The sequence below is a fragment of the Artibeus jamaicensis genome, unplaced genomic scaffold, assembly GCF_021234435.1.
Source record: "Artibeus jamaicensis isolate MK-2021 breed Jamaican fruit bat unplaced genomic scaffold, CSHL_Jam_final contig_851, whole genome shotgun sequence".
Lineage (NCBI taxonomy): Eukaryota > Metazoa > Chordata > Mammalia > Chiroptera > Phyllostomidae > Artibeus > Artibeus jamaicensis.
In genome coordinates, this window is record NW_026521986.1 from 6,487,933 (window position 1) to 6,601,636 (window position 113,704).

The following is a 113,704-nucleotide window of genomic DNA, read 5'->3' on the forward strand; positions in this document are numbered from 1 at the left end:
TCTCAAGGTTCTGGGTCATATCTAACTGGCCCAGTGCCCACACTGATAGTGACTTCTTCCTAACTGGACTCCTCAAATCTCTTAGTACTCAAGAACAAAGGTCTTTTTCCCTTCTTCACTCCTCATTATCACCTCCTTCCCACAGTTCTGGAGAAGAGCCAGAGAGTAACAACACAACTTACTTCCCGGCAACTCCACCTGCCTCCGCAGACCTCGACCAGGGCCTGCTTCCCAAATAGTAATTAAGGTGTCCCCTTGATCAGAGCCTTCCTCTCCCCTGCCTTTGGGTGCCGGCCTGCAGATACTACCATCCCGCTACCCCGTCAAGGAAGAAGACACGGAGAACCTGGCCATTTCCACACCCGCCCTTTATTGGACTCAGCTAGGAGGCTGGCTGGGGGCCTTCACGAGTCTCAGACACCACCCACACAGGTTTAGGAAGGTGCCATCATTCTGTGAAGGTCCAGAGCCCACCCAGGTCTTGGAGGCCCATGTTGGTGTTGAAATCACCAACCGGAAGGCTGGGAGAGAAAAGGGAGACAGACAGACAGGAAAGGCGAGGCCTTTCGGTGAAGGAGACGCCCTCAAGGGAAAGCTTAGGGCCAGCAGTGTCTCCTGAGGACGCACTGGGTCCTAAGGAAAGACACACAGGGGCTGGATGGAGTAGGAGACCTGTGTGCCGAGCGGCTGGTGTCTATATGGCAACTTTGAGGAGGCGCTTGATGTCGGGCTCAATGTTGATGGTGTGGAAGGTGCGGCTGTAGCGGCGGAAGGGCTCCCCCTCCGGCCCGATGAGGAACTTCTCGAAGTTCCAGGCCACATCGGAGCGGCGCACTGGGCTCCAAATGATGAACTTGGGATCGGTCATGAGAGAAAATGGGTCATCATAAGGGTAGGGGAGCTTGTCCTTCAGGTAGGCGAAGACAGGATGCTCATTCTGACCATTCACCTCACACTTCTGGGCAAGGGTAAAGGTGGGCTGGAATCCACCCCCAGGGCGGACGTACTTGAGACTGTTCAGGATCTCCTCATTCTGACAGTTCTCCTGGGGGAGGAAAAAGACAGAGAGATGGAAAAGGGGGGAGAGAAACGTGGGTCCACGACATGCAAATCTTTCAGCTTCTACGTTCCCTTCCCAGGGTCATTCTTTTCTAGGTACCTTTCCCCCTTCTGTTCCTTTTCTTTCCTTCCTTATTTGCTTTGCCCTACTCTTAAGATTTTCCCCTCTCACAGCTATTGATGTTTTTTGCTGGGCCATTTCTGAAACTTTGTGCAGTTCCTAACTTGGTTGTTATACTGACAGATGCAGCATTTTTGATCTGTCGCTTCTCTCTCCAGTCCACCCTGAGCAGTTCTTAGAGGATCTGTCTGAAGCTTCAAGAACCTTAAGTTCAGGGCCCTAGAAAGATGAAAGGAGGCTCAGGTCATACCGCTAGAACCCTCTTTCAACTTACCTGCCCACACACCTACACACGCAATCCCTCTGCCACCTTGCCTTTCTCTGTGTCCTGGTTTTGTTTTTGTTGCTTCAGTTTACATGTGAGTGGGGAGGCCTTCGCCTCTGCCCTACTCAGCCCCTCACACTGGGTGAAGTCGAGGCCCAGGGGAATGGGATGTACAGCTCCTTGCTGTCACCTTGCCTTGTCCTGCATCTTGTCCTGTACACTTTACCTGTATCTGCAGGTAGGGGGAAGCTTTGACGAGGGCAGTCTAGTTTTCAGGTGCCATGAAGGCAAAGTAAGTTAGAGACATCAACGGATGTATTCTAAATGTAATTTCTCAGTGCCCAGCAGGGATGAATTAAATAGGATAGAGGTATAGGATTCTGGCATCAGACAGGGAAAGGGGGAATTAAGGAAATTAAGTGCTTGAGGGCTAAAGGTTGTGAATGTGTAATTATCATTCCTTTCACTGCTACCCCAAGACTCCTGCCCCTCACGCTCACTCTGGTCAGCTGTGAGTGCTTTAGCCCGAACCCCTTACCTCTCTTTCCTGGTTACCGGTGTCCCCCCTCCCAACCGTCACCGCTGATCTGTCCCCGTCAGCATTCCCCACCCATGACGTCCCCCAAAGGCCCACAGAAACCCTCATTTTCCACCCCCCTCCAAGTCTAAGAGTCAGATATCTCCCTCTGGGAGAAAGTTCCTGCTTCTGACCTACTGGGACCAATTAGTACAGTCAGTTCTAGGCCATCATGACATCTCGAGCCCAGAGTTGATCTCTATTAGGCTTCTTATCTCTAGTGCAAATGGCTCTCTGGCTCCTGGTGGGTTATGGACTCCCTCCAGCAACTAGCTAGCCTGAAGTGATGTGAGGCTGCAGGCGTGTCTAGGGCCAGACGGACACTGCTGAAGGGGCTTTGCCCTTTCCCGCTCTCCTGCTCCGGCCAAGCCTAGAAACGGCCTGAGGCCGGGAAGGAACAGTCAGAGCAGGAAGGGTTGGGCTCAGGTGTGTCACAGCTGGGACCCCTCAGCCTTCCCATGTGCACCTCTGCTACTCTCCTTGTCTTCATGCCACTATGAATTGAACTCAGGGGACTGTTATTAGAGGGTTCAGTCGAGGACATCCTGCCTGCTTGTGCCGTTCAACTAACACATGAAAATAGAAGAATCCCTATAACTTGACGTGTGTGGACTGAAGGTCTATAACACCTTACCCGGTGATCAGAGACAGAGGGGTGCAGCTGGTGCCCAGCGGGCACAGAGGGCACACTGCACATCCTTAGCTCTCCCCCGAACTCGCTCTCCGCTTGGCTGATTTCAAACAAACAAAACTCTTCCATCCAAACAATAAAGTTGCTTGTATTTGCATAACTTTATACCTTTTAAGTTACTTTTGTTTATCGTATCCTCAAAGCCTCACAATAACCCTAGGAGATGATAAATGGTATTACCCCTAATTTACAGATGAGGAAACTAAAGCAGAAACATTGAGTGACTCTTCCTGCGCACAGAGCCATTCAATAACAGGGCCCCTACTGGCTGGAACTAAGGTCTCCCGAATCAGTTTGATCCTCGTCTGATTCTTGATCTTCTATTTCTTCCATTCATTTATTCAGCAAATACCTAATGAGAGTCTTCTGTACCCTCGGCACTGATGACAAGGGAGAGAAAAACAGACCTGGTACAAGCCCTCATGGAATACAGTGGGAGAACAATAAACAATAAAAAATCCACACCCTCAGTCTTTAGTCACAGACAGTTAGAATTCATGCATACTTCCCCTTGGTAGGCACAAATACTAAAGACCTAGATTAGCAAAACACACCCCATGACTTCAGACACTCGGCATGCATAGTCTTGCTTCCTCCCCTTAGCCTACAGACCACCCAGCTCCTTGAATGCAATACAAGGGACCCCTCACCTGATGTCCAAATTGGTTGCAGGGAAAGCCAAGAACCACCAGGCGCCTGGGATAGCGGCATTGCAGCTCGTTGAGCTGGTTGAAGTCCCGAGTGGTTGTGCCTCAGAGCGATGCTACGTTTTCAATCAGCACCGCCCTGCCTCGGAAGGTATTGAAATCTACTTTCTCCCCATCCAAGCTGACAGCAGTAAGGTCGTAGAACGACTTGGCAATGAAAGCCATGGTGAAAGTGCAGGGTGAGCCTGGCAGAGTGGCGTGAGCCCACTTAAGGATCTATTAAAAGGGTGGGGAGGGAGGAGGAGCCTGGAAGGACAGGAAGAATCTCACTCACAATGGGGCTTTGAGCATCCCCAGAATGACTTAGCAAAAACAGTCACCCACCTGCAAGGGCTGTTTGAACAAGGCTGCTCCTATTTACAGACAGAACAAAGCCACCTCCCTGCCCCACCCTGCTGGCAACCTGGGAAGGGCCAATTTGATATCTATGGGCAGACATGAATAATTCACTACTCACAGGAAACCAGAGCCCCAAAGGTCGCCAGGGAGGAAAAAAAGGGAGGGAGGGACGCAGGATTGACTCCTACTTGCCCCAGCAAGTTGTCTTCCCTGGGTGCAGATGTTTATTGAGTGCCTGCTGAGTACCAGGCTCTGAATTGTGCAGTGGAGAGGTCAGAGTCTGCCGAGATCTGAAAGAGTAGGAAGAGAATTGGGGCACATGCCCCCGTGACTCAGACTACAGTGGAAATATACATGTTACTCTTCACGGTTTTCTCTCTGGCTGTTGCTTTCCACAAAATCAAAGGGACCCCCTAGGGTAATAGTGTGTGATTTTATAAAATAATGGCTTTCAGGCCTCAGCTTGCACCAGGCTGAAGAAATGAAGTGTGTTTGTCTTGCCAAGTCCTTTGCTGAGTGATGTTACTTGTGCTGAGGAGCACATGCACCCCTGCCCCTGCCCCTGCACTGTGCTGTCTCCTCATCTACAGCCATATCAAGTGAACTCAAAAGGAGTCTGGAGGCCTTGCTGGAAATATATAATAGAGATTTATTCAAGACTCTTGGAGTTCGCAAACAGGGAACACAGCTAGGCAAAAACCAGACATGTTCCAAAGAAGAAAGAATAGTTAAAAATTTTTATAGTGAAAAGTACACTCTTGAGAATTATCAGCCCTGCATTCTGAGCCCCTAGGATTGGTCCAGAACAGGTATCGTCAGGGGTCAGGCAGTGAGGATGGTAGATGCCAGGTTGTCTGGAGGACGGGGACCAGGAGGTCAGGTCCGGTCCTGGTGGTCTGAATAATGGAAGCCAGGTGGATGTATGTGTGGGTCTTTGAGGGTGACCTGGAGGTTCAGATGTACATACAAGACTGGAGGTTCACAGAAGTTTAAGTTCCCAGGCTAGTTAGAATAAGAATGGAGTCTTCCCTCCTGCCTCAACTTCCATAACATTAATAATTTTGGCAGTTGGTTAAAAAGGACTTGATTTTATATATTCCCTATCACTGCTCTCTCTTCACCCCATACCCGCCCCCCCACAGGGTCATGAGGATGCAGTCCGTTGTGGGCAGGGCAAGGGTGACAGGAATCACACAGCAGGTGGGGAACTCGGAGGGGATGAGCCACACCTACCTCTTCTCAGACAAAGGCCCAGTCCCAAAGGTGATTCCCCGACAGAAGGAAGTACGCAGGGAGTCAAACTGCTGTGCTTCTAGACCCAGCCAGGCCACCCACGGTGTTTTCAACTGCAGCCATGCAGAGCGCTGCAGGCCAGCTGGGGACCTGCTAAGGATTATATGGTGTGAGCACACCCTGGAAGCCCACAGAAACTAGAAAGACCTAATGCTTCACTTCATCTCTCCAAGCACCTGCCAACTCAACAAATCCCTTTTTAAAGATGCCTGGATTTCTCTGCCAGTGACACTGGCAATTAGGCTTTACCTGGCTTTGGGATTTTAGAGTGAAATTTCAACAACAGTGCAAATGTTTACGAGAGATTGTTTTCACAGGTACATGCCCATGGGGAACTGTCTCCTTGAACAAAGACTAAGCAATGCTGGCAGCAGCTGGGCTTGAGAATCTGTTCTATTTAGAAGATAGAGACTTACTTGCCAGGAAATGCCCTACTTTTCTCTTTTGCAGCCTGGCCCATGGCTGCTTATAGCACGTGGGAACCCACATGTCTCAGCTGGAAGCTCCCTAAAATCAAGCCTCTATTACCTACGTGGGAATGGAACCTTTGGCCAGTTAGAGAGGTAGCAGGAAATGCAGCATGAAGTGTGTCCCTTGTTCAGGCTGAGTGGAGTTCCCAGAAGTAGCCCATAAATGTCCCTATGAAGCCACTGAGTCAGAAGGACTTGGCCTTGACAGTGGGCTAAACTTTAACATGAACGTTCCAGACTTACGTGCATGCCTAGCATTTTCCCGGTACTCTCTGGACGTCCAGACACCGCGAATTGGCTGCCCTTCTACGACCCCTCCAGGAAGGCCATGGAAGTTCCCTCTCCCTTAGGTACATGCCATTCACTTTCTCGCGGAACACCACGAAGCCCTTTGAGTCACCAGATTATCACCCTTCACGACTGAATAAAATTGATGAGTCTTTCCTAAAGTTCCTTTCTCCAACCTTACTTCAGAATAGCCCACTTTCCAGAAGCTGGTAACCCTGTGACGTGCACTAAGTGCTTGATTCCCACGGCTTCGCACAAGGACAGCAGTTATTCTGGAAACTGCAGGGGCGTAGCAGGCAGACAGCTTACAGCAGTGGTTTGCAACTCTGGTGGCAAATGAGAATTGCTTATAGAGACTTTCCTGCACAGAGGTGGCAGAGCTTTCCCGCCCAGAGATTTCGGTTCCGTCGTCTCTAGTCAGGACTCTGCCACAGTTCCCTGGGGCCCTGCCGCACCTGTTTCCTCTTCTGTTGAACCAGGACAATCGCCCTCCTTATCTCACACAGGGTAATTGGCGGGATGGAGGAAATAAAGCATTGCAAGTACTCTGTAAGCTGGAAGGTTCAGGTTAAGATCTCAGACTGCCCTGCCTTGTTTTACTCCTTCCTTCTTCAACCGATCCTTACTCTCAAACATTCTCTGCCTCTCCCATCAACTCTGTATCCCAAGGTATAGCATTCAATAGCTACCACTGCCCCCCACCGCACCCTCAACACACACGCACCTCCGAGACTCCAGTCTGCCTTGCTCCCCGAGAACACTCAATCACAGGGCTGGAGTGAACTTCTAAAAGATGACCGAATCCCCCCTCATGCCTTCAGGAAGGCCTGTTCCTGCCCCATCTGACAGGTGAGAACCTTCTTAGCTTTAGAGACTCCCTGAGACACAGACACTCGTCATCTCCATGATTTTGCTCAGTCTCATTTTCGCAGTGTAGGCCCATCATGGAGCGATGGAGGCTCTGCCTGGGGCTTCCCCGCAGATGGCATTAGGAAAGGTACAACATGGCAGGTGTCTGCCACTCCCACTGTCATTCTACTGCCATTGTTTCCCCTTAATGGCCAGGGTCTGAGCCAGACCCACTCCCAGGGACACATACAGGCACCCGTACCTGCAGTTTGAAATGTTCTTTATTTTGTAAACATCTGTGTTTAAAATAATGAACCCTGCTCACAATTCATATACTGGACCCGAGACACAGGACACAAAGTTCACCCGTCACAAGGAGATGGTGGGGGCTCAGGAGCAGGCGGAGGGCCTGGGGCTGGGCTGAGTCTCAGGGCAGCAGGTGCAGAGGTGGCGAGGCGTAAACAGGCAGGAGCACCTGCTCGACAGTGCGGCCTGGTGCCAGACCCCGGGCCACCTCCTGGACGGCAGCAGTTAGGGGCGAGGGGCTGACTCCGGTACCTGTTGAGAGGAACTGCACCCTAACACCCCAACTCTTCCCACCCCCATACCTTCCTCGGCTGTGGTCCTGGAACGGGGCCACTCAGGCCACAGACTCTCAACCCCTTGGTTTCCCTTCCAGAACCCCTAGTACACAGTTAAAATAGAGTTCCTCTGTCCCGAGGGGGTCAGGAGAAAGGCAGTACCGCTCTGCCTGATCTTCAGGGAGAGCTGCAATACGACACACAAGTGGAAGCCAAAGCAAGTATGACTTCCCCCTTCTGAAGTCTGGGTTGAGGGCTGGCCTTACTGACCCCCCGACCCCCAGGGCCATGCTGATTCTGTCCCGACACCCGAGGAGTCCTCAGGGAAGCATCCCTAGCCGCACTCATGACTTCATCCTAGAGTCAGCTCTCTACCTTCCTCATCAGACTTACACCTGTTCCTGCCTCCTTTTCCTTCACTGTGCAACCCATCCCCATTCCCACGGCCTCGGCCACCACCTCCTGGTTTGATAAGAGGCTGGAGGAAAGGTTTGATGATTTTATCCCCCCACTGTTTTGGAGTAAGGAAGTGGGGCTCTTAATCCTTCACATGGGTGTGCCCTGAAGTTTGGTCTGTAGTTGGTGAATGCTTGATGCCCAGTGATTTTTTGGCTCCAGCCCCAGCCATGCAACACAGCTAGTGTGAAGCTTGAGAGTGATCCTCCTGAGGAAGGTAAGGAGGAGCCCTGCGAGAGCTGGTAACTCACTTGTTTCTTCCCTGGGCTCTACGGGGGTAAAACACCTCTTCCCGAGCAAAGAGCTCTGGAGGAGTCCTGTTCCCTCCACCTGCAGCCACAGTGCCCACGGGGCAGTTGGCAACCCCTCCAGGCCCCCCCTCAGGAACTAGAGGGGCAAGGTGAGCACTCTGTCTAGAGGCTGAAGAGAACAGCACTGAGCAAGGCCTGCCTCCTTTTCTCCCACGAAGTCCCTGCTCTTCTGCCACAAACTTGGGGTCTCAGGAGAGCCTTGGGCTGAAGGCTGGGTTCTGTGAAGCCCCACCTCTCACCTGCCAGGGACTTGTGGGGAAATGCTCTTCTTCCACAAGAACTGGAAGGTGGGGCGCAGGGAGCCCCTGTTTCCTTTGGTTTGCAAACTACTGTCCCTGGCCTGCTCTCCCTTGCTATTAACTTGATTTATAGTAACTATTCCTCCATTTACAAATGCTCCTCTTTCTGAGTTGGCTTGTCAGCCACTCCCTCGGGGCTCTCCTTGCCCCGGCGGTGCCCTCAGGCTTTGGTTCACGTCTTTAAATTCAAGAGCCCAGGTGGGAGAAGCTGTGTACACACCGCGTGGGAGGTAGAGAATGGAGGTGATTTTTGCCCCTGCCGCCCCTCATCATTTTTGTCTTCTCTGAAGCACCTGCCTCCAAGCTCATTTCCCTGAGAGGCAGGTGGGCAGGGGGGCGAGCAAGGCTGAAGCTGGAGTGGAAGGTGGGCGGCAGGGAGAGGTAGCACAGCCCCAGGCGAAGGACTGCGTTTGGTGTTTCCTTCCTACCTCGATGGTCCACTTTCCCAGGTCACAGGGGAGGCAGGCCCATGGCACAGAACGGGCGGTGGGGAGCAGAGGACGGGAAGAGGCACCCCATCACCTTTGGCCCACTCACAAAGCAGGGCGAAGGTTCTCCCAGGAGCAGAGACGGAACATCCCCATAAGCCTGAGTCCTTTCCCTCGGACGGGGTTAGGAGGAAAGGAAAGAACGATGCTGCATCAGCAGCCACAAAGCAGGCCACACAGGGAAAGAGCTTGAGGGGACAAAGAGAACAGGGAAGAAGAGAAAAAAGCAGACAGGAGACAAGATGCACTGAGAGGAGCCTTAAAGTGGCCTTGGCTCCGGACAGGCCGTTGCCTGGGGAGCTGGGCGTTGAGGGCGCTCAGGCGCACTGGGGCTCAGAGCAGGCCTGCAGCTAGGGATTGGGACTGGAGATGCCACTCCGGGGGCGGGGCTGGGGCGGGGCTGGGGCTGCTCAGAGACGATAGCGAGGGCCAGGTCGCTCCGGAGTCGCTCTCAGGGCCAGGCAGGGGGAGCAGCAGCTACTGATATTCCACAGGGTCACCCAAATGAGAGGAGAAGCGGGGCAAAGCCCAGACTCCCTGTCTGCCCGCGGGCCTCCTGAGGGGAGGGGGGACTTGTGGGCGCTCCACGTAGGACCCTCAGCACCAGCAGGTTTTGGAAGAGTTCACTGGGCCCTCAGGTTTGCTCTCATCCTCCTCAAGCTCTGCCAGTGCCAACTCGTTGCTGGCACGTGTCCGGAGACCATCTAGCTCCTTCCTATGGGCCTGCAGCACCAGCTCCGTCAGACGTGTGAAAGACTAGGGAGAAACCAGGGGGCACAGGTTAGTCCGTCCTTCCTCCTTTCCCTCGTGCAACCCTGTAATGCCCAAGGGGCAAGGTCTCCTCTTATGTTGGCTCCCAGCCGCCACCTCTCCCTCTGGCTTCCCCACTCCAGCTTTCCCCAGAGACAGAGGGCAGCGGGGCTTCAGAGTCTCACCTCTTTAATGTTGAGGTTGGTGCAGGCACTTGTTTCATAGAAGTCCATGCCGTACTCCTTAGCCAGCTGCAAGAGAAGCACATTCCTGAAAGGGAGGCAGTGAGGGAGGGGAGGTGCCCGTAGCACCTGGCCATACTTCTGCCATTGCCCTCACAGCTCGGGCTGTGTTGTGACAATTTCTCAGAGCAGGTAACTGTTTGGCTGAGGCTAAGAGCTCCTTCTAAGACATAAGCTAGTGTGCACGCACGCGTGCGTGTGCACACACACACACACACACCCCAGAGTCAGAGATACCAGAATGTTGTGGCAATATGGCATATTAAGAAAAACCTAGGCTTGGGAGTCAAAGGGGCCCGACTTGAATATCAGTCCCGCCACTTAATGGCTGTATGACCTTGGACAAGATATTTATCCTCTCTAAGCCCCAGCTTTGTCATCTGTTAAGGGGGATGACAGTGTCTATTAACCAAGGCTATGAGACGATTAAATGGGGCCACCCATCTCCGACCACTTGCTTAGCACATAGAGTGCTCAACAAATACTATTAATGCAGTAGAGTCAGCTTCTACTTTCAAGACCTTCAATGACTAGGTAGTATTTTTTAATACTAAAAAAACCCCACATCAACTTTATCTTCAGTGTTAGAGGAATGCTATTGACTGAAGAGGTAGAAAAAAATCTCTTGAAGCCCTTGGAGTAGATGGATGACTCTTATCCCGATGGTACCCACCTCCCTTTCTGTTCTCTGGGAGGAAGGTCTCCCTGTACGCTTGACGACCCATCGGCACCCTCCTCTTACCCTCTCTGCCCCCAAGGCATCTGAGTCTGGGCCCTGTATTCCCTCATTTACCTTCCTTCCTCTTGCAAGTGTAAGGAGGAGAGGGGGTGGGTGTGGAGGGGGTGGATGACTGTAAGGTGGCAGCTACACCTGGACACTGCCAGAGAGTCAGCAACTGGAAGCCTTTCCTCACCACTAATACTGGATAAGCTTGTAAGCAGAGGTAATTTTGCCCTGGGGGACTTAGAACTGGGAGAGTTGCTTCCCAAGAGGTCTTTGTATCAGGATGGACCCCAAATCACTGTCCTGAAGGACAAAAAGCCACCTGTCAAGGATGCAACTCACCCAGTGCCTTAGGCCACGATAGAGGTGTAAGGGAGCCTGATGGTGGAGCGAGAATCCTGGGTCCCAAGTCTCAGGACTGGGAGGTAGCACAAATCCCCAGAGATGGATCATCCAGCTCACTCCCACTTACCTGCTGCCCTTGCTCTCTTCCCACCTGCCGTTTCTGCTCTTCATCGGCCTTATTCCCTATAAGGATCTTCTGGACACCTTCTGGTGCATACTAGGGACAAAGGACAGGCAGAACCACCAGTGAGTGCTGCCTTTCCCTCCCGTATTCCCACCACCCCACCTACACTGGCCTCCTCAATAGCACCAACTCTAAGAGCCCTAGGGACAGAGCGGTGTCATGGGGGCAGCTTAGGGAAGGAAACACTCTGGCTAAGTCCAGTGCTTCCTTGGACTGGACGACTGGTATCCGAGCTGGAAAGGACATTGAGTCCAATCCCTCGTTCTACAGATAAGGAACCGCGGACGTAAGAGTTCAGATGGCTTGCCCAAGGCTCCACAGCTATCATGGCAGAGTCCCGAGATTTCAGGAAAGAATCTGTTCACAGGGCAGGCTCTGAACTAACTCACTTCTGGGAAGAATCAAGTCTGGCAGCGGCAGCGCACAGAGTGTGCAGGGCTTGGCAGCTCGGCTTCCTCCCCATGTCATACTCGCCCAGAGGTGAACTTCCCCTGGGCTGTGGAAGTGAGGTTGCCTGGTAGCTGTCGGCTCCCCCACCCGGAGCTTCGGCCTTTCCCGTCTGGCCCTCCCTCTGCCTTCCCCTCTGAGGGGCCTCCCCGACCGTGACAGGGAGACAGCATCTCTTACCTCGTCCACATCACTGACCCACTTCATGATGTGCTGGTAAGAGCGCTCGCTGCTAATGTCGTAGACTAAAAATATTCCCTGAGAGAGAGAGAGAGAGAGAGAGCAGCAGAGAGTGGTGGGGGAGGTAGGCACACAAAGGGAGAGTGCAGTCAAGGGGCCAGGAGCGGGTGTGGTGCCTTAAATGCTGCATCCCACTCTCCGAGCTCTCTGCTTAGCGTAATGAGGACCCCTCAGCACCCAGAAATATCTTGTTCTGTCTCAGACCCCCAAAGCTATTGCTTCCTAGGCCCTTCACAGAACTTTCCACCAAATACTTTGGCCTGGGTCTTTAGCCCAGGGTGGGGGGTGAGGGTAGGGGACCCGGTAGACTGAATGCTCAGGCAACAACTGATGAATGAATGGTTGACAAACAACTGAAAGACTCCCCTGAGGCTCCCCGCCTAGGGCCCTGTCTTGGGGGTGAGTGCACACATCTCTCAAACACCAGAGCTAGGAATGTGGGTGGGAGCACCCCACCTCTAAACCCTGAAAATGGTGGCTCACCTGGGCTCGTCGATAGTACTGCTTGGTGATGGTCTGATATCTCTCCTGCCCCGCTGTGTCCCTGCAGTGGAAAGCCAGTCAGTCCCTCAGAAGGGCAGGGACCACAGAGGCAGGTGAGGGGGAGGAACAGGAGCTGGGAGACCCTGTGCACATGCAGTTAAACTGGGGAGCCGTAGGGTGAAAAATCGGTGGAGCTTTGGTCTCTAAGGGGATCTGGACATACTTGATTCTGCAGGGGAGACGCCTGGACTCCCGGTGCTGCAGGGCTGGCGGTGCCTCGTCAAATACATCTGCACCAGAAGCCACAGCCATAACTGGGCCTTGACAACTCTCTAGAATTTGGCCCGTGTGACCAGACTGGTTGGACAGCTACACTTCCAGACCCTAGGGGGCCTCTGAAGGCAATGCCCATACCAGTCTGAGACTGGGAGACAGCTCCCCTGGTTGGCAAAGGCAGTGAGTGCCTCCAGGAGCGCAGGCCAGAGGGCCACAGCAGCCCCTTGTGGATCCTTGCGGGAACTGCACCATACTGCCCTGACCACTCTCCCCAGGCTTCCAGCGAAAATGGAACGAGGGGTGCACAGCCCTTCCTCCTTCCAATCCTAAGGCGGCACAGCCCAAGGACCAAGCCTTCTTCTAAGACAAACCCATAGTGTTTAGTCTGCCAGTTGTTCTAATTCCTGCCTTTGGGTGACTGTGGTCAATCCTGCGAAGTTTCTCAAGAATGAGATCAGAGATTAAGGCTCGTGGGCACAAGAGATGGGCGCTGAGACTTCTGTTTCTCTCCACCGATCAGGTAGCCAGTTGTCCCAGGTGAAGCCCCAGGATTTGACTCATGGCAGTGACAGTTAGGGAGCAGCCCGGGGCCCTCCCCTCCCACCAACTCACCAAATCTGTATCCGCACTTTGATGCCATCTACCTCTATGGTCTTCATCTTAAAGTCAACACCTGGGGAAAGGAAGAGAGCAAGGAAGTTAGGGACTGAGAACCCCTGAGAACTGGCCGAGACGGCCCAGGGCACTCACACTTGAAGGGCTCTCCTCTGGTGTAAACAGGCAGAAAGATGGCATGAGGCAAGGGCCTTCTCGAACCAGAAACTGACCCAAAGAATTGTCTGGGGCTTTGATGGGGCTTCCCTTCCCCTTTGAGGAAGTTGCCAGCAGTAAAGGGCTTGGAGGCCCAGGAAGTGAATGTCAGTGAATGTGAGGGAATCCACTCCACCGCTGCCTCCCTTACCCAAGCATGTCTCACTCTGTTCACGTGTGATGTCTTCTTAGTTATCCTTCCGGAAGGAACCACTGCGTTTTCCCCTCCTGGGCCTGGGTTTTTCTCTCCCTGCCTTGTTACTAACCAGGAGGGGTGACAGCATTGTCACAGGGGCATGTGGGGAAGGCACATGGACCCTGGAAAGAGGAGGGCTGTTTCCACTCCACAGGGTGTATGAAGCCCCTGGCACCCAGCAAAGGGGCAGCAGGGAGAAGGCTGGTGGATCTGCAGTTGACTGACTGGTTTACTGGGGGAGGCACTGCTGTTTGCCAGGAGCCTGGGCTTTGAACAATCAGGCCTGAGCTTGAATTCTGACTCTAGCCACTTAACTCATAGCTAAGACTTTGGGAACTTTGCTTCTTTGAGCCTGCATTTCCTCGTCAGCAGAATGGGGACATTACCAATCGTTTCAGATGGCTGCTGAGAAGACCACGTGGCGTACGGTGCCTGGCACCCAGCGGCTATTCAATTGACTGCAGTGCTCATTACGCTCCAGCATGGTCTCAGTGACAGTGCGAGCTCACGAGGGACCACCAGGGACCAGGTGAAGAGGCAGCGGCCCAGCACGTCGTTGGGGGAGGGAGAGGAAGGCAAATGGGGTTCTCGGGCTTGAGGAGCTAAGCTGCCACAACGCACAGGACTCATAAGGGATTTGGCAAACCAGCCAAGGACAGGACACGTATTTGAGGAAAATCCGCAGCGAGGCAAGTCAGCACCCCCAGCAGCACACGCGCTGGAATCCGGGTGATGCCAAGAGTTTTTATCACTGCACCTCTCCTCGGCGCTGACGGTGCCCCGGCACCATGCCCAGTGACTCGGGAGCTGTCTCCAGTAGGTTAATTAAGCTTAAGTCTCCGTGTATTCCCCAGAGACAAGCCAGGAATGGGCCTCGTTAACCAGTTTTTAGGGGGAGAACCTGGGAAGGCCCTAGTCCTGGACTGCAGTCACCAGGCTGCACAGCGCAGCCCTGAAGACCCCAGAGGTGCTGGAATCCCCCCATAGCAGCCATTCCACCCGGGCATTGGTCCTTTAATAACAATAACGCTTCTCCCCTTATCCATTCTATCCCTAGCTGTCCACAGATTCAGACGGATTAAGGTTAGGCTCTTCCTCCCACCACTGAGACCAATCATCATTTAATTAGAAGGGGAAAAAGGTTCGGAATGGACAACCTGAACTAAATTGAATTGGTCAGACGTGAATCATTCTCGCTGCCCACGCTGATTCGTATCCATGGAGCTGTACTTTTCCAAGCGGACAGTGCCTGGCAGCCACTCTTCCAAGTGCGCTGAGAGGTGAAGGAGGAGGGTGAAACAAGGAGGGGCACCCGGCCCGGGTGGGGGCAGCAGCATGCTCACGCCCCCCACCCAGGCAAACTGTCGTCAAGAATCTGCCTCTCCCCAACACCTGGCATCAAAGAGAATGCAAGAAGTTCTTGCGTCTCCCATGGAACAGTGCCTTCCACCCAGAAGGACCGGCAGTGTGGTTCATTTTGGAATGGACCTAGCTCACCCTCACACTAGCCCAGCAAGCCCTGTCAAAGACGGCGCCTTGTTTGTGCAAAGCGGCCACAAAGGGGCTCCGGTGGAGACAGAAGGTTCTACTTCCATTATTTCACAAACTTCTGTGGGGACTTGCTTTGTACCCTGCACAGCGCTAGCTGCAGAGAGTGGCAAAATGACATGTGGTCCTTTTGGGAGCTGAGTGGGAAAGAGACAAAGGCCCAGGGAATGGCATCACCACCCTGAGGCATGGGCCCAGCAGAGGCCTGTTTGAGGCCACGGCCCGTGCCACCCCTCCTGCTGTTTCCTGAAGGAACACGGCGAGTTGTATGTTAACTAGGCACAGAGGCCTCAGCTGCACTTGGTCTGCCTTGTCTCTGCAGGCCCGCGCGAAGGGCTGAGCTGGGGGAGGAGAGCCCAACCCCAGGGGAACCTGCCGAAGAGTGAACGCGGCTGTTACAAGGGGCAGGGCAGACAGAGAAACGCAAGGACCCTGGCAGCGCGAGCTGGGCTTGGATTCCTTCTCCCCTCCTCCTTCCCTCTTAGCTGTGTGGCCGGGGATCGAAGCTGAAGAACTCTGAGGGCTCATAGTACCCCCACCATCTTATAACCTAGGCCCTCCTGACCAGCCAATAAAATTTGTTTTAACATCTCTGAGAAGTCAGACCCTCCAACTTTGTCTCTTTATAGGCACTAAGGAAGAAGCAGAGAAAGTCTGTGCCTTATGACAGATCGTCCTCTTCCACCCGCTCCCCATCTTTTTTTTAACATTTGAAGATTAATGGCCCAAGGATCTTCTAGTGGAATCTATTCCTGCTACTCTACTCCTGCATACTTTGTGCCTTCCGCTGGGTCCACCCTGCCAGTCAAGCCCCGGCCCGCTGTGACCTGTGCCCACTGGGGGCCCCTTCTGTACCCCGCGTGGCTGTCAGTCTCTTCCACTGCCGAGCACTGCAGGATGAAGTCACAACGCTGGCCTTGTTTAGTCGCCTGCAGACGCGTGCTTTGTCACCTCGGCTGGGCCTCACAGCTGCTCAGCAACCCGTTCATTCGATGTGCGTTCACCCCTTGCATCCCTCACAGCCACTGTCCTCCCTGCCGAAGGCTTCAGTCCCTGTGCGCCCCTCCCCACAGCTGGAGACACTCAAGGGAATACTGTGCCCCTGTCCGATGGGCCAAATGAAGGCTGCCTGTTGGAGCCTTTTCTCTGAGGCGCACCTCATTTCCTCGGAATTTTCTGGTGTTTCCCACCTTCTCTGGGGCAGGAAGAGTCCTCTCCTCTTCCCAAGTCTCCCCCTCAGCTGTCCTCATCAGCCCCCTCGGCGCTCATCCTAACAGTTCCACCCCTGGCTGTTGCATCTTCAGAGCCCAGGAAGGAGAGAGATTCCTCATCCACCTGCACCCGCAGCGTGCTCTCATCCCGGCTCCTCCCAGGGAGCACGTCTCAAACTTGAAGGTGCAAGCAGATACGTGGGGATTAGGTCAAGATGCGGATTCTGATCCAGCAGGTGGTAGATGAGGCCTGAGATGCTGCGTTAAGCCTCCATCCAGATGATGCTGATGCCTCCGGTCCACCGAGCACGCTTCTGACAGCAGCTTCTAGGACTGTGCTTCTCGGAGTGTGGGCCCAGGACCTGCAGCCTCAGCATCAGCTGGGACTTGTTAGACATGCAAATTCTCTGGGCCCACCCAGCCCTACTAAATCTCAGACACGCACAATTTGAGAACCGCTGTCTGGCCCATCTTTAGGCAGAACCACACCCAAGGCTCCCGACTGTGCTCCTAATGACAGCACATCCCTGGCCAGGGAACCCAGAGCCCTCAGTTCTTAGGCCAGGCCCCTGAAGCAGCGGGGAGTGGGGACTATCACTGGGAGACACAGAGAGGCCAAGAATCCACTTATGTTCCCACTCATCTTATGGCTGAGCCAGAACTGGACACCAGTCTCTTTAAAACCTACCCAGCGTACTCCTCACTTGACCAGTGGCTGAGGCTGTGGGGACTTCTCTATCACGCCCCAGCGTAGCCCACACCTGTGCTGGTATTATGAGGCGTCTAGAAGTGAGCAGTAGGCACATGTGGGGCAAGCCCACTGTGCCCTATTTTCAGGGAGCCCCTTGCTCCTTGAGCATCCACTAAGCCCAGAAGCAACACCCTGGACAGTGCCACCTCCATGTTCCTGCAAGAGGGGCTGCTTCTTTTCCCTGACAGAGAGGAGACGCAGGTGTGAAGAAGCAAGCAAACCACCTCCACGCAGCTCCAGCAGAGGTTCCCAGAGACCGTGGAGCCTGGCAGGAGAAAGTCAAGAAGATGGGGCCCCTCCCCACCACATGTTGAAAGCATGGTGAGTGGTTCCTCAGACATGTCCGTCATGGTGGCCCCCACACCCAGTGTCCTTTTCTGGCTGGGACTCCCCAGCCCAAAGCATCTGTTCTCTGCAGAAAAGCAATCCTGACTAGACCAGGGGTGGATATCTGACCAAAAGGAGGCCCACCACTGGGTTTGCTGGTGATTCACAAGGTGACCTGGCCAAAAGGGACCATGGGAATTAGCTAAGCCAATCAAACCAGCCCCCTCCAGAAGGTGCAGAGGGGACTGGCCAGTTGGTAACGAGAGAAACATGAGGCAGATAGGCGAGCAGAGAAGCAGGGAATGCCCAAGACACCATGTGACGGCGGGGGTGAGGCTCAGGGCGCTGCGTCCCAGCACAGCCGCCGTCCACACCAGACCCCACTGTCCAGCCTCACTGCACCCTGTTTTCTTAGCGCCTCAGGAGGCCTGAAGAGTCACAGCCTGTGACTGTCAACGGCTGCCTGACGGCTGCCCACCGCCCTCACCCAGTTGGCAGGCAAGATGCTTCAAGGCTGGGGCTGGGAGGGACACCTCCAAGTGGTGTGCCCTGCTCCTTACTACCTCCTGTTTTTCTGTCCTCCAGCCCCAACTAGTATGTAAGGGGCAGATAATGTACTTTGTATTGGACAAGTTTGTTGCTTGTTGGTTTTTAAAATCCTGCCTCCATACAGTGCCAGGCAGTTCCGTTAGCGGTGTACCCCGGCCTGAGAGCGAGAGTAAGGTACAGAGGGATGGGTGCCTGCGGATCAAGAGCAGGGACAGGTGTCCGGCCTTCTGAATGCTTCACAGACACCAGCAAGAAAAACTCCTCAGTTAAGTGACAATGCCAGGTCCTGATCTACCAGTGGCCTCTGGCTCTTCCTGCTGTGTCCCTGGCAGTGTGGCCACTGCTCCTCCAGCAACCGCCAGGCCACACCCAGAGCACTGGAGCACGGTGGCAGCTGCTGTCAGAGAACTGGGAGGACAGGCGAGGCCATTCTCTGAGCCCAGGGGGCTGTGTCCGGTCAGAGGGACAGGCCAGGGGAGCAGCCACCGCACACCCTTGGCTCCTGAGATTGGAGCCTTGGGCACTAATGCAGGGCCGAGCTCACCACCAAGGTCCAGCAGTGGAGGACTGTGGAAAGAAGGGAACAGGCACATTCAGGGGAAAGAGCACTCCTTACCATGGCTGCCTGCCTCCAAAGAAAGCCCTGGAAAGCAGGGAGGAAGTGCAGCTCAGAAAACAGGGTGGCGTGGGCATTCAGAACATAGCTGGAGGTCAGAGTTTGGCTCCAACCCTGCCTCTACCACGAATCACCTGTGTGGTCTTGGGAACGCTGTGCAGCCTTTCTTTGATTCTGTTTCCTTGCCTCTCAAATGGGGGTGACAGTCCCTACATCAGGGAGTTTTTGTGAGGACTGCGCATTGCACAGGGCCTGGCACATAGAGCTTTGTTAAACGTCAGCTGCCTCAGGGAAGACGAGACAAGGGGGCCCAGGGACCCAGCTTGAGGAACGAGAGCTCTGGGAGGTAGGCGGGCTCGTGGTGGGGAGGGGAGGCGGAGAGCTAGCACTAGGCTGGAGCGTTTTAACAAAAAGAGGAAATGCCACCCACCGGGGAGCCCGGATGGCCCCCCAGAGTCCGACTACACCCTAAATTCCGGAAAAGCCAGGCTGTGCCTGTTGGTGCGCCAGCACCTCATGGGTTAATGTCAGGTGTCAACCTGCCTATCTGCCAAGTGCCACATGCTTCAAGTGGAAACAGGGCTCTTCTGGGTGCCAAATTATCGCCATGATCAACCACAGCCTGAAGGACCAGCAGCGTGACCTGAGCCTTTTCAGGAGCAATGAGATGCCACGACAGGAACAACCTAATACACCCGAAACCCAAGGCAGACACCCAATCCCTGGAGCCATGCGGGCTCCGGTTACCAGGCCCGGAAGGCCTGGGGCTTCTCCCCCACAAGAAACCGGCATGTGCTGGACATGCGGGATGCACGTGGGCTGTGGCAGGAAGTCACCTCCAAAGAGGTCACCCTGAGTAAACCCCAAGACAAGTTTGGGGATAGGCGGGCCCTGTGGGGAGGCAGCTGCCTAACTTTGCCACCCAGACCAGGCATCAGAGTGACCCACATTCAAAGCCACCTCCTCTCAGCCAGAGACCGACAGCACTAGGAGACCCATAACGCCGTTTCCCCGAACTGAGGGACAAGGAGGGTAAGAACACCGAGGGGAGCGCGGGAGGGAGAGCTGAGAGACACAGCTCAAGGGAAGACTCAAGACAAGGGCTCCTGGCACACAAATGCCCCTCGTACCAGTTAGATGAGCGTCAGGGGAGAGCGTCTCTGCCCTGGACCTGCCACCCGCTGTACCCTCTTCCTCCCTTCGGCCCGGGGACTTTCAGCCTTGCTGTCGGTGGGACTATACGCCCACTGACTTCTTCCTCTTGCCCAGTTGCAGACTGACTGCCCCTCACGCCGGCTCCACCCAGGCCCTCTGCGCACAGGCTTCGTGGCTTCGCACCACCTTGCGCTGGCAGTGATGGGAAGCAGAAATGAAGAGAAGACCCTGGTCTTTGGCAGGCAGAATCCTGACCTTCCACCAGCAAGACCAAGTTTAACCTCCAGGGCACTGGGGCCAAAGGTCTGATTAGGACGCCCATCCACAAGGAAGACTGGAGATTTCAGAATATACCCTGTCCCTCTTCTTTTTTTCAAGACGCACATACACGACCTCAACACGGAAGGACAGTGGTGATATGGGGACCAGGACAACTCCAGAGGCCTTCCCATAAAATCTCCAAGGGTCGGTCTTAAAAAACCCAGGAATCCAGGGGCTTTTATCATGCAGGAGGGCTTCCCAGTCAAGCCTGGACTCCCTCGAGGCTGGAGGGAGTGCATATCCCCAGTCCCTGAGCCCTAGGAGCTCCCCACTCCAGAGCCCCCAGCCGTGAGGTGGTCCTAGATTGCTCCCGCAGCCTGGCCGGGCTGATGGCCATCATCTGACACCAGCAGCGACCCCACGCAACCGGCAAGACTGACCTTAGCCTAAGATAACCAACCCCTCGTCTCTTCATACAGCGAAGAGGACCCACTCACACAGGGATTGCAGGAGCACGTTCTTGCTCCCTCCTACAGCTGAGCTTCTCCTGCGACGTACATCTGAGCAGAAGAGCTGCAAGCTGCTGCAAACGGTCCCCTTTACAGGACTCTCCCTCTTTCCTCCAAGTCCCAAACACATGTAGCGCAGTGAGTCTCTCATTATCCGAAGACACCCCAGAAACCAATACTGTTTGTGATTTCCCTCAGGGAAGAGCAAAAGTCTTCTAGGAAAATGCACCCATCCACTCATTCCATTTATTCTTTATTCATTCATTCACTCAAACTGCTATCGAGTGCCTACTGTGTGACTGTGTGTCTGGAACTAAGCTTAGCAGACACAGCAGTGACTGGCACAGGAAGGTCCTTGTCTTCAGAGAGCTTCTCTTCGAGTGGGGAAGTAGATCACACATGACCAATAAGTAATTTCAGAGAGTGCTGTGTTAAGAGGCAAAAGCAGGATGATGGGGAAGACGGTGGAGAGATGCACGCAAGCGGCTTCAGATCAGCTGGTCAAAGAAGACCTTTTAAAGCAGGTGGCATTTGAGCTAAGACCTGAATGACAGGAAGGTACCAGCAGGGAGATGAGCTGAAGGATCAGGGGCCCAGGCAGGGAAAGCGGCAAACATCCCTCAGGCAGGAACACATTTCACTCAAACTTACAGTTTCTCAGAGGAGAAACACAAGAGGGAGCAGCATCATTCCTTCCTTTGTTATAAAGAGAAAAAACACAGCAAGGCCCTGCCCTTCCCTCGGATCTCGTGGGCACCCACCCTCACTTGTGTACATGTGCACACATGTACGCACGCACGTAAACTTGTTTGCAGGCTCTAGCCTGAAAAATGCACCAAGAAACTTCTCAAACACTAGCAAGGCCAGATTGACGGCTTTGCACCCCCCACTTTATACCTCCACCCTGAATGCTCATGTGTTTAAAGCACACTATTTCTGTGTACATAGTATGTACACAAAGTAGGTGCTCAGGGCTCTGACCAGTGTGGCTCAGCTGGTTGGGCGTCATCCCAAAAAGCAAAAGGTTGCTGGTTCGCTTCCAGGTCAGGGCACATGCCTAGCTGTGGGTTCGTCCCCAGTGGGGGCAGGTGTAAGAGGCAATGGATCAGTGTTCTCTTCCTCTCTTTCTCCCTCCCTTCACCTCTCTCTAAAAACAAATAAATAATTTTTTTTTTAAGTAGATGCCCAGGAAACTTTGGTTCACTTACCCTTGCCATACCCACTGCTGCATGCGCAGACCTCCGTGCGGCCTCTGTGGCATGAGCTCCAGATCCCCCTGTGCCCCTCCACTCTGGCAGACCCCCGCCCTAGGCCTCGCCTTCCTCAGCCTGCCGCTGGGTGGTCAATGGCACTGACCCCTTGTTCCTTCCCTCTCCTCCTCCTGAGTCTCTTCCCGTGCAGCACAAGGTTTAAGGAGGAAGATACTGCGGCCAGGAGCCTCAGGAGCAAACATTTCAAAGGGACAGGGCCTCCAAATGCATTCCCCCTCACAAAGAGCCTCGCGAGGATTGAGTGGAACTGAAGCTGGTCTGCTCAGGACCTGGCCGCCACCAGCTGGCCCAGCCAGGCGGAAGACAGCACCTCCTCCCCACCGCTTCTCCCCGGGAGAGGCCCTCTCAGTCTCCAAGGCCCCGCTCAAATGTCACTTCCTCTGTGAAGCTTTCACCAGCCTCCCCAGGAGGAATTTGTCACTCCTCTGTGATTCCACAGCATATTGACATCGCTTTTGCACAAAATTCCAGTTGTCTGTTTGGAAGCCTGACTCCCCACCTGCACTGGAGGCTCCCAGAGGGCAAAATGGTATCTTATTCACTTCATATTCTCGTCACCTGGTCGTAGACAGTCATTACATATTATTCAACAGATTGAATAAATGAAAGGATTAAAAATGAGTGAGCAAGGGAGTGAATAAATGAAAGCAGTACATGCCAGGAGAAAAGAAGAGTGAAGAGAAAACTTTAATCAGGAAGAGCAACGAAGAATGCCAACGGCCTGGCCCCTCTGTAGATCACGGTGCCCTGGTCACCGAGTTCTAGGTAAATATGTTATCAAAACAGTAATACGAGGGCAACACTCAGCTCTCATCCTCAAAGGTCCCCCAGCTAGACTCCTCAGTCACACCCGACTGTCCCCCAGAGGGACCAAGGCCAGCAGCAGAGGCACAGATGCCGCCCACCCCACCCCCCGCCATCCCAGAGCCCTCAGAGGGGCCCGGGGAGGCACCCGTCCTCTTCACTTCGGCTCACGGGAGGTTCTGCTTGGCAACCTGTGGAAGGGCCTTCCAGGACGAGCAAGGGCACGCACAAAGCCAGTGTGGAGAAACTGGAGTACAGGAGAAGACTCGAGTGTGGGCAACCTGCACGCAACGCATGAGTCATCACGCATCTCGGGGGCTCACTTTTCCCAGTTATAAAGTAGGGCTGGTGATTGAGCCACTTCCTTGTCCTCAGGAGGACTTGCATGTCCAGGAACTTCTGTGGCCCCCTTCCCAAAGCACGCTGCCCAGGCAGAAGAGCCAAGGAGAGGTCAGAGGCCTCCACAGAAAATTGGCAGTTTCACAGGGAAACAGGCACAAATATTAGATTACAGAAGAAGGCACTCTGAGAAGAGCTGGCAATCGGGGAAGAAGGGTAATGGCCAAATATCGACTTTCATGTTATAAAGCTCATCACCAAGCTGTCTGGGGAGCGGGAGGAGGCTGGGAGGAGGAAGAAGGAGCAGGAATCAGGGCGCTCAAAGCCGTGGGCGAATCTGCAGAGCTGTGAAGGGGGCACAGGTGCACAGAGCAGCAGAACTGAAATCCTCCGAGGGTTTCAGAGCCATTATCAGGGATCACGACCTTGGGGAAGGGGGCGGGCAGAACAGCGGCCTGAAGCAGAGTGACACTTGGCAGAGACCAGCGCCTTGAGCCAGAGCCACCCCAACCCCTCTGGGGTCACCTCTCTCCCTATTCCTTCACACCTGGTCACCAACTCTTCCTTCTCAGCCCCGGGGCTGCCAGGGCCCAGGGGGGAAACTGGCACAGGTGTGGAAATGAAAGCCAGAGCTACTCCTGTGCTCCCTGGGAAGTGAGTCGATGGTGCCCCGACTCCATTCTGTGCCGTTCACTGCTCTGTCCCCGGCTCCTCACACAGCACAAGGCACAGAGCGATGTTCAGCAACCAAATGCATGCGTTTATTCATCTCTGCAACGTTCTTATAAGCTAGGGAAAAATTAATAATAATAAACATATAAGAGCAGCTATCATTTTTTAGTCTCTGTAATCTTCACAACGACCCTTAAGAAATGTTCTGCTATTATCTCCAATTTTCAGATGAAAAACCCAGGCACAGAGACACAAAATAAATGTCTGAAGGTGGCAGAGCCAGCAAGGCCACGGGAATCTCAGGCAGCTTGTCTGTGCTCTTTTCTTTCTTTTTTTTAAACTTGTTTTTTATTGATATAGTTGAACTTTACAACAGTGTCATAAAACAGTACAAACAGAGCCTTCAGAGAGAGGAAAAGAAAGCAAATTTAAATATATTAACCAGACCAAAGCATGTAAAAGATCCAATGATACATACATTAAATAATAATATGCTAACGGTATCTAATTTACCCACTTCACATTATGTCACAAAACTACTAGTAAACATCAGTTCGAAATTTGGTGAATGGACTCGATTCCCAATTTACGTATAAGATGTGGCACACCCTTTGCGTGTGTGTGGTTAACTGGTTGTAGTGCAGCATCTTCAGAGAAGTTTGGTACTGGTATATATTTACCACCTATAGTGCAGTAACTAATGGCTAGAAATGCATTCTCCTAATTTTCTCTATGAACTTAGAGAGGGCATTAATGAATTAACAACATCAGTTACCAAGGGACCCAAATTCCTTTCTATTCGCATTTACGTGTGTGCCCCTTTCATTCTATTCATGGCACCTCACCTTCCCTTCCTTTCTTGGGAGCTGTGGGAACCGCTGGGGAGACACCTGGCTCAGGCCGCCTGGCGCTGGGGCAGCGACTGGCGCAGACCTCCCACGGTGCCACACAGCACAGGCGCACAGCACAGGCACACGGCGCCTCCGTCCGAGGCCCACAGACCCCAGCGCCCAAGCACTGGCCTGATTCCAGGGCCTGATTCCAGGCTCTCCTCCGTGGCCAACCTGCGGCCTTCTTCCTCCCCTTCCGTCACCCACATGTCCTTGCCCCAGGCGCCCAGACTCCAGTTCAAACAGAACTTCCTGAGAAAGCAGCCCTGAAGCCACAGAAGTTCAACCAGCCAAACTGGAAAATCACAGAACACAGAGGGGTGCAGCCGAATGTGGCCTTCAAAACAGAAGGTGTAGAGACCAGGGGCAGGTATACTCAGGGAAGACCAAGGATGGGCAGGAGAAAGTCAACTCATGGGCGGTCCCCCCAGCTGCCACGCAGAATGGAAACCCAGAGTGGAAACCGCAGAATGGAAACCTATGTAGACACAGGATGTCTACATAGGATAGGACCTCTCCGCCCCTCCTGGGTCTCCTTGCCTAGGCAGGCAGCACACATCAGCTGAGGCCCATTCAGACGTTGCCAGGTTGCTTGGTGAGAACTGAGAACAGGTGCTGATATGGAGTTTGCAGTTGGTGCCCAGGAGGGGGTAGGCGGGGCCGAGAGGTCCTATCCTATGTAGACATCCGTGTGTTGGGACCGTGTGCCTGGATACTACCATAGCTCCTGACTGGTCTGCTGCTGCACGTCTGGTTTTCACCACGTCAGAAGTTGCTCAGAAACTTCCTATAGTGTTGGGAAGGCTCCAGTTCCACCCCACTCAGCCAGGCCCTCAATGCCCTCACTCATTCATTCACTTACTCATTCAACAGTGATGGAGACTGTTCCTGGCCGTGCACTAGGACTATGAAAACACCGAGGAATAAGATCTGGTCTCACCTTCAAGTTTGGGAGACAGAGAGATAAACAGAGGAATGTTCTCCCTCTTCCCCTAAAGCCCCTTCTGTTCCAGCCAGACTGCCCCAGAGTCCTATGAACACCCACCTCTGTTGTCTCTGCTGCTGCGACACCATCTGCTCCTCCCCCTACAGGAGCTGAAAAGCAGCCCACACTGCAAGGCCCGGCTTCAGCTTCCTCTCCTCCTGGAGCCTCCCTGCGGCTTCTGGTCCCCAGGGCCCCCCTGCTCCTCCAGTCTCCTCTAGCACTTGGCTGTAGCAGTGGCACTCGCAGTCCCCTCACCACACACTGGCTGCCTCACACACAGCCTTCCCTCATGGTGTAGCTGCTGACTACAACCGGGAGACCTTCGTGAAGAGCAGCAATGGCGGTCACCATGGATCCCCTACCCTGGACCAGCCTTCACTAAGTGCTCACAGACACACTGTCTTGTGGCCAAGGCTCTTTTGGCTTGTCTTCCCTCCCCAACTAGATGACAGGCCTCTGCGGGCAGGCGAAGGTACAAAGCAATTTGTCTCTAAATGCCTGGCACAGTGCTTAGTCGTTACTGCTCAGCTGATTTAACAGGTAAGACAGTCTCGACGGGAAACAGCAGAAAATATTAAGGCGCCGGCTGCCCACCTCTGCACCACGTTGTGGGACCAGTGGTGCAGGGCCAGGGGCAGGGCCGGCTACAGGGCCACCTGACTACCTGCTGACTGGAAAAAAGAGGGGTGGTCGGTGCCTGTCTGGGAGGCCTCCTCACTGCTCCCGGACAGGCTGTTTCTCGCACATCACAGGATCCTACAGGAAGTGGCATAGGTAGTAAATCACAGAAGTGCCAGCCTAGCGGCACCAGCGTGGTCCAAGAATCGGAACTCTGTCCTGGCACTGCTCGGCGAGCTGCCCCATTTTCTCCATGCACAAAAGTAGCCCCAAGAAAGGTGCCTAGACCAATGCCAGCAAGGTAAAAGAACGTGCCTTAGACAAGGAGCAGCTGGAGAGAGGCGACGTGCATTATTCATCTTGGAGTCTCCAGGTCTCGGCCCCGAGCCTCCCGACAGGACACGCGCACAGTTTCGACCAGACAAGTGAAGGACTATGACCTGGTAGTGCCCATTCCCTTGGCTCCTCGATTTGCCTCCTGGCTGCCCCTTCCTTCTCTAAGGAAAACGTTCTATACCCAGAAAAGGGAAAAGCTTTTCCTGATCATCCCACTCTTTTCCCAAGTGTTAGTTAATGCTGAAAAATATGCTCAAGATGGGGTAGAATAAGCTTTCAACAAGAATGCATTTAACAGATTTTAAGAGGCTGATGTGAAGAAAGACAGGCTTCTTTCTCTTCCACAGACTCCAAACTCCTAAACAGTCCTCTGCATCCTGGGAGATGGGGGGACCCAGCCATCAGAAGCTGAGAAAAAACTAGGAGAATGGTCTCCAGGTTTTAGGTCAAAATACCAAGGGCTTTGTGGGAACAGAGGGGCTGGGATGCTGTAGAGACACGTCCGCCCGTTCACTGATTCACCTCCGCCCACAAAGTGGTCGGCCCCACAGGGAACCTGAGAAGCCCCTGTGACCTGGAGGGAAAACGACACGTTTACCTGTCTAGTGGAAGAATGTCTAAGATGGGAGAAGACAAGGTAGAAGACAGACCAAGGAGAAGGGCTGGTAATGAGCAACATGGGGGTCCGGGATCTCAGGAAAGAACGAGCCTCAGAAGGGCCGTCTCGGTATGTCAGAAATGGCAGTTCCCTCGTTTGTCTTTGGGAAAGGGGGACGCGTCTCCTAGGGGAGACTAACTCCCCCACAACACTGAGCAGGAGCCCGAGAGCTTCTGAAGAGGTGGAGGAATAAAGCTCTCCAAGGAAAAACTCTGGTCCCTCCTAGGACTTGAGATGTGATCAGGATACCAAGGTGCAAACTCCTGCTCTTCAGGTAAAAGCCAGGGGCCCCCAGGCTGCCCGCTGCCCACTGCGATAGCTCAGCAGCTCCTGGCACCAGCCCATCCCCCCAAATAATCACGGAAAGTTTCCTTAAGTGTCGACCTGCTGCCTTTTGCCCCCACACCTAACCTGCACCCGTCCTCATATCCCATCTGGTTTCTCAGCCACTCCCTTGCTCACTCCCAGGCCCTTCCCTGACGCCTCCTCTTCCCGCTGAGCCTTCCCCAGAGGCGTGCAGTCCTCTCCTGGTCTGTGTCCCACCCATCCCTCTGAGGTGTCTCCCATCCAACTCCTGGACCTCCTAGGAGCCTACCTTACAGCTTCTGAGCCCCTAGGAGGTCAATGATGATAACAGTAATGAAGCCAGCATTATTCTGTTTCACCACGTGTCTGAGTGTGTGCTAAGTGCTTTTACAAACATTATCTCACTGATTCCTCACAACGCCTTGGTAGGTAGGTACTATTGTTATTCCCATTCCACAGAGGAGAGACTGAAGGTCAGAAGCTTAAGTGATCCTCAAGGTCATGTTGCCCCAAAGCGAGGTCGGCAGGTCTGTCTGACAACAAAGACTGCCTCTTAACTGTGAGGCCCTGTTCCTCCTGGCGCCACCTGCTCTCTCTCCTCTCTTGGCAAGAAGTGTGTGTTGGGAGGCAGGGCAGAAGCTTCAAGAGTAATGGAGTGCTAGGGCCCTGGCTGGCAGGAGGGGGACCTGGGCAGTGCTGAGGCTCTTGTGGACATCGGTCAGGGGACCTGTTAGATGTGGGTGGAATTCCCTCAACTCAGACCTCCCAGGAGAGGCGCCCCTCAGAGGGGAGACCACCATCCCCTGCCAGAACAAGTGATCCCATCAGAGTCCTGTCTGGGATGCCACCAGGCCTGTCCCTCCCAGCACAGGCCCCGCATGGCCAGATCAAGGAGGTGTGTTCTCTAAGGTGGGTCCTGCCTGCCTTCTGACCCGTCTGGACAAGTGGTCCTGATGTTCCCCAGCCTCTTTCAAAACGGGTGCTTCGGTCAGCTGCTTTCCCAGAACTGGCTAGTAAGTGTCGGTTTCGCAGACCGGGGGCATCTCACCTTATCTACGCCCCTCTCCAGGTGTCCCACCTTGTGGCTTACCTTCCCAGCTGTGCCCTGGAAACTCAATCTTTCTGGCCCCTCCCTCCCTTCCTCCCACTCCAGGATCCACACTGGGTCACCCCTGAAAGGGGGGGGGGTACCCAGTGACTCAGTGACTTGGCTCCGCACTGTGAACTCCTCACGCAAAAGCTTTAATTTACCCCCCTTCTCTACCTGGGGGTGTGGGGGTGTCATTTCAGTGGTTAAGATCCCGGCTGCCCCAGCTCAGGGTACCCAGGCCTACACCCGCCCCGGTAGTCTCGGCTTCGGTGGGAAGGTTCCCCAGCGCGAGCCCGAAGAACCCATCTCCAGTCACAGCAGCAGCAGGGACCCCTCACCTCCAGGAACCGAGGCTCAGGTCCCCAGCCGGGGCCTCTCACCTAGGGGCTCGTGAGCTCGTCCTGGCCTCTGGCCTGCCGCCTTCGGCGGATGAGGCGAGCAATTCCTCCCGGGCTGGGTGGGGAAGGGGAAGGGGCCCCCGGGCAGGTGGAGGCGGCGGGGAGGGTGAGGCGCCCCTCGGCCACCGCCCCTTACCGATGGTGGAGATGTGCGAGGAGTGGAACTCGTTGTCGGTGAAGCGGCACAGCAGGCAGGTCTTGCCCACCCCGGAGTCCCCGATGAGCAGCAGCCGGAACAGCACATCGTACTGCTTCGCCATGGCTGGGGCCCGAGGAGCCCAGGGCTGCGGCGGGCGGCGGGCTCAGCCCCGCTCAGCCGCTGCCATCGCGGCGGGCGCCGGCCGGGGATACCGCGGGCGGCTCCGAGGAAGGCGGGCCGGCCCCCCGCGCCGCCCGCCCAGCTCCGGAGGTGCCGGGGAGCGCGGTGCGGCGGGAGCGCGGAGGGAGGAGAGAGCCGCCCCCGCCCGCCCCTGCCCTGCGCCGCCGCCCGGAGGGGGCGGGGTGCGCGCGCGGGAGGGGCCCAACTCCCTGTGAACTCCTTCTAGACCCCCTTCCAACCCCTTTTTGACGGGAACCAAACCCCATGGGAAACATTTTGGTCTTTTCTGCGGACATTCTGAATGGGTGAGTTGGCGTGAGCTCCCAGCAAGCCCCCCTCTACTAAACTCGGGTTTTGGGTTTCATCTTTTCTCCCCACATCCCATCCCGAACCCGCCAACAGGCCAGTTCCGCCTCCCCCGAGCCCGCCCGCACCCCCAGCACCCCGCCCCTTCAGAAGCTTGGTGGCCGTGGCTGCGGGGGGCGCAGTGGGTGGTCCCCACCTGGGTTCTTCCCAGGGCGAAGGCCTTGATCAGGGTCTGCATTCGAACAGCCATCTACTCTCCAGGAACGCCGGAGAGTGTTGCTGGAATCCTCCCTCTCCGCCCTCTGGCCTCCCCATACCCCTGTGTGACTGCCCTCCTCCGTCCCCGTCCCCCCCGCCCCCAGTGTTTCTTTAAACAGGGAAAACTGCTGACCTTCACCTGGCTGAAAAGCTACATGATCATAAAAACATTTCCAAATGCAAAATCCTTTGGAAATGTTGTGCAGGCAGAAGTCTCTGTTTTGGGTCTGAGCCGCTTAGGGTAGGCGCTCAGGATTTCAGTACGTTATTTCAAACCACTAAGTATTTCTGTTAGCGTGCACAATGGCACCGAAGAATGAATGGGCCTCCTTCAAGACCTAATTTACTACCGCTGAATGTGTTAACGCTTCTGAGAGGCAAATAAATGTTCTCTGGAGTCTAGAAAATTGCGTATTCCTAAGAATGAGTATTAGGGGAGTCTAGCCCATTAGATCTTTAAAAAGCGATGGGTGTGTGTGTGTGTGTGTGTGTGTGTTGGTGTGACTGTTTTCAGGCTGAGTACTGGATGGAGAGTGTGCTTTTCAGGAGTGGGTCAAGGAAAGCAGTAAGTCCATTTACTTGAATAATTGTATTTCAGGCAAAGCATCTAAATTTATAATAAAGAGGAAAAGATTCTGAACCCGATAGCTACTTCGATTACATTAAAAGTGAAGGAAACTGATCTGAATTCCATTAAGATTCCGGGGTGTGTTTCTCTTCTCTGGATTTACACTGGGGCTTTGGTGCTCACTGAGGGTTCTCAGGGCTCCGCGGTCGGGTGTCCCTGGGTCCTGTCCCAGCCCCTCCACTCGTGAGCTGTACAACCTTGAGCATGTCATGGAACCCCTGTGCCTCAGTTTCCACATCTGTAAAATTAGGGTGTCCTCACAGGATTGTTGGAAAATGTGTGGAAACACAGCACTTGACAGTTCTCAATAAATGCCTGTGTGTGGGGGGGGGGCACCCTGCAGTGTTCCCCCACCCCGTGCACTTGTGGGTGGTAGAGGGGTGTTTTCCAGGGCTCAGGCCTGTCCTGCTGTGATTTTCCTCCACAGAACACACACAGCGAGCGCAGAGTGCGAGTCAACGCAGCCTGACCCCACGTGGGCACTGCAGCGGCCTTCCCGACCATCGGCCCTGTAACGGTGGATGCTCTCCACGGGCCTCCTTGCTGGGGCCATTTGTGACTCGTGACTCGCCGATTGCTTCCGTCTGGGGGACCAGGAAAGCAGTTGCGACAGGTGAATTCTTAGTCCAGGAGAGAACTCACTTTGAAGGAAATGACTTTTCCCAAGCAAGACAGGAAAGGAAGTGAGGTTTCCTGAACAAATCCAGGGAAATAAATGCCCAGACTCATGAACAATGGAGGACATTTTATCCTGCTGGACTCGTCTCAAGTGCAGTAGCTTACATTGCTTAAGAAAGTGGAGGAGGCCCAGGAACAGAGTGTGGAAGCTCCACGCTTTCCCCCCACGCCTTGACCCAATGCATTTCTTCTGTCTGGCTGTTCATGATCTAGATATATATATATATATATATATATATATATATATATAATATATGATCTAATATATTATATATATATATGAAGAAACAGTCTAGAAGACCAGACTTTTAGATTTTCATTATCATCTTGGCTCAGCTACTTGAAAGGTGTGTCTGCAGAGCCGTCATACAGACAGACCTCCCTTTCTCCTGTGTGTGTGTGTGCACACGTGTACACACCCATGAGGTGTTGGAGCTGAGAATTCGGGACTGTTAGCAAAAGAACCACCTGACTACTAGAGACAAAAAAGTTTGCTTTCACCAGGGTCTTTGTCAAGGAAATGCCTGGTTCTATCCCCTTCCCTCATTCACACAGTGGGACAGTTTGGCATCCTCTCCAGTTGAGGTCAGCTTGGCCTGGGGCAGATTTCAGTAGAACTGGGCAATATCTGAGGAATGGTTGCTGGAGGTCTCACAAGAGTCTCCCAATTACATTATTTTCATTCTTTCAGCAGGGGCACAAGCGCTCACCCCTGCTCCCCACCACCCCCAACTAAGCCACACTGAGCATGCTCCCAGCAAAGGCATCACTGTGGGATCTGCCATAGCAACAGCTGAATAAGTAGAAAGAGGAACCGATAGGCAGCTCACTGCCGAGACTCAACGCAGGTTGCCCGTGGACTCCTCATCAGCAGAACCCTGTGCCCCCTGTAGACTCACGTCCATGTTTCCCGCTCTGGGTGGCTGTGAGCGATGTCCTCACCTTGCAGAAAGATTTTCCACCTGCTAGGATTAGAAGAAACAGCACAGACTCCCGGCATCATCTCAATACTGTCTTCCATTCACATTCCTTTTCTATCTCTGATATGTCGAGAAAGGGGGAAAGAGACTCTGAAATGACAAGGAAAGAGGGGAGAGGGCAAGTTTCAGACAGTTGTGCATAGTGGGGTTGGGGGCCAGAGAAGACAAGCCCAGTGGTGACAGGTGATTTGTGTTCACACAGAATGACCCACCGCGCCATTTCGGGTTGTCCTTGCTGCTCTGGCCCCCACCTTCCTGACTGTGTTAGTTTGCTCGGGCTGCCTAACAAACTACCATAGACTGGGCAGCTGAAACAGTAGAGATTTCTTTTTCTCACAGTTCTGTAGGCCAGGAATCCACGATCAAGGTGTCAGCAGGGTAGGTTTCTTCTGGGCCCTCTCTCCCTATACCTGCCATCTCAGGTTCACCTTTCCTTCCTGTTCCACTGTTATGTGCCCGCCTGTGTCCTCATCTCCTCTTCGCAGGGGGACGCCAGTCACACTGGATTAGGGCCCACCCATATGATCTCACTTTACCTCCATGACCTCTTTAAGGGCCCTAATGCCAAAAATACCTTCAGTCACATTCTGAGGTATTAGGGGTTAGGACTTCAGTATAAGAATTTGGGGTCAGGGGCCACGATGCTGCCTATGACGAGGAACAAATCCAGGAGCCACAGCAGATATTTCCCATGTACAGATAGTTTTTGGAATGATTTTAGTCTCTCAGAGCAGGAAATGAAAGTTGTGTCTTTCTTGTGGCTTTTTGATTGGTGGTCTAGACTGTCGATGCAGAGGTTTTGTGATGGGGAAGCCTCAGAAGATACTTTTCTTTATGAGACTGGACCTGAGAGACGTGACTAGCAAGCTCCAACCAAACAATGTTTGTTGCATTGAACTTTTATTGTCAAAGTTATCTTTTGGGAGACAAAGTATAATGTGAAGTTAGGAATCTTTGCACAGCGAGTCATTGTATTAGTTAAGGTGATGCTAGTTACTGTAACAGACAAACCCCTGACTCTAAGGGTTTCACACTGTTAAGATGTATTTCCCTCTCATGTAAAGTCTAGTGGGCAGCAAGGAGGTGGGAGTGGGGGTGCATAGCTTTGTTCTCCAAAATCATTTAGGCTCCCAGGGTGGCAGAGACTCTGTAACAAAATTCACACTATGGGAGTCGTTTTAAAAGCCAGACATTGCTTTTCATTAGAGCTGACACGCAAGATGGTTGGTGAAGAATGCCCACCAAGCACCAGTCAGGAAACAGCACATCCCAGTCCCTCACACATCAAGACTGCAGGCTTTCTCTTTTAACCGAGTGTGTCCCTAAGGCCCCCTCCAAGATTGGCTGGTAGAAAGCAGGGAGGAGGGGCTCTGTGGGGAATATGAAACTTTGGGACACAGCACAGTGGGTGGGAGGTTGACCCTGTAGTCACAAGGTAGCAAGCTTCAAAATAGCTATTTACAAGGAGTGGCATCATAGACATTTGAAAGAGGTCACAATATTTGTCTATGAAATTATCTGAATATGTAAAGGGATTAAGCCATCTGTCCAGTGGAACAAAACACTGAAGATCTATCTCTTTGTTAGCTGAGATTTTTTTTTAAAGATTTTATTTATTTATCTTTAGAGGGGAAGGAAAGAAGAGAGGGGGAGGAATATCAATCTATGGTTGCCTCTTGTGGGTCTCTTGCTGGGAACTGGCCTGCAACCCAGGCATGTGCCCTGACTGGGAATCGAACCTCGATCCTTTGTTTCACAGGCCCGCGCTCAATCCACTGAGCTACACCAGCCAGGGCTGTTAACTAAGATTTTTAACTTTCAGATCACAAGGCATGAATTTCTTTTGAATATGAAGGGCTGCCCTAGGCATTGAACTTCTGCTGGCAGAGGAGAAGAGAGGAAAGAGAGGATGGACGAGAAGGTTTTAAAGGGCCACGCCCGAATGTGCAGTGCATCGCTTCTGCCCGCACGTTCCATCAGCCAGAGCTCAGTCACAACACCCTGCCGAAACGCAAGGGGGACTGCTGGGCAGCACTGCCCAGCGGCAGCAGCCCCACTGTGGACGGGGAGCAGACCTCTAGTGGACAGCTAGCATCTCTGCCATATAAGGAGAAGTCCTGTGGTGGCTCTTAGCCCCACCCGTGTATCAGCATCACTGGGGGGGGGCTTTGCAAAACTACATATGCCTGGGCCTCAGCCCCGGAGATTCCGATTCTGGAGTCGTATTGGGTAAAATCTATGTTTTAAAAAAATACTCTTATTTTATTTTATTTTTAGAGAGAGCGGAAGGGAGGGAGAGAAACATTGATGTGCGAGAATGATCAGTCGGTTGCTTCTTGCATGCCCCCAGTTGGGGACCTGGCCTGCAACCCAGGCATGTGCCCCTGCAGGGAATCAGACCGGCAACCGGGGAGGCAGCTGTTTGTTTCACAGGCACGCAGTCCGCTGAGCTGCACCTGCCAGGGCAAAGTCTGTATTTTTAAAGGCTCAGCCTGGGTTGAGAGTTACTGGTATCCTTTTGAGTATCCATTCCTGGCATTACCTCTCAACTAATGTTAAAATCATTTCTCAGATTTTTCAGTGTGAGCAATGCTATTTACCTGGCTGCAATTTTGTATCTGCTGGTAAAATAGTTCTCACCACGCTAACCTCAACCAAGACTAAGAGTCAATACTTTGGTACGGGTTTTCAATAGTAGAGTATATGGAATGATTACTAGTATCAATGTGATTAACTTTATGTCAATATATGACACAGTAAAACAATGCATTGTGTGTAATTGATAGTTTTATGACATAGTTTTTCTTGGTGCAGTAAAATCACTGTCCTCAGAAAGCCATTTTTGGGGGGGGTTTATGAGTTTGTCTGGGCCAATACTGTTGATACACTTGTGCCAAGAAGCTATATCTCAAGTGCTTCCCTAGGTGCCATTTCTTTGAGTAATTTTGAAACTTTTTGCATTTTTGTGTGTGTGTGCTACAGGAAATAAGAATGAAAAAACCACAGAATTTCAAAATTTCCAAATTATAATTTAATCCTTTAAAAATTATTACCAGACAATATTCCTCCTATTGAAAGTATTGCTAGGGCAAAATATTGCATATTAAAAGACTGTCCTCATTAAATAGATTAAAATGAATTAATCCTGCCCTATTATTCCCACTGCATCTGTGTAAGTATTGTCTTGTTTATATTTATACATGAGTATTATTTTATATTTTTATTTATTTTATGTATTTATTTTATATTGATATTGTTTCTGTTTTTATTACCAGTGAGCTCCTGAATGGGGAAGGCTAATATATTCATTGTTGTTATCTTCTAAGGGATGTTACACCAACCATCACTCTAGTGTTTATTACAGCAACTGAAAATTATTTAACGTAATGCCCATTATGTATGTACCAGAGAATAAGCAATGAATAATATAAAAATCCCTGCCCTGAGAGCTTATATTCCAGTGGGGGAAGTCAGAGTTAACACGATAAGTGACCGAAATACCAGGTCTGGCAGCTGCTGTCGGTGCTGCGGAGGAAAATGAAGCGGGAGAGTGGGACAGAGTACTCATCAGGGGGTGCATGTTTCAGTTTTGCATGGGCAGGTCAGGAAAGGTTTCAAGGAAAAGGGCTCTGAGTTGGACTAAGGACTCTGAGTAAAGACGATCAGAAGGGAGAAGGCCAGCCCTCCTCGTACCTGGGGCAGAGCACTGCAGCGGAGGGAATCATGAGCACACAGGCTCTGAGGCTGGTGGGAGCCTGGGGCATGCACAGAACAGCAAGAAGGCCTGTGTGCGTGGGCAGAGTCAGCAGCAGAGCGTAAGAATGGGCTCCCTCCCTGAGGCCTCTGAGTGAAGGCATGGCTTACACTGAAAAAAGTACAGCTGGTTTTTGAGTTTGTATTGGGCTCGCTGGGGACAAGAGTGGAAAACAGGAAGAAGAGTTGAGAGATGAACATAAAATCCAAGTAACGGATGATGGTGACTTGCACCAGGACACTAGCAGTGGGATCGGTAAGCAGTGGCCAGATTCTGCACATATTTTCAACAAGATGTATGGGGCATGAGAGAAAGAGACATTAAGGATGGCTCCAAGATATTTGGAGTTAAATGGAAGGAGGAAGTTGCCATAACTGAGAATGGAAACCAGCATCTCTGTTGGGGTCATGCTAAGTTTGAGATGCCTTTTAGACCTCCAAGTGGGAATGCAAGGAGGATATTAGATACAAACTCTGGAGTTCAGGGGAAAGATCCAGGGTGGAGAAATAAATGAGGGAATTGTCAGCCTGCTGGTGGTATTTAAAACACTGAGACTGCCTGGGCTCGTAGGCGAATGACTGTAGACAGAGGACCCTGGGCTGCTCTGAAGTTAAGGTGTTGGAGAGATGAAGAAATAGCAAAAGCCAGAATAAGACACTCAAGAAGGTATTTCAAGAAGAATAGCATGATCAACCATGTGAAATGTTGCCAGGGAGTCAACTAGGAAGATGAGATGAGGACTGAGAACCGGCCCTTGGATTTCACCACATGGAGTTCAACAGGGACTTCACAAGAACTGATGGGGAAGCCAGGCTGGAACGGGTCCAGGAGACCGAAACCGTTGGAGGAGAGGAAATGGAGACACTGGTAGAAAGGAAATGAAATGAGTAATGGGGAGGTAGCTGGAGGAGGAGTGGAATCATGAGGCTTAAAAATGCACCCTCCCCCACCCCCCACCAAGAATGGAGAAGCCTATTTGAAAGTGATGGGAGTGATCAAGTATAGGAACAATGTGATATTTTGGAAGAGGCAAGGGAAGTGGTGGACTAAAGTCTTGGGGTGGAACATGAGGGAAGGAGAGGAGGGGAGGGGAGGGGCTGGCCTCAGGTAGGAGCTGGGAAGTGATCGTGTCTGGGTTGGTGAGAAAGCAACTGTATTGGAGAACATTAATTATCTAGTGGGATATTAGATGATTTCTTTCCATTTTTCAAACTTTCCAAGATATGCATTGCATAGTTCCACAAGATATTAAAAGAAACAATTCATGATGACATTATGGTCTCCCTGGAGTTTCTGCAGTGAGAGCTATTTTGAAGCTGGCTTTATAGGCTTACACTAGGGTCAGAAGCGACCTCTAGTGGTTTATTTGGGCCATTAATTTTTTTTTTTTTTTTTACTCTTGATGGGAGGACAAAATAGCACTATTCATATAATTTTGTATCATTAAAAAAAACAATTATAATTCACAATGTAATTCAGAAACTATCAGGAATTTTAGTAAAATATACCCAAATCATCTACAGTCCAAGCTGGAGTTGCTATGAATTATCGTTACTGAGGATTTCTCCTGAAGTTCACCACTCTCTGCCATACAGACTGTTCATTCTGCTTCTTCAACCAATGGTTTTATTAAACCCAGAAGGACAATTGGTCGATCCAGCATTGAACAGCCTGCTTGGTGTTACACAGAACACAAATTCCTCACCTTTTTCATTCCTTATTTCACCTGATTTTTGGTTGTCGCTGGGTTTCTTCTGCCTGGGATGGCCCATCACTCTGGGTTAGTTTAACTCTTTTTCTCATGCGAGCCTTTACTGATCTTCCAGATTGCCTGTAGTCCCCTCTATTATGCAATCTCAATGCCCTGTGCTTCTTTCTCCCTCTTGCCGTTTCCCCTCAATTAAAAGTTCTGTAATGATTGTGTAATGGTTGTTTTTTTCTGGTAAACCATGAGGCCCATAAGAGCCGAAACTGTGTCTGGCCTGTCCACCGCTGTCTCCTCAGCACTTAGCTCAGTGCCCAGCACATAATGGGTTCTCAATAAATATTTACTGAATGGACAGACTCTATACTGCAGGTGACTCTAGGCATGCCCCTGTTAATATCTTTCAGACCCCCCCCCCCCCCCCCCGCAGAGGAGATTGCATTTCAGAAATGTGTTTTTATTTGGATACAATTTGCACTTGCTTTAAGAACACCTGTGATATAGATGTAACAATTTGTTACAAAATGCTTCCAGCTACTCTTTCAAATAGCTCAATTTAAATTTCTAGCCAGCAAAGTAACTCTTTATGAAGAGGGCTGAATCCTTACATATGACCTGGACTTCTGTCAGAGAGTTTTTTTCTAAAACAGAACTAGGGGAAAGACAGCAGGTTGCCAATACAGAGGGGAGTATAGTGCAGCCGTATTGGTGATCCTAACCCACACAGTCTCACTTATTCTCAGACTTCATAACATTCCGCCATGTCCAGGGCTTAACTTGACATTAGTACCGCTAAAATGGTGTAGGTGTTCAGAAGGAGTCACCCCAAGGTATGCCTGTGTGGTATGTGGATTATTTTGAGCTAAGGGTAACTGTGACCTGGAGAGCTCAAGAGAAACTTCTGTCCCCCACCCCTTTAAGTACATAGAAAAATTCAAATTCGGAGGCTTGCTCATAAGAAGAGATGATCAGAGAGTAACCTTTCTACAAAATGTATCTGTATAGCAGGAAAAACTACTAATTACTGAACATCTGCTCTTCTTCTCCGGCAATGACCCTTTGAAACCCCAAGACACCTTGCCTCATACTTAGTTCAGAATGCCACGCATGCCCCGTTTTAACTGTCTCTAAATCTCTTCTGTATGCGCGGTTCCCATGGGTACATATGTAATTAAATTGATCATTTTCTTTTGTTAACCTGTCTTAATTTAATTATCAGATCAGCTGAACAAATCATAAGTAGAGGAAAGTTTCTTCCTCCCTCACAATGGACATGGCTTGAGGCCTTTCGGCCACCCTGGCCTCATCCTTAGAATCTTTCTGAGTGCTTCTTTTTGACACCAGAGTCTGAGACCAGGAGAATGGCTGGTTGTGCAATATCACACCACCATTCCCTGGGCCCTAGATATGTGACTTGGAAATGAGTGGGAACAGATGAAAATGCTCTGATCAAGAAACTGAGCTTGTATCCAAGTCTATGTGGGAAGTCTGTTATCCGCTCCCATGCCCCAACAACTGCCGTACTCTGAACAGTTTAACATCTTGGTATTAGATTTTTGGTGTTGTCCTTTTGATATGGGGGCTCAAAGATTATTTTCTTGTGCTTGTGCAAAGGTACCAGGGGTTTCCCAATGTTACAACTTCAAATGATTTTTATGGAGGTGTATATAATTAACCCCATTCAATAGGGTTTTAAAAATTCTGAATACCTTCAGATTAAATGTCAGAATTAATATAAACACACGTCTAGTTATGGCATTTGTCTCCATCTTGCTGTTTCTTCCTCTTGAACTCTTCCCTATATTGTTCACACAGATGGCTCCTTGTCATCCTTCAGGTCCCAGCTTACATGTCACTTATGTGAAGAGGTTTGGCCTCACCACCCAATCTAGTTAGTACCATCCTACTTTAATTTCTCATAGACCCTGTTTTCCTTAATACCATTTATTAACACATATTTATGTGTTCCTTCACTTAATTCTGTCTATTCCACTACACTATAAGTTTCCCAAGGGCAGGGACCTTGTTTGTTCTTTTCACTTCTGTGTTCCCAGGACCTAGAACAGTGCCTGACATGTAGTAGGTGCTCCATAAAAAATGGATAAATGAATGAATATTGCCTTTGTTTTTTCATTTACACTCGTTGCTTCTATTGAATTTTAGTTCCTGCTACTGCACTGTAACCCCCAAGGGAGTAGGAGAGATTTACAATGCCCCTTCCCTTCATCACTGAGTACCGAGATGGCAGTTCCTTTGTTGAGAAGCTGCTGGCTTCTCCTGGGGAGGCTGTCACGGATCCAAAGGTGCACAATACAATAATTCTGTTAGTAATAGCGTAACTGAGGCAATCAGGAAGGAGAGCTGTCAGAAACGTTACAGCTGCTTCCAAAGTTACAATCACTGGGTTCTTGGGCACCCGAACTACAGCTTATAATTAAGTGAGACTGAGCAGAATGTTGAAGTGTGTGTGTATTCTTTTGCTTAACGAACCGAGGTATCCTCCACGGTCTCTCAAAGGAAATTCAGAAGTATTGTACACATCTTTCCCTCTTTGCCCTCCAGGAAGTTGAGCCTCTTGCAGCAGCAACTCTAACCAGTCGGGGGCGGCAGCATCTCGTTAACTCACTCCTTGAAGATTGGTAGGTTGAAGAGATTCGCGTTCACAATCTTTTTGACTCTAACCGCTCGCCGTAGCTCCTTAACCCGCTCGAGTTTCAATGCGCGTTGTTGTTGGACGAAGCTGAGCCCTATACACCACCCGCTGTTCTACTGATCATGGCTACTCCAAGTTCCTTCACCTGCTACTGCCCTTCATCTTCCTCTCCTGTCTGGTCAGAGCCACTATACTCTCTAAGGCCCGAGCACGCGAGGGAGCGGTTGCAAGACGACTCGGTGGAAACAGTCACGTCCATAGAACAGGTGAGATGACAGGACTAGGTGAGGCTTGCGCGCGGGGTCTTCTGGGAGTGAGAGTCCCATCCACTGGGCCGTCCGGGTGCGGAACTTATCGCGGAACTACGACTCCCACAGTGCAGCGCGGAGCTTCCTTCCTGGGATGGTCCGGGCGCCCGGGAATGGTATAGGGAGTGGAGCGTTTGTGGGGAGGGGTCGTTGTCAGGGGCTTGGTGAAAAGGACAGTACCTGGGTCCCGGTGTCTTAGGGAGCGGAGAAAATCGTGTTCTGTGCTTGGAGGTCACAAAGCAATTCGGGCGGGTCAGACAGCCCACTCCATTCCGCCGGGACAGCGGGAGGTTCTCGGAAGGGTAGTACACTTTCCCCACCTTACCTGTACTTTCGGGACAGAGTGGAAGACAAGCGGCCAGAGTGAGGACATGCCATTTCACGATCTGTTTAATTTCTGACCCCCAGTGCCAGTTTTGAGGCCTGCCTCGTGTGTGGTCATTTTAGTAGTCATTCAATCATTTGAGCACCAGCAGTGTGTTGGACACAATGTTCAACGCTGGAAATGCGGAGAAATAAAACAGCGTCTGACCATGAGCATGGCACAGCCTGCTTGGGGAAGACACAGGAAAACAATATAGTTTGGAAAGTGTTTACAATAAAAGTATAAAATTTGGACTCCTTGTGGTTCATTGAGTCATCGAAGTAGTACTGGAGCTATTGCTTTGAAAACTGTTTAAGGAATGAGTAGTGAACTATAGTTTTGGTTTTCTTCTCATTCCCCGACTGTTCCCAAGTTATCGTGGAAATGTTTACCCATCTGTCAGCAGGAGAAGTGGTCAGGGTGATACTTTTTAATACTTACAAGTACACATCAGGTTACTGACTACAATAAGATCTTTTGATAAAATCAATCTCAGGCTTAATCTTGGAGGGACCTGCTTGGACTTTCATATCTGAAATTGAAAGCCTCCTCTGAGGCAAAATTAGTAGTGATAGTTGTTATAGTGTATATTACAACTAACGATATAATTATAAGTTAGTTAAAACAAAAGCAAAGCCTTGACTAACTACACAGTTACACATGTAGAAGCAGAGAGAATGTTAATACTGGAGATTTATGCTTCAGGGACCTTGGGGTAGAAAAGGAAACATTTATCTTTTTAATCTAGCTCCCCCAGGTTAGTTAGATCACCAGTGTGTCCTTTTACAGAAGTCTTTACAAAAGACAGCCACGAAATCTCCCATCAATCAAAAACCTACAGGATCTTACTGATCTGCTCTTTCTCTCTTTTCTATACTACTTTTTATTTCAGTAGAGTGTCCCTGCTTAGTTCTACCAAGAAAACACCAGTACTTATATTCCAAGTACCTAGGCAAAAGTGAGTGATGCAAAAATGAATACAAGGTTCTGGTCTGCAAAAGGCTGGGCCAAGCCCTGGGCCAGGAGTGGTTGCTAGGTTCAGATATGGAGCGTTAGTATTACAGGGTGTCTTTCAAATGTAGGCTCAGTTGTGGGGTAGTTGGAAAGGAAATAAAAGATTTCCTTTTGTTATTAATCCAGCTCGAATTTTAAAAGTCTAGGATAAACAGTTCCAGATAGTGGGAAGATAATGTAGTATCTCATTTTCATGGTTGCCTCAATGCTTTAATTATCACCATAGTGCCCATTTATTGGGTCCCAGCATTGTGCTAAAGGCTCTCCACACATCATATCATTCATACACATTTTACAGACAAGACTGAGGCTTAGAGAAGCATTAGGTTGGGAGTTTGATAATGATATATTAATAAGAAGTACCAACCTTGCAAGGGGAGTTGTTTACAGAAGGCACTACGGTCATTCTTTTGGTTCTGACTGAAGAATTTATTCATAGAGATTTACTGTCAGAGCTCAATTTTGTGCCGTTGCCAACAAAACAAATACTCATCACCTGTGTCCTATCTGATTACCAGCAGACTTTATCTGTTAAAAAACAATTTGATTTTGAAGTTAAACCTATAAGTAATGGAAAGAGCCCTTAGTTATGATTCCTTCTGTTTTGTTAACTCAATTTATTCAACAAATATTGGGGGCCTTCTGTGTCAGGTACTGTTTTGGGCACGAGATGTAACACAGTGAAAAGAAAAAGGCCAAGTTGATGGCTTTATGGAACTTTTTGTTCAGGATGCAGTTAGTTAAAAAAGGGTAAGCTATCTATTTATATATCTGTCCATCATTTATTAGATATGATAATTGGAGGGAAATGCTGCAGAGAGCAAAAAAGCAGGACAAGGGAGATAGAGTATGGCAGGAATGGGTGGGGTGGGCGCAGGGGTAGTTTTTCAATAAGATGACAAGAGAAAACCTCTGATGATGTGACATTTTAGCTGAGACCTGAAGTAAGTGAGGGAACATGCCATATGTGTGTCTGTGGGGAAAAGCATTCTGGGTACAAAAGCAGCAAGTACAAAGGACCCGAGGCAAGAGCGTGCCTGCTGAGTGGAAAGCCACTGTGAGTGAAGAGGTTAACAAACAGAAGGATGGGAGATGAGTTTGGATTGTGGAGGGCCCTGTGTAAGTACTTTCAAATACCCTGACTGAGACGGGAAGCCATTGGGCTGGGTAGCTTCTGTTTCCTTCCCCAGATCCTCTCTGTCCTGTTCCACCCTGCTTGCTCTGTGGACGTGCCCCAGGAGGTGGACCTGCTGGACAGACCCCCTTGCCTTATGGCTGCTGGTTGTGTTTGGCCATGGGGAGTAATGGACAGGGGTGACAGAGAGGGAGAAAAATGAGATTGCACATTTATTTTCTTCCTACAGGGTTGCGCGGGCTGGTGTGTCTCTAGACTTAAGGTCACATCTCCTATTAGGTGCCTCCTTCGTGGGGCTGTCTGTGTCTGTCTCCTTCTCTTCATACCTTCCGGCCTAGTGGGGGCATCGAGCGCCCCGGCGTTGCCAGCCCCAGAGTACGCACTGTCCTTTGCGGTTTCGCTGCACCTGCCTATGCCTTTGTAACTTCTTCCTTCATCAAATCTCCTCAAAGCACCCACTTTGAGTGTGCCATCTGTTACCTCCCAGACTGATCCACCATTGGAGGGTTCTGACACACTCTGACTAGCATTTCATCAGGTTCATTTAGGTCACGGCTGAGAAGTAGATTGTGAGGAGGAGAGGGTGCAGGGGAACTAGTTAGGAGGCTGTTGCAATACTGCAGGTGACAAGTGATGGCTGCTTCACTCAGGGCCATGGCAGTGGAACGTTGGTGTTGTAGAGTGTCTGAGGTCAGGATCTGGGTATTTTTTGAATGACTCTACCTTGACAAACTGTTTTACTGATAGATTTGAGGCATGGGGCACCTTTTATAGCTTCAAAGGCAAGATGGAATTGTTTTATTAGTGGTTGTCTTTTTTTTTCTGCCGTCTGCAGTCACCCTGTTGCAAATGCTCTGTGATTCAGGTCAGTAGGTCAACACTGGTGCGGTCTCAGAGGTAGCAGCTTGTTAAAAACAGTTGTTTACTGAAGGTATTATTCCTGTGTTTTTCTTGCGGTTTGCCCTTGAACAGGGGTAAACGCATCCTCCACTTGAAGTGGCATGATGTCATTAGACAACATTCAGTGAAGTGACAGTCAACTCTGAGGGGAATCTAGAATTATTAGTCTGAGTCCCTGCTCTCAGGATTTTTTCTCTCAGAGGAAAAAATACCCATGTGCTTGAAGCAATCACAGAATCACTTATAAAAGCATGTAATTCAATGCTAAATTGTGACTGCGTTGCTCCAGGATTGCAGGGGCAGCAGCCTGTCTGTTGGGGGCTGAGGCCTCTGGAAAACGTCTTTTCATGGGACCGGGGCTGGGTTGCAAAGGATGGAGTTGGGGGCGTGAAGGAAGACTTACCAGGAATGAATGGAGGGTGCATGTTGGCTGTGGTAGGAAACTAGGTCAGCTGAGTGGGGGAGGCGGTGGGGTGGGGTGGGGTGGGCAGCCAGGCTGAAGATCTGGCCTGAAGTGACGGGCATTGTGCCACCGCAGTCCCCCGAGGGGGGGAACTCTTGCTGTTGACTCATTTCAAGTCATAGCCTCCAAAAGATTATTAAATGGAGGCAGAACAAACCACTAAATATGATCGAACTTACCAGTTGTTTTTTTTTTTCTGTGTCTGATAGAAGGAAAGAGAGCTCTTCCCGGTTAAGTAGTCAGTAGGGTAGCTATGTGAATCAATTTTATTTTTTTAAATTTAGCATATAGTTTAAGGCAATTTCAAATATCAAGAATTTCCTCATTCTTCCCCATTAAAAAGTCCCCCAAAGTGTTTTTTGTGTCAACTTGAAAATACACGTACTTTTAGGTATGTAGGCAAACACATCAAATGTCTACTTACAAAATTTATATTTTTAATTTAGGTACATAGATCTATTTAAAATCACATACTCTATAAAAATCAAAATAATTTATTTTTTATTTCTTTTCTTTTTATTTTCTCCTGAGGACATTTTTTCATTGCTTTTAGAGAGAGAGGAAAGGAGACAGAGAAACGTCAGTGTGAGAGAGAAGCACCTATTGGTTGCCTGCCATATTCCCCAACCAGGGGATGGTACGCTCCTGAATGGGGAATCGAAGCCACAACCTTTCGGTTATGGGAATGATGCCCCAGCACTGAGCCACATGGGCCAGGGGCAAAGTCACACTAATTCGGAAATACTGTTTTTCCTCCTCCTCCTATTCATACAATAGTTTTCTTCAAACTCTTCATATCCATATTTGACTTAGTATGTTTGTCATTACTGGGGCCACATTTTGGATGAGCTGATATGATTTTCCAAACCACACTTGCAGTTTTTTGAAATTCACCCTTTGTGAGTATGGTGAGATATCGTCATTGACTATTTTACTACAAGTTACAGTTAGAATTCTCTCCCAATGTGTCCAGTCTGTGTGTATCTGTGATTGCCACAATTTAACCACATTATTACTTTTTAAAGAGATCTTTAAAAGATTTTACAATGGCAACTTACATGTGGAAGTGTGAGTTCATATCCCCAGGAATAATGACTAAATCTGTTTAATTTGTCTTCTTCTGTAAAGGTAAACTTTGTCTTCTTCTTAAAGGTAAACTCAGCTTACCTCTATAAACAGCCATGACCAGACCTTATTTCAGGTGGATGTGTCAACCTCAGGTGGTACTTTGTGTTCAGAGTAAAGAGTTGAAAGAACTCACCACAGCAAGAGTTACTTTGTAAAGATTACTTATAAAGTGACTCCCCCACCCAAGAGATTTTTTTTTAGGAAGAGTCCTTGCCTTATATTTCACCCATTAATGATTCTTTGACCACATCTTCAGAATTAGCAGGAGTCTCAGGCAGCAAACCTGCTTTCTGGAAGTGTCCTCCCCGGAGGGGGGGGGGCGGGGAATGTAGGAAGAAGAGAAGCAACGGTCCATGATATGAAAGTCAGGGCGTCATGAGACACGCTGTAGAGAGAACCTGTGAAAGAGAAAGTACCAAATGTATTAGCTGGTTTTTATGACTCACCTGTGAGTGGAGATTATTCTGTGGTTCTGTTGGTTGGATTTCTAGAAAAATTTCAGAAAATATCTTCTAAACAGAGCTGTCAAGAGTGAAGGTAGATGGTTGGATCTGCATTTATTTATTGCTGTGGCCCTTCAGCCTTGTGGACTGGATGCTTCACTTTATCTCTAGACCCTGGATTCTGACGCAGTCTATCATCAGAAAACACACAATATACATATTAGTTTCTATCCTGTGTACAGGTGATAGATACACACACTGATATGTATTTATTAGTTTCATTATCTATCTAAAGATATATGTGCATGCATGAATATGTAAATATAAATATATAGTGGAGCAGGGAAAACACCTTTTCCTCTACCCATTTTGGATTCTCCGGCTGGGCCCTGTAAATTAGACTAGCCAAAGGCTAACAAGAGAAAAACAAACAGAAATGTATTAACACACGCATTTTGTAAGTACCCATGGTAGCACCCATCCATGAGCAACCCAGAGGGGTGGGTAGAACTCGGGGTTTTATATTATTTTAGGCTAAAACAAAGAAGAAGGAATGGGCCTTCTAGGTGGGAAAGCTAAGTTATAGGAAGAGAACGGGAAAAGCATGGTAAACGAGAGTTGTTTAGTAAGATTTGTTATGAAGAGTTAAGTTGCATCTTGTCCGCTGATTAGAGTTGTTAGGAGTTCTCCACTTCTGGTACAGAGAGGGAGACATTTTTACATCAAAAAACTTTACAATATGAAATTTTATGCCCTGTTTTTAGACCTTTTCCTGTGTCTCTTATTTATCAAATGGCCTTTACCTTAAAATAATCCAGATGCCAAAGAGGTTTTGGGAAGGCATCTTCTAGTACCCCTCAAAATATATAATCTGACTGTAGCAAACTTAAAAACATTCTGTGCTTAGAGACGCCTGGCCTGTGTCCAGTCGGAAGCAGGTGCAAACTTCTCACTCAGAACCATTGTGTTCTCTTTTTACCCTGTAGTAGGTGACCAGTTGCTTCATGCCTGGAGGAAATCGGAGATGTACTGTTCGAATTCACAGTTAGAATTAATGGTTATGTTGTACAGTAAATGGGTTTGGGAGGGCTGGCTTGGAACCTGTTTGGCATGACATTGCTTGGACAGCACAGTTGTTAAGGTCTAAGCGACTGACTTACCAGTGAACTTTCAGAACACAGTTTCTTTGTTGTGACCCATCTATGTAGGATGTGGGGAAGCTTGGGAGATAAGGCATCATAAAACTAAGCACTTTCTAATCTTTTTTTTTTTAAAGATTTTATTTATTTTTAGAGAGAGGGGAAGGAAGGGAGAAAGAAAGGGAGAGAAGCATTGATGTGAGAGAGAAACATCGAGCGGTTGCCTTTCACACACTGAGGCTTCTCACACACACCCCAGCTGGGGACTGAATCTGCAACCCAGGCATGTGCTCTGACTGGGAATCGAACCTGAGACCTTTCAGCTTGCGGGATGATACCCAACCAACTGAGCCACACTGGTCGGGGCTGAATCTTTTTCTTTTTCTTTTCTTTTTTTAAAGAAATTTATAGTTAACAAAAAGTACAAACGATAATATAATTAACACCCATTTTCCTATCACCTAGAATCAGCAGTTGCTGACACCTTAATTTTTCAATTCTGGTTGTTTGTTTGAAGGAAAACAATTAACATTTTGTCCCTCACCCTTTCCGGAAGCTACTTCTGTCCTGAATTGACTGTATATACTTCTACTTCTTCAGTTCTCATCCTTTTATGCACCCGTAAGTTCTGTATTTATGTGCTGTTTTAAAAAATATATTTATTTTTGTTGTATTCTTTCCATTACCATTTATCTCCTGTAAACCCTATTCCCCTCCCCCACAATCACTGTTGTCCGTGTTCATGAGCCCTTTTTCTGTCTTGCTCAATCCCTCCGCCCCCAACCACCCACTCCCAAAGCTGTCAGCCTGCTGCTCTCCCAGCCTGCTTCTGTCTCACACTGATGTCTCTCTCTCTCCCTCCCCCCACCCTGCTTCCTCTTTCTCTAAAAGCAATAAACATATCTTTTGGTGAGGATCTTTAAAAAAACAGCACATCAGTAGATGAGTGGATAAAACAACTATGGTACGTTTACACAATGGAATACTACCCAGGCATAAACAGAAGAAAATTTTACCCTTTGTGAAACAGTATGGATAGACCTGGAGAACACTATGCTAAGTGAAATAAGCCAGTCAGAGAAAGACAAATACCGTATGATCTCACTCATATGTGGAATCTAGTGAACAAGCTGAACTAACAAGCAAAATAGAGACAGACTCATAGATAGCAGAATGATAGCAAAGGGGGCGGGGTTGGAGGGATTGAGCAAAAAGGAAAAAAGGACTCATGGACTTGGACAAAAGTGCAGTGATGGGGGTGCCTAATAAGCGGGCTAAATGGTAATGGAAAAAATACAAAAAGAAAAATAAGATGGTCATGAACTATGTGTCCTGTGCCCAAGGGAAATGAACCTACGGGCCCTTTGCTATTTATGGAAAGGAAAATGATCTGTTGTTATAGGGCTGGTAATCAGCCTTTGTGTTGTACCTAGTTGGTAACTGCCTTGCCTGTGAGGGTTCTCATGCAGAAGGGAAACATTAGCTGGGGTAGAATAGTCCATTCCTTTGGGTTGGAAAGGAAGCATGGAAATTCAAGATAAAACGAGAGGCCAGGGAAAGTGGCCACACTTTAGCATCCCTGTACCAAAGCAGCTTTTTGTTTTTTGAGTTCCTATGAGAGAGCTATCTAGTATTCAGAGTTTGTCACGATTTAGCTTTCTTTTTTTAATAGTTAGCTCTGAGTTCTCTTTTAAGTGAGGATTTTGATAATTTTAAAAGGAATTTAGTGATAGATCTTGCTTATAGATGTTGTGCAGTTGTTATGACTAATTTCCCTAGTTCTGTCCCAGAGTCTTAAGTTTCTAAATTTACTGCTGTGATGAAGGTCCCCAAGGCCACTCCTAGGTTCGGTGATTCAATACAAAGATTCAGACGACTCAGCATGTAGTCATACTGACGGTTATGATTCATTACAGCAAAAGCTACACAGCAAAATCAGCAAAGGGAAAAAGCTCATGGGGTGATGCCTGGAGAAAACGCGGCATAAGCTTCCAGGGGCCTTCTCTCGCTGGCGTCACAGCGGACGGGCTTGACCCCTCCGCCCAACTGTGAATTGTGAGGCCACGTGTGAAGCGCCGTGGACCAGGGAGGCTTGGGAGAGACGTGGTGCCTGTGGCTGTGCCGAGGCCCGGAGGCTCGTCACCCAGGTGCCCTCCGCCCAGCACCACTCAGACCTCCGCGATTCGGGAGAAAAGCAGCGGTTTATCGTAATTCCTGTGGTTCAGGCAGTGAGCCGCTCTCTCCAGTCTGGGGAAGGGTGGGGCTCGCCTGGAACCCAGGTTCCCAGACACCAGCCACGGCAGGCCTTTCAAACAGCACTCTCAGGCCTGCTATGTTAACTCTTTTATAGCCAGCTTTTTTTGGTCTTTTCCTCCTGTTATGCAAATCAGAACATTTAAAGAATGCTTTTATATAACACTGGGAGGCTATATGGGGAGAAGTAGAGGCAAAAAAAAAAAGGATGTTGCATGTTTTGGTGGTTACTTTGGCATTTTCCTCCCCAGATGAGTACTTTAAAATTCCTATATTACCCCATTACTATTTGTCAAAAACCAATTCAGGCTTATTGCCAAGTGTTACTTGTGAAGCTGTGCTCCAAAAACCGTGCTGTGTGTTCTTGGGTGACCTTTTTCTATGAAAAATTACACCAGTTCCTAAAGAATGCACAGAATGAGAGTAAACTTTTGCAAGTCGTGTATCTGATAAGGGACTTGTATCTAGAATATATAAAGTACTGTTACAGTTCAGTAATAAAAAACAAATAACCCAGTTTTAAAGATGAACAAAGTATCTGAATAGGTATTTCTCCAAAGAAGATTACAGATGGCCAATAACCCCCCCAAACATGTTCAGCGTCATTCGCCATCAGGAAAGGCAATCAAAGCTATAATGAGAAGCTGCTTTCCACCACCAGGAGGGCTGTATCAAAGACAGGTGATGCCGTGTGTCAGGTAGGACGAGAAGTCGGAACCCTCCCGCACTGCTGGTGGGAATGCAAAATGGTGCGGCTGCTGTGGCAAGCAGCCCGGCGCTTCCACAGAGAGTGAGGCACAGAGTTGCCGTAGATCTAGCAATTCCTCTTCTAGGTATACACCCCAGAGAAATGAAATGTGCATAGCAGCGTTATTCGTCATAGCCCCCAAGTGGGAACAACCTCGTGCCTATCAAATGATGAACGGATAAGCAAAACGTGATAGACTCATATTCACATAATGGGACAGTACTCAGCAGTGAAAAGAAATGAGGTGCTGGCACATGCTGCCATGTGGATAAAGTCTGAAAGCCTTATGCTGAACGAAGCCCGTCACAAAGGACCATATATTGTGTAATTTCGCTTACATGAAGTATCCAGAATACGCAAATCTATGGAGATAGAAATCAGATTAGTGGTTGGCAGGAGCTGGGTGGATAGAGGTTTGGGGTGAGTCCTAAGGGGTGCAGGGTTTCTTTTGGGGGTAGTGAACATGTTCTAAAATTAATTGGGGTAATGGATGTACAACTCTGTGAAAATACTGAAAGCCATTGAATTGTACACTTTAGATGGGTGAATTGAATAGTGTGTGAATTTTATCTCATAAAACTATTAGAAAATTTTACCAGTTCTTAGGAAAAATAAAGTGATTTTTTTTATCCATTATTATGAAAAGCTGACCTGTAATACTGAGGTATTAATACAATTCATAATTTAGATTTTCAGACATGAGTCAGTTATTAACTGCCTGGGAAAAGCACTTGTTCATTCTGAAGAATGTGGTTAGGAAATGTGTTGAGGAAAAATCAAGAAGAAGCCCTGGCTGGTGTAACTCAGTGGATTGAGCACAGGCCTGCGAACCAGAGGATCGAGGTTCCATTCCCAGTCAGGGCACATGCCTGGGTTGCAGGCCAGTTCCCAGGAGGGGACTCATGAGAGGCAACCACACATTGATATTTCTCTCCCTTTCTCCTTCCCTTCCTCTCTAAAGATAAATAAATAAAATGTTTTTTAAAAAATCAAGAAGAAATGACACCATACTGGGAATAGTTGAGGCATTTTCTGCTTTGCTTTATGACGTACATACCTCTCTGTTTCTGTCAAATGTCTTAGTTTAGACATAGAACTCCATTTTCCTCATCTAGTACTTAGCTGCTGGTGTTGCCTGAGAAGGAACTGAACTTTTTCATCAAGAAGTTCTTGGCTGGAAGCTTTTCTCCCAGGGGTCTAAGTGTCAAAATGCTAAGGAGGGGATGGGCTCATCCGTTAGCCTTTGACTATTAAGTCATATGGATTTGCACCAGCTTGCATTTGAGTAAAGGAAGTGCGTTTTCTGCCCACTTGCTTTTGTTTCATTCAGAATTCATCAATTCACTTAACTATACCAGCACATCTTGTCTTGTATATATTTCTGTCCCTTTCGGCTCTCAGTTAAGGAAGGCACAGCTGAGAAATGCAGTCTGTGTTCCATTTAGGCTGGTGCTTTGTATCAGTCCCATTGTAACTGAGCACAGGGGGGCCCGTCCACGTGCCGCCTTGGTGTATACCCAGCAATCAGCATTGGAAGAAACAGGTTTTTATTTATAACATTCCCACCTCGAGGGGGTGGGAGAACTTCAGCTCAGGGCCCTGTTCTCCTATGAGATACAACACTTGCTCCCCCAAAGGCTATAAGCCAAAGGCCCTGAAGTTCCGCATATCCTTATCTGTGCTTAAGCAGGCTGTGCAAACGGTCTCACAGCAGCTCCCTCCTTCAGGATCTGGGGTACGTTGTCAGCAGCCTCCGTGTTAGAGTCCAGGAAAACATGTGCTATTTGGCGTGGGATCATGGTGAAGTCTAGGAAAGGTACAAGTCCCAAGAGTCTGGATAGAGTCTGGGTCCATGAGGCAACAGGTCAGTGTCTTACAGGGCGGGGTCCCTGGTGGCTCTGGAGTCAGCTAGGGCAGCACCATTAGAGCGGCAGCATGTCCCCTTCCTTACTGTACCAGGACGCATGGTGGGATCCTGACTGCAAACTACACAGCTGCTTGCTTACTCCTCTCTCCCCGTGGCTGCTACACCATTGCTCTCCTTCCTCATGGCTCCCTGCTTACTAAGCCCTTTCCAAACCACATGGTTACTCTGCTCACTACCAGCGACATGGTTCTCCCCTTATGGCTGCCTGCCCTTAGTTTAAATCCTGACCCAGAGCTTCCTGCATGACCTTCCTCTCTGACCCCTCCCACAATGGGCTACATTTGCCAGTTTCCCTGTATTGTTCTACCTGCTCTTGGCTGCCACCTCTAGTCAGGACGAGTGTGACTCAAAACCCCTGCAGCACCCCGGCTGATCCATACACATCTGGAAAGACATGGCTATCCCCTTGCCATTATAATGCACATCCCCCAGCCAAGCGCTGTGGCGGTTTTCTGGAGACCCCCCCCCCACTCTGCATCTTGTTACACCACGTGAGTGTCTAGAATGGGAAAAGGATGAGGAATCTGGGGCGACTTTCTTATTCCTCCTGAGTCAAGTTCTCATAGTGACTTCAGACTGCTTTTTGAAGTATTGTCCATCCTTAGCCAGATCATCCCTCAGATTTATCTTCAAAGGCACATATCAAAGTACATCCTAAAACCACATATAAATGAATTTTAGATTGGCTGCGTGTTAGATGATTCACATCACTACTGCCGTTGTCATCGCAAATCGTCTCTGCACAGTTGTCAAAGGGACAAGCGGCTGTGGCTCAGTGGGTGTTTCAGAAACAATACATTTTTTAAATTTCCCAGAGATGACATCATTATATATCTTGAAATCTCAGCGAGGACATGCCTCCCTACGGAGTAGGGACACTGAGGAAGGTGAGACCCTGTATCCTGTTAGCTGCCCCCCGCATCGCTGTCCCCTTTCTTCCGGAAGCTGTCCCGTATGACTGCATGGTGGTGTGGGCTGCAGAGGACGCGGGTGATCTGGTTTCCTTGGTGATCGGGCTCTCGCAGATCCTTCAGTTTAGTCTCGTGAGTGATGTAGAACCAGCGAGCAGATACCCTGCTTCTTTGGTGTTTCTGTGATGGGTGGTCTTTTAAATCCCTTGGGGGGTTTGAATTCTGTTCACTGTACTTAAATCTGTACTTAAACAATAGTAAGTATGATTCTTAGCACAAATTAGTTGTGTATTTGAAAATGGCTAGTAAAATGAACACCCGCACAACTTCATTGAGCAGGCAAGAATCAGTCTTTCAAGCAAAATGTATCTGTCTTCATCCGCGCCCTGAGTAGCTGGTGTCAGGGAGCCGGACTGCCCTTAGTTTGGACGTTATGGGTCAGTGGACTGGAAAAGTCAGCTGTGAGCCAGCACGGTGCAGGGCGTTCTCTCTCTCTCCTCGTCTAAGCCTGTCATCCTGCAGGGCTGCTGCATGCAGCCTCATGGTGCTATGCAGTACAGAACCACACCAGGCAACTCAGCCAGCGGGCCTTTGTGGCAACAGGAAGAAAAAGCTGGTGGAGGTCTCATCCGTGCTTGTTTTCTCTCTCCCGACTCCTGCATCCTTCCCAGGCAAAGGTGGAAGAAAGGATCCAAGAGGTCTTCAGTGCTTACAAGTTCAACCACCTTGTACCAAGGTAAGCCGTGATTGGGAGTTTGAGAGGGCTTGGGAGATACCCCCTCCTGTGGGGGGCTTTCTTCTTTCCTCCTTTTTTGAAAGTTGATTTGACACAGAGAGAGAGAAACAGCCATTTGTTGCCCCACTTCACTGGTTGATTTTCGTCTGTGCTCTGACCAGGGATCAAACCTGCAACCTTGGGGTATGGGGACGACACTCTAACCAGCTGGGCTATCCACCCAGGGCTCCCCTTTCCACCTTGACTTTATCCAACCTCGGGGGATGAGTCTGCTGCGAGACTGGTGCTTCTTGACCTTGTGGCTACCTGGATGTGTTTATGATGCCAACTCCGCCCTCTATTAGAGTGCAGTTGGGAGATGCTCCACTTGAACTGAGCCAGCAGGTGTGACATGGGGATGCCCCTGGAGGCCTGGACTCTGCGGGCTGAAGATGGAGAGAGGCAGTTCAGGTTCTGTCGCTTAGTTGTGAGCTGCTTCTCTGGTGTTCAGATGAGAACTTGCAGGTTTTTCACATCGCACTTTGGGTCCAGATGCAGGGTCCAGGGGCATGGCAGATGATGGATTCTTTGATATACATTATTACTTGACTGGGAAACTGTGGGAAGTTTGAGCTTCTCCCAGGCTGGCCCTTGTTGGTAGCTGTGCAGCAGATCCCAATGATGACATTTCAAGTGGGCAATGTAAGGCCTTTTGTTTTCCTCAGCACTAAGCAGGTCGAAGTCTTCTAAGCTCTTTGGTGTTAGAAATTCCGGAAAAGGGATTATAAGCAGAAACTTATTATTCAGGGCCTGGCACAAATAATGCCCCCTTTTTTTAGCACAGGCATGTAATTCTGTAACATAACACTGTTACACTCAAGCACACCATGTGACATTTTGGGTGAAATGTTCAAATTAAAACTATAAGTTATGACACCCACGTTATTACCCTACCAGCCACACTCAGGGAGCTGTCACTTCTGCTGGGCCCTGTGTAATGTGAACCTGTATTTTTGCTTTTTTCTAGTTTTCTAATGTATCCCAGTAGAATTGCATGAGGTTACATCATTCCTTTATTAGCATTTTTCTTTTAGTCATAAATTATTTCTCCCAAACTGTCCTGTGTTGTATTTCCAGCCCTCAGAAAGGACTAGTCCTGAACTGTGCGTGGTCCTCATTCTGTCTCAGGGATGCAGCACCTTCCCGAGACCCCTCTGAACGGAGCTGGTCAGGCCGACACACTCCCCGTGGGAAGCTGGGGGTCTCACGTCCAGCCAAACCGCCCGTGTCCTGTCTCCCAGCTTCCCGAGGCCTTCTCAACAGCCTGACCTCTGGCCAGTTAGGCTCTGGGATCTTCTGCCTCCTGGGACATTGCAAATGGTTCTAGCCTGAGTTAACGCTGTGTCTTTTTCACCACCATTCTATTTTGCCACTATTTCCTTGAAAAAAATTTTTTTTCTCTGAGAAAATTAGCCAAGGCAGAGAATCATCAGAAAAGGCAAACTGGAAAAAGGGAAAGATGGGTGGAAATGTTATCTTTATCTTCCTTCCCTGGAGAAGGAAAGAAGGAAAATGCCAATTAACAAGAGGAGTCTTTCCCTGAACTGATCAACTGAATCTCTGCATTCACTCAAAGCTCAAACCTCAATAATGAATTATTGCTTTCCCCTCCCCCTTTCCGCCACAGTCAGGGGTTAGCAAGTGGCACCATTTGTTTAAATAGCTTGGAGAGAATGAACTCTCTGCCCAAGACAGGCTGTGTCTGCAGTGGTGCTGGGACCTGGTGGTCAGGTGCCTGGTTGTAGTGGGAGGGGATTTGTGGTAGCAGTCACATCCCGGTGACTCACCTGGCTGGGCTCTGAGTCACTGTCTGCTGTCTTCAGCTCTGCGAGCAGAGGTCCTTTGTGTTGCCAAAGGCACTGTTGACCATTTGGCCTTCCTTGTTCACTCACCATCATAATAGAGCCCATGGGCTTTTATTCTTCCAGAGCTGTGAGGGAGAAAGGCAGGTACAGTCTGGGAGGATGAGGCTGTTCTGTGGGAGTGAGGATAGAAAATGAAAGAGGACTGGTCTTCCGTCGGATGTGGGAGAGGAACCCAAATGCTCCTCTTGGGTTGGGATCCTTTGTGGACATAGAATATATCAGGGCTCAGGGTTTGTTTCAGGGATCTAACATTTCCCATTTTATCACTGTTGCCTTGAAAATGATTATTTTAAAGGATGCTAATGGGCATCTTATGTTACACACGCTAATAAATATTAGAGATATTATACATTTTGGCTGAATGTCTGAGTATACAAATTAACATATCAATATAAAATTGAAGTCAAATATCACCACCACAGAACAAACTTATAGAATATAAGAATAAATCTGAAAAACTTATCAAAATTTTAAATTCTAATCACAATTTTAGTATCTAACATTTCAGCAGTCAGATTTTAAAAGTTTGACATTATATTGTAGGAACAAACCTTTATTATTAGCTAGAGTGAATATTTAGGTGTTGGCAGTGAGTCTGGATGTCATGGCTTGTTTGTTTTTCTGAGGTCATGATGCTGATCAGAGGTGATAGCGTCACACATACTCCCAGGACTTCTGACTGAGCACAGGACCAGGGAGCCCAGCAGTGTTGCTGAGGGAGGCATTTGCCTATTCAGCTTTCCAGAGCCACAGCCAAACAGCAGATCTGGCTGAAATTCAAGGCTGAAGCTGGATGTCAGTGCATTCTACAGTCATCCCCCATCCCAGAAGTGATTTTAGTCTCCCTGAAAGACTGCGAAGCACATGCATGAGTGGGTCTGTCCCAAGGAGCTTTTTGACCATCGTTTTCATAGTTTTGTTTAGCAGGGTGCTGCTTTCCCGTGGTAGTTAAGTTCTCCTTCCCCATAGTTAGTTATTCTTACTGTCCCACACACTTATGCACTGACCCTTTTCCATTAGTTACATTACCTTTAGTGAGGAACCTGAAATGCATAAACTAAACACACACATTTCCTTTCTCTCTCTCTCCCTGTACCCCCAACTCAGATATAATTTGAAAATGGTTTTTTTTCTTGGGAAAAGTGCCTGGTACTCCTTGGACCTGAGGAATATTGCTAATGGCCTGTGGTAGCAGAGCAGTGAACATTGAGTGTTGACAATTGCCCCGAAGTTAAGATGCTCTGAGTTCAAGCCCTGCTTCCATGTTTTTTTGCCATTTCTGTATGTGATGCTGTCTTAGAAGTCCCCAAGTCTTCACCACTTAGAAGATACAGCTCTTCATACTGCTCTGCCCAAGGTCCTTTCTTACAAACAAGTTCATCTCCTTCCCATGCTCCCTCAAGTGACTTATTACTTAAGTGCCAGAGGCTAACTTTTGGCCTGCAGATGCCCCTGGCTTTGGTGGGTTTAGTGTCTTCCCAGGAGCCAACAATGGACTGAGTCCCTGTCTTCTCTGCTGTTCCACCTAAAGGCACGGTTCTCAAGGATGGCCTGGGTTTAGGGAGAGGAAGTGTGCTGTCTGTCATTCAGTCCACCGTATTCCTTTAAACTCATTCATCCCTTCACTCCTTCTTCAGGAGTATCTAGAGGTTCTCTTGTTGAGTTGCTTAATTCAGCCCACTAAAAATACTAATTCCCATAGGAAAGGTTAACCTCTGGCTGATGGGTCTCCTGCAGTGTTGTGTATGTGGACGGACACACAGGAGAACTGACAGACAAACCCCTGGGCCCAAGCAGATACACTCCTGAGGCTAATTGCCCTTCTCCTTGGCCTCTCTGATTGTACTTTAAATTCCCTTGGAGATTCATCATTCTTCATATTGAGGGACATATGTCCAGGGAAAACAGTCTCTTTGTTGGTTAGAAACTGACCTTGCCATTCCTTTGTTCTTTCTTTTGCTCATTTGACAAAAAGCTGTTGAGACCTGTTTGGTGCTAGGCGCAGATGCCGAAGACAGACGTGAGCTGGCTCACAGGGTCACAGGCAGCCGGCCAGGCAGGCACACTGAGCAGATAATTCCACCCAGCACATGCCCCTTCTCACCTGGCCCTTTTCCCAGTGTCGTGCTTATTTACAAGAAACCTTTAATCCTGGTACTTCTAAATGGGGTGACTGGTGTTCTGCTTTGGAACCGAGTATTTTTCCTTCCCTCTGGTTTAGCGTCACAAGGTATTGAGCATATCTCAATTCCTTTGCCTGTTTTTTAGGTATAAAGAATTGACCTATAGAAAACCCCACTGTGAATCGGTCCTTTCAGAGTTCTGTGCTTGCCCTCACCTGGCTGGGGTTTCTCAGCCTCCTCTCACTTCCTGAGCGGATGCCTGCCTGCCCTCATCAATGGTCTCTTGGTTCTTCTCAGCCGTTGTACCCATCGTGGCCACACCCAGCCTGCTCAGCCTGGGCCAGTGCGTATCATGAGCTATTTCTTCAGTTCTGATCTCATTCAGTTCCTTTACAACTCTGCTTTTCTGCTCTTCCCATCTTACCTGTCCTTACCACAGCATCCCCATCGCTGCTTCTGTTAATGGGTCCCAGCAAGGTTTCCAGGAAAACAAAATCATACAACAGAGCCAGCAGAGTGGCTTCACCAAAAGTTGAGACTACTTAGCTTCAGCTGGGCCTTCACTACTGCTTTCTCACCCTTTCATTCATCTCGTGTAGATTCCCTAACACACTCACCACGGTGGCCAGTCCACAGCTCTCCCATGGTCTCGCCTCCTAATACCTGAGAAAATTGAGCTGTCCCCCATTCATCTCCACAGTTTCCCTCTTCCCCACTTCAGAGTCCTAGGTTTGTCTAACCGAACACTCTCTCCCATCATTTCTATCTCCAAGAATGTAGAATCCTTCCCTATTGCCAAACTCACCTCCCCTACTGAACCCTCCATCCCAACCCTCCTGCCTCCCCGCCAGGCCCCCTCCTTGGTGGATTTGGTCTGGGCTCTTGCATTTTCAGCATCTCCCCTTTCCTCACCCCTCCTCTATTGGAACCGCTTGTCTTCACCCATCAGGCCACTGCTCTTGTCTTTCTTCCCTTGCAGCTACCACAGACTCACTTAGATGGCGGGTTTGGTTTCCTGCCACTGGCCTTATGACCACCCAACCTATTCAGTACGCTGAAGCTGGCGCCACGGAGAAAATGCAGATCTCACCGTGTCTTTCCTGTGCCTGAAATATTTCAGGGACTCTCTTGAAACATTTTTATTAAAAATATTTTTATAACAGTTTTAGTTCATATATCACACAATTCACCCATTTAAAGTGTAAACATTCAGTGGTTTTTAGTATATTTAGAGTTGTGCAACCATCACCACAGTTAATCTAGAACGTTTTCATCTCTCCCAAAAACCCATCAGCTCTCAGCCTCCAATTCCGACCGCCCCTGCCTCCAGCCCCTGGCAAACAATCTACTTTCTGTCTCTAAGGATTTTCCTACTCCAGACATTTCACTTAAATGGAATTATACAATATGGGGTCTTTTCTGACGCCTTCTTTCACTTAGCAGAGCGTTTTCAAGGGTCATCCGTGTTGTAGCACAGCGGCTCCCGTTTGCCCTTCACACTCCCAGTGCACGTTGAAGTCCGCCTCTGTAGCTCTCCAGTCTCATTTCTTGCTGCTCACTGCCTTGTGCCTTGGCTCCAGCCGAACTCAACCAAACTCACTGGAATGCGCCACAGTAGCCCCTGCATTTTTCCCGGCTGAATCATGCCCTTTGGGTCTCCTTCACTCATTGACTCAGTACTGTGTCCTTCGAGAAGTGTGTTCTGACCCTCCGTGCCTCCCCCTGTGCTGCCGGAGCCCAGTGCCTTCTTGATCACAGTGTTTGTCGGACAGGTCTGTACTTGCCATTGACTTGCCTGTGTTCATCTCCCGACCACAGCTTGAGGGAGCTGTCAGCATCCAGCCCAGCCCTGGGCCCTCAGCGTCCGCAGAGTGGGTGTTCACTGAGTCCTGGCCCCTGCACCTCCTTCAAAGAGCAGTGCAGTCTGACCTCCTCCTCTTCTGTATGATCTGGAATCTGCACCCATCGGCCCCTGAACTCTCTGGAATCTGCACCCAGAGGTTGCCAGCCCCTCTGTGGTTTGTGGTCCTTTTCCTCAGTCTTGCTGCAGCGTTTGCCACTGCTCCACACCTCCATGAAATTCCCTCCTCCCAAACTGCCTGTGTCCTTCCCCGGCTTACGTAACTCTCTTTATTTGTCTCCTCTGGCTCCTTGTCCTGCTCCAAGGATGGGCCGTCCCCCAGTTCTGCCCTGAAACTTCGTCTGCTCTGGTTTCCACCCTGCAGCTCCCCCGGTCACGCGCGTGCAGGTGAACGGTTCCCAGTCTGTCTGTGTCACCCGGCTCCTGCTCTTGAGTCTCACGTGTTTCCAACAGTGCGACCGACATCCTCACCTTCGTGTACTTTCAGTGCCTTAAAGCCCACCTGTCCAGAAGTCAGCCTATTATTGATGACTGTGCTAGTTCCAGCCTAAGTACTCTCTCTCACCTGGCTGACTCTTAACCGTTGTTCAGTAAACAGTGGTTGAACTGAATACCTAGAAAAGCGAATGGCTCCCCCTTTCCCCCACCTCCTCTCACCAGTCTCCCCATCTCGTCTCTCTCTGCACTCAGTGCTTTCCTTGAGTCCAGTTTGTAAACACACCTTGAATGCCTCCTGCTGCCAGACAGGTTTTCTAAAGCACTGTTCTGGCCATTTTCTTCCCTCAGCTCAAACCCCGCAGGGCTTCCATCCGCCTATTAATTTGGGTAGAAATTCCTCCGCGGGAACCCCAACCTCTGTAAGAAGGGCTTCGGCTGCTTCCGACCATTCCTTTCCGCGTTCATTCCTGATATTGAGGCCAAGCCCCCGACCTGTCACTCCTCTTACACACTGTCCTGTGCTGCACAGTAGTAGCCATTAGCCCCACTGCGATTTAAATGTAAATGAATTAAAATGAAAGGTTACAGATCAGTTGCTTAGTCACACTAGCACATTTCGAGTTCCGTAACCACACGTGGGTGGTGGCTGCCTCGTGGGCAGCACAGATGTCATTCCTGTCATCCCTGAAAGCCCTTTGGACAGCTCTGGTCTGTACCTTAGTGTTTCCATCCCCCGACCCGGCTGAACCGCCCCCCCACCGTTGATCCCCTCTGGCCATCTCTACTCGCACAACTCCCTCCGTCTCCCAGGGCCGCCACCTCCTGTTCCTCCTCTTCCCCTTTCTTAGTGAGCTGCCGCGCCCTGTGCAGCCTCGGGGGGGTTTGACCTGTGTTCCTTTATGAGACCTACCCACTCTCCCCGTACATCATGACCGCTCTTGTCCTTATTTCATTCCCGATACTGAACTGGAGGACTTTCTGAGGTAAAGACTACATTCATGACCTTACTTTGGGCACAGTGTAGTGGGAGTTCAGTAGACAATTGTTGAATTGAATACCTAGAAAAGAGAATGGCTCTTCTTTTATTTCTGAAATCTGCAAGCGCAGTGAGTGCCTCGCCGCCCCACTTTCTTCCTTTTCTTTGTACTCACACAGGCCTCTTCAGTGAGACCAGGCACGAAGCACAGCCCCCGTCCTGTGCCTGCCTGTGCAGGTGGCCATGGGCGGCACATTCCATCCTAGAGCCCCTAGTGCTGACATCAGGGCCAAGGAGAGCAGCTGGCTGCAGGATACGAGCTGTCCTCTGGCTAGGGCTGTGGGTCAGCATGTAGGAGTGGAATGTCGGGAGGGAAGAATAGACGGATAACTGAGGGGCAGGCAGAGTGCAAACTTCAAACCTCAGAGAAGTGACCCCAGGAGAAATGACTGGGAACACGGAGGCTAACCAAGTCAGGGAAGTGGCGAGGCTCAGATTTAAATTGCTTGCAAGATGGGGAGCCAGAGTTGGACCCTGGAAAAACTTTCTGGGTTTGTCACTGCCTTGCTGTATGTGTTCACTGTGGCTTTTCATTTAGCCCAAAGTCACCTGCCATGAAGGGGATGATCATACCCAAAGCATTTGACAGCCCAGTTTAGACCCTTTCAGGCCATTCAGACTCCAGAGGGATTTCTCTGATTTAGCCGCTCTTGGAGCTAAAGGAGTGGCTGGTTATCCATTCATTGACTTGGGCAGGATGTCTTAAAGCCGAGAATGAGTGTGTGTACATGTGTGCGCATGTGTGTTCTGCAGTGAGGTGGAAGCCCAGGCTATTAGAATAAGTTTACAAGCTCTTTGTCTTTCCAGGCTGGTGTTGCACAGGGAGAAGCACTTCCACTACCTGAAAAGAGGCCTTCGACAGCTGACAGATGCCTACGAGGTAAATACACTGTCCAGGAGCTCTTCCTATCAAATTATCAGCCAGATCTTTCTCCCTTCTTCCTGTTGAACATAAAAGACTCACGAGCCTGACCTGTTGCAGGTTCACTCGTTGTACATGTAGCCTTGGCAGGGACCAGGGGCACAGGAGCCCAGGCCGTGCAGAGCAGGGGCTCCCACTTCTGAAAGGGCAGAGCTGGGTCTCTTCCTGACTTGTCCTCCCTCGGAGCTCGTGGGGCACCCAAATGGCTTTCTTCCTCCTAAGTCACGGCCAGAGGGGTCAGGTGCTATCTTCTAGATAACTCATGACAGCTAGCTGAAAGGCAGTTGTTGCCTATTCATCCCTAATTCTTTGTTCTATAAGCCAGTATAATTCCTAGGCTGGCCAAAGGATCAGTATATAAATCCCAGAGAATACCATGCAGTTTAACACTGTAAACATCATATCCCTCAGATCCCTGGGGTTCTACGGAGGGGCCTCAAGGGGCAGGCAGTGGTGGTGGAGGAGGCGGAGGGTGTTGAGAGTGGGTCTGAGTGGTGGGCAGAGGGTGAGTGTGAACAGGAGGGCCCAGTCTTCCTGTCCCATTTTGCACAGAGCAGCCCTGCTTTCAGTTTGCTTTTTATTTTGGGTTTGTACATGTGATTATTTACTACAGGGACCGACCAACTCAAATGCCTATAGACCCAAGCTGGTAGCATAGGTAGGAGAAGTGGGCTCAGGGAGACTGAAGCAAATCAGAAGCCCCACACTTTTACTCTGTTCCTGCCCGTTGCTGCCATCCAGGAATGCAGACCAGGGTTGCCAGATCTCTCTCTCTCTCCCTCTTTCTCTTTCCCAAACAAAGCCAGAAATTCAGATTTTTATGTGAATCTCCAAGTGCTAAAACGTTACAACTAATTCCATACAGACAAACAAACAAACATGCAAACAAAACCCCACTGGAGCAAGCAGAACACATCTACAGGCTAGATTTGGCCTTGGGTTCCAAGCTTTCAGTCCTTGACTCGAGTTCTCCATGGTCAGGGTCCAGTCGGCCCTGATACAATCAGTACCATACCAGCTAACAACGCACTGAAGTGTGCTAAAAGCTTCCCGAGCATTATCTCAACTAACTACTTGTTATCCTTACAACTGACTACTCCATGAGGTAGGTGAGTCTTTATTTTTTTAGAGATAAGGAATCAGGCATGACAAGGTGAAGTAATTTGTTCCAAGGCAAATAGCTGGTAAGAGGAGGAGCTGGGATTCACACCCAGGCAGACCAAGTCCGTAGCACTGTCCTCGGTCGCCACACCAGGTGGAAACCAGTCATAGCTCATTGATGCAGAGGGCAGCGTGGGCCAGTGGGAGGAGCACTGGCTTGGGAGCCCAGAAACCTGGGCTCTTGTCTCGTCTCTGACATTTACTGTCGTCATAATCTAGAAAAAGTTTGTCTCTCTGTACGTCACTTATATACTTTAAATCTATAAATTGGGGGCAGCAATACTACATGTCTGCCTGGCCTTGAATGCTCCATACACTTTATGGCTTGAATTAGGATAAAGTTCTGGTCACAAGTCACATTTGGATGCCTTTTCCAGATTCTCCAGGAGAGTCAGCTAGTCTCTTACCTGTGCTTCCTCAGGGCTGTCTCTGCCCACTTATGCAGGTTCACGCACACATACGCTACATTCCACCTGTTCCAGAAAGAAAGAAGGTAATTTGTACTGATGTGTCTGTCCAGGGCCCTCTTCCTCTACAGGTAACCACACACATTCTGTATTCCAGGCATCACAGAATTTTATGCATTATTGTGCCTCCAGCATCTGATACAGTGCTTGGCACGAAGTAGATAGTTACTAAATATTTGTTTCATCAGTGAATGAGTGAACCCAGGGAATTCTAGTCTGGGATTATATCTCTCCTTGGGTCTACACTGAGAACACAGCAGCATTTAACTTCCTTGCACGTGACACGTACTCTGCTCAGCCTTCTGTAGGTGCCTGTCAGAGAAGGACCCAATGGGTTCAAGGTAAACTTCTATGTCCCATTGTCCTTTCCTCACATATGGTTACGTCAGCTCCTGGCCAAGGCCAGAGAACCATGTCCTTCATTCACCGATTGTTTGTCAGGTGCCCTCCCCCCACCCTTGCCAGGCTGCCAGAGACAGATGCCTCCTTGTCGGCAGTATCTCGGAAAGATTCTGAATAAAGGGTGTGTTTTCTCCCCTGTACCTTTTGCAGTGTCTGGACGCCAGCCGCCCGTGGCTCTGCTATTGGATCCTGCACAGCTTGGAACTGCTGGACGAACCCATCCCCCAGATGGTGGCGGCAGAGTGAGTCTGGCTGCGGGGCCATCTAGGCTGCTCTCTGGGATTGTACTTAGGGTGCTTTTTGTTTTGTTTTGGTTCTATTTATTTTTAATGAAAATCACAGAGTGCTTCAAAGAAACCCATGCTTTTTTCGCCCTCCAGTAACTTCCTGAAACTCCTCCACTTTAGAAGCCCATTGTAAGCTCGTGGGTAGAAAGAGTCTTTGAACTCCCGAGGGAAGGATTCTGATTTCTTTATGGCCTTTTCTTTTGGCTCTTGTTCTGGTCTTTGAGAAAAGTCTTTATCATCAACTTTGGGAGGCATAATTTTGCCAGAAAGTAGAGTATGCATTTGAATAGCTTCTGTGGGGAAGCGTGTGCCAACCCAGTGAACAAAAATGCCTTTGCCTTCCATAAACACCTCCACAGAGGTCCCTCCCCACCAGTGCCTGGGGGACAGCATGGCTCTTGTTGGCACTGGATGGGTTGTTGTGTTGGTGTGCAGATGCCATGACTCACAATTTTCTTACGGTTAGAGATCTAAGCAACTAAGAGCCTTCCCAAACTGCTGGCTCGGATGGTGTTCTCAGTGTGGTACCTCATCCTTGGAAGCTTGTGAAATATATTTTAAAGAAGAAGGGACTGGTCATCCTTGTAGTCTTAGGGATACCTGGGGGAGGAGAGGGCAGCCAGGAATTGGAGCCAATGTCCTAGTTCTCAGTGGCAGAGAACACGTCCCATCGCCAGCAACTTGAGTTCATCCACTCCCCTGGGGCTTCTGCGGGAGAGGAGACCCCGAGCCAGGTTCATTTTCCCACAGCACACAGGGGCGGCTGTACCAGGACGGGTGGAAGCTAGCCTGTGCCCCTCCCTGGTCACAGTGCCCTGCCTGGGTCACACTGTCAGGTCAGAAGAACAGAAGTGCACATTGTCTCATTCATTCTGTCTTAACAATAACCTCTCATTCTTGCTTTCCTGGGCAGGGTGTCTTGTGATGAATGTGGATAGGGAAGATAATAAAGAATTAGACCATTAACCCTATGATAGATGCGATACTTTCTGAGGGAGAGGAGAAATATGCATTGTCTTCCCCACCAGATGCTGCTCCAAGCCCCGTTGCTTCTAGTTCAAAGTGGAGTTGGATACAGTTCCTGCAGCACCAGGAATTTAATTGTCAAAATAGAGCCTCATGTGTTTTTGAAATACCAGTTAGGGATTGTGGCCTGTTTGGGAAGTTTCTGCCCCACACATACACAATCAGGATGTTCCGCAGGGGAATGGGAAAGTCCTATAGGAGAGAAGAAAAAGGAAATGTGGGGATCGTGAGAGTAGAGCACCGGCGCCCCCTAGAGGAAGACACAGGCCAATCTGGAGAAGGAAGACAGTGCTAGGGGTTCCTTGGGTCAGCATGGACTGGGAGGTTTTTCTGGCTTGTCTGCAGGTGAGGCTTTTCTGAGGAAATACGTGTCAGCGAAGCTTTTGTGGCATCTGATAGGAAGAGAGGACTCCTTTCAAGCGTTTCACACTTAACAATTGGAGTCAACCTAAATAGTCCCAGTAAGGGATGCTTTAAAGCTTCAAGTAAATTATGATGCAGTGCATACAATGAAATACTTATGCAGCGATTTAAAAACTGAGAAGTTAACAGATGCTAACTAGGCTTATTGTGGTGATCATTTTGCAATATATACAAATATCAAAGTACTATGTTGTACACCTGAAACTAATGTTATATGTTATTTAGATTTCAATAAAAAGTATATGTAAATGTATATATTTGTATATAAAAATTGCTATATTTATAGAGGTGTTCATGATTTAAGTCCAAAAGGTAGTTTAAAAGATTTCACTTTTCTAGATTAAAAATATAGATGGTTATATGCATAGAAAAGCCAGAAGGATGTATGAACACATGGTAGGTATGATTTCTGGATAGGGGGGTTAAAGGTGATTTTTTTCTCTTGTTTCCTAAACATATTTGCATTTTCTGCAATGAACCGTCATTTATAATTAAAGAGAGTCTTAAAACTGCAAAGCTGATTTCAAGAACAAGTTGATGGTGAATGACTGAGGATTTCATGGCAGCCTTGAAAGCTTTACTTGTGATTCTGTGGAGCATCAATTTAACGAACTCTTAAAGAATTACTTAAATTTTCCTAGCAGGCAGTTAATTCTACATGCTGATAATATTTATTATGTACTGAGCCTTGTGGCTTTGACCTATAAAGAAAGATTTTTAGTAAGATACAGAAAAATCTTAATGACTTCTGTAAAAATATGGGGATTTGTTTTTTAGACTGCCTGATGTAGGATATTGCCTTTTTATTTATTTTGCACAGGGAAAAGAATTGCTTTGAAAGTGTGCACTGGCTTTTTTCTTCCCCATACAAACATTAAGGTGACCTAGAGGCTGCATTTAGCTCTGGATTTTTATCATTTCCTGTCCTCTCTTCTCCCCACTCCCTCACCTAGTATGTGACCCACACATACACACACTTTGCTCTTTCCTATTTTGTTCATCGTTGTGCTTCTATTTGTTCAGGGGGAAAAATGCCACGCTGAGTTCCCTCTAGTGGACAGAATCACTTCTGTCAGCTACTGGGACTGCTGACTGGAGCCAGTTAGGCCAGTTTTTACTGCGGCTGTCAGACCTTTCCAGAATAGTGTATTCATAGGTAGGGACTTGGCTTGCTTCTCCTAGGGCATTCATTGTATCTGCAAATGCATACATGTTTACCCATAATAAATTTGGGAATCAGGCTAAGTATATTTGCTTTTGCTCACAATTTTAGCACTGAAGGAAGCATTCTTTAATGAGAATCCCATGTTTTGTTATTGAAAATCACTTTAATGAAATGCACGGAAAAAAAAGAAAACCGCAGGGAGACCACTGCACCCTTGAGTTAGGTTTTTAGCTTCTGTATGATTTAATTGTCTTTAACTTAAAAATCGTTGTAGGACTTTTCCACTTGCAAAGTTTTCCCAAAGATTAAAATTAAATTTTCATGTGTCAGTGTTTTATTATTTCCCTTTTCAAAGATTATTAACAGTTTCTCCCCTGAATAACTCCTTAAATATTTATATTTTTTCCTTTTAATTTTTAAATTTAACTATGATTTGTTTCTTTACCTTTAGTGAGGATACCTTATCTGTGTTGTGGGATTATTTTTTTTTCTGCCAGCAGCACCTGGCATCTAGTGGGTAGAGGCAAGGGATACAGCTAAACATCCTCCACAGAACAGTCCCCACAACCAAGAATGATCCGGCCCAAAATCTCAACAGTGCCAAGGTGGAGCAACCCTGCTGTAAAATGACCAACTTTAGACTTGACTGCACATCCCAAACAGCAGCATCCAGGGGGTTGACGAAGAGTCAGAGAACCTGTCACACACCATGGGCAGCGCTGCTTCCTGGAACGGCGAGAGCCTGCCTGCCTTTCACCTGTTCATTGCTCTGGGTCTTCCTGGGCCAGGACTTTTCCTCTCCCTTGTAGTATAAGCAGAAGCTGTTTAAGTATGAGATCCAAAAGGCTTAGTGCTAGAAGAAGCTCGATGCCAACTCATTCCTCTTGCATTTGCATCTACTCTTGAGCCGTTCTGCTCAAGAATAACTGTTCCTATTTCCAAAGCTATAATCTTTGTAACTTATTCTAGACCTTAAGTCTGTCTGTGGTAACTTATTCTGGTGCTGACGTTTTTCTTACATCTAACCTAAAATCTTGCTGCAGATTAGGTTCGGTTTTTATTTATTTACCAGAAAGTTTGTATAGTTACCCTTTGTATTTTTGAGGTATGTTGCTGGGTAGCTCTCTACTGTGGTTGCCTGTAATATTAAGCCTTTTAATGTTTTTTATATTTAGCCATTTTTACAACTCTCATCCAAACTTCCTTTGAGTTGGAAAATGGAGGCTTGAGCCAGTTCTGACCAGTACTGTGTTTGTAATGCTTTTCACAGGCACTCTTGTTGCTGTTCACAGCTCGTGGACTCTGGCCCCGGGCCCTTTTCTGCAGTATTCCTAGTCCTTTCCCGTGATACGTTTATACACTTCACTCATCCCCGCTCCTGCCACCCCTGAGCACGTACATTGCTACTGGTACCTATTTCATTTGTTTTATTCTAATTGCTTTCTGATTTGTTTTATAATATTCTACTTTAATTCTCACCGTGGAGGTGTTTCTCTGATCATTTGTATTATTTTGTTATTCTCTGTACGTGCTTGTGAGTTCTTCATCCAACTAGTGACAGCGATGTCCAGAATCAACCACACTCGGTCAGACCTCAGCTGTCACCTAAAAGACTGAGTAAACTCCTTATGAGGCTGCCAGTAAGTCTTTGACACCCTTGCTTTGAACTTGACCCTCTTGTAAGTTTTATGCACTCTTTAATAGTTGAATGTTAGAACAGTGGTTTCCAGTACAACCTTCTGTGATACCGGAAATATTCTCTATTCTGTGGTAGCCACTAGTGACAGGTAACTTTTGAGCAGTTGCAGTGGGGCTTGTGTGGCCCAAGGAGCTAAATTTTAAATTTTATTTGAATTAAAAATTTAAATAGCCTTGTGTGGTTACTGTCTACCTATTGGACAGTGCTGATCCATCCCATTGCTACCCAAAATGTGACCCACAGGCCGGCAGCATTGCCGTCACCTGGAAGCTTGCTGGAAATGCCGCCCTCGGGCCCATCCAGCACCACTGAATTCGGTCTGCACTCCAACAGGATCTCCAGGTGATTTCTATACAGGCTCAAGTTGAGGAGCATTAATACTTGGCTGTACATTAAAGTCAAATGGGGAGTTTTAAAAATATTGCTGCCTGGGTCCCAATTACACTGATTCTGATTTAATTGGTGTAAGGTGTGGCCTGGGCTGTGGGCATCCCCCAGGTGATTCTAATTGCTCAGCAAAACTGTGTAGTGCTCACTTTGTGTGTATCCAAATCACCTGGGAATTTGATAAAACTATGGAGGCCCAGGCTCTTTCCTGCTTCAGCAAGCCTTGAGTCTGTGTATTCTTTACCAGCTCTTCAGTGATTCTGATACATACTTTTTGGGTTTAAAAATCTCTGATCTACTTCTGGCCAAGATGGAGGCATAGGTAGACACACTGTGCCTCCTTGCACAACCAAAAGAAGGACAACAGACATTTAAAAACAAAAAACAACCAGAACTGACAGAAAATTTAACTCTGTGGAAGTCCGACAACCAAGGAGTTAAAGAAGAAACATTCATCCAGACTGGTAGGAGGGGCAGAGTCAAGCAGCCAGGAGGAGAGGACTCAGTGCGCAGTGGCAGCTGGTGGAGCAGGCAAGGCAGCTGATTGCGGACTGTGGGGTCTCACAATCACGCGCAGATAAACCAGGAGGAACAACAGGGGAACGAGACAGATCATGTGACCCTGGGCTCCAGTGTGGGGAAATAAAGCCTCAAACCTCTGATTGAAAACACTGGTGGGTGTTGAGGCGGTAGTAGGAGAAACTTCCAGATTCACAGGAGAGTTTGTTGGAGAGGCCCACAGGATCCTATAATGCACACAAAACCACCCACCTGGGAATCAGCACCAGGAAGGCCCAATTTGATTGTGGGAAGCAGGGGAAGTGACTGAAAACGGGCAGAGAGCAGAGCAAGCACCATTGTTCCCTCTCCGACCTCTCTTCCACATACAGCATCCAAACGCAGCGTCGTGGGTTGCCCTGTCCTGGTGAACACCTAAGGCTCTCCTCCTCGTACCTAACAGGCATGAACAGAGCAAAACATTGTGGCTCAAGAAGAACAGCTCAAAGCCCCAGAGCCAATAACTCTAAGCGATGAAGAAATAGCCAAACTCAAATGCACAGTTCAAAACACTGGTGATCAGGATGCTCACAGAACTGGTTGATGTTAGTCACAAGTTAGAGGAACATATGAAGGCTAAACTAATTGAAATGAAGGGAAATGCACAGGAAACCAACAGTAATGGAAAGGAAACTGGGATTCAAATTAAGGGAGCGAACCAGAAGGAAGAAAAAAATGACCAAACAGAAAACGATGAAGAAACAAGAATTCAAAAAAATGAGGAAAGGCTTAGGAACCTCTAGGACATCTTTAAACGTTCCAACATTCGAGTTATAGGGATACCAGAAGGGGAAGAGGAACATCCACGAGTGGAAAATTTATTTTTACAAATTATTAAGGAGAACTTCCCCCATCTGGCAAAGGAAGTAGACTTCCAGGAAATCCAGAAAGCTCAGAGAGTCCCAACGAAGTTGGACCCAAGAAGGGACACACCAAGGCACATCATAATTACATTAGCCAAGATTAAAAGGAAGGAGAGAATCCTAAAAGCAGCAAGAGATAAGGATACAGTCACCTACAAAGGAGTTCCCATCAGACTGTCAGCAGATTTCTCAAAAGAGACCTTACAGGCAAGAAGGGGCTGGAAAGAGGTATTCCAAGTCATGAAATCCAAAGACCTACAACCAAGATTGCTCTATCCAGCAAAGCTTTCATTTAGAATGGAAGGGCAGATAAAGTGCTTCTCAGATAAGGTCAAATTCAAGGAGTTTATCATCACCAAGCCCTTATTATATGAAATGTTAAAGGGACTTATCTAAGAAAAACAAGATAAAAAAGATGAACAGTGAAAGGACAGCAAACTCACAGTTATTAACAACCACACCTAAAACAAAAGCAAACTAAGAGGACAGCTAGATCAGGAGCAGAACCATAGAAATGAAGACCACATGGAGGGTTAGCAACAAGGGAGTGGGAGAAGGAGAAGCGGGGAGAAGGTACAGAAAATAAGTAGCATAGACGGTAGGTAGAAAATAGATAGGGGGAGGACAAGAATAGTAGGGGAAATACAGAATCTAAAGAACTTGAGACACGTGGTCATAAACTAAAGGGAGGAAATGGTGGGGGAGGTGGTATGCAGGGTGGAGGGGAATGAAGGGGGGAAATAGAACAACTGTAATGGCATAATCAATAAAATAAAAAATAAACAGGAAAAAAATAATGAAGGAGAACTTTCCCAATCTGGCAAAGGAAATAGACTTCTAGGAAGTCCAGGAAGCTCAGAGAGTCCCAGAGAAGTTGGACCCAAGGAGGAATGCAGCAAGGTCCATCATAATTAAATTACCCAAGATTAAAGATAAGGAGAGAATCTTAAAAGCAGCAAAAGAAGAGACAGTTATTTGTAAAGGATTTCCCATAAGACTGTCAGCTGATTTCTCAAAAGAAACCTTGCAGGCAAGAAGGGGCTAGAAAGAAGTATTCTAAGTCATGAAAGGCAAGGACTTATATCCAAGATTGCTCTATCCAGCAAAACTATCATTTTGAATAGAAGGGTAGATAAAGCACTTCCCAGACAAGGTCAAGTTAAAGGAGTTCATCATCACCAAGCCCTTATATCAAATGTTAAAGGGATTTATCTAAGAAAAAGAAGATAAAAAATATGGGCAGTAAAATGACAACAAACTCACAGTTATTAACAACCACACCTAAAACAAAAACAAAAGCAAACTAAGCAAACAACTAGAACAGGCACAGAATCACAGAAATGGCGATCACATGGAGGGTTATCAGTGGGGAAGTAAGAGAGGGAGAGAGGGAGAAAAGCTACAGAGAATAAGTAGCATAAATGGTTGGTAGAAAATAGAAAGGGGGATGTTAAGAATAGTATAGGAAATGTAGAAGCCAAAGAACTTATATATATGACCTATGGACATGAGCTAAAGTGGGGGAATGTAGGTGGGAGGGGGTGCCCAGGTCAGAGGGGAATAAAGGGGGGGGGGGAAATGGGACAACTATAATAGCATAATCAATAAAACATATTGAAAAAAATCTCTGATCTAGAAGATAGTTTCCCACAATCTTGGTCATGTAATCTAGAATGAAGGCCCTTCCTGATCTGAAAGAAAATTGATCAGCTAGATCTTTTAGTCATATGACTGTGTGAATGACTTATGAATACTTGTTTTTTACAAAGTGTCAGTTGGTGAATTTCTGGTCTCTAAGTTTTTCTCCTTTTTGAGAGATAGAAGTACCCATCACATTTTGGTTTTCAGAACAGCTGAGAATTCTGCTGATGACAGCTGGTAGCTTCAAGGTCAGTTTTCCAGTTCATTAACGTGCTCGCCTCTGGATCAGAATGTCCCATAATGCGAAGTGTCTGGAAGTCAAGAAAAGCCCAACCCCTCATGCCCCAGCATAGCCCCACGGACAGTCAGATGCTGCCGGTCAGCTGACAGTGGTTGGCGTGGAGGCAGGGTTTAGAGGTGTCTGGAACATTCTGATCCCAGCTCATTCCACCCTTCAGGCTACTGGGTCAGGAGGGTTGCATTTGGCATCATTCTATCTTGGAGCTGGGAAAGCGAATGGATAACTAGGTGACTCTTTGCTTTTTTTTTTTTCTCTTTAATGTGCTAAGTTTTATATCAGCTAAAACCTTTTGTGACAAAGAACACTTTTTACGTGCCAGTGCAGCCAGGCTTTGTCAGGACATGTGTTTATTAGCTATTTGTTTCTGGGAAATGCAATAAAAATTAAGGACGATTTGGAAAATATGTTAGCAACCAACTCATCTTCTCTATTAAAAGTAATTGCTATTAAAAACATGCCACGAAACTGTCTTTCTTTCCGATTATCAACTTCAGTTTCCATCCTTGTGTTTCTTACAGCAAAAGTTTAGGTGTAAACAGAATGCAATGTGCATTGTTTTTGACCTATGATGGTTTCAGCACTCCAGCAGCAAGTCAACTGCCTTTTCCATTGCTCCCCGCTCTGCCCAGATAAGGGAAGGTCTGAAATCAAACACATTGTGGAAAAGCAGCAATAAACTGAAGTCTTAGTGGAGACTAACTAGGCTCTACGTGGTCTCTCCAGCAGCTAAGAAAGAATAAGAAAAGATAAGAAGGAAAGATAGATGAGAAAGAATGGGAAGAGCCCAGAAGAAGGCTGCCTGAGCACTAGAAGGTCACAGATTTGCAGTTCATCCTCTTAAATGGAAGCCTGTCCTCACAGGAAGCCTGTGGTCCCTGCTGGGTTGTGGGGAAAGAACTTGATAACCAGAGCTTTCCTGGCGTACCCCTTTCTGATGAACTTCAGAGGGCCTTGGTCACATAATTCTTGGTTTAATCTGGAGCAAGAATGTGACTTCCGGGCAAACTGATGCCAGGCTTGTTGGCATGGGCTTGAAGGCCCGCCCTCACTGTACAGTCTCCGCTGTACAGTGAGGGAGCTCGGGCCTCTGTGGATTATGTGAAAAACTTCTTGAACTGACAGATGGGGATGCACTCAGTGACATGAGTCAGCAGTACTTACGGTTTCCCAGTGGAGATGAGCATGGTTCTCCTAACCATGGAGGCAGGCTCCATAAAAGCTTGTTTCTTGTTGGTTAAAGGAATAAAAACCACTAGCCCACTGGAGCATAGGTGGCGATGGGAGTGAGAAGGCATCTCTTTAGATATTCTTGGTAGGCCTTATGATGGATCAAGACCTGGGTGGTTAGTGTGGAAAGAAGCATGAGAATATGGGAAAGATTCAGTCAAGAAGCATGACAGTTCCCCCAGCCCTGGGAAAGGCCGTTTGTTTCTGCCCGGCCTTACATTCTTGCTTTGTGGCTAGGCACATGCTTAAATGTAAAACTCAGATGGAAAGCATACAACGCTGATGAGAGCAGGGTAGAGAGCTAGGCCCTTTGTGCAGGTTCAGTACTTTTAATATATGTTCACTAGGCAGGAGGAGAGCTTTTTTCTTGTTCCTTTTGAGGGACCAGGGAACATTTGGAAAGGCCTGGACTCTGGTGGAATTTCATGTTTGGAAATCAATGTCTGACTGTGCTTTTCCCTTTGGCTGTGTACCTAGTGTGTGTCAGTTCCTGGAGCTGTGTCAAAGCCCAGACGGCGGCTTTGGAGGGGGCCCTGGCCAGTACCCACACCTTGCACCCACATACGCGGCAGTCAATGCCCTGTGCATCATTGGCACTGAGGAGGCCTATGACGTCATTAACAGGTACAGCCAAAGCCAGCAGTGACGGAAATGCAGAGGGGCGCCCCCCACCCCCATCGCTGCTGGCACTGCACTGACCTCACCATCTCTGGCCTCTCTCCCATTTGTTTCGCAGGGAGAAGCTTCTTCAGTATTTGTACTCTCTGAAGCAGCCCGACGGCTCTTTCCTCATGCACGTTGGAGGTGAGGTGGATGTGAGGTGAGTGGGGTTTTTCTCGGGCTGCTGCATCAGTGGGTTCCAGGGCTTGCCATTAGAGACACCAGACCCAAGGAAGAGCATGGTGAAGCTGCTGCTCTGTCACAGAATGACAGGCAGAATGACTTGCTGGTGACACAGTATCACAGTCATTGCAGAGATGATACAGACATCCTCAGTGTGATGATCACTCAATGTCTTTTATGTAAATATCAAAATATAAGTAAGGCAGAAAGAAAATCAACTGCTCTTGTTTTAAAAGTTAAAGATACATTCATCATGCATAAAATGATATACCATGATATATAATAACCATATAGTGTCATATAATCTTTCACCTCTGTGGGACAGGAAAGGAGAGGAAAGGCCAGTAGGGACTTAGTGAATGTTTTCTGAATGGATTTGATGAAATTGTGACAACGTTTAACTCCCGCACAAGCACTGCTTCGGCAGGCACAGAACCCTTCTGGGCCAGTGGGGCACAGTGAAGTAGGCTTGCATTGACCGATTAGAAGGAATTGCTGCAAAATTATTACTTAACTCAAGAATCGTCTAATGCACCTAGTAAGCAGCTTATTCCCCTGGCAGACAATTGCTTATGAAGCATATAGAGAATTCACTGAACAAGTCATTTCTCAATGGTAGCGATCATTGAGATTTTATACCGAAGTCTTATTGCCTAGTCTGAATAATACATTTTTATGAGATTTCTCTATCAAAGCCATCTCACTGCCTTTTTGTAAATGTGTTTGCTTCTACACGAGCAGATTAACATTCTGGGTGAGCCATTGGTTTGAAAATGTAGGGGAAGAAAAGACACGGTGGTCACGGAGCATGAAATACATTGCGGATAAAAGTAGGTGACCGGACTGCGGAACCCTCTAGTGAACGACTTCCTTCTATCTGCAACTTGCCGGCTCATATCAAAAAATTAGCTTAGGTGTCTACTAGAAAAACTGTTTCTCTACTCACGATACTTAGGATACCACAACTGTGAGTGAGGATACACACCACAGGATAAGGGCTCAGTCCCACTACAGTGCCCCTACTTCAAATGCCAGTCACAAGTAGCATGTCATGTCCCTTGGTTATCCATACTCCTGTCCTGCTGCCTGCCTGACGTGGCTACAAATTGGGGTTCCTGTGATGTTCTCCTCAGGTTCAGTGATCTGCTAGAACAGCTCACAGAACTCAGGGAAACACTTTACTATTACTGGTTCATTCTGAAGTATATTATAAAGGATACAAATCAGCAGCCTGATGAAGAGGTAGATAGGGAGATGTCTGGAAATTTTCGGAGCGCAGGAACTTCTGTCCCCATGAAGTTGGGGGTGTGCCACCCCCCAGCAGGCACTGGGTGCATTCACCAACCCAGAAGCTCCCTGAATCTCTTCATCTAGGGTTGTTATGGGGGTTCCGTTATATAGGCATGATTGATTAAATCATTGGCCATTGGCGATTAACCCAATCTCCAGCCCTTTTCCTCTGGAGGGTGGGGCTGAACGTTCTGACCTTCCAATCACATAGTTCCTTCATCTGCTCACTGGTCCCCATCCTCCAGGACTCACCCCAGATACAGCGGACTGGGGCTTGTTATAAAAACGAAGGACTGTCCCATCACACCTGTAACTCAGACTGTCCCAAGGGTTTTAGGACCACTGTGCCAGGAACTGTGCAGAAGACCACATTTATATTTATTATGTCACAATGTCTCAGTATCTCTTGTTAAAAGATAAACTGAGGCACATTAAAAGTTTAAAGTTTATTTCAGCAAAAATCTATTTGACTTGGGCGGCAACCAGTCTAGCAGATAGAAAGAAACTCCAAGGAGCTGCATAAAATGAAATACTTTCATAGGCGGGAGGGAGCAGGGACCAGGAATGGGCACTAGGCAAAGGCAGGCTGGTAATGGCCAGGTCACCTTGGGGGATGGTGGGGACTTAGCAGGCAGATGACCTAACCAGTGCCGATCAGGCGGTTCCTGATGGACTGGTGCGAGATTCCACTTCTGGGAAAGCTTAGACTATAAATCAGTATTGGTTTAGCATAAGTGATTCCATTTTGAGCCTCTTACCTTGTTTTTTAAACATTGTATAGTTCACCAAAGCCAATACAACTACTGAGGAAAAGTAATGCAGTATTGTGTTGATGCCTCTTAAGGAAGAATTTACAAGATTTTTTTCCCTTCAAGGTCACTACATGTTCATTCCTGTTCTATAGATATTCCAATCCAATATGCACAGTCTTGAAATTTAGCTTCTTAAAGCTTTCTCAGATTACTAGACAAAAGCAAACAAACCATGGCATGATCACTTTGCCATTTTATCACATACCTAGATGACAGAGCATAGAGTGTGTTCAAGAAAGAGTTCCGTGTTGCTGAAGTGTAGAGGGCCTGGGGGCCGTGGGAGGATGGGGGCTGGAAGCACCTGCGGGGAACAGGTGAGGGGCCCTGAAATCTTAAGAAGTCCAGAATTTAAAGACAGTAGGGAGCCACAGACAGTTTTAAGTAGGGAGTGATGTAACCCGACTATATGCGATGTGATCTGTGTATTATTAGTTCCCCAGTTGCAATGAGTAGATAGTAAGTAGTATTTTAGTAAAAGTCTTCTGGTTTCAGGGCTGAAGGGAGGAAGACCGGACAGGAGACTGATCCAGGTAACAGTGACTTGGATTTGGGCAATAGCAGCGTGGATGGAGAGCAATGGACAGATTTGAGAGGTGTGATGACTTGATGGAGGGAGAGAGGAAGAACCTGCACCAGAAAGATGCATTTTGGTTCCCTCCCCGTCTCAGTGTGAGATCTAGGACTAGTCAGTGGCTTCTGGCATCACGCCTCAGTTCTTCCATCTATGAGAGGCGAACTGTGTTTTCAGCCTCCTCCCTACCTCAGAGGTTAGTTACATTAGGATTCAAGAGCAAATACTTTTGAACCCTGTTGAGAGACTTAAGACTTGAAGGAAATTAGATCAGACCTTCGAAGTTAGCTTTTGGTAGATGGCAACATTTGGCACCCAGGACTCTTGCATCCGATGCCTGCTGGCATAGCTCAGCCTCTGCGGTGCCTTTGGCCAGCGCGAACAGGCTGTAAAAATGCTGGTAGGATAATACCGTTCACAGCTTCTGCAGTGATTTCTTCGGAAAGCCTCAGTAAGTCTGACTTAAGTTTGACTAATACAGAAACTAGACCCTTCTCACTCCCCCCTTTAGGAGGTCTTAGAAAAAGGATTTGTAAGCAGAATTTTTATCTTCAAGATAAAATGGAGCTGAGATGCTGGCATTTGAAAAGACCGTAGCAGGGAAGAAAAGACAGTTAGTAGACATGTTCCACCATAGAGGGCGAAGCTGAAATAACTGTTTCGAGAAGAATTAGGGCTGGCAGAATCCTTCCAAATCAAGCAGGACAGCATGATGAGGATAAAAACATGTGCGCTTTCTTTTTCACTTAAAAACACGTGTGTATGTGTGTCTATACCGGGGGGGTGCTTGAAATCAAAGCCTCCCTCCGGAGGCTTAAGGAAGGCATCTGAGTGGGCTCATCTAGCCCCGTCTGGTCTAAGCAGCCATTATGGCCTGGTGGCCTGCTTTGCAATGTGTTTGTTGTAGAAAATATATATATAGTCAAGCTTTAATGTGTCCATGCCATAATCAGACAGAAATCCTGGGCCTGAAACAGTACTGATATCTGAGTGAGTAATCATGTCAGAAATACCTGAATGACACCATGGAATTTTGGGAACCCTTATAGGTCTTTGAAAGAGGAGCTGCAGTCACTTTTGACATGAATTGATACGGCTGTTATTTCCTCTGATGTAGATCTGACCATGTGGATGTAGGGAGAATAGAATGTCATGTTCTTTTCGCTGAAGCCATGCTGTGAGCAACTCTATCCAAATAGAATGTCAAACCTCTCGGTTGGAGACCCGGGAGGACTGACCCTGTGCCAAGAGTGAGGACAGGAGGTGACTACAGCTTACCAGGCAGAGAGAGCAATCTGCCCAAGAAGTTCACTGAGCCTTATTTAGGCTCTTCCTTAGAGCTTAACACTTTCCCCTCTATTTCTGTCCTTCCAGAAGTGCGTACTGTGCCACCTCGGTAGCTTCTCTGACCAACATCGTCACTCCAGACCTCTTCGAGGGCACTGCCGAATGGATAGCAAGGTGAGAGGAGCTGGGTTTGCCCTGGCTTCTTAGACAGCTGTGGCCAAAGTCTTCTGAAAAATAAAGAAAGTGAAAAAAAGACTGGAAGGGAAAATAAAATTACAAGAGATATATTAGGGTTGTAGCATTGTAAATTTCGAAATTACCTTAAAAGGTGCCCCCACCAAACTTTCTTTAATGTTGTATTACAGTTTAGATTGGCAAGGGTCAGAGACTTGGTTAGACAGTAATGGTGAGAGTCTCAGTGGATTTATCCATTTTTAAGAGCAACTTGGTAATATCTCAAAGTAGCCCTTGCTGATGACCCAATAGTTCCACCCCTGCAGAAACTCTCACGCGGATGCGTGAAAGAGACAGACAAAAAGCTGAAAACAGGTTAAATGTTCATAAGCACGACATGGACAAGTAAGTTTTGATATAGGCACATTGAAATTTAATATAGCCATTAAAATGAATGAATGCAAACTACATGTATCAATATGGACGAATCTCAAAGCTCTCATTTAGAATCAAAGGACAGATAAAGAGCTTCCCAGACAGGAAAAGGCTAAAGGAGTTTATTACCCCACCAGACCAGTAGTATATGAAATGTTAAAGTGTCTTCTTTAAGAAGAAGAGAAAAGAAGAAATATGAAAAAGAAAATGGCAATAAATACATATCTATCAACAATTGAATCTAAAAATCCAAATAAACGAGTAAGCAGAACAGAAACAGACTCATATGCAGAGAACATTTTGACAGCCGCCAGATGGGAGGGTGGTCGGGAGGATGGGTAAAAAAGGTGAAGGGGTTGAGAAGCACAGGTGGGTAGTTACAGAAAAGTCATGGGGATGGCAAGTACAGCACAGGGAGTACACTCACCAGCATTCTAATAACCAGGTGTGGTGTCAGGGGGCTGTGAGATTTGTCAGGATGATTGTTTAGTAAGTTATACAATATCTAATCACCGTGGTATACATCTGAAACTAATATATGTCAACTGTAATTGAAAAATTTAAAAAGTGATTTAAAAAACGAACGAATGAGAGCTACATGTATCAATCCAGACTAATCTCAACAATGCTGAGTAAAAAAAAGGGGTCGTTAAACATACCGGTCAGTGTATTTACTTAAAATGTAAAAATACGCAGAACAGTTCTATATGGTTTATGGAAAGAATCATACATAATAATATAAAAACATGCATGGGAAAGATAAATACCAAGTTCAGGGTGGTGGTTACATCTGGGCAGAGAGCAGAGGAAGTGAGACTGGGGAGGCCCACACATCTCCACTGAAGACTCCAACTGTATCTCTAATGGTTCATTTCTTCAAAATATTTTTTAAAAGCCCTGAAATGTACATGGCTAACTGAAAGGTAGGTGTTAGGTGCATGTATATTATTTCATATATTATATATGAAATTATATATATATATATATAAATATATATATATAATTTCTTATACTTTCCTGGATGCATCAAATAGTTTATCATTAAAAATAAAGAAAACAAAATGTATGGTAGATACTTATGTATATTATGAAAAGATACGCAAACTGCATTGTTTTATTTTTTACATTTTTATTTTTATCAAAGTATATTTATTACTATGAAAATGTAATTTATAGCTAAACCAGATAATATACTTTGAGAATATTTTTTTTTGTATAACTTTAATCTTCTTAGACTTAATCATTACCTCTTTTTAAAAACGCATGTATCATGAATTCATTCTCAAATTTTCTGACAGAGCTATACAGCTACTCTAGATATAGTCAAACACTTCAGGCAACACATCGATTCTCTTTTGTGTGTGTGTATGAGTGTGCATGTGCGTGCACACACGTGTGTGTGTTGAGTCCTCCTTCCTGGAGCCCCTGCCCTCCTGCTTCCGTTGGGCAGAGCGTGTTCAGCAGGCTGCGGCAGGTGTCCAGACGCTGCCTTTCAGCAGGAAATTCTCTCCACTTCTCCCCTTTGCTGAGGCCCTGCCCTCCTTTCTCTTGGTTTACGGACTCCTTTCAATGAAACACGTACTCCAGGAGATCCTCCAAAAGAGCACTTGGGTGATACATTTTAAAACATTTTTAATTAAATTTATTAGGGTGACATTGGTTATAGTGATACATTTTTACACTTGATCTTAGCCAAAAGGCCAAGAAGCGATATATAGTGATACATTTTAAAAAATTTTATGTATATCTTTATTCTGGTCTCACATTTGATTGATAGCTTATTTGGTTACAGGTTTCTAAATTGGAAACTGTATAAATTATATGCCTTCAGAATTTTTAAGCATTACTCCATTATCTTTTGGGTTCCAATGTCACTGTTTAAAAGGCTGATACTAACAATAACCAATATTTACTGAGGACCTGGTACGTAGTACTCGCTAGTGGTGTAGCTACAGTTTAGAGATCGAGAGTATAGACTGCCTGAGTTTGGTCATTTTTTCTGCTTTGTGTTGCTCAGTTGAAGTTTCCCATCTTTTTATTCATAACAAATATATTTTTCTTCACTTCACTGAGGTAAATAGATAGTTAAAATACCTGTTGTAAAATCCTTGTCTGGTCATTTTAACCTCTAGGTATCATGAAGTCAGTATGTCATGTTTCCTGATTCTGCATATGTGAGGTAATTTTGGGTTGTTGCTCAGACATTGTGGTGTTTTTTCATAGAGAGTGGGTTCTGTTAGGTAGCCCTGAAGAGCTGAAATACAAAGAAATTAAGTGACTGAAACCTTTTAAGGTGACAACTGTGTTTTCCTGGCTCCTAATGCCAATGTATTTCCAATCCATTGTATTTTTGTTTTGTTTCTCTTTTTCTCTGTCCCACTTCCCACCACCAGAAGTTTTTGGAATCTGTATTTCTGCTCTTTGGAAACTTCATACTAATGAACAATGATAGACGTTTTTTTAAAAAAAATCATTTGCCGGGTACTCAGCAGGCATCTTCAATCTGGAATTGTATATACTTCAATTCGTTTTAAAAGTATATTTTATTGATTATGCTGTTACAGTTGTCCTGATTTTCCCCCTTCCCCCCTCACCCAGTACCCCCTTTCCCTCCAGCAGTTGCCCCTTAGTTCATGTCCATGGGTCGTGCATGTAAGTTCTTTGGCTTCTCCATTTCCTATACCATTCTTAACAGGCCCCTGTCTATTTTGTACCTACCAATTATGTTTCTTATCCCCTGTCCTTTTATGCCATTCTCCCCCTTCCCCCTCCCAGCTGATAACCCTCCAAATGATCTCCATATCTATGATTCTGTTCCTGTTCTTAGTTTGTTTTTTTTTAGATTCATTTGTTCGTAGTTGTCAGTTGTCATTTTAATGTTCATAATTTTGATCTTCTTTTTCTTAAATTAATCCCTTCAACATTTCATGTAATTATGGCTTGGTAATGATGAACTCCTTAAGCTTTGCCTTGTCTGGGAAGCACTTTATCTGCCCTTCCATTCTAAACGATAGCTTTGCTGGATAGAGTAATCTCGGTTGTAGGTCCTTGCTTTTCATCAGTTTGAATACATCTTGCCTGCAAAGTTTCTTTTGAGAAATCAACTGATATAGTCTTTGGGAACTCCTTTGTAGGTAACTCTCTTGCTGTTTTTAAGATTCTTTATCTTTAACCTTTGGCATTTTAATTATGATGTGTCTTGCCCTCTTTGGGTCCAACTTGTTTGGGACTTTCTGTGCTTCCTGGACTTGTATGTCTATTTCCTTTTACAAATTAGTTAAGTTTTCTTTCATTATTTTTTCAAATATAATTTCAATTTCTTGCTCTTCCTCTTCTCATTCTGGCATCCCTATGATTTGGATGTTGGCACTTTTAGAGATGTCCCAGAGTCTTCTTACAGTATCCTCATTTAAAAAAAAATATTTTTCTTCTTTCTGTTCTGGTTGAATGCTTATTGCTTCCTTATGTTCCAAATCATTGATTTGAATACTGGCTTCCTTCCCTTCACGATTGGTTCTCTGTAGATTTTCTTTATTTTACTTAGTGTAACCTTCATTTCTTCCTTTATGTTATTGCCATACTCATTGAGTTCTGTGATCATCCTGATCACCAGTATTTTGAACTATGCATCTGATAGGTTGGCGAGCTGTGTTTCATTTAGTTCTTTTTCTAGGGTTTTGTTCTTTTCTTTCCTTTGGGCCATATTTATTTGTCTCCTCAATTTGGCGGCCTCCCTATGTTTGTTTCTGTATATTAGGTAGAGCTGCTTTGAATCCCTGTCTTAGGCTTAACACACCTGTTAAGTTGTATGGGGTGGAGCCTTAGATATTCATCAGGGTGAGTCAACGCACTTCACCACTTTGTGGCTCCGTGTGGCGGGGAGGGCTTGGAGAGGGGACAGTGCTGCTGCCTGGCTTCTGGAAGTTTGCCTGGCACTTACACTGTTTCCAGTTACTTCACTCACTTCCTGTATGCAACTGATGCCCTTCCAGCTGTTGCCCTGGTTCTGAATCCCAGAGTGGGTGGGTCTGTGTATGTTTTAACTCCATGTAGGCCCTTTAATCAGTCTCCTGAAAATCTAGCAGTTTCTTTCACTGCCCCAACCCCCACTGGTTTTTACAGGCAGAAGTTACGGGGATTTATCTTCCCAGTGCTGGAACTCTTGGCTGTGCAATCTGGCCCGGGGCTGGGATTGCTTGCTCCCAAGGTATCCCTCCTGAATTTTATCTACCACCTGTGAATGTGGGACCACCTGTTCCACCACCAGCTCCTCATGCCACACCACATCTCCTTGCCTCTCTGCCTTGACTGCATGCACCCCTCCTACCGGTCTGGAGGAATGTGGCTTCTTTAAGTCCTCAGTTGTCAGACTTCCATACAGTTCCATTTTCTGGCAGTTCTGGGTGCTATTTGATTTGAGGTTAGTTGTAATTCTTCTTGTGGTTGCCTGAGGGGGGTGAAAGCGTGTCTGCCTACACTTCCATCTTGATGAGAAGTCTGTATACTTCAGTTGTAAGAAACTTTATTATATTATCTATTTTATAATTTCTTCCTCCTCATTTTCTGTGTTTGCTCTTTTTATAACATCCTATAAGTAGGGTTGGTCTACTTTTTCAAACATTTTTGCCTATTTTTTACCATTTAATTTTTCTTATATACTTTCAGAAAGATTTCCTTATCTTTTATCTTTTAATCCTTCTATTGTTATTTTTGCAAGTCTATTTTAAACTTTCCAGAGCTTATTTTATCTTTACGTATAACAAAGAATGCTTCTTATATACTCTCCTGTTCTTGTCTCAGGAATATTTTATACCTACACTGTTTTTACTTTGTATTATGTTTTATCTAAAGATATAACTTTAAACAGTTTACTTCTGCTTCCTACATATTTACTCCAATTTATTTGTATTTGTTTATTTGGCTCTGTCTTTTTCATATTGGAGACTTTGCTGAAATGTCTGGTGTTCAGATTTAGGAGTCGGGTGCTAAAGTCCTATGCGGAGCTCTGTGTGCCAGGCTGGGCTCGGAGCCAGCCATTCATTGGGGAATTGTTGTCTATCAATATCTATAGGGTTTTCCCTTGAGCATGTGAGTTTCCCTAGAGAAGAATCTTCCAGGTTCCTGGTTGGGGTATGAAGTTGGCAGCCAGCCTTGTGAAATACTAGCAGAGTAAGAGATTGGGGGTGTATGTGTTCAGATCGTAGACTCAACCCCCTACTGAGACTAAAGCCTCCTTGCTCTCAGCTGTTCTGGATATCCTGAATTCCACCCCCCCCCCAAACACCATCTTCTGCTTGGTTTGAGTACTCCTGCTGGGTACCTGCAGGTCTACATGATTCTTATGTAGATGAGCAGCCAATCAGCTTGCGTCCCACTTTAGGAGGCCCGATGTGTCTCCAGTCCCTGGGCCTTTCACTGGAGCAATCACCTTGCTTTGTGTTGTCTCCTCCCCACTCCCGGGGCTGGTTTCGGTTTCTCTGTTCTGTTGAGTCAGTTACTTTTTCTCTCTCTCCTTTCTAGCTTTCAAAATTTAGCTCCTGTCTGTATTCATATTCTGTCTTATTGTCTTTACCCTGATGGTTTTATCCCTCTTTAAATTGCTTTACTTTCATTTTACTGGGCTCTTGTGTTCAGTCTGTTATGTTTAGCTAGAAGACACTCCCAAAGAAGTTTACTAAGTTGCTTCTATGCATGTGAAAACAAAAGGAGGGAAGTGGAATGCATATTGTGTGTATGCGTGTGTTTATGTGTGTGTGCAGAGAGAGGGAGAGAGGGAGAGGCTGGGATGCAGAACGGACAGAGGTCGTTGCTGGTGAGAGGGATAGGGGGCTGATGGGCAGGGGACTTACTCTTCATTGTTCATTTTTAAACTGAATTTTTGTAATTAAAAAATGTAAAGGTAAGTTAAGATAAAAAATGTAAGAGGTCTTTTGTGTGTGTATTCTTTACTCATTAGAACTTTAACTTGAGCTGTTTCTATGCTTCCTGTAGCCAGGGTACTGGAAAGAAAACTTGGAGTGTGTGTTTGGGTGGTGCTCAGGGATCTGGACGGGGAATGGTAGCCAGTGTCTGGCTCTGCACTCTCTCTGCCCTGTGATCCCCCTGGGCCTGCGGCTTCTCTGAAAAAGGTCTGTGAGTTCCCAGGATGCCCGGCCTCAGAGAGAGGGGTCTGGAGGACAGGAGGTATTACTGCTTCCTTTCTCTCCCACCCAGAAGCTCTATCGGCTCTTGGGTTAAGTTCCCATCTACCTGCGCGCCTGTAGTGTGCCACGAACACACCTGCGGGGAGTACGACTGTGTACGTGTGCACAGTGTGCACATACGTCAGATCATCGGAAGGAAATTCTCTGTCGTTGCATGAAAATATGCTGAAAGTTTCTTTATTTCACAGGCAAAGCATGTTCATTACAGCAAAAAGAAGAAAGTCTAAACCATTTGTAACCCACCACCAACAACTCTTTGGTGCCTCTCTTTCCAGCACTCCAGAATAATCATATAGCACATTATCATTTGAAAACTTTTTCACGTAATATATTTGGAACAGCTTTAAATGTATTTCTATAGCATTTTACATGACTGCAGTATTCTGTCGTACAGATACACTCTTGTTGGGCTCCTGTGTTGATTCTAATATTTTGCTGTTATAACTGGGAATATAGTACACATTCCTGTAATCTGATCTTCAGAAACATTCTTATTTTATAGGCTTAATTCCTAGAAAGGACCTATATTTCTGGGCCAAAGATTATGCCTAGGATAGGATTTAATAAGATTTAATGATGAGGAAATGTACTCAACATATAGTCTAACTTCAAATAATAATAATTGTAATACTAAGTGAGTCATTTGAGTAAATTATAATAATAAGTTTATTTAAAATAATTATAAAGGTATATTTATTTACTGTAGAAACTCTTGAAAATACAGGAAAATAAAGAGGGAAAATACTAGCAATAAACCTATACTAAAAGATAACCAGAATTAACAATTAGTTTTCAATTTTATTGTAACCTGATGGCTATCATACTATATGATTTTCTAACTTTTTTCTAAAAACTAATCACTTGAGATATGTGTTACATAAGTAGTTTGGTTTTTTTTTTTTTTTTTGAGTAAAGGCATTTCCGAAAGTTAATTAGGTGACATCTTTCTATTCCTAATTGTGACGGCTTGTGCCCTTATGTGAGTGAACGCACTTTTTGCCACCCAGGGTCCTACATTTGTGCACATCATTCAGCCCGGCAGCTCGCTGGTTGACATTGACCCCTGGCTCTCCTTTTCTCAATCTTCTCCTAGGTGTCAGAACTGGGAAGGGGGAATTGGCGGGGTGCCAGGGATGGAAGCCCACGGTGGTTACACGTTCTGTGGCCTGGCCGCACTGGTCATCCTCAAGAAGGAACGTTTCTTAAACTTGAAGAACTTGTTGGTAAGTGCCTGTTCATTGTCTTCCTCCCAGACCCCAGGCCCCCGTCCAGCACCCGGTCATGTGACTACTCAGGCTTTGGAGGAGGCGGGGCTGTGGGAGGGGCTCACAGAGTTCCCCTCTGGAGCTGGTGAACCCAGAGAGGAGCACTGTAACGAAGCTTTCCATACAGTTGTTAGGGTGCTCACTCTGTTTGCAGAAAGTAGAAGGAGTGAACATCTGCTCCCAGTTTCAGCTCCCTGCTGCCTGCCTTTCCATCTTCCTGCTCTGAACTTCCCACACGGTATGTTATTAAGCCAACACCAGGGTTTTCTTGAGTCCCTCAGACATCTGGTATGAGCCAGATCACCTTCCTCAGACTTCCGAGAAAAATGTAGCTTCAGTCTCTTAAAATTAGGGGTTATCCTGTGTCTTAGAATGTCCTAAGAAAAAAAGTTACGAGAAGGGCTTTGAGGCATTTTGAAGCCAAGCTTTTATTTCTGCCATGCCACGTGAACTTTCAGTAACTACCTTTAAATTTGCTGGGCAGAGCTGGGCAATTGCGTTGAGCAGGCGGCCCAAACGTCCATGCCTGGACTCCAAGCTCCTGACCAATACTCAGGATGAACTTGGAAAACTGTCACCTTCAAGGGGTCATGAGATTACCGTTAAATTGTCGTTGGAGAACTAGCAACAGACACACGCGCGGCCACCCAGGAGATGTCTTTGGGGAGCATTTACTCCCTGACTTGGACCCAAAAGCAAACAGGTGCCACTCTCTCGGAGTTTGTGTGTGAGGCTCCTGTCTTAGGCATTGTCAGGAGACCCGTCGTGAGCTCCCTGGGGAGTTTCCGCTCCACTCTGTAGAGATGTGACCAGCAGCTTTTGTCTTCATTCTTTGGAAGCCTCCTATAACATACTCTTTTTGAAGGTTGTTAAGGGCTTGAAGGTTCATGCTGAAATGGCCGGCTTTGTGCACAGGACTTTGAAATCCACTAAAATCTGATTACTAACAAGGCATGAAACATAAAAGTTTTATCTCCTGCCATGATGGGGATGGCTCAGTTGGTTGGGTATCGTCCCACAAAGTGAAAGTTCACTGGTTCGATTCCTGGTCAGGGCACACGCCTGGGTTGCAGGCTCAGTCCCCGGATGGGGCACAGTCGAGAGGCAAACAATCGAGATTTCTCTTTCTCTCTCCCCAGTTACACAGACAATATTCAAATTTGAACCCTGTCTATACTTCCTCGCCATGCGACCTGGGAAAATTGTTGAATCTGTTTTCCCTTCGCCTTTTCCCCTCTGTAAGGTAGTAGTTCCTTGAAGGTCAGAGGACAGCACATGTGTAAACAGCCCGGCACGTGGTCGGTCCTCAGTGCATGTCAGTGTCCTTCTTCCCGGCTGCTCCCTGCCCTCCATTTGCTCTGGGAGAACCAGGGCTCGTATCTGAAGGATTTTGTGGAGTCGACAGAATAAATCCATGGCTTAGACACTGATAAAAATTCATTAGTCTGGCTTAAAGGACTTAATATGTGGGGTAAGCAAAAATGAAGCATGGACTTCCCACGAAGGTGGCGACTGCCCCTTTTTTGAGTGATGAATGCGTAGCTTACTTTCATTAAAGGGCATCAGCCCCAAAGCCCTGGTTCATTTAAGACTGACTGGGGATAACTTAGTGCCTACACTTGCTGTGCAATTTTCTTGTCTTTCTTTTAAAAAAATTGGGATTGTGACTCTTTCTAGGTGGGTGTGACCTTAAGTAGGGAAACAATCTAAAGCCCACAACCATTTACTTAAAGAAAGGCTGGAACTTGCTCTCCCTGTCCCCATCTCTGCAAGGGTCATTTGTGACTACTGTCAGGTACGCAGTCTAGGAAGACTGTAGGTGCAGGGGGAAGACCCCGCTCGGGCCGTTCAGTTACCCAGGCAGTGCTGGGAGGCCGTGGCTGGCGGGGGAACTGCCTTGCAGGGCTGGGAGGAAAATGGGAACGTCGTTATCTGCTCAGCCAGCTGGCTCTGCTCCGAGTGGCCCAGCCTGTGAGGATCTCGGCCTGTCATAGAGTGTGCTTAGAAAACTTGGAGATAAGTGAGAAATGGTAATATCATACGTGACCACTGAGTGATATCAGGAGCCATTTTACAGGTCCCAAGGAAAAGATTTTCTTCTGTCAGCCAACCAGGTTCCCGGGAGAGAGGCCGGACCAGACAGAGCCATCACTGCTAATCGAAACTAGTGGCCTCTGCTTCCAGTCTGCAAGTGACTTGCTTAGCGACCTGGGATGAGTTTCCTTAGGAGCCAAGTAAAAGTCAGAAACAGTTTGAGATCATCCAGTGAGATGTAGCACAAAATTCCTGCTTTTAATAAACTTCCCTGAGCAGGGAAAGTGATTAGAAATGAGCTCCTGGTGGTCTTGCCTTAAATTTCCTAGCAAGCCCTGTCCTTTAAGAAACATTTGCGGGTGTCCTTACAAAGCCAGCTTGGTCTCTTCATGCTCTCGGCACCAGCACCCATGTGGAACCTGGGGAAAGCTGGTTAAATTGTGTTAGTCTCTAAGCAGAGATCAGTGCTGGCTGCCTCGGGAGGGTCGGCCTAAATGTTCCACTCGAGGTCTGGCAGTGAGGGGAAGGAGGTGAGAAGCCAAAGCGCTAGAAGTCTGAGCACCGGCAAGCCAGAGATGCCTCCCCAGATCAGCCTCTGGAGAACTGGTCTTGCTGGATTTTGTGTCTTTTGGCCGACCACTGCCTCTCCCTCTTTGCTTCCTTCTCAGCAATGGGTGACAAGCCGGCAGATGCGGTTTGAAGGTGGATTCCAGGGCCGCTGTAACAAGCTGGTGGATGGCTGCTACTCCTTCTGGCAGGCAGGGCTCCTACCCCTCCTCCACCGGGCACTGCATGCTCAAGGTGAGCTGGGACCTGTGGGGGGTGGGGGCAGGGGTGGGGGCTAGGTGATTTTCCTAGGCTGCTATAACCAAGTCAGGAAGCCAGAGCGCATTTTCAGAGGGATTGAAATAGCTCTATCCTGGAGCTTCAGTTGCCAGCCTGGAACCTTCTCTCAGGCATGCACGCGCAGACTAGGAGTTAGTTCCAGTGGTTTAGGGATCGCGGCTGCTTTGCACTGGCTGTGGCTGGGAGGGGGTGGGTGCCTGTCCTGGGCCCCACACTGACTGACACCTCAGCTGGGTGTGAAGCCACAGTTTCCAATGCGGGGCTCCAAACTGGTCATATCGGAACTGAAAACCCATGCTGCGCACGTGGTCACAGCAGTGACAGAAAAGGGAACTGTATAAAGGGGCAGAGAACCAGAACCCACAGAGAAAAGGCCCTCCGTGTCTGTCTGGCTGTAACTGCCACCATAAGAAATGTGGGTTTTAAAATGTTAAAGAATCCAAAATGGAAGTTTGTCCTGCCTGCACTACTGGAGTGGAGAGGCACGTGTTTTTCCTGTGGCCTCTCAGATGAGAGTGCAAAACCGAAGCAAAGCCCTGGGAACCCTCCCATATTATCTCTTGAAATCTCAGGCCACCTGCTGCATCCTGAGTTATCTTTCCCAGTTATTTTGTGTGAGAACAGGATGTCTCTGAGGAAGTCAGTGCGGGGTGGTGGGGGGAGGGCGGGCCTGGTTGCTCTGCTGGGCGCCGATCTGTTCTTGGACAGAGATCCCTTGGCCCCAGGGAAGCTTTTCTTCGGACTTTGTCGTTGGGCGATCTGTGGCTCAAATGCCGACCGATGAGATTCTTTTCTACCGCCCACCCCTATCTCCAACACACACACACACTTTTTCTCTTTGGCTGTTCTCTCTGAGCTTCTTTCTTTAGTTTCTTAATTTCATTTGAGCTGTGGCCACTTGGAGACTGAACTGAAGTGAACAGAGCCTCTGTCCGGCCTGTGCTCGCTTTCTTCCCGTCTCAGCCCGTCCTCAGAGCCCTTGGCCTGGGCCTGGGCTTTTGGGCCCGCCCAGTCTGGGCTGGACCACTGTACTGGGGAAGTCAGGAACTTCCCTAGAGTCCAGCGTTTTCAAATCAGAAATAACATGAGGCTTTAGTGATCTTTTCATTGGAACTGGTGAGATTGAGCCCCTGGTAAAGTCGTCAGCCTTTCACAAACCTGGCCTTGGCAGGGCTGAGATGCTGTCATCCTGCAGTTGCCAGGAAAATTCGGAGAGAGCTGTAACGGGAGCACCACCTGCCAGCATTTCCCAGGGGGGCCCGGGCTGACATCTTGTTTATTGCAGCACAAGTCCTGGAGGACTCGGCACATCAGAGCGCGCCTGTGGGAAAGGCTGCCTGTGTGTCTCCGGCCTTCGGTGCTTCGGCTGTTCCACTGCCAGGAGAAGGCCCTCGCTGGGCCTGCCCCCAGCCGTTTTCTCAGAAGCAGCGGGCTCGGGCCAGGCAGGGTCTGGAAGAAGGGAAGCGTTCTGAACGGTGGGCAAAATAATGACGTTGGGAGTCAAAAGGTGATGCAGCGTAGAAAGATCTTGAGAATATACTGTGATCAAAGTTGTGTTTCAAAGCAGTGTGCATATAACTGCAGTTTTAGGGAGGAGCTGGCTCCCAAAATCTAATGGAAGGTATCTGGGTTGTAAAATGACAGGCGACGTTTGTTTTCTTTCTTTTTTGTTTGCATTTTCTAATTTTCCTACAATTACTTTGCATTTCTTATATAAAGAAAAACACCAAAGTTATTTTACAAAAGAAGGGAGGCCTGGCTGGTGTGGCTCACTGGACTGAGTGCCTAAATGTCGCTGGTTCTATTCCCTCCCAGTCAGGACACACGCCTGGGTTGCAGGCCAGGTCCCCCCGGTTGAGGGTGGGTAGAGGCAGTCGATTGATGTATCTCTCACACATCAATGTTTTTCTCCCTGTCTTTCTCCCTGCCTCCTCCTCTCTCTAAGAATAAATACATAAAATCTTTTTTAAAAAGAAGGGAAATGATATACACAAGTAGCAAGGTGGGAAGAGTATTTCTGACAAATGACAAAGGGCTAATGTCTCTAACTTGAGAAAGTCATCTGAATCAATAAGAAACAACCAAACTGCCCAGTTGAAAAACAGGCAAAGGAGCCAAACAAGACAGAAAAAGAACTGCTATTGTTATTACTTCTACAACTGCTGCTGCTACGGCCGCTGAGACTTAGTGAGCGCTGGCTGTGCCAGGGGCTGGCAGGCATGTTTTCATTTGACCCTCAGAACAACCTTTTGAAAGGGGTGCTATTGTTATTCCCATTTTACAGCTGAGGAAACAGTACATCCAGGGTGAGCGAGGTGCTTTATAAATACCTGACTGCTACCTGCAGCATTATCAGCGCCCTGTTTGTAACCACCACACACAGATGGCCTTTAATCAAACGAAGAGGTGATAAAGAAATGCAAATAAGAACAGTGGGACACTATTCGTTTTTTGCTGTCAGGTTGACAGGGATTAGCAACCTCTATTCGATACCCTATACTGGGGAAAGTGTGAAAAACAGGCACTTTTGTACTGTTAGTGGGGGTGGAAATTGGTGCATCATTTTTTGGAGGGTAGTTTGGAGACACCTGTTTAGATCACTTGAACCCAGCAGGTGACTGGCAGAACATTACCTGCAGAGAGATTAGCAAAGGATGTATATTGGAGTTTTAAATTTTTTTAAAATCCTCATCCAAGGACATTTTTTCATTGCTCTCAGAGAGAGAATGTAAGGGAGAGAAACATCGGTGCAAGAGAAAAGCATAGATTGGTCACTTTCTGTAGGCGGCTAGACCAGGAATCGGACTCACAACCCTGTCATGCACCCAGACCAGGAATTGAACCTGAAACCTTTTGGTTATGGAATGATGCTCCAACCAGCTGAGCCACAGTGGCCAGGGCTGAAGTGAAGTTTCAATAGCAAACAACCCCACTGTCCATGAAAAGGTCAAAAGTTAAATAAGTTATGATCTCTCCAGACATGGCTGCCTACAATGGGCCAATGCAGAGAGCTCTCCAGGACACACCAAAAGGACCAGGGGCCAGGCCGAGAGCCGTCTGTGCTTGCACACAGGCTGACACCCACCAGCTTTCCCTGGAAGCAGACACAAAGACCCTGTAACAGTGGGTGCCTCTGGGTGAGGGGAGGATGTGGAGGGAGGGGACTTCCTTTTTAAATTTTCTATCCTCTGCCCTTCTTTTTTTGCCACGTGCATTATTACTTTTATTTCAGTAAATGAATAAACAACACTTTTAAAAGGCGATGATCATACTGTTAACTGAAAAGATAAATAACAAGGGACCGACACTCGGTGGCCCGCAGACCCAGGCTAGACCCTGACTCTGCAAGTGGCCTTTGTCCATAGTTCCCTGGGGGTGGGTTCCGGAACACGGGTAGAAGACAGTGTTTGAGTAGAAGCATGAGTTATTATTAGTAACTTAGGAATATCAAATGCAGACTGAATTCGTGCGTTGTTTTGTACTTGTGGAGGGATGCGGAAGCAGCAGGCCTGTGGGTTTCTGTCTGGATTTGTCGTTACTGGTTGCTTGCTTGTTCTTTGGGACAAACCCCAGGCGTATATTTGTCCACCTGTGAAGCTGAGCTACACCTGTCACTTACTGTTTGGAAAAACTTTTGATTTCTTAGATGAAAGGAAACTTTGAAATGCAAAAGGACATTATAATGGGGCTCTGTAATTTAAGGCGGGGGTCTGAAGGACTTACAAGCTGGTTCCAGTGCCCAGTCTCACCCTGCAGTCCTATCTCCCTTCATCTCAGTATGATTCCATGTGTCGATGTGCACAGACTCAGGGTCTCTGGGAGTCCCCTGTCGAGATTGTGAACTTTGAGCTTGCAGACGTCAGTAATGTCGGAGGTGACTGAAGCACTCTGTAATCTACTCAATAGAAAACATAACATTTTTCTTTCAGATTCCAATTTTTGTGATAGGTTATCATTTACTTTATAGTAAGTCTTTGAATTCTCATAGGATATGAAATAAAGGTGTATTTTGTATAGATGCTTAATGCTGTTGTCCTGAAGTTGAATAAATATGCTTTTAAAAATAACAGCCTTCTTGAGATATAATTCACCCATTTGAAGTATACAATTTAATGGTTTTTCACGTAGACCCAGAATTGTGCACCGTCACCATAATCAGTGTTAGAGTTTTCATCAATGCCCTGCCCCCAAGAATTCCTGGACCCATTAAGTAGGCTTCTCTAAAGGAGAAATTACAAAGGCAAAAGCAACAGTGTGATTATAGCATGTGGGTTTTATAGATGCATGTGTAATTTCTTTAAAACCCATACACCCAAACAGGTGAAAGTATGTGTAGAATTGGGTAAATATAATAGAAAGTTAGATTGGTAAAATTCACTCTTGGATCTTGGAAGCCAAAGGATCAACAGACGCTCTCAAAAGAAATGCAACTAGCAAACAAAAGTTATAGGACAATTGCATCCTCCTTAGTAATCAAAGGCATGTAAATCAACACCAATTGTCAGGTACTGTTTCTTTTTAACATTTTAAATGCTGATGATTTTTTTAAGTAAGTAATGCTGGAAGTAGTACTGGAACATCTTAAATTTCGCTGCCAGCTATATAAATTCTTCAAGTAGCTCATTAGTATCTATGAAAATCCTTAAACATGTTTATCCTCTTCAACTGAATACTTACACTCCTGAAAATCTATCAGAAGAAAATAATCCTAACATAGAGAAGACCCACAGAGATGTGTGTTGCAACCTTTTTTAACAATTGCAAGGAACTTGACACAACCTTGAAAATAAGTAAAAGGGGGTAGGGTGAAGTCCCCATCGTGGATACAGTGTCTTCTACAAAGTCCGCTGTGCTCATAGATGGGGAAGGAAGAAAGAGGGAGGTAATTAACATAGTGTGAGTGCTTCAGAGAGCACGTGTCTGGGCGTGGAGTGAGCCTGAGACAGGGACCCGAGAGCGCTGTCCCTGCGCCGGGCTCAGTTCTGTGTGCCTGGTCCACTGTGACCGTCCCAGGGGCTGAGTGTGGCTCAGGTGTTGAGGGTGAGTGGTTTCTGTACGTGACCCCCAGATGTCAGCCAACCACTGCAGAGCATCTCGTGTTCAGACCAGGAAGTGGCACTCGCTTTCTGACTGCCCCATCACTTACTCTCTCATTTAAGACATCTAAGAACTACTTTTCTGTATATTCTCTCTCTCTCTCTCTCTCTCTCTCTCTCTCTCTCTCTCTCTCTCTATATATATATATATATATATATATATATATATATATATATATATGTATATATCCCACGATTGCATATTCTGCTTACCTACTCTCTTTATATAGTGCATTTACTGTAAACATTGACAAATTTTTATCATAGAAGATTCTGTGCTCACATATATGAAGTTTTGGCCCAGTGTCTATATTAGCACAGTTACCTTGTACCTCCACTTAATGAAATACTATGTAATGCTTCAGAATGATGGTTATGAAGATTATGTAGCAGAAGAGGAAAGTCGATGCCTATAATGTTAAATGAAAAACTTAAGATATTGTACAAAAGCACAGTAACTATATAGAAAATCACTTAGAGATGAAAAAATGCCTGGAAGAAAGAAAAAGTAGCCTTTCAATTGCCATTGTTTGCTGTCTTTGTAGCCCAGGTATCAAAGTGTAAAACTGACCAAGGACTTCATGCACATCTCATGTGTGTATCTTTAAGAAATCAATCCCCATGTAAATCTTTCTGCACACATCTGTCTCTTGGTGGATTGTCCCTCCTCCCCACTTGAAAACCATGTGGCCCACAGAATCCTCCGATGGTGCAGCTTGGACTTCAGAGTGAAGAGGCCCAGTGCTTGGCAACACTGTAGCATAATTACTGAAACTGCCCATACGATGCAAGACGGCAGTTCCTAGCAATGCTTCTCAGGGACATCTTTGAGCCAAAAGAAAAGTCGGAGAATTCCCTTTGGAGGTAGATTAAATTCAGGCTTAGAAAAGTAGAATAGACAGACATTACCAGCCCTGTTAGGAGTTCTCTTAGCCAATTAGAGTCTGGTGAACAAGTTTTAGAGATGAGCTAGATGAAATGCAGCCCAGAGTGAGGAGCTGTGGACCAAGTCGGGAGCAGCGACAGAGATCCGTCTGGAAAGCCGAGCCAACAAGCTAGCCCATGCCTGTCACAGACAGAGTTGAAGGTGGTCATCCACAGTAATGGGTGCATTTCAAACAAAGCAAAAGCCACTCTGCACTGCTGCTCTTTGACCCATGTCAGGGTTCAGGAGAAGGGACATGTCACAGGTAATAAAACACAGAGGAGTCATCGATACTGGGCTGGACTTTCACCAGGCCTGGGTCCGCACTGATCCTTTGCCTTTCTCCAGGTGACCCTGCCCTCAGCATGAGCCACTGGATGTTCCATCAGCAGGCCCTGCAGGAATACATTCTCATGTGCTGCCAGTGCCCCGCCGGGGGGCTTCTGGACAAGCCTGGCAAGTGAGTGCCTCCTGTCTGGGGGGCGAAGGGTGGAGAGGGGTCAGACAGGTGTGCACCTCAAGTCTACTCAGAGCCAGACGGCAGCAGGCATTGCCCTTTAAAAAGACGGGGTGTCCCTTTCCATCCAGCTGCTTAGTGCTGGTGTGGAAGAAGCACCCCAACTCTGGAGCGCCCCCTTTGAGTGCCATCCATCCTGGCACCTCCAGTGCCCACCCTTCCGCCAAGCGTACACGCACTCCCCTCTCCAGACAGGCAAAGAAATCGCTGGGTTGGTAGTTTTCTTCCTCTTTTTTCACTTTTAACCAAACTGCTTTAAATAGGACAGGATACAAGATTTAAAAACCCTTCAGTATCATAATCAGAGATTATAATTACAACTAATACAGAATAGACTGCATACATTTAGGTGCCAAATAAGGGAAATCAAATAAGTTCTCTTCCCTTTGCTTCTCACCTGCCACGCACATGTGCACGCACACGCCTGCTGCTGTCAGCACCCAGCGGAAGACCCACCCGAAGGCTGGTCCCCCACAGTGTATCAGGAGGTGCTGGGCTCATTTGTAGACATATTGGTGGTGTTTTTTTCTTTTTAAAGAAATATATTAATTTAGCACTAGCACCAGCCAGGAGAGCTCTTTCTGGAAGCCAGCTGGAGGGACTGACTCTGAAGTGACAGTTGCTGCCATCTGGCAGGGCTGCAGGACCGGGCTTTGAAAACGCAGCTGGGGAAAGCCAGGCTTCCCCGGAGCTGCTGGAGGAGGGCGGGGCGGGATGTGGGAGTGCGTGGGTTCCGAGTGGGCTCTGTTGCAGGCTGTGATGGGGGCGACGGGGAGCAGAGGAGTAGCTGCTCAGAGCTGCCCTGTGCTTGCAGGTCGCGGGACTTCTACCACACCTGCTACTGCCTGAGCGGCCTGTCCATAGCTCAGCACTTCGGCAGTGGAGCCATGTTGCACGACGTGGTCCTGGGTGTGCCCGAAAACGCTCTGGTAAGGCCATGTGCTCCACAGGCCCCCGCTTGCGCGCCCCCTCTCCTGAGAAGCCTCCTCAGCCCGTCTGTAAATGAGATCTCCCACGGTCTGCCGCAGCGCCCTGTCTGTGCCCTTCGTAGCGCTCATCACAATCTGTGTCATGTGTTTTGTTGCTGCCCTGGGACCCAGTCAGTCCCTCGCGGGCAGGGTGTTCAACACCACGCTCCACCCTGGAGCGCCTGGTCCCAGAGCCACACCCGGAGACGCTCCTGAGCCTGGCGCCTGAGTCTAAACAGACTGTCCTCAGCCCTCCGATGACGGGGCCTGTGCAGACGGTTCCCGACAGGGGAAGCGCCAATGGCCAGTCCACAAAGTAACTAACGGCCACTAGCCTTTTCAAGTCGGAACATTTTTCCCCATGTTTGCCTCCTACGCAGCCCTCTCCTCCTCTCCCACCCCCTTCCCAGTGTAGCCCTGCCCTGGATTTGACATTTATCACACCTGCAGATGCTCTGTGCTGTCACTTCAAATGCTCGTATCCCTAAACACTACAGAGTTGGTGTGTATGTTTTCAAACTTTTTATAACAGTATCTACTGTGCCGCCTACTCCACACTGCTCTTCTCATTGACCATTTGTTATACTTTTGAGGCTTTTCTGTGTTCATACATGTTGCTCTAGTGTATTCATTTTAACTCCTGGATGGTCTCGTACAAATGTAACCCAACTTACTCTTTCAGTCTCCTGTTGGTTAACATTGAGCTGCTTTCAGCTTTCGCTCTCAGTGTGGCCGTGAACATTCTGACATGAGATTCTCTGGGAGAGGCCTGCTGAGTCGGGGAAAAGCCAGGCCTCCATCCTCACTGGAGGGCACCCAGCCTCTCCTCTGTGGCCGTGGGCGCTTACACTCACACAGCCGAGTCACTCCACAGTCAGACAGTTCCATCCCGCCCTTGGGCAGACGTGCAGTTGTGTCACAGTTGTGTTTTGCACTTCCCTCAGTGTTAGTGAGGTTGAACATCTTCTCAGATGTTGTGTCTTTTTGTGTTATGTCCTCTGTGAATTGCCTGCCAGCTCATATCCTTTGCTCACTTTCTTCCTGACTTGTAATTTGAATTGTTTGCCCTTTCTTACGTATTTGTGGGAGTTCACTGCCTGTTCTTGGTACTGCTCCTTGGTCAGTGGTGCGTGTGGTAAATCTCTTCCAGGTTTTTCACTTTGTTTTTAGTGGGGTTTTTTTTTTAGTCAAATAGACAATTTTAATTTTAAAGGGAGCAATTTCATTTGCTTTTTTATTTTTTGGTTTTTGAGATTTCTTTCTCGGGGGGTAGGTGTTTACCTAAGAAAATTTTCCCCAGGCTCTGGTCATAGATATGTTTCCTTCAAGATGGTTTAAACCTTTGCTTTTCCCATCTGGATGTTTAATTCTCTTGGATTGGTGCCTATCTGTTCTGAGGGTTGGATACAATTTTATCTCCTTTCCGTATGGACAACCAGTTGACCAACAGTGTTTATTGAACTTTGCAGCCTTTCCCGCTGGTGTGGATCACGTGTGTCACACACTCAGCTTCCGTGTACGGGGTGGCTCTTTCCCACCACTGTTCTGTGCCTTTGGTTCGTTTGCCTCTCGGCACTGTCTTCAGGAAATCTTAGGTCCTGGTAGGCAAGTCCCATCCACCTCGGTCTTTTTCTTCAAAATTGCACGGGCTATTCTTTGCTTTCTGCTTCTCTCCTTGAATATAGAATCAGCTTCTCAAATTCCACAAAATACATCTAATGGAATTTTCATTGCAATTGCATTGAATTTAAGATTAGTGGGAGAGAACTGACTTCTCAATATTAAGCTTCCTGTTTGTGAACATACCATGTCCTTCAATGGTCTTTTATCATTTTCTCCATAAAGACTTAGCACATCTTTGATATATACATATGTTTAAGAAATTTGTAATTTTTGAATCTATTGTTTCTGAAATGTTTATTTTCCCATTATATTTTGTAATTGGTTGTTACTAATGTATGAAAATGCTACTGGTATTTATATTTTAATTTTGTATCCAGCAACCTTGCTGACCTTTCTTTCTTTTTTTTTTTTTAATTGTAATTAAATTTTTTTTCTGACCTTTCTTAATAGTTGTTAATAGTTTGTCATAGAATCTCTTGGATTTTCCATTTAGAAAGTAACATCATCTTCAATAAGGACAGTTTTGCCTTTTCCTTCCTGAGCTTAAGAATTTTATTTCTTGTTCTTACCTTTTAAGGTTGGCTAAGGTCCCCTCAGACTGAAGGTAATAACAGAGGCCATTCCTGTTTTGCTTCTGATTATAATCAGAAGGCTTCTATAATTTCACCATTATATAGGATGCTTATTGTGTTGGGTTTTTTTAACAAAAATGTTTAAAGTATTTTATTTATTTTTAGTGGGGGAGAAAGGGAGGGAGAGAAACACTGATGGTTGTCTCTCACATGTCCCCTACTGGGGACCTGGCCTGCAACCCAAGCATGGGCCCTGACTGGGAATCGAACCTGTGACCTCTTGGTCCCCAGGCCAGCACTCAGTCCACTGAGCCATACCAGCCAGGGCTATGGGGTTTTGATAAATACTTTCTATCAGATTAAGGATGTTTCTTTTTATTCCTGGTTTGTTAACTTATTTTTGTTTGTTTATTTCAATCATAATCTAGTGTAAGACTTTCTTGAATGCTTTTTCTGCATCCGGTTTTTCTCCTTTAATATAGTGTGTTTAATTAATAAATATTCTGTTGGTAACCTTACATTCTCGTGATGAGCCCTTCTCGGTCATCGTGGTACATGTGTGTGTCTGTGTTTGTTTAACACACTGCTAGATTCTCTTTGCTAACATTTTTGGCTAGTATTTTTATTTAGAATTTTTGCCTATATGTTAATAACATTGGTCTAAATTTTTGTTTCATCGTCTCTTCCAGTTGGTTTCAGGATAATATCATAGCCCCGTAAAATGAGATGCGTATCTCCCCCCCGCCTCCTTCTTTCAGCCTTTGGGAGAAGTTGTGTCTGTGGGAGATCACCTGTTTCTTGGAGGTTCGGTCGCGCTGCCTGAGAAACCGTCCAGGCCCTGTGTTTTCTGCAGGGATGGACGGTAGCAGAATACGCAGTTGTTACTGTTGACTTAATGTATTCATCTAGGTTTTAAAGAAATTCTGCTTGAGTCAGTTTTAAAAATTTGTAAAGTTACTCAGTTCATCTGAAATTTTATGTGGTTGGCATGAGGTAGCTCACAGTATTCCTTTAAAAATTTTGAAATCTCCCCTGCAGTCATGTCCCCTCCTTCATTCTCTCCGAGTGGAAGTGACCCCCGACTGCTGGCCTAGGCTGCACGCCTGCCCCAGACCTGAAGTTTCTCCTGGGTCTCTGTGATGTGGTGAAATAATGCAGAAGAATTTAATAGGGCCCGACACCTTTGCTGTGAAATAGGGTTGTGGTTCTTTTGCTTGATTATAAATGTGAATACATGCTCATTATTTTAATCATTGGAATATATAGAAAAGTTCAAATAAGAAAAATTAAAAACCATCAATCGTATCACTATGTCATGCTTCCTGTTTTGGTATATGTCCAATTTTTGCCTATCCAGACACATCACAGCTATAAAAACAGTTTTACTTTTATATATTTTTCTTTCTAACGGCATCTTTTTAATTAAAATACAGACATAAAAGATTGATAAACACTGTTCGGAAAAATGGCATTTTTCCCAAGTGGCACACCTAACATGTCCTTACCCTGAACTGCACACACTGTAACTCAGAAGTGCAACTATATTTTGAAAGTGTGGAATAATATTGTACATACTGTTTTTCCTACTTAATATGTTCTAAACGTTTGCCCACATCATTAAATATTTAAAAGCATGTCTTTTAATGGCTCCATAATATTCCTGTATGTCCCATGTCCTAGAAAATATTTTTGATCAATACCCTCCTGTTGAACTTCTGGACCTTGTGTGATAACCCTCTGTGAGACTCTCTTATGCTAAATTGTTACAAGCACTTTAATGGGTAAAATTTCCAAGGACTGTCAGGGCGATTAATCGGCTTCCGTTCTCTCTGCAGCAGCCCACCCACCCTGTGTACAACATCGGCCCGGACAAGGTGATCCAGGCCACCATGCACTTTCTGCAGAAGCCAGTCCCAGGCTTCCAGGAGCACGAGGGTGAGGCAACGGCAGAGCCTTCCGCCGACTAGAGGACCCGAGGGGCCCGAGTCCCTGTGTGCACCGCAGCTCCGTTTCACCTGCTCAGGCCGAGGATTACACGTGGCGATACACACTGCATTCTCTGCTGCACAGGCCTCGGCCACTGCGAGCTGTGCTTGCCCGTTCTTGTCCAACAGAACAAAACCGATGACTCTGGGTTTGGAGAACACAGTGACGTGGTTTTAAACAAATTCTTTCCACTCCTGACAAGCCAAAAATCCATCAGCACGTGCAGCATCTAAACCCACTTGGGCCTGGCCAGGGTTGGTTGGGGAACAGTACACGCTGGGAGGAGGCAGCCCCTCCCCACCAGCTCTCCGGCCAGGACAGTTCTGTGGAAATGAATGACGTCCACGAGTATGAGTATGAGCATCTACTGCCGGGACTCCCGCTTGCACGCCACCACTAAGTCGCCAGGACGGTGCCCTCCCCTGGGCAAATAGGGCAAATAAATCTGCTCCGTGGCAAGATGAATTTTCCAGAGAAAGAAACCATGGAGGAGCCCAAGGCTCTCGCCTTCCTCGTTTGCACTGGAAAAGGGCCGGGCTGGGGGAGAGCTGTCTCCTTGAGTCGTGAGTCCCTCCTCCTCCACACAGGAGAACCGAGCCACACGTCTCGGGAAGGCCACGCTTAGTGTGCGGGCAGGATTTGCTTCAGCCCCAGGTGTGGGAAACCAATTATGAGTGGAAAATTAATGTCGAATTCAACTCTGTGCCAGAGGAAGCAGCCCGGGGCCCACGCCCTCACCCCACCCCATCATGTACCGTGAAAAACCCCCCTGATGGCTGCAAGGCAGCGCCTGCAGCCTGTGGCCAATTCTGCGCGGTTTCCATCTTTTTCCACCGAGCCCCAGCCCATGCTGTTCAAAGACAGTGTTGTCTTCTCTCATCCAGAGTATTAATAACTACTAAGTCTTTCACCTTAATTTCCAACTCAGGATTTTTTTCACATTCTGCCCACTCCAGGCTCAGAGAAATAAAATCAAGTGCTAGAGGCAGGGCCGAGTGCCGCCTGGTGTGTTAGGCCTCCGCTGCTCACACAGAACCCTGGTCAGTGGGGCGTCGAGTTGGGTCGTCTGTCCACTGCTGTGGTCACAGCAAGCTCCATGTCGCTGACCTGGCTTTCACATGGGCAGGCATGGGCTGTGGGCAGATGAGAGCTCAGAGTTGCAGCCTGAGGCTCTTCTCAAACACTCTGGCCATTGGCTGCCTCTAATTCCCTGTTGCTTTGGTGTATTGGACTATGTATTATCTCCCTGAAATAATAAAGGAATAACATTTTCTATGATGTTTCTCCTTTGTGACGGACACTAAGAAAATTCCTTCCGAATGATCAGTGTTGGGAGTTGTTGAAGGTTGTTCACCATCGCCAGTCTCCTCCTGAGATTCCACACCAGGCGCGTGGGTGATGACGAAGGCGGCTGACTTGGGTTCCGCCCTCACAGACCTTCTCCAGCTGAGGACACTGTGGGCCTGATGAGGACTGGGGAAAGCTGTGTCTCCCAGGTTCCCTGGGGCGGCTCGCTTTGCTCTTGTCCCAGCACTCCGCACACTGTGTTTCCTGGTCTGCCCGGGGGTCTGTCTCCTCGACGTGACTATAAGCAGGGACTGCGCTCCTGAGTCCTGAAGCAGGTGATCAGCAATGAGTGGGTGGGTGCGCGTCCTGGCCAGAGGCAGGGGAGCTGTCACGGGGACGCGTCAGAATCCTGTGGTCCCCCGGCTTTCTTCCTCATCTGGCAGGAGACTCTTTCCCAAGGGAGACCAAGAAGGTAAGTGCTCTGTGGCCTGACCCTCCTTGATGGACAAGAAGAGGTTGTCCTCAGAGGTAGAGCTTAACCCAAATCCACACCCTGGAGTGTAGTTCCTGCCTGCATGTCATTTTTGTTCTGCTACAAAAGGGTTGAACTACAAAGCAACATACTGAAATGCATCACCCCCATCGCGACAAGAACACCAACCCTACCAGAGACTCTAAAATTCCACTCCTCTCTACTGTCCGTGCAGTGTACCAGCAGCCTTGTAAAAAATTAACTAACAGAAACCTCATGGAAAGTGAAGTCGGGTGACCAGGAGAGGGAGCTCTCATGCCCTACGTGGGGCGCAGAGAACACCGCGGAAAGTGTTCACAGGCCTTCCCAATCTCCCTTCCCCTCCACGAAAGAGCTTCCTCTTTTGTTTCAGCTGATTTCACTCGCAGGTGGCTTGCCGCAGTCTCGTCTTCTTGTTTCACACACGGGCTTACAATTGCTTTTCCCAAATAAGCCCATTTTGCTGGAGAAATAGCTGGCTTTTTGTTTATAGTCAACAGCCCCAAGGCATTCTGAGATAAACTGTAGTGGTAATTGTTGTGGTGAAGAGACAGAAGGGATTGCTGAGTGTGAGCTGGCTTTATGCCAAGGAGGGAAGATTTGTGTTGGGTCCCAAAAGGCAGGTGAAGTTTGGCCAGGTAAAGAAAGGAGGACCATTTGCTGGTCCTCTGACCTCAGAATGACTCTTACTGGTATATCCATGGGACTTCCTTTCTGCTCCTAGCTGTCTGGAGGGTTTCCTGCCCTGAACAGCATCCAAGTAAAACCTTCAGGTAAATTCTCAGATTTATCACGTGGATCCTTAAGTAGAAGGCACTCATCACACTCAGGGTGGTTTGCTCCCAATGCATATTTCCCCCATCGGTAAAGAAACAGAAAACTATTACAGATCTTTTCATGCAGATGAGCCTTGACTTCCCCCTTGGGTCCATCTCGCACCCAGGGTGAGTGCTGTGGAAGTTGGGAAGGCTGCCGGACACTACAGGGAGCAGAGGGGGAGCCTTGCGATGAGCCAGTGCGAGCTCCCCCGAGAGAACAACACCGTCCCAGTCAGCAGTGTTCATTCCCAGACTGCCCCCTCTTCAAGGAGTTAGAAGCCATGAGTGGATTCTGGCCACTGTGTGTGGACAGTGCAGCGGTGTTCTTGAGGAGGCCCCTTCTCAGGAAGACCCCGCACAAAAGCAGAGGCCGTGTTAAATAACTCTTCCACGATGGCCTTCCACTGAGGGCTGGCCTGAGGCATTGCTGTGGTGCTTTTCCTGGTGGTTTAACCTAGCAGTGAGATTCAGACCAGAAAACCCAAGGGGGTGACCTTGGCTATTTCACCAAGATTTACTGTCTATGTGGTACTTCTGGTGGGAGCTTGATGGCTGGGAATGAAAATGGGAACTCCCCAATTGCCCCCCGGGGTGAACTGTTTTGTTGGTAGATGTGGAATCCATCAGCTTTAGATGCAGATGCAGATGCAGATAACGATGCTGCCATTCCAGTGGGAAAACTGAAGAACTTCCATTCCCACCTTATTTACATCGATCCTACCTCCAGGTGGAAGTGGGTCACTGGGCTACCGCTGGAATTTGCCAGTAGCTTTAACATCCCAACTCGGAGGGGTAATGGCCTGGGGTGGAAAAAGAATGTTTATACACCTATAGGCTTCCAAGACACTGTGACCAGGGCTAGTAAGATATAGGCACTGCATAAACCAAACCTTAAAGACATAGGATGTCTCTCATTCACTGGGACAAGTTCAGTTCTGTGAAAGGCTGCTTTCCTAATGCTGATAATCGAACCGGGCGTCAACGGGATACAGAGGTCTCCAATGGAGGGTCACTCAGTGTTGCTTCCACCTGGGGACACACATGGGGGCAACAAACTTCCTCTGTAGAGGGCCAAGTACTAGCTATTTTAGGCTTTGTAAGCGACTACTGAACCCTGCTCTGCCATTGCAGTACAAAGCAGTCATGAGCAAAGTGAGGCTGTGTTCCAATAAAACTTTACGGAAACAGGTGTGGGCCTGATCTGGCCCATTGGCTGCAGTTTGCCGATCCCTGATCTAGGCTAAATCTCATCCGTATTCATTCCTTCATGGCTGGGCTGCTTTCCATGGGATATTAGTGTCAAATGATAAACGGTGAAGTTGGGCAAATGTTCTAGCCACCCACGTGCACTGCCCTGGGCATTCCTGTCTTTGAACAGGAAGGAGAATTATATGATTTAAGACACTGTTGCAACTCGGAAAATTTGACCCAAACTGGCCTAAGGCAAAGAGGAAATGTGTTGATGGTAAATGGAAATGTCCAGGAGTCAGCTTGGCCGTGTGAGTGACTTAGTGGGTCTCTCCCCGTCGCTCCATCTCTCTGTATTAGCTCCAACTTCAGGCTCTTTCCAGGCGGTGGTAAAATGGCAGCAGCAGTAGCTCCAGACCTCACATCCTCTTACGTGCAAGTGTAGCAGACCAGCCCCAGCCTTCCTTCCCAGGGAGCATCACTGTGTTTCCCTGGTCTGCTCACACCAAGAGCCTGTCTGAGAAGCAAGCCAGTGCCGGATGAGTGCACTGATTGCCCTGAGTCCTGCCCCCATTCTTGATGAGTGGGAAAAGCAGCTCCAACAGAGGAACACAGCCTAAGAATTGGGAAGAATGAAGCCCACAATGCAAATTAGAGTTGTAGCCAAAAGGGGGAAAAGGATGCTAGAGAGGCTGGCTAATCACCCTTGTTCTCCACCACGGCAAATTCTTACTGTGATAAAAAAAACAAAAACTGTAGTGGTCATTGTTGGCACCCTTTACTCCCCTTCCCAACTGTGGCAGACAGAAGGCTTGCATGGATTTGATCCCTTCCTACCCTCAAGGCAAAGCCCTGATTGGCCTAAGCCAATCATTTTAATCCGCCTCTCTTTGCTTCATTAATTTGTTCAGGTTTAGTAATAACCCAGGTCTAAGCCAATAAACATGGTTCGTCCTAGCCTCAGTGACTGATTCAGAGCCAAGCAGGTGGCCTGAAACAGACCAAAGACAGGAGCCCTAGACATGTTATGATAAGAAAAAAAAGCAGCTATTCCTACTAGCGATGGTGGAACATGTGGCCTGGGACTTCTAAAAGCTATTTTCCCACCTAAAAGCAAACCAGCTTTAGAAGCTCGTACACAAAGATTCCCTGAGAGATCGAGAAGCGTGGCCAAGCCCTGACCACACTGCTCCTGCAGTCTCCTCTGCCTCTGGGTTTTTTAACTATTAGCCCATTTGGGTTGGATTTATTATTACTTGCAACCAAAACATCCTCAGTCATACAAAACTTTATCCCAGATTAGCTGGCCATGCAGGAAGGTTCTCACTTGGCGACTGAACAATGACCATCCTTGCCACATCCACCCAAACAATATCCTCATGAGAATGCTTCCTGGTCTGTTTGCCTCTCCTCATTTCATCCTTGACTCAACCTCATGAGGTGGGCGAGGCAGGTGTATTATCTGCATTTTACAACCAGAGAAACAGGTCAGAGAGCTTAAGTGAATCACCCGAGGTTTCCTAGGTATCATGTTGTGGAGTCTGAACCTGCACCCAGCTCTGCCGCCTCCAAGGCCATGCCCTGCCACCACTCCAGGTCTCTTTAAAGGACAGTGAAACAGGTGGTCTCGGGGGGTGGGAGAAACATAGTTAAACATGCATGGATTAGCTCCAGGGCTGGGCGACCTAGGAGGCCTGCCCCATCTTTTACCTGGACCAGGATGGTGACAGCAAACAGCAGGGGCAGGCTCCCGTCCCCCTTTTAACCCATCTCCCACCTCCTGCCAAGTTTCTGGCACAGACTGATGCTCCCCGTGATAAATGCGTGCCACTCGACTGCAGATGGTGACCCTGCATGACTCACAGCCAGGCCATGGCGAATCAGTCTTTCTGGGAGCTGACCGCAGCCCCAGTGGCGAACCAGCCTTCTCCAGACTGGCCCAGCACGCCTGACCATTTCCTGGACATCCTCTTTCATTCCCCTGCAATGACCACCTCACCTCTGCTTTCCACCAGCTGGTGCAGGAGGTCCAGAGCCTGGGGCCTGGCAGCTGACGTTCCTCCCCCCCAGTTCTCGGGCACATCCAAGAACAAAACCAGGCGGGTGTGACAGGATACTCACCACCAACCCCACTGAACAGAAAACTTCCCCTGCCCTCTACTCCCTTCCTCCCGCTGTGGAAGCACAGCTCTTACAAAATAACGAGAACAATAATGCACTTTTTTTAAATAAACTTTTTTTTGTCAATCTGCACCCCTTAGCCAGCTTCCCCTATTGCAAACACCTTACATGAGTATTGTCCATTTGTTACAACTAATGAACCAATATTGATACAGGTTTATTAACTAAAGTACATACTTCATTCAGATTCCTTAGTTTTCACCTAATGCCCTTTCTCTAACTCAGGATCCCATTCAGGATACCTGATTGCATTTAGCTGCCATGTCTCCTTAAGACTGCTTTGGTTGTGACAGTTCCTCACACTTGTTTGGGGTGACCTTGATAGTTTTGAGGAGCACTGGTCAGGGGTTTTGTGGAATGTCTATCAATTGGAATTTGTGTGGTTTTTCTCATGATTATACTGGAGCTACTGGGTTTTGGGGAAGACCCGAAGTAAATGGCCCCTCCTCACATCCTGGCAAGGGTGACAGGCTAGCAGCATGGCTGGTCACTGGTGCCGTCCCTGGAATCACCTGGATGACTAGTGTTTGTCAGGGTGCCCGCCCTAAGGCTCCTTTTCCTCCCCCTTCCCAAAGGGGACAGTCTGTGCACAGCCACACTTAGGGACTGGGGAGTTGTGTCTGCCCTGGACAGGCGGAGCTATGTAAATTATTTGTAATTCTTCCGTGTGGGAGGTTTGCTTATTCTCCATTTATTTACTTATTCAAGCATGTATTTACATTAGGACGGACTCATAAATATTTATTTTATACATTGAGATATGTTCCAAGACTGGTTTATTTTCTTGCTCAGATTGTCCCAGCTTTAGTCACTAGGTGCTCTTTTATTTCCTTTTTTTAGATTTTATTTATTTATCTTTAGAAGGGAAGGGAAGGAGAGAAGGAGAGAAATATCAATGTATGGTTGCTTCTGGTGCGTCCCCTGCTGGGAACTGGCCCCTGCTGAGAACTGGCCTGCAACCCAGGCATGTGCCCTGATGGGGAATCAAACCACGATCTTTTGGTTCGCAGGACCATGCTCAATCCACTGAGCTACACCAGCCAGGGCTCATTAGGTGCTCTTTTAACTGGGTTGTGTCTCTGACATACCCACACTTTCTTAGTAAAAATAATGCATTTTAACCCCTTTTCTTTCAGGAAGTATTACATGTTGCTAATCACTGACACTGGACAATGAGGGCTTTAGGGTTCAGTACTGTTCTCTCAACCTTTGGTCATATTACATTCTGCCTAAGTAAAAAGTACCGCATATTAGTCATCTTGGATATGAGACTTCATGTCCCATCTGCTGTACCTGGGCAGATGGGACAGAGGGTGACACGGCCCTGGGACTATCAGTCAGCAGGATCCAAGTCACAGCTCTCTCAAGAAAAAGGCCAGGTAGACCCCAGGGCTGCAGGGGCTCTGCTGCCCAGGTGTGCTGGCCAGGGCCTGGCAGGCCAGTGCTGAGTGCCCTACAGGTAGCATCACTGCTAAGGGATGATGAGGGTGATGATGAAATGAGAACCTGGGAGACTGCTGCCACACTCCCCAGGAAGGCGGATGCTTCACTGGGCTCCTGCCCTCAAATACTTCCCCTCTCTCAGGAGCAGTGGCTGCATGAGCCTAGACACCAAGGAGGCCAGTGATGTGTTGGAATGTGAAGGGTGAGCAGCCCGTGCAGAGCGAAGGCTCTGGCCCAGCTTCCTTTCATTAACAGTCTCCACCCAGCCTCCCTGCCAGCCACAAGGGAGCCCAAGTCTGGGCTCTCACGGGGAGGAAGGAAGGACAGCATAGTGAGAGCTCGAGAAGCCATGGCCTAGCCCTGTGCTGTGTCCCTCCCACATGCCAGCCCTCTCTCATTAAGGGCCCCAACCTCTGAACTCTGCTGGCAATCAGAGCCCTGACGCACACTTTTGTGCCGTGTGCAAGAATCTGTTCTCTAGCTACTCTCAGCTTCTTGAAGGCAGGGCCCTGGCTTCCTTAGCTGCCCTGAAACTCCCAGTGCCTGGCAGAGTGCTGGGCTAATACGTGATGCTCGATTACCGTGGGTTGAACTCATGCAGGGGCAATTCCAGAGCTGAACTCAAAGTGCAGAGATGAACGCACACTGGGGAACCGAGGCCCATTGGCTCACACACATACCTGTGTATTTGGTACCTGTGTGTAGCAAATACAGGGTACTTGTGGCAGGCCAGGAACTGTGGTAGGGGTGCAGCAACAAGTGAACGACCAGTCCTGGCCTCATGGGAGCTCCCAGCTGGCATGCCTGCCAGTGCGTTTGTGGCAGCACTCTGCAGAGGAGGGGGCCCTGGGCTCGTGTCCTGGGTGGGAAACAGTCCGGCTGTCTGAACCAGAGTTCCCCTGAAGGTGGCCCACCGCTAGCCTTGCAGTAGGTGTGTAATGTGGACGTGACATTCCTTCTCTTAGCTGGCTGGCTTTGCTGCGGTCTTTTGGCCCAAAGCCATTGGCCGCTGTCTTGTAGCCCCAGTTCTGTCCCTGCCACCTTGAAGCTGTTGATGGCACCGGGAGATATGACACAATGAAGCCCTCAGGCATGTGTGTGGGAGCCACAAGGCCAGCTGGACTCCTGTGGCTGGTGATGAGTCGCCAGGGGTATGAGTGGCAGCTCTACACACCCACTGGGTTACTTTTTATCCAAAGTATGTCGTTTTTACATTCAATATTCTTTTGTATTAGTTGCAGGTGTATGGCATAGTGGTTAGCAATTATATACTTTTCAAAGTGTTCCACCGATATTTCTAGTACCCACCTGGCACCGTACATGTTTATTTATATTACTGAGTGTATTCCTTATGCTGTACTTCACAGACCCATGGCTGTTTTGTAACTACCGATCTGTACTTCTCAGTCCCTTCACCCTTCTCTCTCAGTCCCGTCCCCTTCCCCTCCCCCTGCCTCCACTCTGTCAACCATCAGTCTGCTCTCGGTGTCTGCGAGTCTGTTTTGTTTATACTGTTCTTTAGATTCCACATGGGAGTGAAACCACACCGGTTATTTCTTGAGCCAGACTCAGCACTGCTCACTGGGCCCCGGCAGGAGCTGGCTGGTAGAGTGCGTGCCTTCCCCAACAGGCCTGCCATGGTGGCCGTCGGGTCTGTTTTTCTTGGCAGGAGACTCAAACCTTAACCAGGTTCAGCACTGGAGTGGAAGGCACAGATTGAACATTGGATCCTTGATTCTTCTGTCATTGAAAATTCACAGCAGGGACCCTGCTGAATAACCCTGCCCAGCGAAGGCTGTGGGTGTACAAGGGCCCCACCCCTGCAATGGACACCGAGGAAAACAATCCTACATGGGGCCCGGCAGTCAGGACGGGCTTGCTGGGGCAGCTGGCACCAGCACAGGACACGAAAGGGAACCTGCTTGGCTGGTTGTGAATTGTCCAGGGCCACCTGTTTGGCTCTCCTCTAGACACACCCATCCTACCGGGTGTGCGCACACATGTGCACAAGGCACATGCACATCAGCCAGGGCGAGCTAGAGCACGGAGCCCACAGCGTACTCAGTCCCCACCTCACCCCGGAAAGTCTGAGTAACAAGGTTCATTGACCCCTATATTTTTCTAAAAAGATTTTATTTATTTCTTAGAAGGGAAGGTGGGGAGAAAGAGAAACTTCAATTGCTTTCCTCTTGCACACCCTCAACTGAGGGCTTGGCCCGCAGCCCACACGTGCCCTGACAGAATCACATGGGCAACCTTTCAGTTGGCAGGCTGGCGCTCAACCCACTGAGCAATACCAGCCAGGGCTCAACCCCTGTCTCAACCAGGCCCCAGTGGGAACTGCTGGGCAGGCGCGAGGTAGGCTTGCAGTTACTCCTGTGCCTAGCATGGTGCAGACCACCAGGAGCCCCAGAATCATGAACTGAACCCAGGATGGAGAACAGTGCAAAGTACGCAGTGTGATAATGGTTAATGGTTCCAATCCAGCCAGCAGGGTATATTTCACTTTCCAAATCCAGCTTTTTCCCAAACAGATTCAAGGTCTGTCATGAGTTCCTTCAGAAATCAAGCAAAGCCTACTGGTTACCACCCTTTGGTATTCAACGTACATTTACTTCCCCTTGAAGGATTTTAATGCACTGAAGGATGGAGTTTATTCACTCCACATTTCAACAAAACTCAAACAGAAGTGCTTGCACTGCCTGGGACCTATGGAGACAAACAGACCTAAGAATTGTTAGGCACAAGGGCTTGTACACTTAAGTCTTCACACCTTTGCGCTATTATTGTCATTTTACGCCTCAGGAAACCAGGGCTGTGTCACTTTCCGCAACATCTTCTGTTCCCTGGCCTATTTTATTTGGGGGAGTCAGACCTGAGTGCACGAGAACTGCCTGGGAGAGCTTATTAAACTGACTCTGGGCTGCTGGGCCGCACCGTGCGCTCGGTCAGGGGAGCAGGAGCCGGGGACCCTTCCAGCCAACACCCAGGCCTGGGCCGAGGGCCGCGCTTCAAGTAGCAACCCAATGGGGGCTTGTGAGCAATGCGTCCTGGGTAGAATGTCAAATGTCCCAAGTTCAGAGACGCCGCTGAATGGCGGGAGAAGGGAATGGCAGGAGAAGGGAATGGCAGAACCTCGCTCGGGCTGACACAGATCTGAATAAGGCAGCCACTGGGGTTCCTTTGGTTTTTAAGAGTGCATCAGCCCAGTCCTGGGGTTCCCTTGCTGTCTCTTTATTCCCTTGGCTTTGTTAGGACAGGACACACCTCAGCAGTGGGAAGCATTTGCGAGATCCCAAGACGTCCATTCTCACACACTCCAGAGCAGGCTGCAGCAGCTCGATTTTCCCATCTTGCAGATTCAGCCCTGGTCATGAGCTTTGCACAGATAATGGTAGCTGGCACCTACCTGAGTGCTCACGTGGTCCCAAGTTCAAGCACACTATAAGCGTATTTCATTTAACCCTCAAATCATCTTATGAGATTCATATTATTTTTTAAAACACTAAGATAAAGTTTATTTAGAGCATCACAGAGGTACAAGTAAGCTGCGGAAGAAATGGCTCAGGAAACAAGTTACAGAGACCAAAGAAGGGGCCCTTGGAACTTAGGAGAAAGGTAAAGGTAATGCGCCTGAGGGGAAGAGCGGGAGGGAGAAGGCACGGGAATGTTCCCGGGAGGGAGGGCGCCAGGTTAGAGCAGCACTATTATTATACTCATTTTATAGATGAGGACACCAGGGCGAGAGGAGTGACTCACCTGAGAGTTCCCAGCTATGACTGACGACCAGGATTTTGAACTCAGGCAGTCTGGCTTCAGCAGCCACGCAGAAAACACTCCTCTCTCTTCTATCACCTACTCAGTCTTGTTTTTTCACCCTTTCCCAGGTAAGATAGCTCTGTGAGCTGAAGTCATTCTTTGCTGAAGTTGTAGCTCCTCTACATATGAGATGAGCATATCGAGAATTTAAAAAGCTGGGCCATTTAAAGTGTTTTTGTTTTTTTTTTCACTTACAGCAATTGTAAAGGTAGGAAAATATCAAGTTCACCAGTACGTAAGAGAAAGAGGTGCTTTTAACAGGACCCTCAATGAAGCTATCTACCTTAGTAACCGAGCAAACCACCAGGGTCTCTGGCTTTTATGCAGCACTATCCAGAACACAATGGAGAGAACAAACGAGGGAATAACACTGCTGCATACACCACGGTCAAACTTCAGTGACCTGGTGGGTATAGACACTGGCTTCCTTAAACACACATACCAGAAGGAACTTGGCTGTGACTTTCATCTGTCCCATTTAGAAAGCACAACTTCTAGCCTGGGTCTCTTACCTTGCCTCCCTTTCCAGGCAGCTGCTCCCAGTGGTACCACCTTTCTTCCACCACCTGCCAATCTGCTCAGCAAGTCAGTCATGTGCTTCCAATTTCCCAGGTGAATCAACTATCCATTGTGGCTCTTTTCTTCCAACTGGGTACAGAAATTTTGAGAAGCCTAAAACTTGAACCCCTTGTCCAGCCAATATACTGGCTCTCAGGGACATCACCTATCCCCACACTGGCTTGAGTGTCCCTTCTTGTTTGCCCTCTGCCTACTGGGTGTCCTGCTTTGCACTCCTTCCATCTCATCAATGTGGCTTAGAATCTGCAGCTCGGTCCTAACGCCTACCCTGACCAAGCCAACTGTGTGATATGGAGTTTACAGTTAAGGCCAGACATACAAAGAGAGGTAGTCATGGGCAATGAGAAAGAAGCAGAAAGCTAGCTAACTTTGAGGGCTTAAAAATCACCCAACTTTTCATCCCCATTTTTTTATTCCTGTTTCTTTTGTCTTGAAATGGAGTACACCTTTAATCAACGGGGTTATGCTCCGCCTGCCCCAACATCCTTATTGCCCTCACTGCAACCGTGGTTGGGGGTGGGGTGGGGTTGGTTTGATCATGTTACAAAATGTCTCTTGTTGAAACCTGGCAACTCCCATTAATCAAAAACAGATACTATGGATTTGACATCCTATTGACAGGGACCCCAGCACTACCATTCTAAAGAGAGTGACAAAGCAAATAGCTGATTTGCCTTTACTCTCTCCTCTGGTCTAGGTACAGCAATATTTCCTGTCAACCAGACCCCCCAACCCGCCCCCAGAAAAACCCCAAAACTGAGCTGTATTATGGCCATAAATCCCCTTCAAGGTAAAACAGGTTCAGGCTGGTACTGGTCCCTAGCCTGAGCTGAGCTGACTCGATGCTGTCGAAGCCTCCTTTACTTCCGGCCCTGGCCAGCTCGCCGTCTCCTCTAACTGTCCTGGAACTCTAGAAACCGAGAGATCCTAGAGAACACCAGTTGCCTTTGAACTGGGCATTCATCACCAGGAGAAACCCAAACCCACAGCTCTGGGCTACCAATT

At 47.9% G+C, this 113,704-nt stretch overlaps 3 protein-coding genes across 3 annotated transcripts; 1 reads left to right on the top strand and 2 right to left on the bottom strand.

The window, feature by feature from the left end:
• Positions 1-349: 349 nt before the first annotated feature.
• On the bottom strand, positions 350-3,682 carry GPX2 (glutathione peroxidase 2). Its single transcript, XM_037125897.2, has 2 exons — positions 3,364-3,682; positions 350-1,045 (listed from the first exon to the last, which is right to left on the bottom strand). The coding sequence occupies exons 1-2, from the start codon at positions 3,583-3,585 to the stop codon at positions 695-697; spliced, it is 573 nt and encodes a 190-aa protein (XP_036981792.1). The 5' UTR covers positions 3,586-3,682; the 3' UTR covers positions 350-694.
• Positions 3,683-6,922: 3,240 nt separating this feature from the next.
• Positions 6,923-29,216, bottom strand: RAB15 (RAB15, member RAS oncogene family). The gene is made up of 7 exons (XM_037125895.2): positions 28,922-29,216; positions 13,098-13,158; positions 12,210-12,270; positions 11,667-11,744; positions 10,983-11,072; positions 9,730-9,795; positions 6,923-9,550 (listed from the first exon to the last, which is right to left on the bottom strand). The coding sequence occupies exons 1-7, from the start codon at positions 29,043-29,045 to the stop codon at positions 9,392-9,394; spliced, it is 639 nt and encodes a 212-aa protein (XP_036981790.1). The 5' UTR covers positions 29,046-29,216; the 3' UTR covers positions 6,923-9,391.
• A 10,899-nt stretch (positions 29,217-40,115) lies between these two features.
• FNTB (farnesyltransferase, CAAX box, beta) lies at positions 40,116-102,146 on the top strand. The gene is made up of 12 exons (XM_037125894.2): positions 40,116-40,332; positions 53,471-53,535; positions 61,705-61,777; positions 64,000-64,091; positions 73,904-74,050; positions 74,163-74,246; positions 78,317-78,403; positions 86,135-86,264; positions 89,009-89,141; positions 95,556-95,667; positions 96,539-96,653; positions 100,723-102,146. Exons 1-12 carry the CDS (start codon positions 40,189-40,191, stop codon positions 100,852-100,854), a joined length of 1,314 nt encoding a protein of 437 aa, XP_036981789.2. The 5' UTR covers positions 40,116-40,188; the 3' UTR covers positions 100,855-102,146.
• The last annotated feature ends 11,558 nt before the right edge of the window (positions 102,147-113,704 follow it).

Coding starts and splice junctions, on each gene's coding strand:
- FNTB (XM_037125894.2), top strand. CDS start 40,189: ATGGCTACTCCAAGTTCCTTCACCTGCTACTGCCCTTCATCTTCCTCT. Junction 53,536..61,704: donor TTCAACCACCTTGTACCAAG/GTAAGCCGTGAT, acceptor TTGTCTTTCCAG/GCTGGTGTTGCACAGGGAGA. Junction 78,404..86,134: donor ACTGCCGAATGGATAGCAAG/GTGAGAGGAGCT, acceptor ATCTTCTCCTAG/GTGTCAGAACTGGGAAGGGG.
- RAB15 (XM_037125895.2), bottom strand. CDS start 29,045: ATGGCGAAGCAGTACGATGTGCTGTTCCGGCTGCTGCTCATCGGGGAC. Junction 11,745..12,209: donor AGTACTATCGACGAGCCCAG/GTGAGCCACCAT, acceptor TCTCTCTCTCAG/GGAATATTTTTAGTCTACGA. Junction 9,551..9,729: donor CCAACCTCAACATTAAAGAG/GTGAGACTCTGA, acceptor GTTTCTCCCTAG/TCTTTCACACGTCTGACGGA.